Source organism: Ischnura elegans, chromosome 11, assembly GCF_921293095.1.
Source record: "Ischnura elegans chromosome 11, ioIscEleg1.1, whole genome shotgun sequence".
Taxonomy (NCBI): Eukaryota; Metazoa; Arthropoda; class Insecta; order Odonata; family Coenagrionidae; genus Ischnura; species Ischnura elegans.
In genome coordinates, this window is record NC_060256.1 from 60921417 (window position 1) to 61041695 (window position 120279).

The following is a 120279-nucleotide window of genomic DNA, read 5'->3' on the forward strand; positions in this document are numbered from 1 at the left end:
TTAATTATCAACGCATAAGGGTTCCAAAAACTACTATTTTACAGCTATAAGTAGTCATCACTGGACCTTAATGGACTTTTCCAGCCGCCACCGTCAATAACTTTAGGAACTTAATATAGTTCGGCCCGATATTAAGAGAATATTTACAGTGCAATTTATTCAAGTTACAAACGAGCAAGAGATAGCGGCGACAAAGCGGAAACTACATGGATCCTTCCTCCGTGTGGGCATCGCAAAAAATGTCATAGTCTTCATTTTCTTGTAAGTCCTGGATGACACGGTAGTTTTTCCCGTCCCTTTGAGAGGAATATACACCATTGCGTCCTCATCTGATTTCTTTTTTTAAATTAATCTCGAAAGTACATTATAAAAACGTGGCGCCAGTGTCGCAAATTAGTGTGTGTAGTATTGGTGTTAACAAATACCACACAACAAACCCTCTCCACCAATATCCAACCCGCCGAAACGCTGACCAATTCGCCTTTTAAGTTTTCATGGACATTTCAGGCTTAAATCCCTTTTCTAATTTTTCTTTAAGTTTTCATTTGCATATTATATATGCATTGATCCCGAGTGGCCGACGATCGACTTCGGTGGCGACTGATTGATGACTGACATGCAGACATCGGTAGCGATTTCCCGAAGACTTTGATCGCGAATGATCGAAGAATTAAATCGGCCGCAAACGGTCAAAATGATTCTGTCGCTCTTTGTAGTGCTTCTGTTCATAAATTATTACACGAAAGATCCCAATCACTCATCTTAGTCGCTCACGACCGACTCAACACTACTCACGTTGTTCGCAGATCTCTGAATTTTTTTGAACGATTCCTTCCCTCAGTTAAAGGTTTTCATTCAATGAATAAGTGAACAGAATCTCTGATGACGTCACCAACTCAAGAATAATGGGTTGCAAGCTGCTGCATTTTTTTTTATTTTAAGAAAATCCATGGTTCGATTGCCGGTCGATGTGAAACTTTTCCATGCGTCTTCTGCCACTGTGTCAAAGTCATGTGTTTGTGTCCCTATCCCTTTGTTTTTCATCTTCTACTTAAAATGTTGTTTGTGTTAACGCTTACGGAGGCCTGTGACTGTTTAGAAATATTTTGGGGGAATTAAAAACTGTTTTACTGTGGAGTGACTATGCATTTACCTGGTTTTAGAGTTCAGGGAAGATGGTTTTCACCTTACCTCTACCATGTGTGACTGGTTTTTTTTGTACAGCACAGACTCAAAGCCTTAGGGGAGACAGGAGAGGTAGTTGACGAAGAATTCACCGAGGAGCATCTTGGGAAATCAGGGAGAAATGTGGTGGGAGGGGAGGGTCAACCAATCAGGTGCTCGAAAATAAACAAACGAATTCTTGTGACTACTTCCGATCCCATCACAGTACTCAGGCAATAATTTAGCAGGACCACAAATAATACCTTGCTTAAATGCATCATTTTCCATTCTTTTCTCCTATTGTTGACAGAGGTTGTTAGTGAAGAATATTAGGCCAATTTTCCCTGAACTTCGGAAACTTGTTAAACAGACTGAAAATTTGTGGAAATGATCTTTGAATAGTTTTGATTAACCTCCTAAAATGCTGAACGAAGAACCCCGAATTCCGGGATGCTTCTCTTTCAACCAAGACTTCGGGCTCCCCAAAATAAAAAATCCTTTAAGTACGTGTTGGTTCAGTGAAAGGAACTGACTTCCCTACCCTTAATATGCGTCATTCACGCATCTCTGTCTAAGCGTAGGGTGAGCTCTACCCTTACATATACAAAACAACCTTCGGGTTTCATCTCTCGCGGAGTACGACAAAGGATACAAAAGAAAGGATTGATTTATTTTTAATTACACCCCAATTTCACCCCTTCAGCTTCAATTTTTTCCTGAATATCATGCTCCTATTCTCTATAGATTATTTCTGGGGTTCTTTGTAAACGGAATAGTAGGCAATGAAATGATGTTTTGTAGTTTTTAATCAGCGTAGAACAGTGAATTGAAAAGTTATTCTTATTCCACATGGTTAAGTATCTAGTTAAATACATCGATAGCACACCTATCGCTACTAGTATAAAATCATTGTATTCCTTCAGATGCATCATATTTCATGAAATATGACATCTTCATGTGCATTCTTCATGTTTAGACATTGTTACTCTTTCAGAATATTTGTACTATTCCCCTAAACAGTGCTAAGATTATGAAAATCGGATAACCATCTACACTCGTCATTGCGCGATTCGGCATTGGAAGCCTGACTCATTTCAGCGCAATGGGTTAATTTTAAAGATTATTATCATAATTTATTTGCATCCGTATAATAAGGTGGTTTCCTATTTTTTTATTGCCTAAATCGAAAGATTATTGCTCCCAGAGTACGTATTTCACGCTTTTAGATTTTTAAATGACGATATTTATTTTTCGTGATCAAATGAAATTCTGAAAAATTTCAAGCGTGCGAAAACGCGACGGCAAAGTATGAATGCTGGGAAAAGCCCGTGTGATGTCATTCTCGTTCCGGCTGCCGCCGTGTGAGGACACGCCTTGGTGTGAGGCTATGAGCGCCGCTATGATGCAGGCTGCTAGCAGGTAGCGGAGTACCCAACTAGCAGGTAGCGCTTGGCTCCAATAAGTATTATTAATACCCTATCAAATGAAGGAAACTTTCCGACCTAAGTCAATTTTGTCAAGCGATTATTAAGAGATGTTTCCCTGAGCTCTGTGCCACATGCATGCATCGGTAATCTCAGACGATGTAAAACTCCCGACTACTCGTATAGCATCTAGGTCCCTATGACGTCACGTGAAGAGGCATCGCATGGGCGCCAATCTAGCCTTTTCAAATTAGGTTAAAATTGACCATTAAAATTCCTCTAAACTGGGATTTATAAAACCAAATAATTTGTATATTATGAATACACAAATGGTGGGTTACTATATTCGCAATCAATGCCTTTCGTTTTCTTTGGTGAAGGGAACTACTGTATTGAAAAAATGTTTTTAAAAAATTAATTTAAAATAGCTATAAATAATCTTTAAGTGGTGTACATACCTACTATGATAGTATCCTATGGTTCCTGACAGAGATTGAAACACAGCGGCCCATCGTTTTCGTGGTAACGTGTACTACTTTCATTATGAATGATCCAATTTCGTAATGTTAATCTTGAATTGGTAAATAAAAAAATAAGTCGCCCAAATCGTTTTTAAATTTCATTCTAACTCATGAACAGTTTATTCTTCATTTCATTTGAATGCATTGTAGTACACGTTTTAGTTTTAGGGAGAAAGGAATTGTTAGCAAACAAGCCTTCAGGAATGTTTGAAACCTGAAAGAAACAGAGATTATAAAAGTAATTTTCCTATGCACTTAATATGTATCTGCCATAAGAGTGATTTTAAAATTGTTTAACGGCCGCCGCGTATTTGATTCTATAGGGCAGTTGTAAATAAAAAATAATAACAACCAGGGTAATACTCTCATAAATTGATACATTCATATATCTTTTCCCTTAATATGGCTCCCGTTCCAAAATTCATCTCTCCTTGAGCTACGTAAGTAAGGTTACATAATAAGATAAAAATTTACGCCTGATAATTATTTTTCGATACCTTTTTCGCTTTCTTTAAAATAAGAAGTGGTGTTTGTATTAGTTATTCATCCAAGAAATTCTTTCACGTTTTAGTATTTTAGAATAGTCTGGAAAGTGTTGGAACTAGCCTGAAGCAAAGTGTTGGAATTACCCTGCGCTATACTGTCGTTCTTGAGGGCATTCCTCCCGTAAGGCTAAACGCACATTGAAAATGAGAACCTTTGACCTGAATACAACCAACCCCTACCGACTCCAGAAGGTAAGCCATGGATTATCCCGCTTGGTTGACTGGCTGATTCGGGGCCTTTGAATTCCTTGCCCTTCTCTTCAATGCAACTCATACGCATCTCGGAAACCCAATTTCAACCTTTCAGATCCCTCTTTCGACAACTCAGGCATGGCAAACCTAATTTCATTCTATGGCTCAAGCCTTTTGCTATTCACGGGAATACAGATAGAGAGAGAGAGAGAGAAGATTTCAGAGCATCTCAACAAGACTCTAAGTTTGTTGGGGGAACGTCATGTGTTTTCTTTGCAGCCCTAAAGCCGGTTTACAGGAAGGAATTAGCGAAAATTTAACTTAAAAAAATTTCTAAAATTCCCGAGAAAAAAAATGTTTGCCTGAGTCAATGCCTTGGTAGATCTAGTGGTAGAAAACATAGCTCCGATTAGGAGATATGGGTTCGAATCCTGTTCTACGCAAATGGTTTATCCTGTGTGGAGTTTTAGTACCTTAACTTTTATTTTTGAGTGCCTCCGTAATGCCGCTGGCTGGATCATGAATTTTTTCTTGAATAATTCCGAAAAATTACGCAAAATTGTTTTCGCAGTTCTGGGGCTTGTGAAATAAATTATCGTGGTTTGCATACAGCTCTTTCTTTCTCAGCTATTGACTTAAAAGCTATAGAAACTGACTTTCATTATAACCATCACTGGTCACATTGGGGTGTTTTCCTATTTTTTTAAATTGACTAAATCGAAAGATTAATACTCCTGGATTACGTATTTCATGCTTTTAGATTTTCAAATGACGATAACCTCGGTAGTGTCTGTTACACTTTTTATGTGGTTAGCCAGAGTTTCTTTGCTGAATTACACATAAATGGAATACCACAATATTAGTAAAGAGCGTATATTATAGGAATCCTTATTAATGTTGGATTTAAAGTAAATTTGGTAAGGATCACTGAATGTATCCTCGGGCCCCCATCGTCAAGATTATATATTGCAAAATAATTGATCTACTTGAAAATGATTGACTTTCATAGTTTGAAGCACTAGGAAAGAGGCCACATTTACTTAAGTTCATTTTTGGAAGTTCACAACTTTTACCATCAATGATAAATATCGCGATTCAAAATATTTTTATGAGTATCGTAGTGAATTATAAGCCTCTATATTTTTGATATCAGCATAACTCAACGTCTTTTGGGCTGTTTTTGTTTAATTCTGTCGTGTATAAAATATGCCGTTAAGAGTTATAAATTAAAAATTTGTGTTTTTGAAAGAAGGAAAATAGCATAATATTAATTGCGCATGTGTTACCGAGGTAAAAATTGTATATTTGCAAATGATATTCATTAATTCCCTTTTTGTGTCTACGTCATACATATCCGAATCTTGAAATTAATAAATCAGAGTACAGAGTATTTTATGTCTGTGCACATATTATTCAACTCACAGCTTACATTCTGACAAAACTCCAGTGGCGTCCCATAGTTACGCCATCCAACTGCTGCATAATATTTCCGTTTATATTTAATAGAATCCATGAATTCGTTATGAAAATTTGAGGCAATAGAACTGTATAAATAACCTTTTTGAAAGTTTTTTTTTACCTTAAATCTGCTATCTTAATGTGTAATAACGGTTTTTTTACGTTTGGGGTAGTGACATATGCTGTTATAATTACAGCAGATTAATAAGTATATACGGTATTGATGAAAATCTGGTTTATTTATCCAATGGAAATTTCAAATAACATTTTAATGAATGTTTACTGAAACGCAATATTTATTTCTATTCAATCGCATCCAGCTTCCGTGATGATGTTGTTTATATTTTCGCATGAAACTTTTTAGCTGTGATCCGGAAGTAATTACTTTAAATCATTCATCTATTTTTGTATCCATGGGATTTGATGGATCAAAATTGAATGGATAAACTCATTAAAAGAAAATATAAGGTGACAATGCGTTTCAATTTGTCACCAGCATGCGCACAATACGAGCATGGATGAAGTTTGTTATATGAGACTAAGCCTATTGTAATGGGATTTTACGTTTTGATGACAAGCAATAGATTATTCCAGCCAAAAAGTTTTGCTTTGTGAATGGACTTTTTTTCAAAAACTCAATTACATTTTCATCAGAAATAATTCTTCATATTTTTTCAATAAAAGTTAACTAAATCGTCAGTAAAATAAAAAATTGAATGCGACATCTGTTAAAAAGTAAATAATTATCTCTAATCGTTTCACAAATAAGTTTAAATTAGTTGAGTACGTTCTCGGACCGTTTCGCCTTTTTATTATTCTCTAATTTTTCCTGATAGTAAATAAAAAATCTCAAAATGGTGTCAGAAAAGTAGATAAAATTTATTTTTCAGCATATTTGAAAGTAAGTTAGCTTAATTTAACTTGAAACCTGCTTTGCGCCAATTTACCATATTCATTTTTCTATAAAGCTTGGTTTTTCTGTTATTTTTTCTGCTACACATTTTAGGTCATTGATTTTTTAAAATACAATTTCAATGCGAATACACAATTGACTAGGAGCTAGTGACGTCAAGCACCTGGAAAAACCAGCATTGCCGTTGAAACGTAAAAGTTGCATTTTTCCATCGAAATCATAACAATTTTTATGTATTCCCTCGCCGTTTGAGTGAATAAAGTATCTTGGGGCATAAAAGTATCGCATAAGAAATTATGAGCGATTATGTGGTCCACTCCGTTTACTCCGATTACTTCGCTGGAGCGGAAGACGGTCGGACGCCGCGGCTGGCGAAAAGTTATTCGGCATCCACGGCGACTACTATAGTGGTTGACTGATACGAATTCAAAAGCTGAAACTCCCAGGCCAAGGCATTAGAACGACTTCATAAACGGTGTTATTACACGATTTTCATGATAGAGCCTTCCGTCGGCAGATTTCTGAACTTACTGGCCTTGGCAGCTCCATAACCGAAACTACTCGACTCGACTCGACATTCGTAATGCTACTCGAATCACTCGAGTCGAGTACCAACGACTCGACTCAAATTTTCGAGTACTCGCACATCCCTAAATAAAATACAGGGGCCAATATTTTTTCAAGCTCCAACAGACCAAGAACAGAAGACGAAATCATTGATTAAAAATTATTTCATAGGTAAATACTGAGCACACTTGCGGTGTTCCTTCAACATAATTGCCTCGGCGATTGATAACTTTGCCGTGCCTGCAGACATGCTTTATTATACCTTCTTCATAGGATGTTGCCGCTAATGACTTGCAATGAATTTTGCCTTTGTCTTGAAGCTCATCGCCCGCTTGAAAAAGCTTGCCATCTAGCTACATCTTTATTTCAGCGTAAAGTTGGAAGTTCCCCGGGACTAGGTCGGCATTGCATGGTGGGTGATCGAAAATGTTTGATACTGCTCAAGGAGCAATGGGGTGGTTTCCTATTCTTTTTTTATTGCCTAAATCGAAAGATTATTACTCCTGGAGTGCGCATTTCACGCTCTTAGATTTTCGAATGACGATATCTATTTTTCGCGACTATACGAAAAGTGAAAAATTTCAAGCGCGCGAAAACGCGACGGCTAAGTAGGAATGATGGGAAAAGTCCGTGTGACGTATTTCTGGTTCCAGCTGTCGGGTGTGAGGTGACCTTGAGGCGAGGCTTGAGCGCTGATACGACGCAGGCTGCTAGCAGGTAGCTGAGTACCCTGGTAGTAGGTAGCGCTTGGCTTAAATAAGGATTATTATTCCTCTATCAAACGAAGGAAACTTTCCGAACTTAGGTATTTTTAATGTGTGATTATTAAGAGATGTTTCCCTGAGCTCTGTGCCTCAAGTATGCATTCTCAATGCAAACTCAGACAATGTAAAACTCCTATCTACTCGTATAGAAACTAGGTCCCTCTGACGTCACGTGGAGCGGAATCGCATTTGAACCAATCTGGCCTTTTTCAAATGAGGTATATATTAATACACTAATGGTGGGTAAGGAATCGCAATCAATGCATTTAGTTTTCTTTGCTGAAAGACACTACCCTATTGGTCTGCATCAGCGCTGGAATGACGGTCGTTGCCATGGATAAGAGCAGTTCCAGAAGTTAGCATGTGTCTTCTTTTGTCTTGAATGCAAATGGACGTAATGCTTCACACTGTTTCAGACTCTAGCCACAGTGCATTAAAAAGTGTTCTTTTACCGGCAAAAAGGCCAAGATATGTCAATACTAAAGCCTTCCGGCGAGTTATCTGACTTTTTCCCCGCAGTGCAAACTTGGCGGGAGGATTAATTGAGGCAGTGTAGTTAATAAGATTGCTACTACCCCTAGACTAAAAACTTACAGTCAGAAATGAGTGTGGAGGATAAGTAGTTGCTCTATCCGCGCAGTACCCTACTCTCGATTGTATGGTGCTTTTCCTGAGCTATCGGAGGTTAAAAAAACGGCTTTCGTAATATAAAAATTATTTACTTTATAGCAACATTTGTGTGCATTTATATATGTATTTGGTTCAAAAAATTGTTTTTAATCGCGCTCTCATTGTTTGAATTTTTAGATTCTGCTAACTCAAACATCACACTACTCACACAACACAGGCAAATGCGTGCATAAAACGAGGAAGAGCAACGTAATGGTACAATCCACATCTTAGTATTCCCTGTCACTGCGCGTTCTCACCTAGCATGCTATAGCAACCATTACCTTCATTCCCCACTTAGCCGACCATTCGTGCACCATTTTTTTACTTCTTTTCCGGGGGAGCAATAATAACTAAAATCCCTCTTCCCACCCTAATTTTCCCCCATCTGCACCCCATCACTCTCGCCCCAATAAACACCCACGCCAGACCGTCCTGAAATTTCCTCGGCCTTCAAAACCTCCCGAGACATAATCACCCCACGGACCTCTCAGTGTGAAGTTGTCTCTGGCGCCTTCCGCCCAGTTGTGACTTGATTTCCAGGAGAACCGAAAGTCTTACACGTTTCACATCACATTCGTAATGGAATCTGGCGTCGAAACTATAGCGACGGAGTATACAGACAGGAGAAAATTTATCCTGCGAAATTTTATCCCTGGGTAGCTGATGCCAGTACGCACCAAAATTTCAAATTACCTGTTTGTAAATTACTGAGGAGTAACTTAAAATTAAGGTCTTAAATGTTTTTGACATTAAATTTGAAATTTAACCCGGGATAGGGCGCGCAGGGTGTATATCATCCCATGATTATTCTTTATTTAATAAGAATAATTATGAGTATCAATTTAATTCGGTGGACCTATTAAAAAAACTCACCATAACTATATCATTCTAAGGAAAGAAAAAAAAATATTTTCTTTCGGGTGTCGATGACACCCCGCGCGTCTTCTAATGTTACCACCGCGCACCACCTCCTGCCATAGCCTGTAAATAGCTCTACAGTGACTCGTAGGATACTATGTAGATGTATTTATCCTGAGGTTAGTTAACCGTTATGATTTAGAGTACATTTTCACCAGAATACGTAGGCCAGAGTTACAGAAATTCCTTGATGCTCCATGGCCATCTGTATTGTCTGTGGGCACCCAACCGCTATTCAGCAATCATCGCCTCCCGGAAGAGTTAACAGAAATCTCGTGGCCACGGAAAATGATATCGGGAACAGCTGAGTGCCTCCCTGCGGTTTCCGACAATGGACTGCGGTGGAAATATAATTGATTCGGTCTCACGCTAGGAAGCGCTGCCTTTTTCATCCTCGGCCGAAACACATTCTCCCTGCCACAATAGAGCCAACACGAACGCAATCCAAATCGTTTTGGGGCACAATTGAAAAAGGAAAAAAATGCATTCTTAGTTCTTCACTGAGTCTTGAGGTTGGGTTCTTTTCGACGATTTCTTTTCGCTGCCACCACAATTTTTTTTTACCTCCTTTCTTGGATTCTTCTCGAGTATCCATTTCCCCATTGGAATCCATGACTAATTTCGGGCCAATTTGACTGGCGAAGCGCGAGTGAAAAGGTATCCTATAATGATGGAGGCTGAAGAAACATTTGGAACTGTGTGAAAGTTCTCAGGTTCATTGTTGTGCATGGCATCACCATCCTCCATTGAAGAATAAGGGGACTGACTATATTAGAGGTGGGAATCTCGGTTCATTTTGTGCATTTCGGTTAATGGCATTCGATTCGTAGCGATGAATCGGTTCTTTAAATCGTTCATAATATACCGAATGAACTGAGGGAATCTAGATTCCATGTGAAAATTTTTCTGTTACAATGAAGGCAACACTCATTATCCTTTCAGAGGGAGCGTTAAATTTTGTTACGCGGTTGGGCACGCGGGGCACACTTTCCCAAATTCTATTCTTTTTATTTCCTTAAATTTTCCTAACTTTGTAAAAAAAATACAAACAATAAATTTGTACTTTTTATGGTACAGTGAACTTTTTTGCCACTAGGTAACACTATATAATAATACTAGAATATTAGATAATTAGCACTGGAACAAAAAGCTCCCCTCCCCGCTTCCCCTGGAAGAGGTACCCATAAAAAAGAACATAAACGTGCCGAATATTGTTTACACTTCAAAGCAGACAATTATCATACAAAATTTGCAGCATATTTGTTAGTGATGCTGACAGAAAAATGTTACACAGGCGCGTGTGCCACATACGGGGCCCAGTCACGCCAGTATCTATTCCTGCGCTATTTATTGCGCTTCTTCCAACGCTCTTTATTTCGTTACTTCAGCTCAATCTTGTGGCGATAACAAACAAAAACCTATGGGTGCTTTCCGTTCATCGACACACGTCGACACAAGTCGACTTGCGTCGTGAATTACGGGTTCCATTCTATGTGTATCGCCGTCAACAAACGATTACGCGCAGGAATTGGAGAGTTATAAACAATTTCCGTGAGTCGACACTAGTCGACACGTGAGAGTTGCATGAATGGAATGCACCCTATGTGAGGCTTTCAAGGACTAAATAATGTGCAGCTACTAAAAATCACTTGTATATTATGTCAACATAAGGAAAACGGCACACTAATGTAACACTGTGGGCCACCTATGTTATTTCTGTAGGGTTAAGAGATAAAATAATGATAAATATATCTCTAGTTAATAAGTTATGTCCATCTGAGTTTGCCTTCCGTGCACGAATCATATACTGTACTCAAAATGCTGATCTAACGGAAGCCATTCGAGCGTTGCAGTGTACTTTTATCATTTCTCCTATCATTATCATGAATGTTCTACAACCAATGAATCACAGTTCGTTTGCGAGGAGTTTTCAATGAATATTTCCATGCAAATTGTTTCTTAAACTGCACTTCAAAACAACTTCAACTCTAAATATTTCGAAATATTTCATGCTGCTAGAAATATTAAAAGCCTTAAAAATTTCGATATTTTCATTTTTTTATTTACACCCTTTTTCTGTCCTTCTATCTCCAAACTTGTTATTTCGTCTTACCACCGAAGAGAATACGGAAAAGTGTTGTAATCTTTAGATGACTTACCGGGCTCAATTGCCTTTTGCAGGAATGTAATTTGTGTGAATGGGTTTTACTACTCTTACTTTACGTCTCTTTCAACTCATTGTCAGAATTGTATTGGACGCTCATATTTTGCATTCCATCCGGTGCTTTTAATTATAGGCATTTGAAATGCCGTCTCGAGTGAATGATGAACTTATCTTAAGCATCTTTACCGGTGGTCCACTATTCGTTCCATCGATTTCTTTTTTACGTTTCCCGCCGTCAAATTTTGATAAAGCATGTTCCCATTAATTATAAATAGGTATCCAGATGCTTATCATCTTAGTATAAGTACCTATAGATTAGTCCAACGCCTTTGCGGATGTGTGGATGCTTTTTATGCTGGCTACATTAATGACTTACTGAAAAAAATCTCTTTTGGTATTCCTGACATGCGCCTTTTATTAATTCTATTTCTACCGATGCCGTTACATCCATTATAGCCTCAAGCCCCGGCTACACAATGGTTTTATTTAATTTATAGTTCAAGTACATTTCTGTGAACGAATTGGACGGATTAAAACATATACGAATGGATGTAGCAAACTATAATGAATACTATTTTCTGTGCATGTATTTGTACGAGGTATGATTTTACGGCGCGTACATTATTGTCATAGCATTATGTTATGCACATGTAACGAGAATAATTAAAACTTATGTCTCAGGTTAGGTAAGGCAATATTCGTTATCTATTTCACAGTCTATAATACTGTTTTCACCTCTCACTTCATGTTATCCAGCAAAAATGAGGTGGCAGGCTATATTATTATTTTTTCATATTGTCAGTAAAGAAGTAAAGAAGACTAAAATATTAGTTTGCAGCAAAAGAGAGGAGGCTAAAACGAACATCAACCTAGGAAAGCATAAGGTTGAACAGGTGAACGAGTTCTCTTACCTGGGAAGCCGAATTACCAGCGATGGACGGAGCAAGAAAGAAATACACAGTAGAATAGCGCAGGCGAAGAGGGCTTTCTACCAAAAGAAGAATCTTCATACAGCTGAAAATACCAGCATAGAAGTAAGTAAACAATTCATCAGGTGCTACATATGGAGTATTTTTCTCTATGGAAGTGAGACTTGGACGTTGACAGCAGCAGAGAAGTCAAGAGTGGAAGCATTCGAAATGTGGTGCTACCGAAGAATGATGAAGATAAAATGGATTGACCGTGTGAGTAACGAGAAAGTGCTAAGAAGAGTGGGAGAAAAGAGAAGCCTCCTAAAAACATTAAGCAGAAGAAGGGACAACTTAGTTGGCCACATTTTGAGGCACAATGGTTTGATGAAGACAATCGTTGAAGGACAAGTGGAAGGGAAAAAGGGCAAGGGACAGCCCCGAATAAGTAACATAGGACAAGTTATAAAGGATGTAAAAGAGAAGAAATATGTAGCTATGAAAATATTAGCGGATAGGAGAGAGAAATGGAGAGCTGCGTCAAACCAATCTTAGGATTGTTGACTAATGATGATGGTTGTCAGTTATCCAATGTCACAGAGGTATTAATCTCCTTCAACACAGAATTGTATCGGACGCTCTTTTTTGCATTCCATCCGCTGCTTTTAAATATAGGAATACTAATAGGTTGATAATGGCTTCCGGGTGCAGCTGCGTGTTGCGCTTTGTCGTGCGAGCTTTCGCGACCGTTGCAGGACGCATCATCGGGCGATGAATGAAATTACGGAATTCGGTGGTCAATTAATATACTCGTCCACCTCCCCCATCCACCGGAGTAGTGGGGGGAGGGGGGCGGAGTTGACGTCAGCAGAACTCTCACCCTGCTGACGTCAACTCCGCCCCCCTCCCCCCACTACTCCGGTGGATGGGGGAGGTGGACGAGTATATTAATTGACCACCGAATTCCGTAATTTCATTCATCGCCCGATGATGCGTCCTGCAACGGTCGCGAAAGCTCGCACGACAAAGCGCAACACGCAGCTGCACCCGGAAGCCATTATCAACGATGCCCCTCGCTGCGAAAACCTACGTTCAAATACTAATAGGTATATACAAAATATATCCACCACTTGATTCCGTTGGAGTGAAAACTTAAGGGCGCACATTTTTCCCTGATTACAGTAAAAGTTTTCTGTTTTTCAATTCTGAACCTCGCCAAGGTTGGAGGATGACAATAATTTATAGTATTCCATGTAAAACTTACCCAATTTTTTAAAGAGCATTATCATTGCTTCCTCAGCATCTAATTCTCGTTATTGCATAAAGGTTAGGTTTTCATGGTGTATGCATGAGAATTAAAAAAAACATGCTTTCAGTGTATATAAAGTTTTGTAAATTTATTTCTATTTTGAGCATTTACAAGGCATTTTGTAAATTTTAAGCAATGCCAATGAGATCATACAAAACATTAAAAAATTAATGCATAAATATCTTCTTATCATGAAATTATGTACATTCTAATAAATAATGGTCATAAAATGACAAAATTACTTTCAAAACATGAAAAATGCATTCCCACCTTCAAATATATTCTTTGACATACTAAAGGGATAGTTATAACTACCACAAAAACTAGTATAAATACAAATGAAAGAATTTACAAGAGTTAACGTCCTTCAATGAGGCAGTAAATAGTGAGCATTTTGTTTTCAAGTATTGACACATACTGTAAATGATGGCAATTCGAAGGAACGTGACTACAACATTATGGTAGTGCAATGGCTGTGCCATCGTAGGAGGAGACATTTTCCGCGTCGAATGCTTAGATAATACTAACATAAAGTAGGAACACCATGATTTTGTCTAAAAATAAACAATGACTAGACAGCGAGTATCTTAATACACATTAAAATGAGATACTTGCATATTGAAACTTGCAGGCAATGAAAGGGGGTGCTATTTTATGACAATGGATTGGAAAGGGCTGGCTTGACTTGAAAAGGAGAGACACATCATCCATTCATGTGGGAACTCAAGTCCTTCAAATGATATTTATGGATCGCATTAACTTGTGGTAAATGAGGACCCTGTAGTTTTTTGGTTGGCTCTGACCCTAGTTCCACAAGTATCTTGTCACGAGAGCAAGTGAAAACGTTTCGAAGAAAACAGTGTGTTGAACACCAGGGCTGCAGTCATGAGCATCCAAGTGCGCCGCTCTGCCCGGAAGTCACCAACAACACTGCCACTGGCGGAAGACCGGTGAAACATGGCACTAGTCTCGTTGCTGGGTACGTAGTCGTTGCAATATGGCTGGTCGCAGCAGGAAACGCATTGCTGAAACGATAGGGAAAAAACTTGCTTTGTTAAAACCGCTTTAAATTATGCATATGTTCTAAAAGCCCACAGTGAATGTAGGTAATGCAGTGATAAACAAAGATATCGTTTCCTTCGAAAAAGACAAACCTTTCGCTGGAGCTAAAGTGGACTGGGACTGAGAAATGATATCGCTGGACCATTGGGGTTGCCAGGAATTTCGTTCGGGGGGGGGGGGGTTCAAAAACAGGGGGGAATATTTTTGAAAACATAATTTAAAAAATAATTTGTCAAAGTAATCTTTTATGAATTCATGATTTTTCAATATTTTGTTTTATTTTTTGAAGCCAAGTATTTGTGTTCAAATATTTCGGGGGGGTCCGGACCTCCCCCCTCGTAAGCCACTACGCCGCTGAACTCTGAGGGATGCAAAAATTAACGTGTGATTCGGGCTCCGCTCGTTATAACCCAATGTTGCTTTTAACCAACATCAAAAATGTGTAAGTTTCGAGCTCTACTTAGGAAAATTTTAAACTACGTGTTCTCTTGTGCTGTAAAGTTCAACTGCCACATTAATAATGATTGAGAAGAAAATTTTCACATTTTTAAAATGAGAAGTCTTGAAATTTAATTTCTACTAAAGCAGCTATGGGTTAGAAAAGGTTAAGCAATCCGATTTCCATTGATAACAAAATAGCGATTAAAAGATCGAAAAATACATTTTAAAAAGTTACTCTGTATGCAGTCACGCGCACGAGTGGAAAATTAAATTCGCCAAGAATGAAGTTCAACATGAAAAAATATATTTTTGGTGTAACTGGCAAATACGCCTGACCGGCAATTGGGAGATCCGGGTTCGATTCCCGGCAAAGCCAAATATTTTTTCAAGGTGAACTTCATCCTTGGTGAATTTAACGAAAATATGGGCCTATATATATCAATGATAAAAGCCCAAATGGTAATTTCCTCACTTTAATTCAAAAGTCAACTACCGACCATGGATTCAACATATTGTGTCACTTTCGAGGAATAAGGCATAATGTTATCCTATACATAATTAAGTCCTTGGAATTGACGCAACATGTCGAAGCCATGATCGGTAGTTGAGTTTTAGATTAGAGTGCGGAAGTATCCATTTGTGTTTTCATCATGGATACATCGAACTTCCACCAAATAAAACCTGAAACGATTTTATACGGGTCGATATATGTTTCAAACATTTCTTTCTTCCAAACTTTCCAAAATAGGAAAAAAATATTGGACCCGTATACATAGTTAGCGCTCTACGGTGCGGAAACGTGGACACTTGGAAGGAGGACGAGAGAAGATTCGAGATGTGGGTGTGGCGAAGAATGGTGAAGTGGACTGACAAGAGGAGGAACGACGAAGTGCTGGACATGGTGGGTGAGGAAAGGCAGCTTTTAGATGAGATACGGATTAGACAGCAGGTATGGATAAAGCGAGTACTTAGCGAGGAGGGGATACTGAAAACATTGTCAGAGGGTAGAATGTTAGGTAAGCGAGGGAGGGGAAGGAAAAGAATAGGATTCGTAAATATAATGAAAGGGATTAGGCCTTATTGTGGAATGAAGAGGGAAGTGCTCGATGGAAAGGGAGGCTCCCAGAATTCTTCTTCTCCCAGTACTCTATGGAAACCTACCTTAATCGTTAGAATACTATAATAATAATCGGACCTGAAAATATAGTGGGGCTCTGATACTATGTTCTCCGTGTCGCTCTTTAAGATATCTATTCTCAATTGTTGTTTGTGGCTCTATAAGTGAGAGAGACTATAGGGTAGTTTCCTTCATCAAAGAAAACGATAGGCATTGATTGCGATTCGTTACCCACCATTAGTGTATTCATAATACACAAATTATTTGGTTTTTGAAATACCGGTTTAGACGAATGGCAAGGGTCAAATTTTATCCTCATTTGAAAAAGGCCAGATTGGCGCCCATGCGATTCCACTCCGCGTGACGTCACAGGGACCTAGTTTCTACACGAGAGGATAGGAGTTATACATCGTCTGAGGTTACCAATGCATGCATGAGGCACAGAGCTCAGGGAAACATGTCTTAATAATCACCTATTAAAACTGGCTAAGGTCGGAAAGTTTTCTTCGTTTGATAAGGTATTAATAAACCTTTTTTAAGCCAAGCGCTACCATTCAGGAAGGTACTCAGCTATCCGCTAGCATCCTGCGTCCTATCAGCGCTCAGAGTCTCGATCAAGGTCACTTCACAAGGAGAGAGGGGGAACCAGAAATGCGTCGCACGGACTTTCCTACTTACGCGTCGCGTTTTTGCGCGCTTGAAATTTTTCACTTTTCATTTAATCGCGAAAAATAGATATCGTCATTTAAAAATCTAAAAGCGCGAAATACGTACTCCAGGAGTAATAATCTTTCCATTTAGGCAATAAAAAAATAATAGGAAACCACCCTATTCCGGAACCTTTTAAGTGAGAAACTGGTCAAGTCGGAAATCTCTCAAAGTGAGAAAGAAATGCCTGTCCATTGAACTCACACTTATAATATGACTATGTAATAAAATCCTTGAAAATGAAAAAATATGTTAAAATTAATTAGTTTAATGTTAAAATTGTTTAGTATAATTTAGATACCATTTGTTAACAAATGAATCAATATTTATAAGTAACCATGATTAGCCTAGTAACGAAACTTTTCTATCACAGGTATGTTGTTTAATTCTGTTCACAATTTTTAATTTACCAATGAATTTGTACTGCACAATTGTATTCAAATTTTTGTAACCACTTAATTAATTTATTTTCTTTATTTTCTTTGTGAACATTCATTATAATTAAGAGCCCTGAGGAAGGAGAATAAATCTCCGAAACGTTGGCCAAATGTGTATTTTATTTATCATGACCTATACTCCAAGATCATAAACAATACATTGTTGTAATAATAAGGAAGGTCAGGAGAAGAAACTTTATTCATTGAAAAAATATGTTGAAATTTAGTCGGCTGCTGAGTTTTGAATTAAAGTTTGGAAATTTCCATTTGTGATTTTATCATTAACTTCCTACTAGTCAAGCCTGTAACGATTTTTTACGGGTCGATATGTGTTTCAAACACTGGAAAAATAGAAAAAAAACATTGGACTCATATATACAGTGCTCATGCATATAGTGCCCATCGCTACTTCCAGCTTACCGTCTGCCCGTCGATGGTAATGCATCCGGTGGAGTCTCCAGTGCATTCGTCGAGGAAGGCACACCGCTTGTTCACGAGCACGCTCCTCTCCATCTCCACGCCGTCCATAACGTGCAGGGTGAGGCAGTAGTCCCTCCCTACGTGCAGAGAAACACAGACGAATGAGAAGAAAGTTAAGGGGAATTTCCAAAGATCCAATATTTGGTCTAAGATAGGAATTATCTAGGACGCAGGAAATGGTAATATTATCATTTGAATAGTGGATGCCCATAAAAACATAAATATATATAGAGGACAGAAAAATTCTGGCTTCTTAATTTGATTGAAACGGTAACACTGATCGCAGACACAACATGAATTTTTTTTATTTTTGGGTGCATAAAATACTAACTTGATACATGGAAGGAACGTGAAAGAAGTACAGAGTTGGTGGTTGCAGTTTTCTACTGATATTTTCTCTTTGCATTAACTTTTCCTTCTTTGGTTATTGGTGTATTAATGTATTTTATTCTTTGGTTATTGGTGTATTGATGTATTTTTTTACCTTAAAATAACGATGAAGCCGTCAAAACCGATAGGGTGAGAATATTTATTTTTGGGCAAAACCAAGTTTTTTGTTAAATAAGTGACAAATGGAATTGCAAGGCTGTCATTGACCAGCGTTTACTATTTCTAGCAAATTAAGAAGTAAGTTTATTTCTAAAGTGGATGTATTATTATTGTTTTATGTAAATTAACTAATAACCTTAACCCGAAAAAGGCATTTTTGGCCCACATTACGCATGCCTGATGAAGGATACCACCGGCCTTAATTTCTTAAAATATTCGGAAATATTAAACCCTATATATACATTTTTTCAAATATTATTGAACTTAGAGTTACTATGAGGAACCAGTTTGAATTAACAATTAAAACGGCGTGAAAATATCGAAACTATAATCACTCAAAACTATTTTTTTTTATTTGAAAAAGTGAGGCAATTGTTTCTTACAATAAGTTTAGACAAAATTGACTCTAAATCCATAGGCCAATAAAATCCAACAGAAAATAAATTCTCAAGAGATTATAATAACTCTGTCCAATATTACCTTCTGGGCATGGCCTGTCAATGGCATAGCGGTTGCACTCCTCATTGTTGGACACGTTCATGCATGTGTAGCAAGTAATCCCTGAAACGAAATTAATGAGAACAAAATAAGAATGAGGCTGGCTTAAAGTTCAAGGTGACAGGGATCAATTATTGCCACATCGAATTACAAATGACGTCAGAAGTCATATAGTAGAGGTTTTAGGAGACGGGATATCATAGAGGTTTGTGGAGGGGACGTCAGCGCATAAAAGTGGATCTCTGAATTTCCGTATGAATAGCCACACCAGGAGAGCTTTTGCATTGTCGAATGAACCATTCAATGAGTTATTGATAGCTTGATGAATGAAAATTACACGATCTAAAGCACTGTTCCTGTGGAAGTGAAGATTAAAAATCTTAACGTATCTAGCTACGGATCACTACGCCTACGTAGCTTGTACGCCGTAGGTGGTCATTTATTGTACTTCCAAACAATTCCCACATTTGGATGTGTTTCGTCATCCGACTTTGATGCCGAATGACAATATGTACAAGAAACCTGTATGATGATGCTTCTGCCTTAATTATTTACCACTTTTGTGTTTCCTGTTAGTGTGTATTTTAATTTGATCATCAATTATGCTTCGCAGCGATAGATTAAGAAACTGCGTCAGTATTAAACACGTTACCTTTATGGATTTTTACTAGTTTTGATTAGCAATTAAAAACATGCATAAAATATGCTACCCATCCGACTAACGTTCATCGCATATGTGCAGCAGAAGGTCTGCTGTACTGTAATCAGAGAAATTATTGAGTTTTTGCAGCCATTGTGATAACGACAGCCTATTTATTTCTGCTTCTTCCATGGTAGAACTACAAGGCAGACCCGTGCATCACGTGCTAACTGTAGGAAATACAGCTAAGGCCCTATCCTGAAACTTAAATGTTAATAATAATGCTCTATTGCAGTCAGCAAGATGGAAAATAAAATATTGAAGCCCGTAATTTTGAAAATCCGCAAAAAATGCCCATAAATAGTTAGAGTAGAATAGGATTTTGGGATGAGTCGAAAACTATGGTCTTTATATCAATACACGTGTAATACACCGAAAGAAATCACTCTCTCAGTGGTTCAACCAGAAGGCTTGTGTGGGTGGGTGAGGGTAGAGCCCACCCCGAACTAAGCAACAGGTGTTCCAATTCCACACATTCAGAGAATGGGGGCTAGTTCCTTTTCCTCAGCCACCTTTCACTTCCTTCTCCCCTCACTTCCTCACCCAGGAATCAAACCCAAGACCTCTTGATTACCCCAGCAAAACGCTCTACCCATTAGGCAATCAAGCTCCCTCGCAATATACTTATTTATTATCATTTCAATTGATAAAAGTTACGTTAATATATGACTAAAATTAATAGGTTTAATCAAAGCTCGAAAAAATATATCCTTTATGTGTCTTTCATGAGGCCATTATTGACACGACGTGAATATGTATTCTTTTCCCAAGATAAATCCTTTTATTCTGCCGAGCAGACGTGCCGGAACCGCCAAACACATGCAAAAGGGCATCACTAGAACGCGGAAAAAGGAGACTGTAGCTCCAATTTTGCTAAATATCTTGTAGAAAGTGGACATCAGAGTGACTTTTCTGGAATATAACGGAGTAATATTGGATTAATTAGGATTTAAAAAATTCTTTATGCCCTAAACAAAATTTTTATGCTAAATTGCTATGTTTTTTTACTATTGTTCACCCTTACTGTCTGGTCCTTCCTCACTTCCTCCCTCAGAGAATTTTTTTGTGAGTCACGTATCACATAAACACTAAACACGGGAGCTGGTTGCTATGAAAGAAATATTTGGAGTGAACGATGCGGTGTTGATGGATAGGATGGTTCGTGACATAGTTTCCTATGGCTTAGTTCGGGGTGAACTCTACTCTCACTGATCAAACCAACCTTTGGTGTCAATAACAGTGTGTTTTATTCATTAAAATGGCTCCCAACGCAAAATAATCTAATTTTCCGACATCGGATAGATGGCTTTTAACCTCTTCTCGATCCCCTTGCAAGCAGTCGTAAAAAATGCAAGCGATCTCGAACAGTATAAAACCACTTCTCTTCCTCTCAAAGCCTTTACCTCGCGTCAACCGCAGCCAGCAGAACCGGTGGTTCACGATCCGAATTGTGGACTCTTTTTGCTTTAACAAAAAATCAAATAGAAAGAAATTCTCTTAGAAGGAGAAAATACAATTCACGGTGGGCGAGGCATATATTGTATTTCTACTAATTATCGCTAAAATTAATGGAAAACATATGTCTGCAGCAAGGCGTTAAGTTTACTGTTCCACAGTGCGCTGAATTCGAAAAAAAGGTTGACACAATCATGAATGACATTTCTCTAGGTAGAAGCTTAAAACTCTTGAAAAAGTAGTCTCAAAAATCGTTGAAAGGCTTTAATTTTTCATTGGGACAACTAATAGTCTGTTTTTTCATATTTTTCTATGCTGAAACATAAATCAGTTATATTGAATTCAACACAAAATTTTTCATCGTGTTTTTAAATATTTCTGTTGGATGATTAGTCCAATTGATTACTTGAGATGCGGCGTTCAAATAATTGTTATATTGAGTAAAATTCGAGGCTGACTGTAAAATTTGACATACATTTAAATCATGCATAAAATATAAATTGGAGAGGTGACTGACTGTAAGATTTTTGTTGAGAATTCTTATAACCGTAAAGAAACCAAGGAAGAATGAGACATTTTATTTTTGTAAATATATGAAAACTAGATTTTAAACATAAATTTCCCATTCAATGTTAAAAACAATCTCCAAACGTCAAGAAAAGACAGTATAGGGAATTCTATGTTGGCAAAATGTCCAGGCATTGTAGTAATAAACCGTGTTGGTAAAAGTACTGAGGAAAAGTAACTGGCCTTAAAAATAGTTATTTCGTAAAAATGGTAATCAATCACGAGTAAAAATTTCTGATTTTAAACAGTAATCAGTGAAATTAAAGATACACTTACAAATAACGGTACCAGGCAACTTTCGAATAGTGCACTAAAAATGTGTACCTAATATGTCAGGAAAAGTAACTGGCCTTAAAAACAGTTATTTCGTAAAAATGGTAATCGATTACGAGTAAAAATTTCTGATTTTAAAAAGTAATCAGTGAAATTAAAGATACACTTACAAATAATTCTCATATGATTGTCCACTCTAACGGCACCAGGCAACTTTCGAATAGTGCACTAAAAATGTGTGCCTAATATGTCAGCCATAGAAATTGCTGAAGTTTCAATTTCACTTGCCATGTATACAGCTATAACTACCACAACAACACAAGGGGTGTCATATTTTTTACCCATCATAAGTAAGCTAAAACATAAGGGTGGCTGAACTAAAACAAGCAAATCATGGTACTCAGAGATTAGAAGCTATCTACAGGGTCAAGTAAATCAATGAAATCTTTAAAGCATTTGTCGATTGCGAACAGGTAACAGTTACAACGAAAGTAACGATTCCTTTTTCGCTGTAAAGAGTAAATTACTAGTAAAAATTACATTTCGTAAAAAGTAATCGTTACGAGTACAAATATCTCAAAAGTAATCGTTACCAGTAATCCAATTACTTTTACTCAATTACTTACCAACAATGGTGATAAAGATAGTTTTACCACAAATATAAAAAAGTCTAAAAGAGAATGCACTTACTCCAATCGTTCTGTGAGCTCCCGTAACCGCCATACGAGGAGAAATCAAGCGATCTAGCCTCAGCCGCAGGCAGCAGTGCGGACGCCGAAGAAATCAGGAACACCGCTGATAAAAGCAGCATAACCCGCGCTGGATATCCCGTGATCTTCACCGCCAGCCTCGACTTGGAGTAGTTCGTGTAGGAATACCGCTCAGTGGCGCCATGGACGTATTGCCACCGCTGTCCGCTTACCCTCTTTTCTGTGGTCTTCTGAGGTCTTTTGGGTCTTCGCCTAATGTAGATGGAGCGGGAAGCTAACTCCCTCCCGTCAGATCCCATGTTTGTCAGCCCTCAGTGTACCCAGGCCTTCTTATTCCGGTCCATCTTGGCGAATGAGAAGCACAGCCGGATTTTGCCGATCCTGCAATAGATATTATTATATTGAGATTTTTTCCCTCGTTATTTCTTTATTGAATATTTAAACAGCGCGTAAATGTACACACATAATAAAATTTCGTGCTATTTTCTGGGAAAACGTTGGCCGATCCTGTAATAGATGTAATTATATTAAGTTTTTTTATATCTCAGGAACTCTACTTTTAATATTTACACAGCGTCTTGGTTTGTACATTTTGATAAATTTTTATTCATTGTTAATTGCCGGTAAAAAATTTTTTTAAATAAGAAAATAATCAAAAGAGATTTGCTATAACCGTGGGCATTCTAGCTCTAAATGTGCACATATAATATAATTTCGTGCGATTTTCTCCTAAAATGTTGAGTCCCTCAGACAATATAGGCTGGAATTCAATTGATTTTTCTGATCAAAGTATTTGGAAACGTGGGATCCTTATTTTGGACAAGATTTTGTAGCATGAGGAATTACGATGGTAGGTATCTATAAAAAAACATCAATGACAAACTATTTGCTATATCTAGGATTGAAAATGTATAACCAGGATAGGAATATAGGATTGATAATATATAATGTATAACCATGGTTATAAAAATATATCGATGCGCAAAAAGCTGAGTTAGTAGTTTCATCAAAGTGTACTGAAGAAAAATAGAAAAAAGCACTGTTGAAAATCTATATATTTAAAGTTGGCAAAAGATTTATCAATACCTGCACTCCCAGACCCTGATTAAATAAATATATATTTATAATTATTAAAAGGTGTTCTAACGCCTAAGGCAGGGTGATGACACTTCGTGCCAAACTTAGGTTGCTTAAAAATAATGAGGTGATATCTTTTTTATTTTTCTATATTATTAAAGATATTTTCTGCCTCAATTTCTACCTATGAGCATCATTATTTGTAAGCTATGGATTTTAGTAGTCTTATTAGCATATTGATTTCATCTTACGAGTCGTTTTGTGTAAATTTATTTTCACCACAGCTTTCATCGAATGGCATAAATCACTCGCCTATATTTCAAAGCTTTCTTACACCAATAATTGATTCATCTCTATTCACGACTATTATTTTCTTTGTTTTATGCGTATATTTATTTTATTTGTCCCAAAATCAGAAGTATTCAAATGTCATTTTAATGCCAGTCAATTATCCAGCAATTCTTTTAAAGCATAAAGTATGCAAGGCATTTGAATCGTTCTAATTTTGATTTAACGAGAATTTGAAGTCCTAATTAAATTATATAATAAAATCTTAAAAGAATAAGCGTGATAAAGTGACATTTTTTCATATTGAAAGAAAATACATGAAATTTTCCATTTTTACTCCTGACTTAGATTTCGATGTTGCTACATCATCCTCAACGTACGAAATAGTTCCAAATGGTGTCAGCATTTTGTCACCACATTTTGACCTCTTTTGTACCCTGAAGCTGATGTGTTTAAATCTAAACATACTATCGCCGCAAAAAAGGCAGAACGCTGGACTTGAAATAAACCACAAAGACGGAAATCGCCCCGCCGCAATGCACACTACCGAAATAGCGATTTTTTTCTTTGTCGTTTACTTTGAGTAAGAGGAACAATATAAACATTTTCTTACATGAAAAGTTTGGAAAATATTTTTTCCATGTAGCATACGTAACTTAGATTTCACTATCCGAGTTGTAGAAAATTACATGAATATCTAACTTTAGACCTTTTAAGAAATCAATAAATGGGTAAAATATAATTTCAAAAAGCTATTTGTAATGCGAAGATGTCGTTCTCTCTATTAAAAAAACAGCAAAGAGTACCAATTAAATATTTTTCCTATGACGATATAAAGAAGACGACCGTTTCGCAGTTTTCATAGCTTTTTGCGTGTTCTTCTTCACTCTTTCGACCTTATAAGCTAAAAGTTTACGTTTAAACAATGTTTAATGATTCATTTTTGTAGTCGAATAACATACGTGAGGCATACGATACATGCTGTACGACTCTATGGAGCTTCAGTAGAATTTCATCCAAATGGTTTAAGTCCACCGTTCTACATTTTTGCGACGATAGTAGATCGGGAGAATAAGTTTCTAATTGTGGAAAATGACCTGTGTTTTCTTTAAATAAATTAAATAGTATCCGACATCCTGTCGTTGATGAATAAATCGAGTAAATAAATATCTTTGATGCACTTAATGGATGGTTTAACTTGGGGCTAAAATTGGCTTCGCGCTATTCAATAACTCACTCAGATATGCATTGTCTTTCACCATTGCTGTTCCAACTGCCGGCCTCAAAATTTACATTCACGGGCTGCATCTGAAGAGAGGATTATGTGCCCAAGAGATGTATCGCTGCATTTGAATAGGGTCTATTTTCAAGCACAAAAGAAATCTTGAGATGTAACACCCCCATAGTCTTAGCGGCGTTGCACAGTCATTAGTCAACGTCTCCGAGAAAAGAGTAATGCCGTACTTATGTGCATTGCTATTCACAGAGAAGGCACAAGAAATGTCTAAACTCCAGAGAGAAAATTTCTTCTAATAATTGGTTCGTGAAAATGAACTTCCTTAATGTGTTTTACGTTATAATTGCTGCGGAATGCTGCGATAGAAGATTTTAAGATTTTACTCATATATTTTACTAATATACAGCAATTGCATCGCCTTTTTTTACGTGTGACCCCCAACGTTTTGGCTCCACAGCATATTGTCGATATATTTTTCTCATTCCCTACCAATCCCTAAAAATATTGAGACATTATTGCTTGCTTTCTTTGCATGCTTTTATTCTCCTTTCCTTGTTTTAAGTTTTTCCATTAAGTACGATCTATTGGGCGCTAATTCAGAACATTACGTTTTTTAAAAAGTTTAAATTTATTCATCCAAAATGTTCAGCAAATGCCACAAATTATCGCCGGAAACAACAAACAATGTTAAAACACTCAACAAGGAGAAATTTCTTTAAACATTTGACTTAAAGAAACATTGCAACTGCACAAATAATTTCTTATGTTCTTATACCCCATGCAAAATTACATGAGCGATTGTAGATTTTCATTTATGATATCAATAAGGATAAATTCTATATTGTTAACATAAATGAAAACCTACTATTCCGCACAAATTTTTAAAGTAATTAAAAAAACATAAGATAATATTTGTGGAATTTCTGTGCAGTAGAACTCCAACTATTCAAACTCCAGCCGTCCAAATCGCCTATTATCGAAATCGCTCTCAGAAAAAAATTTGGTATTGTGGCACTCTTTAAGTGTCGTTACGTTGTTGTGTTTGTGGGAGTGTTTTATCGTTTACCATGCTCTCTGAAGGACATGTTATGTTATCGTTAAAGGATAAATTAAAACTTATAGAACAATCCGATAAAGAAGTTACTTGTAAGGAGTTGGCTGAGATTTACGATGTTGGTGATGCAACGGTTTCAGACATTACTTTTATACTGCTTACATAAAACACTTGAATGAGCAATTTAATACGTAAAATGTTCTCTTTTTATTCAAAATAAATTAAAAATTCATACAGTACCGGAAATGAAATATTTTCTTCTTAAAAGAAAAAAAATTTCGGGAAAAATACAACTATCCGAATAAGGTAGGTACGGCACCAATTTATTCGGACGATTGGAGTCCTACTGTACCATTTTTCCTATACCCATACCTTCATGTGAGGGCTCGGACGGGCAAGCGACGAACTGAATAGAGAGGACATGTAATTCTGAAGGGTAAACGGCCGCAAACTCTCTGTCCCCCTCGTATGCTTACTAGTCATACTTTCTCCGCCTCTCCATGTGGTCCTCTTGGATCTGATTATTCCGAAATTTGAATGCGTTTGCTCCTTGTGAAAGGGTCCGTGGGGGTACCTTCAGTTCAAGGCCTCGGGGATTTCTGCTGAATGTTGAAACGAAAGGGAAACGGAGGAAAACCCTTTGTCCAAACTGCTGGTTTACGGGGAATGAAATAATAAATTCAGACCGAAAAACTCAGCGAGTGAAAATGCTAGTGAATGTAAAGTGTGACTTCCAATTGTAAAAATCGGATTAATTTACTCTTTTTCGGACGCCTTTTCGAAGAATGAATTTTATGGATAGCTCCTTTCAGTGGTGAATAAATTATTCACGATTTACCCAGCTAGTTGCCTAAACGGGCGTGTGACAGGGGTTATTAGCATACCAGCCGTTTGAAAAAAGAAGATTTGCGCATTGGAGTAATTTGACTGCTGAATTTCACCTAGAATTTACAAAGACTGTAATAAGAGTACCCTGGAGGTACATGTTAACTCGTAATGGAAAAGGGATGCTTCCCAAACTAATTTACAAGAGATATTACCTAAAACTCCTCTTCACCTTGAATTGCTCTCCAATATTTTACTCACAAAACACGAAGTATATTTCCTTTTAAATTATAATGCAATTTTTAATGTATCTTACTACCTTTAAGGCTTATCTGAAGTATTTTTGTGATTGTATTTCTTCAGTCCTCTAATACGTGCAGCAATCGGCTGTGGCGCTGTGCGCACGATTTCGACTGCTTGTAGCATCATATGCTCCGCAGTCCATAATACCTACTCCGGTTGTGTCCACAAATATTCACAGAGAGGAATGACGCCTCGGTAGCTTAACTGGAAAAGGCACTCGACCGGAAATCGAAGGATCCGGGTTCGTATCCTGATCAAGGCGAATGATATATTCTCTGTGGATTTTTCGAACACTTGTCGTATTTTACGTTGTCTCGGGCGTTTTTGGCAGAATTGTAGTTCGTCATTGTATGAGGTAAAAATAATTCCTGTACATATCCGTTCAATTCCTATACATATGTTATCAAGATGATTGATTTAACCGTGGTGTACCTGACAATTTACCACTTGAAGAAACCAATCAAAAGGGTTTTGTAATGAAATTCACACTAGGTAGATTGTTTTCTGTCCAAAATTGCCCACATTTACTCCCGAGATGCTTTAGGCTCTGGTGGTGCCAATAGTTAATAATTTCCGGATTTTTAAATCTGAGAATATGTCCCTGCACATCATCTCCTTCATTCAATAATTTTTAGAGGAAGAAAGCATTACGTTCCTCATTAAAAAAAATTATAAACCCCTTCACTCTTTTGCACACAAAGCAAGGATTATATTTCATATTTACTTTTATTGCAATTTCCAATATTATCCATTACCTTTTAATCTAGTCTGAAGTACTTTTGGGACTTTATATCATCAGTTCTCAAAAATATGCAGCAATCATTATTATTTGAACTCCAATATATATCGCTCCAAACTTCCAACATCTTCTGAAAAACTCAATTTTAGCATCAACACTGGTCGTATTTTACGTTGCCTCGGGAAGAATGAAATTCTAAGGACCCTCAAAGGGTGGAATTACGTGAAAAATTCCAATTTGGCAAGGATTTGAGAGTTCATATTTTTCCGTAACATCCCAGAAATAAAATTAAATCCAAGTCTGCCGGAACATGTAACCACAAGTATTTATTTGAACACTGAAATGTTTTCATTTGAACAGAGTTATTCAGCTCGGGAGTTTATATACATACTTGAAAACGAATAATTCATGCAAGCGAGCGACCCGCAAATATATATACTTATTTTTACCCTTTATCCCATCTTTATACAGTTTTGGATTCCCTGCAGGGAAAAAAAGTTGGTTAAAAAAATGGCCGGTAACGATCGTTCAGAGAGCGGTGAAGATCGGCGATAAAAAAAGATGTATGGCAAAAACCAGATTCAGTTCGAAACAAAAAAAAATTGAGTCTTGCTTTTTATCCTTTAGGGGGATTCGGAAAAGCACACGTACTCCTTGAGTCACGTACAGCGGCAGCCTACTCCGGTATTTTTTCGAGCTTCAAAAAATTATATTATTCTCTTTATTCCCTCAAATCCCGAGCACGTATCAGGGCAACGTTCCCTTGCGACCGATTCATATGGCTACCAAAAAGTGACCAATACCCACGGTAGGGTCCAGAAGTGGTTCTACCCGCCATTCCCGAGCATTTCCAACCAGAGTTTTTGCAGGAGTCCAGAATTGAAATTCCCTGACAAAATCCTCCATTTATCTTGACTTTTTAGCACTCTCTTTTTCATTGTTTTAAGCACGACCCGGGTCTTATAACATATTTACCTCGTAAGGTCAACTATGTTATGAAACCCGGGTCACGCTTTTTAAAATTTATTAATTAACTCAACGAATTAACAATTTAATTTTCCATAATGGAAAGGGTTTCACACAGTTAAGCTTGAAATCATCAGTAATATCCAAATTTATTATGGAAATATATTTTAATGTTCTTACGATCTGTGTTTTTTCAATGACCATATAGAAAAAGCAACTATAGGTGTTATTTAAGCAATTTATTAGTATAAATAATGAATGTAATAAGCTATCCAATGTGACGGGGTTATATTGACTCGCGCATCATAACATAAAGATTCCCTGAATACTCCCTGATTTCCTTTATCCATTTCAAAAAGCTTGCATTTCTATCATTAACCTAACTTTCCTAACCCTTTATACCAACCATAGAGTCACGGAGAACATCATCTTAGAACCTTTTTCATGGCCCGGCAGAAAAGATACAATACGGCAGATACTAGGCTATGCTAATGGTCGACCTCGTTGGCGGCGTGGATAAGTTCTCGCCTACCATACCGAAGGTAGTTCGAGTCCCGCCTGGATAGGTTGTCCTATTCAGGACGCGGGTGTATGTAATCGTCTATTGTTGATATTTCAAACTCCCGATGTAAAGGATTCATTGCGCTGTTATTGGGGGTTGTTAAAATATAAATAAAGAACAATATAATTTAAAAAGATATGCATAGGAACTTGTTTGTAGTAACGCCACGCGCATGATTGACGTTGCTACTTCGCAGTGATTAAGTTATAAGTTTACTATTAAAATATAGTTTTAGGATAGCTGTAGTGAGATTTGTGTGTTGGAGGATTGACGAAGATATTAATCTGTAATGGTCTTCGTGTTTCTTAAAAGAAAAATATCCTGTTATGAAAGGCTATAGGTGGTATACTATTCGGAATGAATTCCTGTTAGAGATTTACACAGCGTATTTGAAAATTACTCTCGTGATAAACTGAAAATCCCGATTAATGCATAGCTCAGAACTCTTTTTAATAGAAAACATTTCTAGAATACATTAAATGCAATTTTGAAAAATTTTACTTTAAATATTCTTCTGGTGGTCTCCACGCATTTCCCTTTCGTTATTTTCACATAATAGTGGAAAAATTCAAAATTTTGGCATAATTTAGTGCGGTATGTTGCTATAATCATAAAACGTTGAGAGAATACTGTCGTTTGACATTTCAAAAATAAGCATAAAGAGAAGGACTCTAAATTTTCAACCTGAAGTAATTTTTGAAAAATATTTATGGAGTTGAAACGAGCCAATCATTGATTATCTGCACTTTCTTATTATATACTCTTGATAATCAGTCATGGAATACTATTTTTTAGTTCATATGTATTTTTTGCATGATCTTCCCTCACTGGGTAACAAAATTTGTCCATATAAAGAGTAAAATTACGCTACTCCTCGGGAAAATCTCAGAAAATATTTTTACCGATGGAAGGAGTGAGCTGTTTCATTACGGATGAAGCAAAAGAATTGCTTCTTTAAAGACTTTTTCAAAAAATTTGATCCGTCGTCTCATTTAAGATTTAACTTACATTTTCAAAAGCTCTTCCGATAAAAATTCATTTTGAAGAATTTCGTCTCATATTTTATACATGATTCGAGGTTTCTCAAACTTTTTCCCCAAGTTGTTTTTTATTTGTACACTTTTTATGATACCTATAAGAAGATTGTTATTATTCAAATTTGTTTTCCAGGAGTAATACTTGTATGACTCGCTATATGTCCACTTGCTATTGCATTAAGCATTCATAGCTCGGAATACAACTTTTTAACCGAAGAAAAGAGAGTGAGTATTTACACGTTAACCGATTTAATAAAACTGCCGAAAAATCCAGAGTAAAAATAACTTGGCCTGCGGAAATTTTTAGCAATTCCATTATGTTTCATATTTCATGCACTGTTGGTGCCGTAGCACAGTGAATTCCATGCTGGCAAAATCTTACCGGTGAATATTAATGTTAGTTCAATAAGCATAAATAAATAACAAATTTAGAAGTTTAAACAAAGTTGATCATTAATGAGAGCTGGTCGAGAAGACATGTATAAACATAGGTTAGCTTAAAACTAGAATTGCAATGCTATCAAAATTTCGTGTGTCCCTTTCGCGGATTAGATGGTCAACGTTATCGCTGTGTTTTGTGGTGATTGGAACATGACATCTGACGACTTTCATATTCAAGTTCCTGAACAGTACCAAACTGTTTTTGCCGTCGTTGAGTGAGCTGGCTAAGCCTATAATGAAATATGGTGGCCATAAATGATCAAAAAATTATGTGAAATATCTCAGCAAAGTTTACTGTCCGCGAAACGATTGCATTGACGACTCAATATCGCGGGAATCTCAACATGGGGTTAGATCCAACTCCATTTGTCATAGTATCGATGACTACTCCCTTCATGGAAGTACTGGGTGAAACTTTCTTGTATTTGCATACAACCATGTTTACAATCGCTCTTCATCAATAGGTTTACTCAGGATTTTTCACGCCCCCTTCTGGTGTGGACGTTTTCTTGCAGTGATTTCTTTTTCAATAAGGACGAAATTCAATATCCTTAGCTTTTTCCCACGCTTGGTCACATCTTTTTACTCTTGTTAAATGTAAATTTGTTCTCTGTGTATTTCGTTTTGTTTTTCTAAAGGCTACCTCTTTTTCTCACATGTTTTAGTTTTATTTCAAGAGTAACCTTTCCTCCTATGCTTCATCTTGGCATATCTCTCTTTGGTGGCATGATTTTCTCTTTCAGAATTAACTTAAGAGTCAGTAGCAACGCAGTAGGCTTATGAGTAGATTGCTTGGCTGCTGATGCGAAAGTTTTATGCTCATATGTCGAGTGAAACCTTTGGACAGGGCCGGATTAAATGAAAAGAGGACCTTCCACCCCCCAGGGATATTACAATTACGAGGCCCTTCCACCCCAAATTTTTAATTTTTAATTCCCCTTGACTTAAATAAATACTTCTATAGTACTTCTCTCTAGCGATGATTTTTGCATTTGCAAAGTCCACATTGTGTGTTGGTCCCAAGAATTCTTTCAAATTTTTCCCATGCAGTGCTAAGTATTTCGTAGACAACGTTTGAGGCCCTCATCCTTACTCACACTCAACTTGATTGCCACGTTGTTATTATGAGAGCTCACCCGACACCTAAAAATCACTCCAACTATATTCCACAGTTGGTTATTTGAGTACGTTTAAGAAATGAAATACCTCTCGTAATAAAACTTCCACGTGTGGTATTGTACTTCAGTAATGCTAATTCAGCCGGAGACCAAGTTTTGGTAAATATTTACTTTGTAAGTTTTCCAATGTACGTTAAAATAGTTACTGTAACTTAAGAGAGGCGAGTTGAAGTTACTTTCGAATATACAAACTCTTAATTCAAACTTAAATTAAACCCGAGATCTGGAACACCAAATTAGAGTGACCTACTGAAATGCTAAAAAAAAATCTTCCCAAAATATGAAATTCACATAGAAATTCGATCAATTTTGGAAAAAAATAATTCGCTATTGATGAAGGAGTGTCTCTACGTTGTAAATGAATTACTATGCAATTGATTCATATGTATTATAGTCCATATGCGCTGCACTGCGCTTTTGGCATACTTTTTTAGTGTCAACTGTCAAAAACTGACAAACTTATCTTTACAATTTCTTTATTACGTAGGCCCCTCTTGATCTTGAAGGCATCGGCTCAAGTCTAGTTAGCCTATAGTAAAATCCAGCACTAGCTTTGAACACACTCAATGACGCGTTTTTTGATGCTGAGGCTTACCTATTGGTAAAAACGAAATATCCCTCATCAACCTCGAGGCGGTGTTCTCGGAAGGTAGAACGAAAGGCCACTGCTTCCATGAAAGAAATCTTTCATCGTGAATTTAAGAATGTGCGCTCTTATATAATGACATCTTGGTAAACGATATTACGAATAATTTTCTCTGGGATAGATGCCCAATTTAGTACTTAATTTAGCGTCACTTTTACGTGAAAATACGTGCAATCACCTTTTGACAGTTTTTTGCAATAAGTATGAGTTTATGGAATTAAATCATATGGTATACATTATTTTTTCATACAAAATCCCAAACATTGAATCGCAGGAACAATGAATGGATATCCACATAAAATCGCTCATTCCTATATTTATAAAAGCATTTTATTCAGTGCTAATTTCACGAATCTTAAGTCTAGTCCACAACAACTTCACTTGGCATCCATTGAGTATTTATAAACAAAATCAATCAACGATGCATTTCTTCAATCGCAGTATAAACCACGCGTGAATCGCAAAATCGATTTGTTTGAATTCGTATCGATGTACAAAAATATTCCATTTTCTATTGGTAAAGAGAAGATTTTTTCAACTAAGTCAGTCTATTTTCATTTGTTGCAATAATGCAGACGCTCTGCTTTAATGAAAAATAGAGCACTTGGCACTTTTCCACAAATTAATTTAATAGTGTACGAAGCTATTCAACCTGATAATACTGAAGTGCAATGTATTGTACATTGTACTTGAGGATGTAGGAACCTCAGCCCATTGGCAAGTGTTGAAAATAAATTTTATTTCCAACATGGAGAGGTTTCAAAAAGACAAGCCTGAAGTTATCAGTTACATTATCAAGTGCATTGTACTTGAGAATGACCTGATGGCCGAAATGCGTCGTACTTTATTAAATAAATTTACGGAAAAGCCAACTTTCTTTTTCTTTAAATTAGGACGTCATTCAACTACATCTCGCCTGCCTCAATTACTTTTAAACAGACGTTCCTTTTAGTATACAACTTAGTTGCACCAAGATGAGTTGCTGTAGACAATTGGACATACTTAGCCTCTAAGAGGTAATACGTTTTGGACCATTGATCTCTTACAGAAAAATGATAGAAGTTTTAATTTCTCAAAATAAAAGGCATAAAAAAAACCGTTCGAACTCCGGAAACCTGATAATTTCTGCGTCGAAACTAATCATTTGGTAAATAACGATCATTTCTCTCTCTTTATCTGTCCAACTACTCTGGCTTCAGGTGATTAAAGGCATGAGTAGAAGGAAGGAAATCGTGGATCCCCCCTTAAGTGATTCCTGTAACTTGAGGAACGAACGGTCGAAAGAGAAAATCCGACAAAGCTGACCACGAGAGCATTTCATCTGTGCGAGATTAATCTTTTCCTGCTCAAAGAGACTGTAATCCACCCGTTCCCTTATTGTTTTTTTGTTCTATTGTTAGAACGAGGGGGCCTATTCCAGGGTATTCATCACCAACCGCGCCGCCAGCGTTTTGATAAGGCTTCACTCTTTCACAGACCCAAAATAGTCGTTCGACTCATGGCAAATCAATCGAGGCGAGATAACTTAACCAAGGCTTCCCACATGAAATAACTGATCTTCAAGAGTTTAGGCCGTATTCTAAAGCCTCATTCAAGTTTGAGTGCAATAATAATAATTTTATTGGCCCTGAGACTAGTGTATTAAAAGTATAAACAAGTCAATTATCAAAAGTAACTAATGCAGTCCATTAAAACTTTAACCATTAGTTACATTGTACGTAAAAATCATGAATAAAATACTTTATTACACTTATTACAACATGTTACAGTAATATTTATGCCTGAAGCGCAGTGTTGCGCATATGGACTACAATCCCTATGAATAAATTGCACGGTGATTCATTTACAACGTAGTGACATGGCCGATACACGATTGAAGTCGAAAGATTTCTAAATATAACTTCCATAAAAGATAGATTGATTATGCCTTCCCACACGTACAGCGACATATCCATGTAACTAACTGCAGTGGCGGATCTAGTATAGGGAAAAGGGGGCTAAATGGGGGTTAACCTCCCAGCAGTAGTGGGAGTTCGAACAAAATTACTATTCTATCTAGTGTAAATTGTATAGTGTAAATGTCAACCTTTTATTCAAGCCTCGCGTAGGCCTACGCCGCAATAACCGGCGTCATGAGATGAAGATAAATTTAAAAACGTATACTGGTATTGGTCAGTGGGAACAGTGAATAAGAGGGCCGACCACGGTCGAGTGAGAATATTACACCTGTCCCCTTCGTGTCGACTGAGCCGTACGTTGAAGGAAACCCTTCAGCTGAGAGTATTAAAGAGAAAAATGTCGCCCTTGACGTGTTTGGAGAAGAAGGCGTGCAGTTTTTTTCCTTCCAGCATCTCGGCTTAAGAGCTTGCACTGAGAAGGACGTATCAAGCTATCCCGCCTTGGAAAGAAATATTTTTTTTACCGAAGGTAGTTAGAAACGTTGGATTACGGTAAAGACTTGCAGGCGGTATGAGGATTCTGAAATAACTTTATGCGTCCAACGCAGTGGAGTATTACACAGACAATCAGAAATTAATTGAAAGAATTCGGCATGAGGTAACCCTGAAGTGCTTTTCATTAGAAGAAGTAATTTTGCATTGATACTGTTGATTGAATATGTTTTTCTCATCTATCACCCTCTGTTTTCCATAACTTTTCCGCACCTCTCATGACATAATGGACTGGAAAATGGACTCTCTCACCGTGCTGAAAACCCGAGAAAACATAATTCCTAATTCTTTGTTACTCTTAATTTTTTAACGGAAACTGTTTTCAACCAAAAAAGGAATGGAATTGTCTGTGGAACTAACGCATTTGCGACACGGGTTATTAGACCTCTCCTAAAAAATGGCAATGTCATTTTATGTTCCTTTCAAAAATTATATATGATTTATTTTATAAAATATAATGATTGATGTACGGTTAGTTCATACTATTGGGATTCAATTTGTTGGTTGTTGGGTAAGAAAACTTGGTGAATAATTTTATAAATATTTCTATAAAACTACCTCCTAGCGCAATGAAAACAAAGTGCCAGCTAAGGATAAGGGCGGTTATCACTCATTTGAGATTCTTACTTCCTTTGCTCCCTGGCTGTGGAAGGGAAACCTGAAAGTTAAAAGAATTTAAGAGACCAAAAAACGGCCGTGTAAGTACTTAAATAAAGCCAAGGGGTTTTGCGGCTTTCTGGGGTGTCAGCTTAAGAGCTTTTGGCGAGGGGGAAAAGATCAAATTTCCATCGCTGACCGAATCTTCTTTTTTTTCTCTCCGGAGTAGTATTATTCGCAACGACTGGAAGGAAATGGCCTCTTTATCTCAAAGCGGGAGGAACTTGCAAGATTCTAATTATTGTGCCGAAATCTACGTGTTTATTGGCTTCGCATTTTGAATAGCGATAGAATTTTCCCGATGCCATATAGTATGTACAACAGTTTTTTTTGCAACTGCGCAGTATTTGACAACAATCGCTCAAAAATATATTTATTTAACTCTCTGACGGGCACTCCTGATAAGTTGTCGCCGCAGTGACTTCTATATAATCCACACGAATTAAGATTTTTATTTCTTGACTCCAGCACAATTTTTTGTCTATAATAATTAAAGTAACCGTGAACAAGTACAATAATCCCAAAACTAACGAAACTTAAAGAAATTTTATGATAGTTACGAAATAACTCTAATTTGCGGCTCTAACTTCGTTTCATTCGTAATCTCAACTGGGATTTTTTTCTTTCTTCAATATTGCTGTAATTAATTAGAATAATGCCCTGGGAGGTGGCGATAACATAGACATCATCATCATCATTGGTCAACAATCCTAGGATTGGTTAGACGCAGCTCTCCACTCTATTCTCCTATCAGCTAATCTTTTCACACCTACGTATTTCTTCTCTTTCACATCTCTCTTTACTTGTTCCATATATTTTGTTCGAGGTCTTCCTTTTCCATTCTTGCCTTCCACTTGCCCTTCGACGATTGTCTTCATCAGGCCATCATGTCTCAAGATGTGGCCTATTAGGTTGTTCCGTCTTCTTATTAAGGTTTTCATGAGGCTTCTCTTCTCTCCTACCCTTCTTAGGACTTCCCCGTTACTAACTCGGTCAATCCATTTGATTTTCATCATTCTTCTGTAGCACCACATTTCAAAGGCCTCTATCCTTGCTTTCTCCGCTGCGATCATTGTCCATGCATCACTTCCGTATAGGAGCATACTCCAGATGAAGGTTCTTATAAATTGTTTCTTTACATCCATATTTAAGTTTCCCGCTGTAAGCAGGTCTCTCTTTTGGTGGAATGCTCTCTTCGCCTGGGCTATTCTGCTGATAATTTCTTTCTTGCTTCTCCCGTCACTAGTTATCTTGCTTCCCAAATAACAGAATTCATCCACTTCTATCAGTTTTTGCCTCCCTATTTTAATGTTGGTCTTGACTTCTTCTCTTCTGCTGCATACTAAGATCTTGGTTTTCTTTGTGCTTATTTTCAGTTGATATCTACTCATTACCCTACCCATATTAACCAGAATATTTTTCAAATCCTTCTCTGTTTCTGCTATAACGGCTACGTATTTCTTCTCTTACACATCCTCCTTTACTTGTTCCATATTTTTTGTTCGAGGTGTTCCTTTTCTGTTCTTGCCTTCCACTTGTCCCTCGGCGATTGTCTACATCAGGCCATCATGTCTTAAGATGTGGCCCATAAGGTTATTCCGTCTTCATGTTAAGGTTTTCATGAGGCTTCCCTTTTCTCCTACTCTTCTTAGGACTTCCTCGTTACTAACTCGGTCGATCCATTTGATTTTCATCATTCTTCTGTAGCGCCACATTTCGAAGGCCTCTATCCTTGCTTTCTCCGCAGCGGTCATTGTCCATGCCTCACTTCCGTATAGGAGCATACTCCAGAAAAAAATGTGGATGGCAAGGGGAAACCACCACATTATCATCCCGAGGAGTCACAGCTACTCCACTCAATTTATATAATGACATGATGGAATTCTCTCGGGTAAAATATTCCGGAGGTAAACTGGTCCCCCATTCGGATCTCCGGGCGGGGACTACTCGAGAGGGTACATCGGTCAAAGGTGATAGAATGTTACGGATAGGAACATGGAACGTCAGATCACTTCGCACCTGCGGTAAGATAGAGAACTTGAACGTGGAGATGCGAAGAATGAACCTCGATGTATTAGGCATCAGCGAAATGAAGTGGCCCCAGGAAGGAGACTTTTGGAGTGGAAGCTACGGAATGATACACACAGGATCGCTAAATGGTAATGCTGGAGTAAGTATAATGCTTAGAACATAGACATACGACGAGTAATCCAACTGTATTGAGGTCGAAACTTGCGATGATGGTGAACTAAAAAACTAGAATTTCCGACATATCTTTGGGATTAACTCTATTATTTCAGCCGTGATTAAATACGCTTTAAATTTTTCTCCTCCAATAAACATATAGTTATCAAAATTGATCAATAAAAATACTAGAAAGATAAACTAGAAATAAATCCTCTAGTCAACGTTTAGAAAAATTTATTTTTGCATCCCCGAGGCCTGTGATATTTTTGTAAATAAACTCTTAGCTGAACCTGTGCAGACCCTTCACTAACCTTTCATTTTTACCTTTGGAAATCCCTTGGTTCTAAGTTTTTTTTATTCTCAATTTTCTTCAAAAATAACAACTTAATTAATTACTAGGTCAAGGAATATCCAACTTAATGTATACAATGTAAATGCCCCCTTCACCAAAAAAAAATGTCTGCAATCAAATTGCTAAGACACATTTTCAATTATGCGAGGTGAGTTAAATAAGTAATGCAACACATTATTTTTTGCGATGATGGTGAACTAACGCAACAACAATTTTTTTTTCACGGCCAACTTTGACTGAAAAACTTGGCATTTCTTGTGTAACATTTTCAAATATTCCTGCTTCATCCCGTGTAGTTGCGTTGACTTCCGATAGGTGATCGCGATATACGGAGCTGTTAAAACGGCGTATGTACACGAGATGTGTACTAAACAACGGGCAGTGATTGATTTTCTTTTGGGAAAACCAGGCTATCTCAGATACACATAGGTACTTGCACCATATCTACAGTGATTTGGCAATAGACAATGGCAAGGTAAAATGCTGGGCACGCGATTTTCATCATCGCGGCTATGGGAAAGTTATTGATATAGTACGACGTTGGCTCCGACATCGACCAGGTGAATGGTACCGTGCCGGTAAACAGGCCCTCCCTTCGAGGTGGCATCAAGCCGTGGTATTAGTGGCGAATCTATGGGGGGGAGCTTAGGGGGCTTCAGCAGCCCCCTCCCCTCGGATATCCAATTAACACTAGTTAGAACGGTAATTTTGTTCGGACCCCTAATAATGCTGGGAGTTTACCCCATACTTAGCCCCCCCTCCTTGTCCCTATTCTGGATCCGCTATTGCGTATTATTGAATGGAAATTGTGTTGAAAAATTCGTTTGTGTAGCTAAAATTTTAGGAAATAACATGGTGCATTTGATTGCTTAATTTAACGACCCCTGTTTCAGAAAAAATGTGATGAATTACTTGTTGAACTCCACTCGTAAAACTCTTAAAGGAAAATAATTTAAAGGCTACATAATCCTGGCCGAAACTATGAAATTTATAATAAATTCTTAAATTAACTTTTTTCAGTTCACTATCATCCCAGTTTATTAACCTCAGCAGGGTTGAATGACCCATCGTATGGTTATCTTGACCCGGCTTCCCAGTGCATTATTTTGATCCGCTATTGTTTTTCCCTTGTGCAGATTTCTCATTTTTCACGTAAAAAATTTTTTATGCACGCTGAAATTCCTTGCAATTTGCCCGCGGACGACCGCAGTGGCCTTTGCAATCTACAACAGTCGCAGAAAAAGTGTATTGGGGAGTAGCTATTGTGCAATCATGGCATGGGTACGGAGGAAAAGTAATCGGTCTCGAGTTTAATTGGAAAGGGTTAGGTTATCGATTTCAAATATCAATCTCAACAATATAAGCGTTTTTTTAACTTTTCAATGCCGACATTAATAATTCAGTCAAGTGTTAATGAAGTTATTAGTAAATCATAGGCACTTGAACAAAATGAAATCTCAAAAATGGCAGTTTCAGGAAAGGTGTACGTTTAGTTCTTCAAAGATAATAAATGTACCTGTGGCGGCCGCACCTCCTGCCTCGCCGCCACACCGCTTGCCCGGAGGCAAGTTAAACCGCGCTCCGTCATCGCATTCTTCCAACAGTCCAGATAGCCCAGCGGTAGCGCGGTCGCCTCCCAAGCGGGCGGCCCGGGTTTGATTCTCCGTGCCGGAAAGTTTTATTACTTAATTTTTCTGGCCTTCTAGAATTCCCTTCTAGAAGTTTCTTTAATGTTCAAGAACAGCAAGATAGAACATACTGGAAGTTGGCAAACTGAATAAATACTGCGGCCTTTCGGCCGGCAGTTCAGTGTGGAATTGTACACAATTCAATAAACATCGTCCAAACCATTCCATCGAATCTTCATTGTTAGCAGCCTACATCGACTCCTGCTACATACCTATCCCAATTTTTTCAACAATATGAAAGGAAGCAGAGAAAAGCAAAACTGATAAAAACTATTATTTAAACTATGATCGTGATTCATGAATAAATCAGCTTCGTTTCTTATTCACCAAATAATCGACGGAGTCTTCCTGACATAAAAAATTTTGACGTCTTCAAGGCAAAGAAAATACGTAGGTATTGTTGTTTTTACAAGCATGGCAAAATCATGCAAGTAAAATATTTTCCATTTATATTATTACATGCAATTAATTTCAAGACTGTCACTCATAGTTTAGGATAAAAGAACGAATCACTACCGCTTAACCAGCCTTATTATTTTTCTCTTATAACGACGTATCGCTTGTTAAAATATGAGGGAGCATTGAGGAGATCTCTTTCAAAATTTTACTATATTTCATGCACATAAATTACACGTTCGAGAAAATACTGAGGTCACATTTCCATATTTTATGTATAGGTAAATATTGGCATAGGTCTAATCTAAACTCCCTTAAAATTTCAAGATGATGACTAAGTTTCGAAAAAGTGATACGTAACAAAAAAAATACTTAAGTGAAGTGATCCCTCGAAAACTAGCTTTCCAAGCGTCAGGAGTTCAAGGCCCAAATACACATTTTAAAAATCTCTACCATTAGATTGCGGTACCATGTCGATGATCAAGAGCTGAAGTCGGATAAGTAAGAAGTGAATAAGATTTTACCATGCAGTGATTAGTTGGAAAGCACTGCGAAATCCTCTATTTTAATTCTGTAAAACGGTAATTTTCACTTACACGGCGGCAGATAATGGCAGGATACCCTCGGGTCTCGCGGGCCAAATTCGTCCTGCGGGCCGTAGTTTATAGACCTCTGCCTTAAAGGGACGAGAGTATTGTTTGTGATGTGCGGGTTTTTATATTCATCGGTATTGCTCCTCCTCAAATACTTACAATATTGATTTTATTTCGATACAACATAAAATGGCTCCCTCAGTAGCTAGCGAACATTTAGGTTAGCGTTTTCGTTTTAGTATTTTATTGAGAAACGTATTGATATGTACACTTTTTATGATTATTACTTTGCTTTTAACAGATTCCCACGGCTTGAGTCTCGACTGCTTGGATGAACAAAATCGATACTTGATTACGAAAGACCGTACGAATGCCTCGAATCAAATGGGGCTGGTGGTTGAATTGGGCGCAAAGTGAGGCAGCGATGTCAATGTTCTGTGCAGGAAACGATCGCGCGTGCTACATATAAAATTGCCAGCGTTACTCCTCCATCTTGAAGATCTTTCGACTAAAATCGCCTCTTTTCCTGGTCCCTTTTTTTTGGAAGAGGAGTGAATGCACTGCGTTAAAGAAACGACCCGGATTCGGGGAGAGATGCTTTGGACCCGCGCCAAATGCGATATTTTGTCTCTTTTTTTATGGAGGTGGAAAGAGCAATTGCTGTATTTTGAATTTATGTGAAGTAGACAGGGCGTTGCTCCCGGCACCAATTCATGGGACGAAAAAGCTTGCCTCGGCAGTATAAATGCTTAAGGAGACAATTATTTAAAACACGAAAACGAGGATAAATATGGTACTTTTTATATAAAATCTGCTCTTTTAGGTTTATAGCAGTGTTATTAGGTTAAATACTGGAATATGCCAACATTATGCATTTTATTATCGTAGAAATAATAATAAGTCAAAGGAAATAATAATTAGCCGTCTACCTTATGTTATGATAGAACTGAAAATTAATGTTCTACTCAAAACCCAATAAACTTATCAAATCATAAATGCCATATTAATGATGGAAACATTTAGGAAGTGAAGTTTTGATGCACTATTATTCCAAGACAATATTACTTTACAGCTGAAATCTAAAATGAAAGAGCTATATTAGATCGAAAGCTATGGTTTTTGGATCTTTTCTGCCATATTTTCGTAGTCTTAAGGATTAAAACTATGCATACGTACAATAAATTTACAATGCATATGTATTATAACTCTTATATTTATATATAATAACTTTTAACTAAAATAATCAAAATCTCGAATAAAATTGCTATTTCCTTCGACATTGAAGAGGAGATATGCTACGGAAATAAAATATTTTTGCTAAATGCCAATGGAAACATAACCCCAACGATTTTTAGCCCCCAATTTTGTTTCGCGCAAACCACCGACCATAACAGCGTCTCTATCATATTGACTTTCCCTAGAGAACTTGTCTCTTATTTGCAAAGGTATCCCGCAACTTCTAATGGGAAGGGTAGCGGACGGAAAACAAAGGCGAATCAGACAAAGACAAACAATCGCGCATAGGTTGGAGACAATGTTCCAAAGCCAAACATTATTACGAGTGGAAGCAGCAATGGATGACAAAGGGGAATTGTTTTCCACTGCATGATCATGTAACAATAAGTCATTAGACAGCCTCTTGTTTGTAGACTAACTGACATCCACAGTAAGTTACCATCTATCCTTTCAAGCACGCCATGTAGGCACTGAATCAAAAGGCTCACTCGGAGAATCAGTGGGTATCTTGCAAGCGTGAAAAAATAGTTTCTTGAAATGAAGGAAATCGTCCTAGAGAGTTCATTCTTATCGTTAGAAAAATTCTCTGCGGCTCAGGAAGGCTTCAACATCTTTTGTCGCAAGAAAATATATCAGTGGATGTAGATATTTTTAATTTGCTTTTTTCACATTTAATAAACCCACCGAGAAAACATAACAGATATTTCCTTTAGCAATTTCCTCAGTTTCACTTGGTGAAATCATAAAGTTTGTTTTTCTATCATATGATTCTCATTATCTTATATGTTTTATTAACTTTCAATATGATGGTGGAATTAAATAAAGAGAAGCGTAGTGATAATGGCCACATTAAATAAAATAACTTTCCTTCAGAATAATGAATAACAGGCATCAGCATCGGTGTGGTAAAGACCTCGCCTCTCCAACTGACGATCACGGGTTCGAGTTCCTTCAGCGAAGGTCGCTTCTATCTTGGGCATATGTTTTCGTGGACATCTATTTTTAGCTTACAAAAATAAACCCGATATAAACTCCAACGTATTCCTGTTTTCGGATCTATGACAATAAATGAATAAACAAAAACTATCGTACTGTCTTCAACATTCACCTTTGACGCATTTCAATGCTTCAGCGCCTTCATTAGGAAAACTGATTCATGGAGGCAAAACAGGCCAATTATGCAGCCAGAATTTTATGAAAAGAGTAGGAAGGGGTGTTCTTATATGGAGTTTAAGTTCATTTATTGAAAGGTGAAATTTATGGCTGAGATAAGTTCGAATGAGGAATATGGAGTTCAAGGGCGTACCCAGGATCAAAACTAGGGGAGGGGCTAGCCATGGTTGTTCAAGTTGTAGATAAGATTTAAGCATGGAAAAGGTGAATTAAATCAACGTTTTAAGGAAACTGTAACAGCTCTTTATTAGTTTTTAAAATCATTTGCTTGAAAAATATTTATTATTTTCCTCAAAGACATTTGCGATTTTTGCTTCTATGGGGGGCAGCTGCCCCCTCGCTGGGTACGCCCATGATGGAGTTTAATGGTTAGAGATTAAGTAAATTGTTGAGAAATTGAGGCGGGGAAAAACGTTTGGTATCTTACACTTCCGGGATTGAATGGATGAAGGACATTCAAAATTAACATTATCCATTTGGCTTGACTCCTTATTCTTCTTCCTTTGGGTAGTCACCCGCCGTCCATTTGCTACCCAATGGATTCTAGACTGATATTTTTATGGTTACGTTGATTCATCCTGAACATTAACCCTGAACGTGTATTAGTCAACTTACCATTTATTTCTATGAAAAATTCTGTGCGCCTGCGCACAACTTTGTTGGTCACATCATGTGCCATGATGACCTGATGAAAATAATCATAGAAGGACAAGTGGAAGGGAAGAAGGTCAAGGGACAGCCCCGAACGAGTTACATACGACAAGTTATTATGGATGTAAAAGAGGAGAAATACGTCTCTATGAAAATGCTTAAGGATTTGAGAGCTGCGGTAAACCAGCCTCGGGGTAAGGATTGTTGACTTGTGATTATGATCCTTTAGTCATACTTGAAAAGTTACGCCTTTCTGTTTTACGACCGTAAGATGGAGATTTTCTAATTCCTCTTCTGGGATCAGTTCATTGACTCGCGGCGGTTATATACTGCACGGGAATGGGGTACCATTGTTCCAACTACTACCGCACCAGACGCTGTTTTCCCCGCGCCTGCCTCTTCGCCATTGTTTCGCTATAAGTTTTCTGTCGGTCGAGAGTGCTTCATTGCTTGTATGTATGATAGATGTTCAGGGAAAATCAAAGAGGCAGAGGGAGTGATGATATGAAACTGTGGTAGGTACGTATCTCACAAAGGAATGGTCGCGCGTTTCGCTCTTGTTTAGTCCGCTCGGCGGGCGGCAATTGTTTTTCTTTAGCTCTCCGGTCGTCGGCACGCGCGACACATATTTCCCTTGCACGATCGAACCACACGTCGTCTGAAGTCTACTGCGAGTCGCCTCGTCGTGGTGGTGATTGCGGTGTAAGCACGAGTGAAGGGAAAACCAAAGCAATGCAGAGGTTACCTCCCATTGTAAAAAGATAGTAGGACGATTCTCCACACTGGTGCGGATTTTTGCGAGAAAATGATGGTAGTAAATTATGAACTTCCAAAGTTGAAGGTTTCCTGCGATACTTAGCGGAGCATTTTGTATGAATAACTAAAAATTTGTTTTTCGACCAGATGAAGACGTTAATTGTCGAAAACATGGTCGTGATTTAATAAAATATTCTTTGTAAAAACAAATTTTAAGGAATTCATTAAATAAAATGAAACTTTTGAATTTTTTTAATTATATTATTTTATAGTAACCTCAATAATTTCTTTTAAAAAACTTTTGGCGTAGCTTCGTTTTTAATCTTTTTGATATTTTTTGATAATTGATATTTTTGAGTTTATTTTCTTCACCAGTTGTTTGTCGAAATAAATTTTTTTCTTTGCATGTAATTGTGTTTGTTTTACGTGTCAATAATAAAAAGTAGTGGACATATATCCTTTTCTAGGTAACTTAATTTGAGTTAACAATTACATTGAAAATGTGATCGGGGAGTCCGCTTTTTGCTTTAAACTGGTAAACGTTAGTTATAATTCCATTTCGTAAAGTAACGAAATGGGAAATCAGGTGGGTCTGCAATAACTTCTTTCCCCGAATTAATGAGCCCTATAAAAGGGAACTGTTTCCTCCGAGTGGTGAAACCAAAAAAGAATTACCTCGCTCCATTACTTGATGTTTCATGGATATAATGTAATGCTGTTTTATGCATTAATATGTTCAAGAACATTAACCGATTAAAAGAGTTAAATTGAACGTAAAATCGTCCTTAATTGGCCGTAAAAAAAACCTTGTCATTCTTGCGTTTTAGTTGTGCGTCAAACTTATAACGGCAAGCATCTTCCATAACTCGTTATTTGTTTCCCATAAGAGGGTGTATATCTCAAAATTAGCTATACCGTACACCAACGTTTATCACTTCCCTGTCATTTGACGATTACGTCCCAGCTCATATTTCTAAGTCGTCAAAGCACGTACGCGTTTGTCCTTTCTGTAGAAAATCAAGGAGGGTTGGATATTAACAAGCCGCTTGAGAAATTTCGCTCGTTAACGGCGTATCTGAAATTGGATTCATCCGAGGAAATCTGTCTTTTCAGATCACGTCCCTCCTAGCGGCCAATTCCGAAATGAGACATGGTTACGGTCTTTTCGACGGAGGCATATGAATCTGAGGCAACGCCGAAATCCCAATCGTGTCAAGAGAAGAGATATTAGGGACGATTCTCTTTGTCAATGACGATTGTCGCTTGCCTTGTATCAATTACGAATGGGACTGGTTTCACCAAATCCTCAATCTAGTTAATTATCTCTACCCATACAAATCCAGTTTAGATACTGATGGATATCTCTCTTGAATAGGGTAGTTTCCTTCATCAAAGAAAACGAAATGCATTGACTGCGATTCGTTACCCGACATTAGGGTTTTCATAATATACAAATAATTTGGTTTTAGAAATCCCAGTTTAGACGGATGGTAATGGTCAATTTTAAGCTCATTTGAAAAAGGCCAGATTGGCGCCCATGCGATTCCACTCCACGTGACGTCACAGGGACCTAGATTCTATACGAGTAGATAGGTGTTTTACATCGTCTTAGATTACCAATGCATGCATGAGGCACAGAGTTCAGGGAAACATCTCTTAATAATCACCTTTTAAAATGCCTATAGTCGAGAAGTTTCCATCGTTTGATAGGGTAATAATAATCCTTATTTAAGCCAAGCGCTACCTGCTAGCAGGCTACTCAGCTACCTGCTAGTAGCCTGCGTCGTATCAGCGCTCAAAGCATTTCCCCAAGGTCATCTCACGCGGCGATAGCTGGAACCAGAAATACGTCACACGGACTTTTCCCATAATTCCTACTTAGCCGTCGCGTTTTCGCGCGCTTGAAATTTTTCACTTTTCGTTTAATCGCGAAAAATAGATATCGTCAATCGAAAATTTAAGAGCGTGAAATGCATACTCCAGGAGTAATAATCTTTCGATTTAGGAAATAAGGAAATAATAGGAAACCACCCTATTGTCGCGTGTACATACTATCTGTGTATTACTTTTTCATATATATTAATCATCGGAAAGCCCTGGCTTTAATTCAGGGTTTTTCAGGCGGAATCTCCAATGCTTCAGGAGGTGGTGGGGTAGACAATTTTAAGCATTTTTTTTGTCCATAAACATTGGGTCGCAATTCGTTAGTTACTGTGATAAAGCAACGCCAACATTTTTAGATGTACGTTACATATACCATGAAAACTGTTTTTCTTGGATATCCAGCCTTAACCATATTTTATTGAATGCTATAGAATTTTAAGAGCGATGAATAATTAATGTTTTACGAAAATGTGCTATTATATTGTCTTAAACAATAAATCTCATATTGCGCAATCGTATTGTTAATAATCTCTCAAAGCTTTAGTTTAATTAAGCACAAAGATTAATAGTTTCAGACAATTTTAATCGCACACTCTCGCCCGACTGAAATTATTTAATGTCCTTAAAAATCCAAACTATTTAATAAAATGTCAAAAAAGGCTGAGTAACAAAGAAAAACCGTTGTCATGGTAACTGCAAAATGCAACCGAAAAAATATTTTTGCGTTGTCGTAGCCTAGTAACTAAGAAGTTGTGTTCATCGACCAAAAATGCTTAAAATCGTCTACCCCTACCACCTTCTGAAGTATTGAAGCTTTCTCTTGACAACAACATCCTGTACAACCGTCAATGAGAAAATCGTTGGCGAATCCATTATAACGGCTCTAAACAATTCATTAAATGGAAAGGAAAGATAATCTACCACAGAAAGGTAATTTTCTCCATTCAGCCATTCCCTCAAAAGTGTAATTAAGGCAACGCAAATGTTGCCACCCACTTTTCATGAATTGATGACGTCAGCAGGGTTTTGCTATAATCACACGATCAGGGAAATAAATTTTAACTGAGGGAAGGTATCGGCTGCAACTGAGCAAAAAAATGCCCAAGGATGAGGAACAGCTAAGATCCGACGACCCTTTCCGCGTAAGTTCGTGACGTTACCTGCGTATCTTCGAAAGGGACTAGGGCTACGATTGTTCGCCGCAAATAGCTCGAGAAGAAGGTGACGGATCAAAAATATACGGTAAAAAGCGGCTTTCTTTATCTTCCAACTCGTTGATGAAGAAAATTTGACGAACAAAATCACTGATACAAACAGGCGTTATAATAGGACTCGTATCGGTGGTATTCGCCCAGTACTCACGGAAAGATATGCACTTTTCAAACACTAGAAATCGGTTTCCTACCAAATTCCTCACCATTGTGCTAATATTTACCTCGAATCCCCTTCCTGTGTCACCTCTGATTAAGTTATGAATGCTCGTGCCATTTCTTCGATGCTGAGAGAAATACTTACGTCTGCTTTTTTTATCTTCCCTTAAAAATGTCAGTAAATGTACGCTATTGCAGTATTTGTTTTGATTTTTATTTATTTTGAATGTTAATGTACGGTAATGCACGTTAAATCTCGACTTTGATTCTAGGTTAAATTTAAGCATCTATTTATTTAAGGAATGCTTTGTATGAATGGGGAGACTACTTACTTATGGCAATCTTTCCGGTTCCAATATGCCCAATTTAACCGGAATGTACTGCAGTTGTAGTAGTTGTACATACGAGCATAGTTGTTGCTGTTGTATCAAATTGTACATAGTTGTTTATAAGAACAATGTTTTATCACATAGTCTCTCGTATATGCCCAGCAGGTGCATTGTACCTGAATTAAGTTGTGATTCGAATGTTGCAGCTAATGGAAGGTTCACGGTTGAACTTAAATGTAATTAAGATTATAAATTCGAAACGTACTTTGTTATGCCGATGCATAAGCGTGCGTTACCTGATGGTTACAAGTCAAGTGGAGACCATAGTCGATCAATTTGCGAAATAACGAAGTCATACCTCTTTATTTATTTAGAATACAGAGAGGTTGATGAGAATAGGGTAATAGCCATACTTTGAGCTATAGAGAGAATTTATCATGTCTTCTCTAGAATGTGGTAACAGGCACATTGTAATTGAACTCAGTGATTCGAATATAGCGTCCAATGGAAGGTCAAGGGTAGGTTACCAAGAATGCAGTGAATGAGATGGGAATAGGGTGATAGCTGTACATATGAGAAATATTGAGAGGTTTCACTCATGAGTAGTAAGAGTTTTATGAGAAGATCGTTATGCAAGATTTAAAAGGAATGATTATCGAAGAGTCTGATCTGGAGTATAGCGCTTTACGTTGCGGAAACGCGGACACTTAGGAAGGAGGACGAGGGGAGACTGAAGACGTTCGAGATGTGGGTGTGGTGAAGAATGGAGAAGGCGAAGTGGATGGAGAGGAGAAGGAACGACGAAGTGCTGAACATGGTGGGTGAGGAGATACGAAGGATAGAGAAGGTTTGGATGGAGCGGGTATTTAGCGGGTAGGGGATGTTGAAAACGGTGTTAGAGGGAAGAATTTTAGGTAAATGGGAGAGGAAAAAAAAGAATAGGATTTTTAGATAGAATGAAAGGGTGTTGGCCTTACTATGAATTGAAGAGGGAAGTACATGAAGGAAGGGGAAGCTGCCAGAATACTTTTTAAGTACTCCACGTAAACCTAATTTAATCGGTAAAATACTCTTAATAATATTAATGTAGATACTTCTTTACTATTAGAATGAAAGGGAGTAGACCTTACTGTGAATGGAGGAGGAAAGAACATGGAGGAAGGGGAGGCTTCCAGAATACTTCTTAAGTACTCTTAAGTATGGAAACTTATCAATTTTGGAAACCTACCTTAATCGTTAGAATACTTTAATAAATAAAATCATAAACTTTCTGGTATGTGGATAGCAGCCAGATTGAGCCAAAACTCAGTGATTCGAATATTGCACCAAACTGTAGGTTATTGATGAAAGACATAGAAGGCAATGAAGTTGATGAGAATAGAAACGGCAACGTGGGTTGGAGATAATCAAAGCGTTCAGACGTTGGAATTCGAGCGACTCCGCTGTAGGGCTGTAGGGTAGTGGGTCTGGGGCAGAAGCAGGATGGCGAGAGTAGAAAGAGACATGCTATCCACACATCCCTCGGTTTTCCGGTCCAATTGGCATTTAATCCCAGGCACCGCTTGGCACAAGACTGCGCCCCCAGGGTGCAAACGATAACAAGGACGCGTCGAGTTGGAGTGAACACGGGTAGCATTTTAACCTTGCGGATGTGTCGTTGTATCATAGGATGCAGGCGGAGAGAAAGATGTATTGTTCCTTCTCTTCCATCTAGGAGCGAATTCAGAGTGTAGAGACGTAATTGGGTCTTTCACTTAGACCTGAAATCACAGTTCAGTGAAAGAATTCCGCAGATTTAAAGGAAATATAAGTTCAGTGATTCAATCAGAAAATTAATTCAAAGGAATGAATCAAAATGATTTCGCCGCTGCCTCGTGATTTGCTTCTTAAGAAGAAGCTCGTGATTTGCTCCAGGCATAAGTTCTGACAAATTATTTTGTGACACCTGCGAAAAATATTGTTACTATTTGGAATATTCAAGGAATTCTGGACAGTAAACAGAATGGATATCTCCCTCATTCAGTGATGGAGCTCTAAGGTTAGTATGGATAGGTTTGAATAGAGCTCACCTTAGACTCAGAAAAGGAAAACATTGTAAGGAGTGGATATCTTCCTCATTCTGTGAATCAGCTTTAAGGTTAGTGTGGATATGTGAGGGTAGAGCCCGACCTAGACTAACTCACAGGTGTGTGAATGTCTCATGTTCATAGGATTTCTCCCTGGACCACCTTGCACTGAGAAAATTTCTATTTGGAGTGCCCGAAGGCATCACCCGAGATCTGAACGCAGGACCACTTGATCAACAGCCAAGCTCTCTACGCACTAGGGTACCACGCTCCCTACAAAGATGCAGAGGAAAAAATCTGTCTTATTCGGCCGTCATATCATACATTTGAAATAAAATGAATGCGAAAGTTACCGCCCACATTTCATGAGTTGGTGACGTAATAAAATTATATGTTTATTTATTCGATAACGTAGAAGTTTTTACTCAAGGAAGGTGGGTATTTATACATTATCAAGAGTGTAAAAACCAACGAACCGCAAGAGGGCCATGCGCGAGAACGCGGAGTTGACGGGGAAGCAGCGACACGCTCGGTTTCAGTTCGTGACGTCACCTACTCGATTGCAAAAGGGTTAAGGCGGTCGTATCGCAAATTTGTTTGTGTCGCAAATGTTTCGAGAACTCGCCATCGCATATATTTATCAAACTACTTATCAACAACTAAAAAATATTGGCGAACGAACCCATTTCGTTGAAACATAATCAGGGGATAAAAACCTCATTTTTTTCAACCACTTTTTATAAATTTTAAGGTTTTCTTAGGGGAGCGTGCGAGCATAGTAGATGTAACGCTTAGCTGTTAATCAAAGAGTTCTGGATTTATACTCTGGAGAAACATTCGGATACGATGGACCAAGATGATTTTTCCTTCCGTCTATATGAAAATTCTGAATATTCAAACATAATTGTGTGGAATCGTAAACAAAAGTTAAAACACGGAAAGGCGATGCTTTTTGCCAGTACTCCTTTTAAAAACTTTTTTCACTTTTATCTGTGGAGCTTGGTAGCTTAGTGGGTAGAGATCTTTGCTGCTAACCGAAACACTGGACTCAAATGTCGGTTGAAGTTTTAAGTCACCCGGATCCTTCCCGTGAAGCTTCCCAGAATATCCCGGCAAGCTTCGCGTGGGAATAGAACCTGGGCCCATTTGGTCAGTCAGCAGCCAGGCTGACCCACTACCATGACCTCCTCCTAAAAGAAATATTAATGGACATTTATCCTAAGAGTGCGGGAACAGTTTTATACGTTCTGCACACTGACTGCAGCAATTACCCAAATTTTTTTTGCTACCTGTATATTATGATCTTGGGAACTTTCACTCAAGGATCGCTGAGGGGCATAACTCATTAGAACCCAGTGTTTCTTCTAAGCAACATCAAAAATATGTAAATGTTCTGCTCTATTCAAGAAATATCTAAACTAAGAGTTATTTTGTAGTGTGGATTGTAATTACTAATAGTTTAGCTACCACGATATTTATGATTTAGCGCAAAATTTTCAAGTTTTCATGATGAAAAATCTTGATATTTTAGTTCTCCCAAAAGTAGCTCCGGGTTAGAAAGGGTTTACTCTGCCAGACAGGTGGCAGGGGGTACCTTCTTCACAGGGGGTCTCTTCTGCACTGGCTGGTAGCTAAAATCGTGTACTCCCGCCGCGTAAGGATTGCACTAAGGAATTAATTAATTTAAATTAATTTGGTTGTACATTATGCTTTTTTACGATCATTTAACCTTTTATCCTTTATTCCATCCATGAAGAAGACGCTAATGACGGTGGAAGAACAATTGCGGAATTCCCTTGACGTAATGTGGAGAAATGGAAAAGACTTAAGGGGTGAGTGATTTAGTTTATATAAGCTGCTTTTCTTCCGGTATATATTTTAAATCCAAGTTTGGATTTTTTGTGAATATAATTTAAATATTTAAGATTTGACAGCCAACAATAGGTGGACAATTATCAAGTTTCAATTTATTTTGCGAAAAATCGAAATATAATGGCTATGCAACATGTGCAAGTCCACAGAAAATTTGACCAGAGCTATTTTATCATTGCTAAAATGCCATACTAATTACTATGCTACGCGGATATTATTTCCATCAAACCCTTAAACAATGCATTCATTTTATACCAACGAAATTATTTACGATGTAACCATATGTAAAACTTGATGTTAGGCAATTGTTTTGCATTGGTAATGGTTTCACACAAAGTAAATTCATTCTTATGAAATGTACGATTTTTACAAAAATTTTACCGATTAATTTTATCGTGAGCAACCGGCATGAGTAATCTTTATCGTGAAAACTTTAATTCACATACATCTCATTTATTTATACATATATATAGTTATCTGTATATTGGATCTTCTTCTGATTCATGTTTCGGTTTTATTTACCTTAAACCCGAAACGTTGTATGAAGAAATAAACTTATTTTGTAGCGTATGCTTGAAGCTTACTCCCCAACGTCAGTTTCAATTATTGGAGATCGCTTCAGTTGCAGTCTTCGGGAGAACAAGTTCAAACTCAAATGAGCAACGATAATCCTTCCAAAACTCGCTCTCTCCAGCGCCCAAATTCATTTCAGTAATGAAAGCCGAACCAGGTCGAAGAGCTTGGGGCATCGCGGGTAAGCGTCACTGAAGTCTGGGGACTATTCTATCGATTTGCTCGCGAATCAGTGCCAGACTTGCATCGGCTCATCCCGTTGTAAACGAAAAATGATAAAAAAAAACAAAGAAAGAACGACCCTCAGTAAAAGAATCTCGTTTCAGGAGTGCTCTCAAATTTTCAATTAAACATCAGAGCACACACCTCGGGTTCAAACGATCGATTCAGTTTTTCTTTATTTTTTTCGTAAATTGAAAAGAAATCGTACGCTCTTTTCGACATTCTAAACTCAAATTCGCAACAAATAATGAAATCGGAATTCGATAATCGTGTGCAAAATCCTTCAGAAGGAAATGCTTCTATTATATTATAGTCGAGTGTGTTTTTTTAAAGACGTACTAGATTAAAAATACCCCATACGTAATTCATTAACGGTTTTGAACGAGAAAAATGTAACCAGCAAGAATTAATTTTGTAATTAAAATAATCTGGACGGGTTGTATAATCCATCTAATGCTTATGTAAATCGTAACAAATGGTTTAAATTATATTGAATGCGATTAAATCATAAATCACCTACTTCAAAATCTTATAAAGCTTAAATTCACATCTAAAAGAAAATATCAACTTCAATACTATATCACCCCATGACGGTAATTATGAAACCTTTCGGTTATGTCGGGGGAAAGAAAAATATATTCGTCCGCGATTTAATATGCATAACATTTAATTGAAAAATGCCATCAAATCCAAAATGTACCCCATACTGATGTATTTTCAGTGAAGTTATTGATTTCTACATAGTTAAGTAACTTTATGGTTGTAATTAATGAGGTATATTCACTCTCATTGATAAGATAATTTTCCGCTCAACATGTCTGTCGACTTACCGTGATTCCATCTCTGTATTTTAAAAATATAATATGCTATTTTTGTGGATTTTTAAGAAGTTTGAGAGGTTAAAGCATACACAAACCTTATAACAGTTCACGACAAAAGTGGACAAGCAGGCGTACGAATCAGAAGATTCTATCTATTCTATGATGATAAATTCTGAAAGGAGGTCTACAGTGAGAGGCCACAAAACTGCCTAAAATTGATACTGAACAAATTAAAGTCTCTTTTCCCCTAATTTAATTAATAATGGTTCACCTACAAGTTCACGGTGAAAGTGAAGTTGAGATAACGGCATTTGCATCGTATGCGTTTCCCGCCACGGGAACGCTTCTACTTCCTATTCCTGCCGGTAGATAGCAGTCTGCTGCGAGAGTAACTTAAGTTTCTGTTGCGCGTAACTCATAGAAGCTCAAAAACAGCTAATTGAGCCCCGTTAAATTGACTGATATTGTCTTTCAACTACCATACGTTATACCCTTCATTGATATAAAAAAAAACATTTTTGCAGATATTTTTTATTAATCATTGAGTCGTAATAAATTTCTGACTGGTATTCGCTACTGTTTATTAATTTTAAAAGCGAACAGAGCAGATATTTATAGACATTTATTTGTATCTCAAATACAAAAAAAAATCACCCGAGAAAGCACAAAAGATAAAACTTCGAATTTGAGAAGCAGTTTCTCTGGCTCTATTTACTTATCACTTAAAATTTCACGATTATGATTTAGTAAAAGTTAAAAAAATAAAAAAAGACATAGATTAAGTAAATCTTAATTCTGCTTTAACTATAGCTCCTATCTCTCTTCTTCCGACCTGAATAGTGTCCATAGAATGAATTTTTCCCTTTTATTATCTACTTTAAACTCTGCTCTGAGTAAAAAACTATGTTCTTTGTTAATTCTCTTTCCATGTATTATTGAGTTCTCTCTGTAAAGCACCCAGATTTTTAAAAAGTAGCCGTCTTTACTTTCTTTTCTTGTATTTAGTTACCAATTAGTACTTGTTTTCTTAAAGAACTTATATTTATTACTGAATTCGGTACTCATGCCGGTTATAGGTATTATAAGTAATGTTTTAATGAAACAGTCGCTCCTATGGTTGTTTACGAAATCGTAGAGTTCAGGCTTCTCCCGTTTTATTATTTCGCTCCTTTAATATAGCTTTCTCTCAAATCTCATTTACTTAATTCACAAAGGAACGCAGGAATTACAGAGATTAGCATCCGACAATGGGATGTGACTTACAATTCGTTAGCACCGACACCAAATAAACATTCTTCCTCAAATATCCCCGTACATAAGGAATTTGTATGGACTGCAATTCTAACTCGTGGTTTTACGGGCCCCCCAGGTTGATTAAAAGTTGTAGTACGTGCTATTTTAATCGATTAAATGTATCATAATCACATCCGCATTGGCCTGGGCATCCAAAATGAATAAGTCAATATCCTCTGACAGGAAAACGGATTGAAAAGAGGTAAAATTTTCCAAAAATATTTGTAATCCTAACGATTATTTTTTAAGATACACAGCAATCACAAACCACGATAAGTACTTGCAATTTCCATTGCCTTCTGCGCAGACTGTGGCGCCGACTCCATGGGGTCCGAGGGGGCCCGAGCCCCCTCAAAATTTCGATATTAGGGGGAAAGTTACGTCAGGCTGAATCGAGAGTCGAGTTTTCAGGTTCTAATGTTGATCATATGACCTTTCTAAAATAAAAAAAAATTTTAAACCCACTGTGTATAAATTTTCCCGGGGTAAGACCTCCATGCCCCAGTGTGACCCCAGTATGCCCCAGGGCAAGATTCCCAGTAAGACCCCCCACCCATTTTTTATAAGTCAGACCCCTGCTTCGGCGCATTTTATGTAATTTCATACGCTGGAAGTCACCATATCCGCAAAAAAATGATTTTTCAGATTGATATCCCAGGCATTCAATTGGCCTTCCGCTAATCAACTTGCCATTTTAATTTACGGAAGAGAAGGGAATTTCTGGAGCCATGTCTTGTTGGTCGAGTTGTTACGGATATAGGTCGTAGCGATTTTTTTTATGTATCATGGACTCCGTACTTGCATCCTCCACTTCTGCGGATGAATCTGAAAGCAGTATGTTCGAAGCAATTCCAGAAAAAAAATATAAATTTCTCCGACTATTGTGATTCCATAGTGCTTTTGAAGAAACGGGAGCGGGCGGCATGTGATAATTCATAGATACTGAGAGATATACGTCAAGCCATTGTCATGCTCAAATTTGAAGATGTATTTTGTTATTAATGAAAAACATATATACGCGACGCGGCGTATATATGCTTCTATCAGCAATATTCTTAATTTTATGCTATAATTAAGATTGGCATGCTTTCTCGGGTAGTAATGCAAAGATATGTAACTCACTAGTTTTTTTCAGTTTCACAAAAAAAATCTTTTAATGTTTGGGCAGCGGTTTTTTAGATATTCTTACCATTGCGAAAGAACAGAATTTATCCTTATATAATACTGCAAAGAAAACAGAATTATGTTATTGACGACTGAAAAAAATAAAAATAGCTTATTGACGTCTGAGCGGGATTACTTCAAAACTCATTCGATTGAGGTGCATAGACCCCGGGTGAAATAGTAGGTGTAACTTTTCTCGTATTTTTAAGTGGTAACTTTTTAAAATTTAACTGTAACTTGTTATGCCTCCTTCAGATTACGATTGCTCCAGCAATCGTTAGAACTATCATGCATTCATACAACGATGGTTAGAATCTGTGCTGCCCTCTAGTGCTGACATCTAAAGTTAACGAGAAATAGACGGTTAGCTAAGCTGTTGAGGTAAGCAAGGTGAAGATAGGTATTACTTTTTACAACGTGTATTTAACGAATAATTTTTTTCCGCCCATATTCTTCCTTGCTTGGACAAATTCATGAGAAAATAGAGCGAAGGGAGCATATCTGGCAGTGCATACATGAGCACATTTAAAACACACACAAAATAATTAGGGTAATATTGTCTAAAAATTACTATGAGCACTCATTTCCGTTGTTTTTGGCCCTAAATTTGTTGCCACTAAGGCATTTGTAATTATTCAAAGTGCTTAAATTGTTTTTTGTCAGAAGTGGAAATATGCCGAGTGGATGTGACAAATATAAATATAATTTAAGGACTGAGTCATTTATAGTAGCAAATAGACCCAAGTTAACTTTATATAAACGCTGTTTTCTTTATATGGGGCCTAATATATTTAATTCACTGCCCGCTAGAATAAAAAAATATAAAACCTCAAATGTAATGCTAAGACTTGCTAAAGACTGGCTCTTCTCTCAAGATATAGTTGAAAATTCATTTTGATGTTATTTATCTAAAACACTCATGCATCATTTTCTGCATTTTATGTTTATTGGCGTATATTTTGTTATTGATGGTGGCTCAATTCTGGTCCTATGACCTTGGAGACCACCTAAAGCTTCTTCTCTTGTTTTTTTTTGTATAAAGATGTAAAAACAAAATGTAGGAGCAATAAATTATTATTTATTTATATCGAACTTTTCGTCTTTCTCTTGTCGCTTCCTCTTCCGATCTCCCAACGCCTAACCATCGTTAAGTGGCTACGTTCGGAACTACAGTACAGTACAGGACGATCGCTTGGACAATCATAATCTGAACAAGGCATTACTGATCACAATTTTTTTTAAGTAATCAGAGTCTAGTTACACCTTTTGGTACTATTATCTCTGGTCCCAGCACCATATGGAACGACGCTGAAGTGATTGCAACTGAATGGAGCTAGGATTTAACGATCTTCCACCCGAAATACCGCACGTCGTCGTAAAACCTTTTGCGTCCTGACCTCGTAAAGTTCTCTCCACCCTCTTTGTTTTGTCTATTTTTTTTAAATGAGGGAGGAACCGAGATGATTGTCGAGCGTGAGGAAGAAGTACGGAAAGTACTTCGGTGCCTTCCTCTCCGTGAATTAATTCTTGGAATCCCAACGGAGATTTTTTTTAATAACGACCGGAGGGTTTTTTGACGGTCGTTAGTCTCGTGAGAGATGCACCCCATTGAGTTTACGTGCGTACTTTTGACGGAACGGGAATTTTACCGAAACTGTGCAACGGAGTGTGCTCAGCGGAGGTCCAACACCAGAAAGATGGTTGTACAGTGAACTACGATAGATAGCGTGATTCATTTGTTTGACTAGGTACACTGTATCTACAATGCCTTGTCTACACTACAGACTTAACTTAAGTGACTTCACTGAAATATAATCTTAAATGTGGAGCGGTAGCTACACTTGAGCTTTAAGTCGACTTCAGCGCCGTGATTGTCTATACCGGGAAACAGTTATGCTGACAGATGAAGATCTAGAAGAGCAATTAGTGATTCTGTGATCCAAAGCCACGGTTATTTGAAATAAACTTCCAAACTCCGTGAATTAACCATTTTGAATTTATAAGGTTAAAAGGAAAGACCGATTTCAGTCCGTGAGCAAACGCTATTTGGCGAGAGGTGATGGAGCCAGAGGAATTTAGAATTACTAATCTTGACTTCGTGGAATGACATATTCATAACGTAAACGAAAACACTTATTTTTAGTCAAATTCCACTCCTTTATTAAAACCATTGGTGTTAAATTTTAACCTTTAATTCCTCCCACGTCCAATGAAATCGTCATATCTTATCCCTCTCGGCATCCCTAGGACTAAAATTGAAGCCCTATGCAATGATTTCAATAGCAGTGTGTGGGATGTTACTGAGTGCATTCGTTTACGTTATTTTCGATTATGACACCATGGAAAATTAACTGTTTCACCGGATCCTCTGCCGTCGTCTCATTGTCAGTCTTAAAATTCCTTAAAACATTTCTAAGTTTTATAACACGGGTTTCACCGTGAGCAACAGGCATAGCAATTAGTTTTCACGGAAATAAAACCAACAATAAGATGAGAAACTCCACAAAATAAATTCGTCGATTTGATAACCCCAACACTAGAAGTTAACTAACGAAATAGAATGCTCAATAACCACATCATGGAATACAGCACAACTTAGAACATAATCAACGGTATGCTTCAGGGGTGGGATGGTATTATTATGTGCCATTTACAACACTTGAAGATCTTCAACCGTGCGGAAACAGTTGCCTACGCAATTTAAGTATGGGTTCCAAGTGACTTAAGTGGAGGTGTACTCAAAGGAAGCTGGTGACACCTACACTACCATCTTAAATAGGGAGCCAACTTAAGTAGCCACTTAAGTTACTAGTGTAGACCCGGCACGAGGGAGGTTTTTTTCAACCCCCGATAGCTCAGCAAAAACACTATACAAGCGACAGGCGGGTACTGCGCGGATAGGGCAATTGCGTGTCCTCCGTACCACACGCTCAAGACATTTCTCACAGTAAGTTGTTAGTTTAAGGTTAAGCTTCAGTAGCAATCTCATTAACCACGATGCCTCAATTGATTCTCCCGCCAAGTGTGCACTGCGGTTAGAGAGCCAGAAAACTCGCCGAGTGGCTTCAGCATTGGCATGTCTTGACCTTTATGCGGATAAAAAATAATTTTTCTTTAATTCAATGTGGCTAGAGTGTGCAACAATGTGAAACTTAAAGTCCATTCCCATGCCAAACAAAATAAGAGACATGCTGACTTCTGGAAGTGTTCCGATCCATGACAACGCCCGTCATCTCTGCGCTGATGCAGCCCTACCGCTCCTTGAGCAATTTTAATGGGATATTTTTGATGGTAAGCGTTTTCAAACGGACGATGGGCTTCAGGACAAAGGTATAATCCATTGGAAGTCATTGGCGGCAATATTCCATGAAGAAGGTAGATATAGTAAAGCTTTTCCACTGGCACGACTCACGCCGAGGCGATTATGTCGGAAGGACACCACAAGTGTTCTCAACATTTAGCAATTAAATAATATTTAATTAATCACTTCATCTTCTGATCATGACCCATCGGAGCTCGAAGAAAAAGCGACTCACGAAAGTATATGTATAAGGGACAGTCAATTTTTTTCCCAATTTTACAATATCTTTGTTTACCTTTTAATACTCGTTTTACGTTGATAACGCATGCTTTGTTTATTGGTTGCTATGTCTTTGCAAGTTTCTAGCTACTAGGCTAGTTCCGTTATCGCAGTCGTGCTGTTAATCATAGCTCTGCTTTGCTTTCTATTTACACTGAAGAAGAGCACTGTTAAGTGATCCGTTTTTTGTGGTCGGGAGGCGTATCAGGGGTCCAAATTCATCGAAGACTTTTCGGTACAGTATGGTAAGTATTTTGCCACAACGGAGTGTCCACTGTCTACGAATGGGTTGAAAATTTTCAAAATAGTCGTACAAGTCGCTCAATGAAGGAGCCGGACGGCCGTTTACCGCCACAAGTGAAGAAAACTTTGAGCGTTCACGTGAAATTACTCCCTTAGACAGACGAGTCGGAATTGACGGAATGGTAAATCGTCTGCAAATTAGTCACGACTCTATTGAGTTCTACGACAGTATTGCAGTATCCTCCAATTCCAATAAGATCTAGCCCAATAGATAGATGGCTCTGGGCGCAGGTCCCGCCACGAAGGAAGAATTCAACGCACACAGAAGAATAAATGGAATTACCGATGGTCACAATCACACAAACAATACGGTACACATAGCACATGCGTTTCGGGGAACGCTGATCCCAACAAAAAGAAATTAGCCATAGAGTTTAAAAACAAAATAAATTCACATTCACACAAGTCGTCACAGGCAAAAATAGTAACATAATTACAAATAGAAATTGACTTACCCTCGTATATTCAGTTTGTAGCATGACAGTCTGAGTATATTTTGCGCAGTCATACTTCAGGATCTATCTCCTTCGTACTTAGTGCTACAGGCAGTGACGTAACTAGGAATATGCTTTGGGGGGATTAGATGGCCTGGGGCGGGAAAATATTTGAAAAATGACATGCCTGAATATACATTTTACATCACTTTGGCACTAAAAAAAATTAATTTAAGCAGATGCAGTTATTATATTTCAAAACTAGGCAATATTTTTAAATAACTTGTATATCTCTGATGCTTTTGGGGGGATCTATCCCCTCATCCCCCCCATAGTTACGCCACTGGCTACAGGGATGGAGTTTTTTGCGTTCGACGCAGAATCTCTGCACACGCACTTGGTACCAGCGCTTTAGCTCGACATCGTACAAAGATGCGGGCAAAAAATCGTAAAAAAACGGACCAAAAACAGCCTTCCCACTAAACGGGAGACAAATAGTGGCAAGGCACAATTAATTCCTGTCTCCTCAAAGCAGTGGTTATCCTTTGCAAAAATCTAAAGCCTGAATCACACGATCATTTGTTTCATCCCATTTATTGATCACTAATGTGATCGCTTTTCGGGACCGGAAAAGTGATAGTTCGAATGATCATTTTTCTGAATCACACGGTCCCTCCCGCCGTCAATTTTCGCATCATTTCCGATATCACAGCTCGTTGTCATAGGACTCGCATCACGAAAATATATAGCGTGTTTAAGTTTACCTATGTCGTTCCCACAATTGTCAAACGTTGCGCAGCAATTCTATACGGTCATGCGTTCTGATTGGTTGTTATGTTGTTTCAATGATGGTTTCAGCGACGGAAAAAGCGTCCAGAAGATAGATGAAAAAAGTGACGGGAATCCTCATCATTGAAGTGATTGCGAAAACAACTGCGAGATGATCTTTTCCGAGCGATCACTCGAAAATGACGAAAAAAATGATCGTGTGATTGAGGGTCAAAAACCACCAACAGGTGCAACGCTATAGCAGGCAGCAGCGCCGCAACGATAGACATCAATGCAACGACCGGTTGCGCAGCTAAGTCAACCTGGCTGCGGAACAGGCAGGTTAGCACTGCTAGTCTCAAGATTTTGCGTGCGATTGATTATGAGATTATCCTATAGGTACTGAAACAGATTTGCCACTTGTTCCATCCAAATGACAAGTCTCTAACTGCTACCACATAACTTTCAAACGCAACGAGTATGACCTCATGCTGTCTATTTAGCAATGTGTAACGTCGCGTCCTTGATGTTGGATGATGATCCTACTGTTTTTGAGTTTTATGCATTTATTTTTGAATTGTATTTTGTTTGAATGTATGTTTATGTTTATATTGCTGTTTTGGAAGTTGAGGGCGCTATGGTGATCGGAGTGTAAATAATTGATAGTTAATGAGAGAGTCATATTGGAGGCTGGAGAGAGAATAAAGCTCCAGAGAGTATAGAGGTCTATTATTGTTAGAGGTTAAAAAAGGGTTGCGACATCACAAATGACGCAGTTATGACGTATTTTTTGTTACTGGATAAATGACTTTTTTCCCACCAGTATGTTGAGAAGGCTTGTATTTCATTTACACCATTCTTCAAACACGATATTTATCATATTACGTTATCTTTGACCAAAATATCAGTGAGAGCCTCGAAAAATCAAATCACAAAAGTCGATACACTCGCAAAAAACTCTTTAAATTTTAATGAGCTTAGTCACTTTCCGGTTTACGGCTAATGCCTTCCATTCCCCATGCCTCGGCTTGTTTTGTAGTGTGTCAGTGTAGGAATATTCTCTATTAAATCATGGACTCTGGTTTACGAATAGCAACAAATTTGTGATAATGATTGCACTAGGAGGCTACAACATAGTCAAGAGCATGATTTTATAACCAGAATGTTACCAAAGGTTCTTAAAATAAATTTTCAGACGCAGGGGTGAATTTTGGGGAAATTTTCGGGGTTCTAATCTGCTCAAAATCAAATTCACGTAAATAAGAGTGTTTTTAATGTAAATTAGTGCTTCAAAATAAGTCATAACTAGATGTGCATCGAGTAAGTGGAAATAAATTGAGCAATGATCGGGTTAGTTTACTTACTATCAGCATTTCGACCACCGAACGATAACCCAGCTTCGTCTTCGTCGAAAATGTCTACGTCAAAATAAAACAATATCCTAGTCATTTTGCAAGTGTAGCTTCAGCAATTTTCTGCAAATGTGTTCCATATTTTTTGATATCATTCTTTTTATGAATTACATTCACTTGAAGCACAGTTATCGTGATGCAAAATCTCTCCGAAGCAATTTTTATTAATTCCCTCCAGGCCGCTTTCTGCCTACACAACTAATGCTTTGAATTCTTAAAAATTTATTCTCTATTGTACGAGCGTAATTTCCCGATGCGCTCTGCAGCTGTAGGGGATGTACCTTTGTGGCAATCGAGTTGTTCGGTAATGGGATATCCACCCTTCGGCGTGTGCCCGCAAATTTTTCAAAAAATGAGATTTATATAAACTTTGAACAGTACTGCCCACCATTTCAAAGCGATTTAGAGCGATTATGCCACTTGCATTAGTGATGATTGTTTTTTTTTCGGAGTTAGCGCTGGCTTTTTGTGGCGAAGGCTTTGTTCGATAATGCGACTAATAACTTTTTCGATATGAAACGATGCGTTATATTGAAATCAGACCCGTCATTTTATCGCATTATGGCAAAATAAAACGACTCTTGAATCCTTTGAGCATTGTTTTGAAATATAAATGTGTAACTGCACATTGAACTCGTATTCTGTGGCAAACCGCTTTGTATTTCTTCCCGTTTGCAATTATTATGCCAGAAATTAATTGTTTGCGAAATGAAACAGGCATTATGAACGCGCCGCCAACATTTTTTTTCAATTGAACTAATTGACAAAACGTATTATCACACACGGCCGTTGTAATACAATGCATAAAGTCAGCATATGACTATATGAATCCTAATTCCGAATTGGAGATTTCAACCCTTTCTCATATTTTCAATTAATAATTTTTTATGTTTGAATTCATATTTATTACTTTAAAAAATAATGAATAACCAATTGTCACTGCATAACGCGGCCTACCCTACCGCAAGATTCATGTAACTACGGTGCGTAAGTTTGTTTCTTTGACTTAGTCATTATCTTTGATTTGTAATAAATGCCGCAGCAAAAAAAAAAACAAATATACCTCTCTGTTTAGTCCGCAATTATTTTCTGAAATACTATCTGTGGTGATCGGTGAATCCTTACCCTTACGTACGTAATTCGGCCATTAACCTTGGGGCTGTGGCGTTATATCACAAGCATACTGTTTTGTGTATTTCTCTGTCCGGTAACATAAATACTCTTGTCCTCCAAACCCAACAACAGAGGCGGAAAATATCTTGGTAGTTTAAGAAGTAGTAGATCACGTGACACCATTTGGAGAGATTCGTTTTCAAATAATTCCGATCGAGTCAAACGTTCTCGTGGAAGCAATATTCATTGGTCTCAGGTGTCATAACATATGGAAATGGCTAAATATGCACATATTCAGGCAAGTAAAATGTGTTGAACTGTTTTTCAAAAATTGTATTTTTTCAAAGGAGGTGGTTTTTTCACAGCTTTTTTGCGAATGAGTTGGTTGACATACTTTAAATTGCGGTCTTTTGAAATTACTTTGTATATTTCCGCTGCCTCACCTCATGACGGTTAATCGTGAATTATGAGGACATACAATGCTCTCGATTGAGTTATTTTCTTCTTATTTGCAGTATTACCTTTTAAATTATAAATCTCGGTTTTTTAAATATTATTTATTTCCGTGCAAAAATGGCCGAACAAAGTTACGGTCCTAGTCACTTGATCTAATGAAAATATTTTTATTTTACGCAAGAAAACTCTTGAAACAAATATTTTATGGGTGAACTCAAAGTTCGGAAAAGTATAAGCCTAATAATAACAAAAGTACTAGAGAAAACTCGTTAAAAATTAAGGGAAGTGTAGGAAGTTTCATGAACAATATTACTGACAAATTTGCCTTTTTCTGTTTTATTTCACCCAGAATATGAGAGGATATCCGCAGACTTTCCCATAAAGTAGGCCAAGAGGCCCGAGTCATGAAAAAATTTCCACTTGTCAAGGAAGCAGGCAATATATACTCAGTTTTTTTGGCGAGCTCGGGTAAAACACTACAACTGAGGAGCTTGTTAAAGTCGTTGAAATTATCTCCGCATTAAACTCACTGGTTGGGTGAGATCAATTTTAACAGCCTTGCGACTAGATGAGGAAATAATTCTTCCGTAGTATAGTCAGTCATCCAATTAACTAACATTCCGGCGTATTTTTTTGCCAGTTTAATTTTTTTATACTATTTTCAAGTGAACGGTAAGATACCGGCCTCAAACATCAACTTTAGTTTTTTTTTAAGTAGTGGTATTAAACATATCTACTTTTCATGATGAATCAAATGATTCAAGACTCAGATGATGGCAAAATGATAAGTGCAGATTGAAGCCTAGTAAATTTTGATTGTTTATATCAGCACAGCTCACGAAGTCATTCCTAGTGTTATTATCTATTTATGTCCACTCGGAAAGCCCTATTTGATTTTCTTTTCGCTCGAAATCACAAATTTTCTAACACTTTGAGTGCTAATGACGTACTAATATCATGTTCTTTCAAAACTTCGAAGAACTGCGGGAAACATAATTTTACGTCGGTTTGAACCGGATCGTCTTTTATATTGCCGCCGTAATATTTAGGTCGGATATCTAAGTAAAATTGTTCTTTAGACGATTTCGTGCATAGAAAATACACCAGAGTATTGAGTCTTAGATATGGCAGTTTTTTTCAGCTTTCTATGTACTGCAGTAAAAAGACTAAAATTTCTGATATTAGGAAAAAATGCTCAGCACTCGAGTAATTGATTAGACATAATGGACTGGCACTAATAGTGCTAACTTCAAGTGGCTTTATGCCATAAAGTACATACCATGAAATCTCGAGAATAACGGCTGGAGATTTTGAAGTCCAGGAACTCGCTCTTGTTCACATGCCCAAGTTGGTTGACGTAGGATATATTTATGCATAACATTAAGCTTTCTCGTCCTGGTTACCTTAAAGCAATATTTTCGCAATTTCGTGAGAAAACTTTATGCGCATAAAATTGCGTTCGTTAAATTAATTCAATCTCACCCGTTACGGTGAAGCAACTGTGAAATTTTCAATTTTAATACATCTCCATTTTGAACATACAAGCAACTATTACGGGTTATTCTTTTGGATACAAGCCTCTTTGAAATGAAACATCAGCATGCAATGCCAATGTAAGTACCTACTTTATTGAGCATAAGTGGAAATAATGGGGTCGTTTATGCAGTCCCGGAGTCGTTATTAATTACTAATATTACATAGATGGATGTGAAATATAATTTATAACAAAAAAGGTCTTCCTCTTTCAGCCATTTTCTCATAATAATGATAATAATATTCTTTATCCTGCTGAAGTCAAGAAGTCCTTGCAAATACAAAAACAAAATACATAGAGGCAGTAAGAAGCGATGGGGTGTAAGTTGCAGCAATTAAATTTTAGTTTTACCTCCTTAACATGATAAGAAAAACCGTACTCTGTTTGGCTGCAAAGGGATGTTAGAGGTAGCATTGGCAAGTGGTGCTATGTAGCGGGATATAAAACAACTACTTCGTGAAAACTCCATATTGTTTGAACTTCAAACCAAATTTACATATAAGTTTGCTTTTTCCCCTTTTAAATATATCCCTTTGCATTTCACTGCCTCAGTTTTAAAAATAATACAAATTACAAAAAGTACCTACTAAAGAAACACTAAAATACATATTACACATTTTTTTAAATGAATGAGAAGTTAGTTCAATATATTCTGCTGTATTATAAAATGCCTGTTCGCGTAGGAAAGACTTGAGTCGTCTCCTAAGATTACTAATTGTAGTAACCTCTTTTAATTTATGGGGTAGGTGACACTAAATTTTCGTACAAGCGAAGTCAACGACACAGTTTTAGTGAGACCTGAATTGAACATTTTTAGGAGGACACTATTGTTTTCACGCTTACGATGTGAATGGAGGGACGTTTTCAGTGTGAATACATCGGGATTTTCTTTCACAAATGATAAACACATAATTTGAAAATGAAAAAAATACAATTTTTGCAGCCCACTTTTCATGACCTAGTGACATCATTAATGTTCTAATTAATTGCTTCGTTCAGAGAGAGACAATCTGTGACGGAAAGAAACGCTCATTAAAGTATTAATTACAGCAAACCTCGTAAAACAGATGCAGGTGGTCGAAAAGTAGCGGAAAAGTGGTGAACTGCTCAACAAGAGTTGGTAACGTCATCAACTTATCAGCTAAAGGAGTTACAGGAGCCGATACCTCTATCCGACTCAAAGGATCATTTTCTCTTGAGGACAGCCTGAAATCCAGCGGTGATTCGACCGCAATTACAATATTTATCTCCTATTTTTGTCGATTTTTCCCGTGAATAGCTCGAGAAGTATTTGGCGGCACGAGAAATGGAAAACTATAGGTCTTCATACATTTTTTAACCTATCAACGACACATTTTTAGATGGAAAAACAGAAAATACGGGTATATTTATTTTTTCAACTCTATCACAATCTAAAATAATTTTTTAAATGGTAAACGAGCTCATTACCAACCCTTTTCATCATTCAAGTAGGAATATAAAATCTACGCCGCGACGTTTTGTAATTTTAGAAGTACAACATCAGGTATTTATTTGCTGTGGGTATTTATTAGGTATAGGTATTTATTTGCGGTGCCTGTCTTTCCCCTCAATAAATAGACGTATATGACTGAATTTCGTTGCAAAAATTCTTTATTGAAATTCTCAGAAGTGCAAAATATGTGGAAAAAACTCGGTAGCGAGAATATGGTACTGAATGACACATTTTTTTTATTTTAGCTAACCCTAATGTAGATAAGTGGTGTGGACGGAAAGAAGGAGGTACGACGAATTGCTGGACATGAAGGGTGAGGATAGGCAGCTTCTAGATGAGATATGAAGGAGACATTAGGCATGGATGAAGCGAGTACTCGGCGAGGAGGGGATTTTGAAAACAGTGTAACATGGTGGAATGTTAGGTAAACGAGGGAGAGGAAGGAAGAGAATAGGATTTTTAGATTATATGAAAGGGACTAGGCCTTAAGTCCGCATGACACTTCCCATTATATTGGCCATTAGATATTGGATTGTGGGTCCAACTGACACACGCCAATTTCTAGTTCAGTATCCTTTTCACAATATTGGGCACAATTTCTCTCCCAATTTGGAATTCAGAACAGGTTCCATTTATCGCAGCCAATCTCCAATCAGAAGACAGTTTTTTTTTACTTCTAGTGGCCTAAACAAGAAGCTCTTTACAAAATATTCGGTTTGGCTGTAAAAAATTGGTTTTGTTCCGAGAATTCGCTTGAAATTTCTAAAATGTGGACGAAACAAGTCGTTTCATTATTGATTCAAGCGTACAAAACACACAAATACTTACTCAACGTAAAATCATCCAAATACAACGGTGTTCTCTGGCAGGACATTAGAACACTACTGTAGCAAATATTAGTGTGACTATTGATCATCCGGTACTGTAACACTTATTTTTGAGTTGTTTTGGGTTGTTTTCGGTTGGATTTTGGTGTGACGATAGATAGAAGAACAATGGAGCGAACAATAATAAGCAGCTAAATAAAATATTGAGAATTACGTACTGTAACTTTTTTATTTTCTCTTCATTGCACCAAAAAAAATTTTATTACACTTTACTTTATAAAAACTTTAAACACTTTATAAACAAACTCGTGAGCGAAGGGACGACCGTACGCCACAACTATTACCATCCAACTCCCCATATTCTCCATCCCGCGCCGTCAACAACAATGGCCCCACTCCACCTTTATTTTTTATTTTTATTTTTTTATTTATTTAAAAACCAATTTTTAGGAAACAATGGCAATATTTAGAAAGTAAGATATGCCGTCGCATGTTCTCTGATAAATTCTGTGCATTTTGGTACCTCATTTGTAGAGTTTGGTTGGGTATAAGTTGAGAAAAAGGTATCTATACATTTGAAATAATATAGAAGATTATTACCCTTTAAACGAAGGAAACTTTCCGAACTTAGGTAATTTTAATGGGTGATTATTAAGAGATGTTTCCCTGAGATCTGTGCCTCATGCATGCATTGGTAATCTCAGATGATGTAAAACTCCTATCTACTCAGCGCCAATCTGGCCTTTTTCAAATGAGGTTAAAATTGACCATTGTCATTCGTCTAAACTGGGATTTCTAAAACCAATTAATTTGTATATTATGAATACACTAATGGTGGGCAAGGAATCGCAATCAATGCATTTCGTTTTCCTTGATGAAGGAAACTACCCGATTCACCGCTTTGCAGACGCAATTTCGACTGCGCCTTCATACTCACATCAGATTGTGCAAGTACGTGCCCCGGGTAAAATGGCCTTCGAACTGTATCCTCACTCAGTTTTTGCCCTTGTTGCATGCATGCCGTCATCTACGGTGGTCCGTAAACCCTCTGAAGATCCCATTCTGGGGCTTCTGGGTTCTCGTGTTTCTCGGCGGTCTAACCCACAGATTTTACCGAGGCGAGACTCGAACCCACGGCCTCAGAGGTTAGCAGGTGGCTACCATGCCCAACTGGCGAGCCATGTCGACGTACAAAGGGGGAACAAAAAGGTTTCAGGGTACAAAGGGTAGGTAGTAAGAGTTTGCCTCACGCTTGAAACACTTGACGGTTAAGTGGGGAGTTCTCGAGTTTCTCATTTTTATTTTCTCTACGTAAAACGAAATCACACGACTATCCATCACGCACAAGCCCAGGGAACGTTTGGCCTACGCCTTTTTATTATAGCTAAAGTGAAAGATTGGTAATTATTTTTCGTGGAAATATGCTTCCGTCAAAGCCTCATTAAATATATCTATTTATGCAAATGAACTTGCTTACGATGAAAGTATTATGTAAAACTTTTTTAACGTAGTGGTTTTATCGTAAGCAAGCCAGTTATTATTAACTTCATATTTTTAATTAAAATTACGGGAATCTTGTCGGGAACAAAGCCCCAACGATCCTTTTCGCAAAAATTTCAAAACACCTTATTACCGATCTTTAAAGAATTGTATTGCTAATTGGAATTTTGACGATGTTTTTATGTGATTTTTATGGTAAAAACGGAAAACCTTTCATAAAATTTTAAAATTAAATGTAAACTACGTTGTTGCTCAGCAAAACTGATAAAATTTGCGCCATATCTTTAAAAATAATGATTCAAATAACGCAATTAAGATATTTTGTGTCTTTCAAATTAGTAGCCGCCATTACCTTGGCAGAATGTCTACTATTTATGCCAATTGAGCCTTTCATGAGTATTGGTACGTGCATATTAGTTTGCTTTAAATTGAATATTTATACGCAAACTTTTGTGCCTCACATAAGTTATTTTCTTCTTTTGTCTTCATATTAATATAATTCTTATGTTACATCGAGACTGAAGTCTTTTCACATCTATCCCAGTTTTCATCAAATACCATCGATTGGTTTTGGTCTTCTAGTATGATTAATTGCCTCTATTGTATGCTGAGCAAATATTTTATTAATATAAAATTCATTACCACTCCATAATTGAATACGGAAAATTAAATTTTTTAAATACTTTAATTAATAGATCTCGTAAATTCGAGCGCAATATTTCCAAGCGCACGTTCCTTCTTAACATTTTGAATAAGATGGGCCGAGTCTGACGGAATTTCTGAGGTTGGGTTAGCCGCAGTTTCTGCTTCTATCGGACTCGGATCGCGGATAGCCGAATACCTTTCGTGGTAATTTGTGCGGTTGGTCGATAGGCCTTTCGCCTGCGGGACTCCAGAGCGTAGCGTTCTTCGCTGCGCGATTGTTTCCTGACCCAGCTTTTGCGGCCATCAGCCACAGCGTCCGCTTCTCATTTATTTTCAATTGCAGCACTCTATTTAAATTCAGCGATGGATTCGTTGGGACGTTGACCTTTTGGCAGTTTTCCAATTTTACATTCTACAAAAAAATTCTGCATTTCGACGACGCATTCTAGGACAACGGAAAATATCCTCTTTTATTCTAAGGATTTCATCTATATTCTCTATTAGGTGCCATGATTATTTTTTTCCGTGTCTATATCGGGTTGATTTAATCTAAGCTGATTCTATTCCGAAATTGTTTTCTTTAATTAAGAGGGAAATGTTCTTGATTCTTACACTAACTATGTGATTCTAGATTGTAGAGGATCTACTTATCTGACTAAGTGAGTCGAAAATAATGCAATTCTTTATTAACCAATTAGGTGCTACATTATTCATCTGAGTACTATCGTATTTTTGGAATACTTGTATCTCATGCTGGTACCTAGACATTCACTCGGGCTCTTACTTTACTTTCAAAAAATGCCAATAACCGCTACTTTCTACATCCGATACTCGATATTCAATATCGCATCATAGACGAAAATAAATAACTATATATTTTATATTTTTTCTCATATTATTTTTGGGAGGGAGTAAACTGTCATATATATCCATGAAATGCAAAAAAAAAATCCATAAATAATCCTTAAAAAGTTAGGTATCTGTTATACAAGCTCAGTTCTCCTGAAACCTATCTATTATTTGACCAGATTGCAGCATTTATCAGTCAATTACTCAAAGTTTGTTATTGCGACGATCCTAAGTTCAATTTTTAACCCGCTCCTTCTCCAATTTTTACCCCAGGTTTTTTTCACAACATCCGATGTATTTTAGCTGTGAGAGCATCAGACCTATGCTTGGACTCATATAACCAGAAGAACTTACGTAAAAGTTAATTTCCTGAATTTTAAATGCATTTTATATAAAATTTCTGCATGGACATGCACAATTTTTCTTTCATTTGATGAATAAGGTCCTCCACTCAGGCTCGAAATGGCAATTCAAGTAAAGAATTCGATTGATGAAAAGGAAAAAAATAAGTTAAAAGGGTAAAAAACCTTCCAGATTCAGTAATTCTCTCGTAAGTGTAAAGTTAATAAAAAGCGAAATCTGCTGACCTTTTTTCATGAGTTGAGGACGTCATTCGAGTTCCTCTTCATTAACTCGTTCGGGGAGAACCACCTATTGGTCTCAGGAATTTCAAACAAGAGAGTGAACAATAATTGACCACGTGCGACCGATTAGCGAGGTCGAGGAATAGCGAACTGCTCGGCATGAATTCATGACCTCATCAACTTCTGTGGCGTAGCCAGGGGAGGGTCCGGGGGTTTCGTACCCCCCCCCCCCCAAAATATAAAAACAAAATTGTTTTTCTTCATAAAAGAAAACAAAATAATGAAACATCTTCAATTTAAAAAATGAAGTTTTTCGAGTGTTAAAATTAGTTTAAAACCCATTACTTAGAATCCTATTTTTCAAAATTTTTCCCCTTTTTTAGACCCCCCGGAATGATATTCCTGGTTACGTCATTGCCTAACTTACCAGCTAAAGAAATTGTAGGAGCAAGGCATCTCTCCGACACACAATCTTATTTTCTCCTGAGCACAGCCTGAAACCCATCAGTGATTCGACTGCAATTATAGCATTTTTCAGTTATTTTCGTCGATTTTTTCGCCACGAATAGCTCGATTTCTTTAGCCACATCGTGCTTTCAAAGTTAATCAACTGTCCTTCCTTGTATTTCATTATTTTATGCTTCTGAATAAGTCACCAATCGTCGTCGCATTTCTGGAATTAATACGAATGTTTTGTTGGTTTTGGCGTCTGGTAGACGCCACGCGACAACTTGAGGTGCATTAAGGGGAGGAAGCGACTACCTGGACAGTCCCAAGCCGAGAAAAAACTCCGCACGGGGCAAAAAAGAAATTCTCAAACCCTTCGTAGAGCCAAAAGCAACTTCCCGTGAAAGAGCTCGGCGCGAAAAGGTTAAGTTATGTGCTAATTCCTTCGCGATATTCATTGCAAAGTTTTTAAATGTGTTTAATAATTTAAACAAACTTTGTCAAAAACTGTGCGAAAAATCCACAGAGGAAAAATCATTCGCCTTGACCGTGATTCGAACCCGGATCCCTCGATTTCCGGTAGCTTAACTGGCTAAAGCGCTCGGCCGGAAATCGAGGGATCTGGGTTCGAATCCCGGTCAAGGCGAATGATTTTTCCTCTGTGGATTTTTCGCACTATTTGTGCATTGCGGGTGACTCCGTAAAAAGTTATCACCGTGGCTAGTCCCGGTATACTTTAATTTGTCAACTACTATTTAAAGCATTAAATTAGGGGTACGCAACTTTTGGCTGCACATTTATGATTGTAATCAATATATCACATGAACGGACAATTATTTCTGTGAAAGAAACGTGTATTAAGTATTTCATAAATATGCATATCTCCATCATAATTATGCATATCGATGGCTAAGTTCTAACAACATGTATTCAAAATTTGGCATTTTTGGGACAGGTGTCTTAAACAAAGTGTAATGACATTTAAAAAATAAAATTTATGCAAAAAACGACTCTTTGTTTGATAATGTGTGCCGAAATCTAAGAGACGGAACCTGAAACGTCGGCTAATGTATATCTCCATCATAATTATGCATATCGATGGCTAAGTTCTAACAACATGTATTCAAAATTTGGCAGATTTGGGACAGGTGTCTTAAACAAAGTGTAATGACATTTAAAAAATAAAATTTATGCAAAAAAAGACTCTTTGTTTGAAAATGTATGCCAGAATCTAAGAGACGGAACCTGAAACGTCGGCTAATGTATATCTCCATCATAATTATGCATATCGATGGCTAAGTTCTAACAACATGTATTCAAAATTTGGCAGATTTGGGACAGGTGTCTTAAACAAGGTGTAATGACATTTAAAAAATAAAATTTATGCAAAAAAAGACTCTTTGTTTGAAAATGTATGCCAGAATCTAAGAGACGGAACCTGAAACGTCGGCTGCCATATATTTTCTTATCCGCACGCAAATCCGTGAAAAGTGTATTTATTCCATTCGCTTCCATCAAACATAACGCGAGATATATTTGGTGACTCGAGAAACAGAAAAATATGGTCCACTATTTCATTCTAACTCTCTAAATTTCCACAGTAAAAATAAAATTGGTGAACGAGACCATTTCTTATATTAGGAGAGAAAAATCTAGAATTTCATGAAATTGTAAATTCGTTTTACCGTGGATCTCACCTCGTTGAGGGAGAGAGAGTCTAAGGGGCACGAGTGATTTTTTTATAAACAGAGTTTGGTGCCGAACTTTATTGAATCGTAAAAAAAACTCGGTGCTCACGAGTGAGTCTCTTTGCTATGCTGACGTTGAGTGGAAAATCAATGGCATTAATAAATAAACATCAAGCGCTTAGGCTTCACTTTGTGGAACCACAAAATATCAAATGTGCTAATTAAATCACTTAGTAATGTTTCACAAATATTTTGATTGCTCCGAACTTGGTTTTCGACTAGCATATAGTCATTATCAAGCCTTTACTATATACTAGTCAATATATCGCCAAACTATATCAATAATGGCTATAGTCGAAAGCCTGGGTCGGAGCAATAAAAGTTTTGTGGAACATAACTGATTTATTTAGCACATTTGTATTACTAAATATCTAGTTGACCTAGTTTGTTTTCTTTGTCTAACTTCTATGCATAGTAGAAAAATAAAATTACTTATACCCCTTTTGATTTTCACCTATTCAATTATAAACTAGCCTTCGTGCATTGCTAACAAGTGTCACGAGCAGGGGCTGGCCGTGTAAAATTTTCCTGCGGGCCTCTTTTTCCCGATGCGGGGCCGAGGAACCACTCAGCCCTACGGGGAATGTCGAGAGCAGACCCCGGCTGGGAACTTCCTCTCCTCCGTCAACGATGCCATGGTGTTTATATCACCCTCATTTCCTCGACGCCGCGTCCTGGGGGAAGATGAGAAATAGCGCCGGAAAGGAACGTCGCGCAAGCCGGGGACGCTTTATGCCAACGCATTCAATGAGGACACTGGTAGTTCCTGTTGGTGCTATTGGTTGGCCGGGATAACGACGTGGCAAAATTAAAGCAGATCACTTAAGAGGACGTATCTCCACTGCCTTATTTCGTAACGTTCCGCTTGTTTAAAACTTACGCTGGTATCTTTACATTTTCGGGGCACGTAGATTAGAAACTTAAAATTTAAAATTTTTCGTATCTTTAATTTTTCCCCTTAGTTTCCTATCGGGAGTAGTGGTTTTATGTAGATTTCAGTAGATTTTGTCCGTCATTATTCCCGGACGAATACACAAGCGAGCGAATTTGTCAAATTCAGTATAGAGAAGCAACTCTTTCCCTAGACCATTTTTGATGTCATGCATCTTATCAATTTATAATTGTATTTAATAATGCAAAATAGCCAAATATGGCTCAGAAGTACTCCTAATGTAAAAAACTTAACCCATTCATATATTTTGTGTGTGTGTAATTGAATCGGTTTAAAAAATAAATAATTATTAATTTTTAGAAAAGTTTTATCCCGCTTATGGCGGAAAGAGTAACCGTTTTTGAAGGGGTTCGATCAAGGTACCAACTTTGATAATCCCTTTCTTGGATAAAAGTGAGTTTATTCCATCCATTTTTGAGCATTCATTAGGCCATCAACTCTTATATAATTCCTTAATGTTTCATTAAAGCAAATTATGCAAGAAATGGGCTAATACTAATATGGTAAAATGCGAATAAAATATAACGGGCGTCTTATGGGGTTTCTTGCCATCATTGTAATCGCCGCGACGACGGCGTTACTAATATGTAATTTTGAAAGGTGTGAGAGAGTGAATTTTATTTATATTTACTCATATTTATGCGTGATAGAGGTAAGTGTTACGGGCATATCTCTGAGGCTAACGGTAATTTATAATCGCTGCAGACCGAAACGTAGCCAGAAATATATTTGGGGGGATATAATCCAAGTCATAAATTCCATTCAACCCACTCAGTCACACATTTTTTCTCACTGTTGTTAGAATTTTGTTTCGCTACCTTTCATACCGTAGCTATTGTGATCTATTTTCATTTTTATGGACTGATGTACTAATTAGGGAGGAATAATCAATTTTAACGGACATAATCACTGAACGGGAACAATTTTCATTGTTGCATGAACCGCTTTATAGTGAGATTATAAGCAAAAATGCAGAAATAGACATTCATCAACAGGCTAGGTTTCATTCAAAGGATCATAGCTAAACTAACGTTGTTTTGAAACGGTCGCACACAATACCAATAGGGTGGTTTCCTATTATTTTTTTATTGCCTGAATCGAAAGATTTTTTCTCGTGGAGTACGTATTTTACGCTTTTAGATTATTAAATGACGATATCTATTTTTCGCGATTAAATGAGAAGTGAAAATTTACAAGCGCGCGAAAACGCGACGGCTAAGTATGAATGCTGGGATAAGCCCGTGTGATGTCATTCTCGTTCCGGCTGCCGCTGTGTGAGGACACGCCTCGGTGCGAGGGTATGAGTGCCGCTACGATGCATGCTTCTAGTAGATAGGAGAGTACCCTGCTAGCAAGTAGCGCTTGGCCTAAATAAGGATTATTACTACCTTATCAAACGAAGGAAACTTTCCGACCTTTTCCGAAGGAAACTTCCGGCAATTTTAATAGGTAATTATTAAGACATGTTTCCCTGAGCTCTGTGCCTCATGCACGTATTGGTAATCTCAGACGATGTAAAGCTCCTATCTACTCGTATAGAAACTAGGTCCCTATGACCTTCACGTGGAGTGACATCGCATGGGCGCCAAACCGGCCTTTTTCAAATGAGGATAAAATTTACCATTTCCATTCGTATAAACCGGTATTTTTAAAACCAAATAATATGTATATTATGAATACACTAATGGTTGGTAACGAATTTCAATCGACGCCTTTTGTTTTCTTTGATGAAGGAAACTACCCTATTACTGAGAAAGTTGAAAAAAATTTGGCGGGGGAATAAACCCTCACAGCACCCACTCTGGCTGCGTTCGTGCCTGCCTGTCGAGTTGTCGCCTTTTCTAGCTCCCATTACTATTAGAACTTCCGCCCCTTCGTAAGAGGTGTTCATGTCGCCCTCATTACCTTGGTACAGCGTCCCGAGGGAGATGAGAAATTATGCCGGAAAAGAACGACGCGAAAGCCGAGATGCGCTGTCCCACCGCACTAAATGAAAACACTGTTAATTCCTGTGGACCCCCCCCCCCCCTTTCGGTAGAAGGGATAACGACATGGCCATATTAAAGCAAATAACTTAAGAGGACGGATCACTCCAGGTCCACGTAGTACAGATTGCCGTGTGTTATATTAATGTACATGATACTGCAAGTTAAATAAAGGAAATAATGGGGGGATCGGGTTGGTGTGTTGGCTAGAGTGTTGGCTTCCCACCCGGCGGGCACGGTTCAAATCCCGGCAGTGGCAGAGAATTTACAGAGACTGCCCGATCCCTGCTTGAATGTTGTGTGGAGGACATTTCAAGCGCAACACTCCGTCCGTCGGATGGGACGTTAAGCCGTGGTCCCCTTGGAGCCTTTCGTGAATAGCAGGCTAATGCCGACGCTAGGTTTCTCTCCACCCTTGCTTCCATACCCTTCCCTCATGGCGCAAATGACCATGGCGCATGGCGCAAATGTCGGTCGCCTCCTCCAAATACCAAGTACCAAGGAAATAATGGTTGGCTATTTCAAACTTTTCAACATTTTTGTTTTACTTCGTGTGGTGTGCCGGAAATGATCAGCCCGAAAGCTGAGACGCGCTACCGCACTCGGTGAGGGCACCGGTAGTTGTTCCTGTAGGGGAGCCCCCACCCCTGCGTGGTGTTCCATGGAGGGGGAATATAACGACGTGGCCACATTAAAGCAAATTGCTTAATGCTAGGGCGCGCTCCATAAGTATTCCTGGACGCCCCATAAAATTCTTTCATCTTACCGTATTTGGAAGGGAATAATGAGTGGTCGATACGTGAATTTTAACACCTATAAATCAAAAGAACTGGCTCGTCAAGGTAACGGTCACGTCAAGGCATTTTTTTTCTTTCTTCCTCTCGTTCGGCTGAGGTATTATAGGCTGCATCATTGGTCATCTGAAACTTCACGGAAGATGGATGAATGATTTTCTTTCGAGTTTTGTCGAAACATCAAGCTATTGCGTGCAGTATGTTGGAAATAAACTTATGTCAGCTTCGATGTTACTCTAAATTGAAGGGCAACCCATATAAATATCGTTGTGATGACGACTACAATAGGTAGCATAATTATCTTTAAATTAAATTGTTAACGTTTATTATTAACTTAGAGTGTAGGTCTTTAAGAATTAGTCACTGTACCCAAAATATTCAATCAATGCCAAAGACATTGAATGGCTTATGAAGATTCCATGAGGTGAAAAAAACATTTATTTGAATTATGACCCTCCAAATATTTTTTAATGCACAATATTAAACTTAAATCTAATATGATTTCTAAATAATTTTGAATTTATTATTATTATTATTATTATTATTATTATATTTGATTTAGCATTAAATATTCAATAATTTTATTTAGTTAATTTCAATTATGAAATAATTATGTGATGTCAAGTTTACTGGTGTAAATTCATTATGTTATTCATTATTTGTAACCGTGTTTTATCTATAGGACAACAAAAATAATAGTCTGATAACTTGTCTATTATGCCGTGTACATTATCAATTGATAATATCATAAATAGAGCTCAGAGGGACTCTTAGTGTAAAAGGAAGTTTAACCTACTTATTTATATTTTGTGTGTGCGTAATTGAATCAGTTTTTAAAAACCAATTCAAAATTAAAAATGCGCGTGATTTTCAACTCTGTAAAAATTCTTGCCTCTTCTTTTTAATTCATTTATTTTCCTTATATATTTTATTTTTGTAGAAAACATTGCAGTATCCTTTCATGCATTTAAGTAATGTCATCAAATTAATGATAACATTTTTTTCGGAGCCCTGATGAAGGTATAAAAGTACATCGAAACGTTGGCAAAAGAAAGAGCTTCTTTCTTTTCTTTATGAGCTACACTCAAATACACTATTCATTGTTAAAAATTGAGGCCGAGAGAAGAAAAAAAAACAATTTGCAATTTGTTAAACTCGATACTGTACCTCGTTACGGTATACTAAATATAGGTGAAAGTCGGCAAAGATTACGGCTATATCCCCTTTGTCTGTCAAAATGCAGGTCGCTGAGTTCATACGACGCGCAAAATTCGAGTAACACATAATAGAAAGTCCAATTATATCAAGTAATTAATTAAAAATTGTTAGGGAGATGGAAATCGGGAAAATATTAGCCCCAAAGATGTCTTTAGGGATTCCAAAAATATTTGCGATTCTGAGCTTATGCTAGTTAAAATATAATAATTTTCCATTAAGAATTATGAAAGTCGAGATAATTGACAGAGTGAGTCACTAGAAATCATGAGAGTAATGGGAGAAAAATTAAGTCTTGAGGAAGTGTTAAGACGTGGACGGAACAACTCAATCGACCTCGTCATGAAACATGATGACCCAAAAAAACCGTCATAGAAGGACAAGCGGATGGAGAGACCGAAAAATGGTTGCTCCGAATGGAACAAGTGATGAAGTGTGTGAATGGATCGGCTCACACAACTAGCAGTGAGCGAAGAGCTGTGTCAAGCCAATATTAATGCCTGGATACACGATGCATTATCACGTACGAAATAATGTCTGATTGCATGAATGATTTTGGGTGACAAGCCAAATTAGAACAGGTTCTATTTTCTGTACATGCGTTCGCACAAGTTTGGTGGTTACATGTTGCATTTTTGCGTTCTTTCTCGTGTTCATACATTTAGACATTAACTCGAACGTGTAACCAGGCCTTTAACGTTAACCGGTGATGATGAAAATGTATCTATTCTTATCAGCAGATTCATAATTTTTTAATTCCGAAAATTTTTCTCAATGAAACAATCAATATATATTTAATATTCTTTCAGTTTTTGCGCTCTAAGTTGCACCTGGGACCCTCTGTAAAGGCCGTTGTACACGGGGCAGGTAATTGCGCAACATGACGTGTGTACGAAGGCGCAGTCAAAATTGCGTCGTGTAAAGCGTTGAATTGCAAGAACGCAAACGAAAATGCATGGATACGAGATGGCAAAATAGCCTCTGTTCTAATTTCGCTCGTATATTCAGGCAAATTTACACCGTTGAGCATTTACAGGGTGACGAGATCAACTCCTGTTATTCTCTCAATACGTCTCAACATAAAAGAACTAGTTCTTATTTTTTCCATTCAGTCGCAGAGGTGGTTATGCTCGAATCTGTACAAGTTTCGTCCAATGACAATGCCTTCCAAACATCTTCTGACTCGTAACGGCCTAAACATACAAGATGCTTGAGCTATATCGGTTTGTATTACTTGCATATGCGCAATTTACGTGAATTAATTTTCGGAACAAATAAGGTTTTGCAGCCAAATAATTACTAATAAAGTTATAATTATCGAGCACCGAAAACCCTTCGTAAGCTACAAGCGGGCTTTTACGGGATATGAATGGAATTTTTGTGCATGAGTAAAAAAAAAGTTTTGTGAGTTTAACGAACACCATGTGGAAACAGAAAAGTTTTAATTCCTTCAACTCCTACGTTAAAGATGTTGATAATTTATAACGTTGTTTAATATTTACTGCTGTGAATGAAAATTTTACCATCAATACACGATTATTAACTATGTAAAATTTAAATTGTGTTCGAAAAATGTAAAAAATTACATATGTATATTTTTGTTGTCTTCAAAATATTTTTCGTTTTTTTCTTGCATTTTTTCTGGATGACGCTGCAGCCGAAAGACGAGGCCGTAAAAATCTACACATGATCATTATCCTTCCCTTCTTTTATTTTTCGTCCTTCTGTAAAATCATTCTTCCTCGAAGTATTAAGCGTTTTCACTAAAAAGAGTAAAAGAACATTTTTGCTACGCAACGTTCCCTGTGACACGCGCTTACAAGTTCGTTCTTTCTGCCGCTAAGCATTGGACGTCAGTGGAACATCGTAAATGTTACCAATCTTCGATCAATCTCTCTCTCCGATTTTATCACGTGTGAATACAAGTTGGGTCAAAAATATATGCATAGAAAATTCTCTTAATGCTTTCCATAGAGTTTGCGGGCTGCTGTACATGCCAATGCAAACGAATTTCCACTTAATAATTGCTTATCAGCAATTACCGCAGCATAATCTTTACTATTTAAGCTAGCATTAGAGCAATGGCTCTGAAAAATATTTCACTCAGCGCTCTATGTTTCCGCATATCAATATGTGTAAAAAAAAGTGTATTCAAAGTACGATAAATCCTTGAGGCCAGAGTTGAAGGGTTGTATTTTGTTGTTGATATCAACTCTTACATTTATCGTTGCTTTGCAGACGCATTTATCTGTAACTACACTCAAGAAAGGAAATAAATTTTTGCTGCATTTTTTATCAACGAGTTACCTAATTGCAATTTCATCACAATCAGCGACCAATATTTCCACTGACAATTTCAACATGAGGCAAAAAAGCAGAAAATACTATAAAACCTTTTAAACACACTATTAAGAGCTTAATCATTCATCAATTTCTGATCTCTATCGTTTACGCTCGTATATCTCACGAAAAATACTCGAGAACACGAAGAGTAAGCTTTCATCTCGCCGGAAATATTCCCTGAAATCATTTAAGTGCAACTGAAAAATGCGTTCCAACGGCTGCACAGAAGATATAAAATGTTCCAATAAACGAATACCAACTTAGCGTTGCTTCAAAGAAACATAATGTGCATTTTCAGCTCTGTAGAAGATAGTCCTGCACCACGAATTACTTCGTGTTGCAATGTTAAAATGCCATATTTATAACTGCCATGGTATTAATGAAATGTAAAAATACTTTACAGTTCCACATAAATTTGAAATGCAAAAAATATGATTCCACATAAATCCTACACCACTTATGTGAGATTATAAAGTTTATTCCATTAATTACGTTAGGTCGGTTCCATGAAGCGACGAAACAACGAATAATACCATGCTTATGATTGAGTTGAAAATTCTCGCATTGCGTAATGACAAATATTCTAATTTGATATTTCCTAGAAGCAACACTGGAGTAGAAAGGACTTAAAACTACCAACTGTCCACGGAAAAATACATCTATAAGTTTAACTCACCGGCTATTTTCTTTGAATCCTGTCAAAACTTTTCTCTCTTGTCAAGTTCCTTCGTCACTAGACACTCAACACTGTCCGCACTGAACTATAAATCTGTTAAAATCACTCGTAAAAATGGGAGGATTCGACGTAAATCTTTACGTCCGCACAAAACGGTCCACAAGCGGCACTCGTATGTCAAGAATGTTGTCCGAAGCTTCCGCGATGGCCTTACGGAGCCGACTGAAGGGGCCCCTACGACGACCGGCGGTTTACAACTTCCCCTCTCGCGCCCTACCTTGGAGGGGAACTTAATTTCGCGGTTCTCACCCCTCCGAGCCCTGCGATGAAACATCCGAGGTGCTGTTATTCCAGCTTATGAATCCAGGGCATGTTTTTTTGTATGTGCCTCCTGGGTGCGTGGAAACGACGTAGGTGTTTAGAGCCCAATTTTCCGCGTGTAACTTTGATTTAAAATAATTTTTTGGAGCGAAAACTTCTTGAGGGATATTGTTACCGCTTATTGATTGACTTAAAATTTACGAACACTCAACTAGACCACCTATATCCGAGTAAAATTTACTATAATGTACATTGATCACTCTATATGTCGTGGAAACGCAATAATAATTCATTGACAATACGTTTACACATATTAAAATTATAAATAATGCAATAATTTTGTAATTTCAATAATTTCAACCACTAATTAAGTGAAAATTTAATTCTCTATGAACAGTGAAAACGCAATAATAATTCATTGCCAATAAGTAAATTCTTCTCAATATTATAAATTACTTAATTAGATAGTAAATTAAATAATTGTTACCAGTAAAAAAGCGAAAAATTTCCAGGATAAAACTTATTAAAATATTGTAGCAAAATTATGATATATTATAAACATAACGTGCAACTCTATAAAGATATAAATATTACTTTGTAGCATGTAAACAGAGTGGATGTGTTTTATTCACCATGCGTAATCTAACTTATTTTAACTGCGCCACAATGATTTTGTCTGTATGGTTTATCAAATTTTTGTGGAAATTAATTGCAAAGTAACCGATGCAAACAATGGTCTTTCTTCTTTTTTGAATTTTTCACTTCCACCCGCCAATTCCAAGGTAGCCTCCGATTTTTGCGTGCCTTGCGGTTGCTTGGAAACAACGAAAGTGTTTTGAGCCCAATTTTCTCCCCGTAGCGTGAGATTCCTTTTTTCAATTTTACGCGGAAAATGAAAGTGGAATTTCCTCAGTGGAAAAACTTTCGTAAGCCTCAAGAAATTGATGTTACAAAACCACGGTTGATGCTAAAATGCGGGGTAATTTTGCTGCCCAAATCCATTTTTTCTTCGCGTAAACTGTATGCTTTCACGTTTCTTCATTTCATCAATATTTTTAACATTTACGCATCTCATTAACCGTCAGCAAGGCATGAAGTCTTTTTACAGAGTCACGGTCAGTGATTCAGGAAATGCTTTTTAATTAGTATTTAAAAAAAGTACGCGAAAAAGCAGGCTTTAAAATTAAGTAATAATCCGGATATGAAAAAATTTTTGCACATCTTTAATACTAATCAATGCATTGGTATATTGTTTTAAATATCGGAAGTCGAGTATCTTGCTAGAATGCTTTTATTACAATTTTTTAATTTTCAAATCGTTTACAATACTCCTCAATTGTGGCGTTCGAGACATGTAAACTTAACATACCTACTGTTCGAAGAATAAAACTTCAAATTGTGTATCTATGTATTCTATATTATATATTGAAATCTTTAGGATGGTGAATTTTGAGATAATTCTAGCTTAGTTTCCGAAAAAATATTGACAACCTCATTGGAACTGCGTCGTTCATCTTACCATCTTACCAGAGCAAACTCGCCAATATCAAGCCAATTACTAATCTTCCTTAATATGTGAAATTTAATGATATATCGATCTTTATTTATATGAGATACGAAGGAGACAGAAGTTATGGATTGAGCGAATACTTCGCGGAGGAGGTATGTTGAAAACAGTGTTAGAGGGTAGAATGTTAGATAAACGAGAGAGAAGAAGGAAGAGAATAGGAGTTTTATATAGAGTGAAAGAATTATTATGAATTGAAGAGGGCAGTTGATGGAGGAAGAGAATAGAATACTTCAAAAATACTCCATGCAAGCCTACCTTAATGAGTAAAATACTTTAATGATAACCGATTTTTTATTGTAACTGTAAGATATATATGTACATCGCTACGCTGGAAAAATTCTTTAAACAACTACAATGTCCATATAAAATAAAATAATAAATTAACACCTAGGTTTTTACATAGTAACCATCTTAAGAGTAGATAGCAATATTTTATGGAACCGCGTGATAGGAAAGATAATGACAAATATACCTACCCATGTATGGTCTGCATACGTTTCTATTCGCCGACATTGGATCCGACGATCAACGTAATTTTCAGAAATTCCTGGAGTATATGTCAGGAATTTCAGATCATTACTTGAAAGATGTCGAGACAGGAGAAAAAAGAAAATGTAATTTTCAAGGTTTTGCAAATGATTTAGTGTGTTGAAACCTGGGTCGATATATTAAATTATATGTAAATCATACACACATTTTCCTGACACTATGTTATCTTTTAAGGTAGTAATTTCCTGTTGCAATAGTATAACAATACATTTACCACGTCCAAGTGTACATCTTACGTCCACGTTAGTTCTTCTAGCTCTGGTAAGTAACAGGCAGTAAGCCGGATAGTACTCCATTGGAGTTCTCGGAAGTTGCGCAAAGTGAACTCGGAAATGGCCCCTGGGCCCCCTCGTAGTGGTTATCCAGAAAGATTCGGATCTTACCGAATAATAATAATAATAATGTCGTTTATTTTCGTATGCACTGGGGCCCGTGAGAAAATAAAAGTACAGCTTTCTACATTTCCATCTTGGTAGATGAATAGAAGTAAAAAATTAAATAAATATAATTACAGACAAATGCAACCAGTGCAGATCGCCAAGAGAACGAAAAAAATACAATATTTTCAACAAAAAAATAAATAATCGCACTTAGATATAACAAACCAATTACAAAAATTTAAGGTGACAATACATTATGACAATTATTTCAAACAAATATTTTTTTAAAGAAACCATAACATTAGGATAACACTGTGATTTAGCACAATTCTAAATTTAGTTGACAATTAAATTTAGTTGACATATGTATCAATAAAAAAGTGTCTAAAAAATAATCTAATGCCCTTCCTCAGAATCCTGCTTCAATAACCGTAAATATTTCCACTAGGTTTATCATGTTTGTTTTAATCGTGAATGAGCAATACTAAATCATTATTTTTGTATTTTCATGCAATAAGGAGTAAAGTTCATTGATACTAGATAGCAATATTAGGGCACCTGTTCTGTATGCAATTTAATGCAGATATTTGTAAATTAATTGCTCTTCAATCTCTATAGGTACATCTAACTTTGTCATCCTTCGTGAAACTAACGTGATGTTACAGAATAAATTACAGAATTAGCAAAACAGAGCAAAAAATAATGTTGAAGAGACTAAATTTTATTTTATCGTGATAGTTTTACCAACTTCAGAAGAAATTCTCACTTCGAATTGTATTTTTTCCTACGAAATTGCATTTTTTTATTTCCTTTTATATAGTTTTTAAGAGCTGGAATATCGTCAAAATCTATTTCCAGGCATATGACTTCTTAAAATTGTCCGGGGGAGGATGCCCGAATCCCTCTGTGAGGAGGACCCCAATCACCCCCGACTGTTTCTGCCTTGGTGAAATATCTGTGTGATATGATATATCTTGAATTTCACATCATAGAAAAGAAAATTTAAGAAGGTGATCCCATTCTCCTGAAAGGCTGAACCCCCAAAATTGGATACGAGCTCCCCGCTCACTTTTTTTCGCACCGCAGAAGTTAATTAACAGCTTGCTTTGTCATAAATGTATCGGGTTACTTAAATAGCTAGCAATAAGTTGGATTCTCACGCATTAAATCAGGGTGAAGAACCTTTCTTGCGATGTAATTATGGCACCCTTGTCTTCTGTCGGTGAAACATTCAGTGCTACAACGTGAGTTGAACCGCATAGGAAGCAACGTGATTCACTCTTCGGTGACGTATTCCCGAGTCGAGTCACGTACGCCTTGCCTCTCAGCAGTGTGTGTGAATCACGTTGAAGCCACGAATTTTCCGGCAGGTACGGAGTTTTTCAAGTGGGTCCAATTTAATTAAATACCATTAATTCTTGGAAGCTGTGTTACGGGATGAATCTTAATCGCGTGTTTGAGTCCATTTTATGGAAACATCTTGCTCAACTAACTTGGCTCATTCGCAATCAGCAAAATTAATTTAAGCATCCTAATAATTTTGTTGACTAATTAAAAAAATTGGGGGTTTCAGTGTAGCAACTGCCTAAAATAAAAATCTAATAGGGAATAACATATGAGCGGGGAAAACTGTCTCAAAATATGATAAAATGAGGAAGATAATGAAAAACTTATTATTAGAGTAGTCTGAATAAATTTAATTGATCATACACGAGAGTATGACCGCACCATGCAATGTTATAATCAGATATATGACTGATACGTAATATATCTCTTTATACGTATGTATATATTTTAATAAATAAATCTACCTGAATAGCAAAGACAAAGAGGGCTTTCAACAAAATGAAGAATCTACTTACAGCCGAGAAAACAAGCATAGAAGTAAGGAAACACTTCATCAGATGCTACATATGGAGCATATTTCTCGATGGAAGTGAGACTTGAACGTTGACCCCAGTAGAGAAGTCAAGAGTGACAGCATTCGAAAGGTGGTACTATCTAAGAATATTGAAAATGAAATTGATCGACCGAGTAAGCAATGGGGAAGTGCTAAAAAGAGTAGGAGAAAAGAAATATCTTCTAAAAGCCTTCTTAATAAAAAGACAATATAACTTACTTGACCACATTATGAAACGTGATGGCGTGATGAAAACAATCGTAGAGGGACAAGTTTAAGGGAAGAAGGGCAAGGGAGGAACGAGTTTCACTGGGAAGGTTATCAAGGATGTTAAACCATGAAATGGCTAGCGGAGAGGAGGGAGTTATGGAGAGCTGCGTCAAACCAATCTTAGGATTGTTGACTTATGATGATGACATTTAAATACAGAATATCGTGGTGTGTCCATTTCCAAAATAGGCTAACCTACCATTTGATTGGTCTTCATCCTCCTCTAGTATTCATTATTTCAAGTTATTGTTGAGACAAATTACCCTTAGTATGCGGGAAAGATAGATGGAGGCAAACTTGGAGGACCAAGTGCCCCTAATTATATCCTGACTGGCGCGACCGCCTCCAGTCACCGAAATTACTCTACCTAAATTATTACCTATGTTTAATTTAAAAATATTAAGTTGTTTCCGCAAGGTGAGGGAAAAAATTAGGGAGGTAGCCGGAGGATCAGATCCTCTCCCCCTCCGAAATGGGGATCTATGTTCATCATCATCATCATCATCACTGGTCAACAATCCTAGGATTGGTTTGACACAGCTCTCCACTCAGTTCTCCTATCAGCTAATCTTTTCACTCCTACGTATTTCTTCTCTTTCACATCTCTCTTTACTTGTTCCATATATTTTGTTCGAGGTCTTCCTTTTCCATTCTTGCCTTCCACCTGTCCTTCGACGATTGTCTTCATCAGGCCATCATGTCTCAAGATGTGGCTTATAAGGTTGTTCCGTCTTCTTATTAAGGTTTTCATGAGGCTTCTCTTCTCTCCTACCCTTCTTAGGACTTCCTCGTTACTAACTCGGTCGATCCATTTGATTTTCAAAATTCTTCTGTAGCACCACATTTCAAAGGCCTCTATCCTTGCTTTCTCCGCTGCGATCATTGTCCATGCCTCACTTCCGTATAGGAGCATACTCCAGATGAAGGTTCTTATAAATTGTTTCTTTACATCCACATTTAAGTTTCCCGCTGTAAGCAGGTCTCTCTTTTGGTGGAATGCTCTCTTCGCCTGCGCTATTCTGCTGATAATTTCTTTCTTGCTTCTCCCGTCACTAGTTATCTTGCTTCCCAAATAACAGAATTCATCCACTTCTATCAGTTTTTGCCTCCCTATTTTAATGTTGGTCTTGACTTCTTCTCTTCTGCTGCATACTAAGATCTTGGTTTTCTTCGTGCTTATTTTCAGTTGATATCTACTCATTACCCTACCCATATTAACCAGAATATTTTTCAAATCCTTCTCTGTTTCTGCTATAACAGCTATGTCATCGGCAAATCTTAGCATGCTTATTTTTTCTCCATGGATATTCACTCCCAATGCCTTTTCTTTGATTTCCATAATGGCTCTAAAGATCTATGTTCGTCGCCGGAAAAATAGTCTGAAATCAAATTTTAGGCTTATGTTGTTGCACACCTGAGGTAGGCCTTTAATTTATATTCTTAAAAACAATTTTGTCACCAATCAATTATGAATTCATTTTCCTACTAGGTTTTAATTAATATAGGAATTATTTTAGCGCTTCAATACCAATGAAAGGACTCATGAGAACAGTCATTATATAATGAAGGTTATGATGTTCATTACAGGTAGCACTGTTAATTACAGCTGGCCTGAACGATCAGCGCAGGAATGTTTGCATACCCAGTTATACAATCGTATGAGAGATCGAATAAACATACGCCGTGGGGCGTGCTCATTATTTCCCACGTGCAGAACTCATCATATGAAATCACCTCAGATAGCCGCGTCAAGGTCGAAGAATTGAGGCTACAGCTCTTTGTTGGAACCAAGCACTGCGGAGTCGTATGAATAAAAGGGAAAATTGCTCTATATTGGAATAACGCGGAAACAAAAGAGCTCATTCAGAATTATTATTCATTAACACTTCGGTGAAGGCTGAGGAAAGAGTTGAAAATGCTAGAATAATTTTAAATATAATACAAAGCATGGCAGCAGGGGTGCCGACTAACAAAAAATATTGGGGGGGCCCAAACCGGGGATCTTGCCCCGGGAAATTTTATAAGTAGTGAGTTCTAAGTTTTTTAAGCATTTTAGAAGAGTCACATGACCAAAATTACAACCCTGATGACTCGAATCTCGATATCTGGACACTCCGGGGAAAATCGACAAGCCTGACATATTTTTTCCTCACACATATTACGAATTTTTGAGGGGGCTCGGGCCCCCTCAGGCCCCATGGAGACGGCGCTACTGCATGGCATAGAATTAATTTTTTTGTCTAGGAGAGGTATATTGACCGATGTAACACCAATGCCTCCTGATGAATTTACGGAGACTACGACTGTATCCAATTGCTATAGAGGAATAACTTCTAATTTTTTCATTCTCTGCTCCCGTCAAGTATCTACCTATACTTTGTATAAACGTTGTAAGGTGTTCAAGTGAACCGTTCTTTAAACAGCATAAATATGTATGATTTAACGCTTTCCCGGCGAACAACTTTTGAAAAATCTTCTCGGAATACCGCGCGGGTAAGATTATAATATGATTATTATATAACTATATTATATAATTATATTATTATGATATATAATGTATTAAATATATTATATTAGATAATTATAAATATGGTATATTATTATTATTATTATTATTATTATTATAGTGAAGTTTTCTCGGGTTTCACACCGGATCAGGTCCTCCATTTCTCCTTTCAACGTTTCGATGAACAACTCGCCCTCAGGGATTCATCGTCTTGAGGGATTCAGGAATCCAATGTTTTCATTGGATTCCTAAATCCCTGAAGACGATGGGCGAGTTGTTCATCGAAACGTTGGAAGGAGAAATGGAGGACTGACCCAGTGTGAAACCCGAGAAAACTCAACTGCAATTGTTCGCCGGGAAAAAAAACAAAAATTATATTATTATTATTATAATCTTACCCGCGCGGTATCCCGATAAGATTTTTCAAAAGCATAAATATGGTTCAAAGGTTTCCTAATCCATAAATTTATATGGGGATATCACAACTAATCCTTTCACTACTGATATTTTCATTTAAATGGGTGTCTTCATGGTTTGTGGAAATTATGGTAGTGTTGCGAGTTGCAGGCACTCTCAATAACAAAAATTTTATTCAGTTAAGGGGTAAAAAAAGATAACCTATTTATAAAATTCTTAATATTCCGAGTATTCCCCCCATTGTTTCAAATCTAAATATATTTGAAGATGCGTTAAGAAAACGGCGATTTGGCACAAAGGTTAACCACAATGAGACCAAAGTTACGCGGTTTTGTAAAGCATTGAGCGAGCTTGGAATGTGAGGTTCAATATTTTAAGGTTCAATAGCCAACGATTCGGGCAGCTTTTCAGAGGAAATAGAATCATCGGTAAGGATATCAGAAAGGTGATTGCGTTGGATAAGGAGAACTTCATGAATATGAAAGAGCTAATTTCATAATTTTTATCCTGAGATTAAAGAAAATACAAGTGAAGCGACTGGTCTGGGGTGTTGCGCTTCAAGGCTTGGAAACGTGGAAACTGAAAAAGGAGAATGGGAAAATGAGAAAATGCCAGTCGCGCTCGAGATGTGGGTAAGAAGAATAATGTATAATATAAAGTAGAAGGTGACGAAGAGCTGAACATGGTGGGCGTGAAGAGTGAACTTCACGATGAGCTAAATAGGAGACAGAAGGTCTGGATAGAGGGATTATGTTACGGAGAAGCAATGATAAATCATCATGTTAGGTCGATTTCCAGCCATTTTTTTCCATTATCGAGGCCGACTGAAAATATGGTCAAAATGTATTGGCATTAAATATTATCTCCCAAGGACATTAATGCAACCTTTTACCATGTCTTTGTGAGACAGTATTACAACCTTTTACATTTTTTATATCAAGAAATTATTTTATATATATAGAAATTGTTTTCATACAGCCTTAAAAATGGGAAAGTAAATTTTCCGAAACATCGGTTTACATATTTTTTATCAATAAAAGAAAATTAAAGACCCTTACCTACTACTAGTTATGGTATACACTTATAATATAGGTCAAGAAGGCAACATATTTTACGAAATAATTACACTGATTTCCGTAAGTAAGAGAGACATTGAAGCCTGAGTTTAAGAGGAAATGTTCTCTTTAAAACTTTGGTAGGCGGGTGGATGTCATGACGTCACTTTACTGCTTACATCAAATGGGAATGATTATCAGGAGTTATGGTAATGACGAAAGAAATGACGTCATAGGCAATGAGTACACCCCTCATAAGCAGACGAGTTTTCTTTATAAATCTGGAACTGAAGTATGGTGAAAATTGTGCATGATGAAATCGTGAGATATGCATGACTAATCACCGTTTATTATGTTAAAGCTGGCATTAATTTGTTTCAAATAATTTCTCATTCCACTAAAAGGTAAAAATACAGGATAAACAATTGTAATTAATGTGTCAACAGGAACTTTCGCGATTTTGTCTGCTTTGTACGAGTTATATAAAAAGCATCTCTTCAAAAAGAACCTACTAAATTTACGCATCACAATTTCTTAGAGATTTGGAAAACACTTTTTTCAATAATAGCAATGATCTTTCAATTCTTCCTACAAATTTAATTAATTTTGTGTTATGATTCTCGGAAGAATATTTTTGAATTTATTACGTCGCGAATTTAAGCATTGAAAAACTTGGTGGAATTTCCACACTCCACAAAGACAGCAGCAAAGCCGACAATAAATTCATTCCACTTTGTTTATGGGAACACCCTCACCTTCGTATTTCACTTAATCTAATCATGTTAGCATGGTAATTCTCCAATTGGGAATGTTTTGTAATTAATTACGACACAGGGTTCAAAATTAACGAATTTAATGAAATTTTCCTTCGTCAGCCGAGGGAGTGGGTGAGTAAAGGTCACATTTTTATGCGGAAATTGCGTCTGTTCTCTTAATTTTCAAGGGCCTCATGAAGCGTTCATCAAATTACTTTCTTAGGGCTGATTCGATTAACTATCCTTATGATGCATTTAAACCTATTCTTGTATGTGAAGGAAAGCCTTAATTTTAGAACCATTATCTCACAGTTGTATTAATACTATGGTACTTCATCTGCATCCTATTTTTTTCTGTCATTAATATAGGTGATACCTTACCGTACCACAAGCCTCTCTGTGTTAAAGGTGCAACTCTTAATCCAGTGCTCTTTCTCACAACTAAGCTGCTGCAAAACAAAAAACTCATTTGTTGGTAAGCATTCAATGAATTAGTGAAATATTTGCTGTTTTGATACCGGATAAGGTTATAAGCTCTTTAAGGTTCAGATGGACGGCAGGCATGAAGTTATAAGACAAAATACGTTTTTAGGCCAAAAATTGATACGCAGATTCCAACACTCCTTAAGGCAAATGATAATTTTCTTAATTATGATATTTCTCTAAATTACGAAATAAAGTACTTACTTAGACCTAAAATTGATGTGCAGATTCAAGCACTTCTTATTCCAAAGAGATATCTCTTATAAGTTTTGAGATATTGCATAATTGATACATGATAAAACTTCACGCACTTAATTCGCCGGGGAAGAATTTCGTCATGTTTTACAGGAAAGAAGTTTTCCTACGTTAACGCACTATTAGTCTTTTTATTGTAAAAAAATCACATTTTCACGTATTCAGACAAACTGAGTGGGTGTTATAATGTTTTCTTTGGGTAAAGCGAAATATCTTTAAGGGAAAGAATACCACTCCAGACGCGTAAATCATGGGTTTAGTTGCTGGTGGTCAATGTTAATGGAATATAGATTGGTCGTTGGCCTGAGGAGATGGACTCGATCCCAAGTCAAGGCAGATGTGTCCCGTGGTGGCTGGGCCTTATAACACATCTGTGGCACACAGCCAAGCGAAAGCCCTTAGGTCGAGGAAACGCCATTATCTAGCGATTGGATTCTCCTCTGTTATCCCGTCTGACGAACACAGGTCGAGAGGTCTGGGGTGGAGAGCTCTAGTCTGTGCGCCGTCTGCAATTGCAAGGTGTCGATCTGAACACTATCACTGATCACTTCTACCAGCGGGGATATCCTCAAATGCGAATACGAGTTGCTAAGTAACAAAAACGGACGCAGGAAAACCAAAAGCATCATTTTTTTACTTGCTATTTTCTGCGTTTTTTAACAAATTAACAAACTCTTTAATTTAGAAACGAATTTGTCGAGTATTCACCTAAGTCACCTATGAAATTCTATCATCGGACTTAAGCAACGTTCATTTGTGGAGTCAAGAGTGGGGACTCGAACTTAATCCGAGCAAATGCATGTCGGTACATTTCTTGCGGACTTCGTCTAACTCTAACCATGTTCATGCAGTGGATGGTATTAACATAAAGGCAACAGACGAAGTGAAGTACCTGGGAGTTACGATAACCTCGAACCTCTCGTGGGGAACACTTATAAGGAACATCTGTGGCATAGCCCTGAAGAAATTAGGAATCGTCAAGCGTATTGTGGGAAGATTTTCGGATGAGAAAGTGAAAGAAAGGTGCTATTTCGCACTCGTCCGTCCGCACCTAGAATATGCAGCGAGCGAATGGGATCCGGTTCAGAAAGACTTAATCCGCGAACTGAATAAAATACAAAGGAAGGCTGCGCGTTTCGTCAAAAACTGTTACGAGCGTACAGACAGCGTTGGAGTCTCGGAGGCTGCGATTGCTTAGATTGCTTGAACAATTGAGAATGGATATCTTTAAGAGCGACACGGAGAACATAATATTAGAGCCACACTATATTTCCAGGTCCGATAGAAGCGATAAATTAAGAGAGATGTTTTGCCGAACGGAAAGATATGGGAAGTCGTTTTTCCCCCGAACCATAAAGGACTTTAATAAACGCTAGTCCCAACTTCGTTAGAGCACTTCATTTTTTTATCTGTAAACGGCTGGTGTCCTAACACCCCCTGCCACACAACTTTTAGGCGGCTTGCCGGGTATTATGTAGATGAAGTCCACATACTACCCCACAAGCCTACTCTATATTGATCTTCGAGTTTCAATCAAAACTCAATTTTTCGACTTCGATCTTAACAATTTCGTTTGATCGCAGCTGCGTCACCATCGGTATATGATATCCGTCACGAGTGAAAGACTTTTCGCAAAGGCCGGTTAAATTGAAGAGCAGGACTTTGACAACCAAGAGAGCATCGCAATCATTTGATCTTACAAAAAAATTTAGAGACGCCGAATTGTTCTAATCGGCTATCCCAAAAACTTTATGTTTACCTATAGTAAGCAAGCTAATCTTAGTATTTTAGGAAATACTATGCTATCTTATTCTATTATATGGAATACTATGTTAATACTGATAGGAAATAATAAATACCGGATGAATTTAGAAATATCTTCATTGCCCATGACATAATTTTTTTCATTACTTCCTAACATTAATTACGGATGATCAATCTCATTTGACGTAATTAAGGAAGTGACGTAATAACATCCACTTACCAAAGCGAGTCATTTTCAAAGGACATCATTTCCACTGAAATGCAGGCTTCAGTATTTCTTACCAGAATTCAGAGTAATTATTTTATAGAAAGTGTTGCCTTCTTGACCTCTATTTTATAATATGGTAGTTTTCTTCATCAACGAAAACGAAAGGCATTGATTGCGATTCGTTACCCACCATTAGTGTATTCACAATATACAAATTATTTGATTTTAGAAATCCCAGTTTAGACGAATGTTAATGGTCATTTTAACCTCATTTGAATCGTACTATGTAAGAAATAAAGCAGAGCAAACAGGTTACATATAAAAAAGAATAAGGTTCATGAATAGTTTAAGAATAAAAGACCTCAACTAACTAATGAGGGACATTTCATGTTAAAAGAATGATAGGATGGAGATATTTGTAAATCCACATTGGCCGGTAGTTTTCATATTATATTAATAAAAACTTACCGTCTAGCGGACACATTTCAAGAGGTCTGGGGTAGGAGATGAGGTCTGTCTGCAATTGGAAGGTGTCCAATCGATATGAATCACTGATGCCTCATAGTCTGCGACCGTGTAAGTTATCAACTGAAGGATATACAATTGAACTATATAACAATAACTGAATATACAATTCACAAGCAAACCCAGTTGCCATACAAGAATTGACCATTCTTTTGGAGGTATGTGTTAAACAAAATTACTTTCTTTTTAATAGTATATTTTATCAACAAGACGAAGGCTTATCAATGGGGTCCCCCCTTTCCCCATTACTAGCCGAAATTTTTATGGACAATTTTGAAAGAAAGATTTTTAACTCCAATGACTCACTTGTAAAGAACGTATTTTATTGGTTTCGATATGTCGATGATATTTTATGTTGTTGGACCGGAAGCTTACGGCAAGCCAATAATTTCTTAAACCTTTTAAACTCATGCCATAAAAACATTAATTTCACGATGGAGAAAGATACAGATGGAAGTTTAAGTTTTTTAGATTTGCAAATATCTATATTCGGGGATAAACATACATTTGACATCTTTAGAAAGCCGACATCTACAGATATGGTCATTCCATCTGATTCGTGCCATGCCTTCAGTCACAAAATGGCAGCATTCCACTCTATGATTAATAGACTCATGAATATTCCACTTTCACGGGAGTCCTTTGCCAAAGAACTAAACCACATTCATCACATTGCTACTGTTAACGGCTACGATGGGTATCTAATTGAAAGGATATTGCAGAATTCACGAAAGAAAAAAGCCATTAAAGAAATCACAGACCTTAAGCAGACCTCAAACACAAAGAAGTGGGTGAAGCTACCATACGTAGGTAAGGAGTCATACAAAGTTTCCAAGTGCTTCCCGAGAGACCGTTTTAAATTCTGTTTTTATTCCCTAGTGACGCTTAAAAAATTATTTGACAAATCATTAGATAAATTGGACCCTCTTTTAAGATCCGGCATTTATGCAATCAGCTGCGACTCATGTGATTCAACATATGTAGGACAAACTGGTCGGAATTTCAAAGTAAGGACAGCAGAGCACAAAAGATGTTTTGATAAGAAAGACACCAAATCCCAGCTAGCCACTCACCTTATCAACGAGAACCATTCATGCAGTTTCCAGCCTAAAATACTGGCCTTCGAAGGAAAAGGACGTCGGCTCGACGCACTCGAGCAATGGGAAATTACCAGGAGGAGAAAACGCAAGGAAAATCTTTTGAATGACATTGAGTTCCTGAGTCATTCCCCGTTGTTAACCCTCCCCCCTCTCAAAACCTTCAACCGAACTCCAAATCCTTACGTATCCCAACCACCTCCCCACCCCCTTCCCCCATCCTTTACCCCCCCCAAACCCTCTCCCACTTCCGCCGACTCATAAATATACCCCTCCCATTGCATGATTGTATATATATATGACTTCTTGACGAAAATATGGCATTTTGTACCTGATGATAGCGAAGTAAGGTCGCTGAAACGCGTCGTACCAAATAAAATTACTGTGGACATGCACTAAGTTTGCTCTTCATTTACCATTGTATCATTATGTTCCACAACATCTCGCCGAACACCGTTGAATACAACTGAAGGAGATATGTCCTCACTCTAGCATTACGGAGTCGTACCTCATAGTGCTGAGATTCATAAGTTTGATGAAAGTATGGTATGCCAGAAAATCTGAAATATCGTGCATTTACTATTACCAAGCATATTCTAGCATGGCTATTTTAAAAAGAATTCTGAAGACTTCTCTCTACCAATAACTCTCATTAATGTCTATTTTACTCTTACTTAAATCACTAATGTCTGCAAAAAGTCGTGGCTTTTATGTGGCTGATTTCTTCTAAGATAAATTTCAGCCTCAATAGTTTTTTATCATTCATGTCTGGCTTATATGTTTTATCTCCTTGGAAATATCTCTCCACTCCCATTTTATTTTTTTCAAAGCTTGATTTTATTTAATAGCGTGATATTTAATTAATAGAATTAAGGGAGAGGTAACTTCGCGCAGAATTAATTTATTCCTTGATTGTTTAAATGTTTCTCGTGATTGCTGTCTTTGTAGCCATGAAATAAAGCAGCACAGTTTAGCGAAACATCTCTTCATGCTTGATCCAAAATAGATTAAATCGAATATTTCAAAGCATACAGAAGCGTATCTGCTAATGACGCATGAATATTTTCTTTTAAAACCTTAACTCTCCTGTAACCTTCAATTATTGTGCCTTTCACAATCTCTAAGGGTTATATTTTAATATCATCCAGTAGTTTTAGAAGCAGTTAATTTAGTAATTAGGCCGAAAGTAATTTGCTTTGAATATGAAATTACTTTTTTAAACAAGGAACTCCCAGTTTGGTGGATCATTTTTTGGTCTCTTATTTGGTAGATTTTTTATAATTAAAAACATATGTATGCTACTGCTTCATTGATGCATATTCCATTTTTGGATTCCATAGAGCCTTACAATCATCTGTATTTTCTGTTTATTATTTTTGAGAGATTATGTGAAGTTCAGCTTAATTGGATGAAACTTCCATTGTATCTCTATAGAATCAGAAAACTTTATTACAACTGCATTTCCTCACCGGAAATGGAATGAATTTAATCTTGGTGGAACAATGATGATTGACCTCTCTCACCTATCATTCTTCTAAAATTAGTGACTTAGAATTTTTAATTGGTCGGCCTCTATTTGCTGTTTTGCTGCAGGTTTTGTTTAAATCAACGTATTTATAAAACGTTTCGAGCCACATCTAAGGCTATCAGCGGAAGGGGAATTTCTTCCCTCAACATTTAAATAAATACCTAATCCAACTGCAACCAAAATAGTTAAGAGGCAACTGGTAGAACAACGGAATAATACGGGTATATTTATTCTTCATATCCTATCACATTTGACTGTTTGAAAAAAATAGTAAAGAAGCTCATATTGGACACAATATTAAAGGTTTTCAAGCTTGAAATTATGAGTATGCCAAAGTAATTCTAATTCAACTATTCAAGTACGCAAATGGGACTAGAGTGTTGAGAAGTATCTGGATGGTAACGCGGCTACCGAGACGAATTTGAATACCCACACGGGCGAACGAATGCTTGAGTTAAAGTTTTCCCGAGGTGATTGGCTATGAGCACTCATTTACCGCGAGGAATACAACAAGGGTGTTTACGAGAATACTTGCGCGCTCATTTGACTACACCGATTCAGTTTGATCAGACAGAGTGTGTTGAAATAAATTAACGGTTTGTAATTACAGTGTGTCCCATTTATCTTGACCACCCGAAATAACTTTTTGTCGAGATGGAAATTCAAAAATGTGTCAAGCAAATGTTCATTAGTCGTCAGGGGGGCATTCATCAGCATGACTATGTTCCTTTTAGCTTTGTTATTTACAAAGATATGAACAGCGGTATGCCTTTTTTTAAATGGCACCCTATATTTTTTATGAATGACTGGTGGAGTAGTTACAATACCCGCGTACCTACACTAAGTGCTATTGAGTCAGTCATTTTTCTTAGCAATTGTTTGTGTTAATGGTCCACTGTGCTGCATTTTTTAATGAGTCTTTAGGAGAGGAAATGAATTGCCGAATAAAAAATCTAGGGTAACTATAAAGCCTTCATAACAAAGCTACATGGAAGGCAATCATGCTAATTAATGTCCCCCTGACGGCTTATGGACATTTGCTTGACACATTTTTGAATTTACATCTGGACAAAAAGGTTATTTCGGGTGTCAAGATAAATTGGACACACTGTAAATCAAGTCTATCGAGTCTAGGTTACTATTGGCCATGGCTATTTATACTCTAAATGGTATCTAGCATCGCCAGCTCTTTCTAACTTCTGCATCCGCCTCGCTAACTCCCATTTTCCCCATATCAGTCAGCACCTCATCCTTCCATCTTTTTCTCAGTCTTCCTGGAGGTCGCCTTCCGTCAGGGTTTTCTGTCCAGACTTGTTTTACTAGGACCTCTCGCTCTCTTCGTATTATGTGCTCTGCCCATCGCAATCTGCGGCTCTTTGCTTCAGATACGACGGTCTGGCGAGTCGAAAAGGTCCCTGATTTCCTTGATGTGTTTCCTTCTCCAGCTTCCATTCTCTCTTGTAGGTGCAAGAACTTTCCTTAACACTTTATTTTAAAAGACAATTAATTTATTTTCCATTCTTTTGTCGATAACTCATGATTCAGCTCCATATAGAAAGTTCTTTTTAGTCAAACTGTCTCCCCCTTCCCTTGCTAGCCTTTACACCCCCACTTTTCTCTTGCTGGACGGTATATATAGAAGTTGGAAAGCCAAAATTGGTACCTTGATAATGACACTACGTGTCGAAAACGGGTCGGTATTTTTTAAATGAAATTGTGTGGAAATTTACCATTTTATTTTATTCTCATAGAAGGATAGGTCTTACTATGGTTTTATAAAATCTAAGTTCTGATGGATAAATTTTTGATGTTAGCAGTTTTTTCTGGGCATGCATACTTCTATTGGCTGAATTTATTCTGTTTTGTATCACAACTTGTCAATAAAGAATAACCAACGATTACCAAAAATAATAAGATAGAAAAAGAGAAATACGAAAATAGGCATCCCAGCGAGTATAGCGAATGATTCATAAATTCATTTCATTTAGGGCACATTGCTGACCACTCGTCGAAACCATCGTTTCCTCTACTGCTAGTTCATTTTTTGCCTTCTGTGTTGTACACCTCAAGGCTGTCTGTTCTCATGCATGTTTACACCTCGCGTTTCCCCTTGAAAATAGAGATATGCTTTTTTGCTCCTTCCCTTGTGAGAAATGTGACGCTTCCAAAGCGGAAATCTCTGACCCTCGCGTCATCGCTCGGCGTAGGAAGGGTACGTAAGCTTTAGCCATTAGAACCCCCGACCCTAAGCAGCGGTGTATATGTACAATCTCAACTCACCACCCTTTCCCTGACCCCTGCACCCTCGTCCCTTTTTCCTCGACCAAGACAAACAACTCTTTGCCACAATCTCGCAAAACCTTGTCCCTTCCTCAACCCTAACGCCTCCAGTTTTCCTCGACGACCGCGAAATTGAAATTTTCTCCGAATTAATTGCGAAACTGGAGCGAAATTAATTCAAGGTTTACGAATAACGTATGCTTCCGTCAATGCTTGGTTGGTGCTTATTGTTGTTTATGCTTGCTTTTGCGTAACGACGGCTGTTTTCGTTACCGTGGTGACGGGTGTTTACTTGCTTGTTCAAAGCGCTGCCGTCGGCGGTCATTCATAAAAACGTCTCGCAGTTATGTTTTCTCATTAGGTGCGAAATTCTCTTGCTTTGTCAGTCTGCTTTTATTCTGCTGAAATTCCATTTGCAACGTCCACGAGGCAGGCACGTGAATAATTTGATGTTTAAAAAATTGGTACCGCGATTTTTCACTGCTCTATACCTATATATCCAGCATCATTCCTTTCTTGCTGTATAGTTCGAAACTATATGATGGAGCTATCCGTATTAGACTACGCCTCAGTTATCATGTCTATGAGAACCAATTACTCCAACCAACACGTCTGTAATGTATTCAGTGAAGAATTATTTCATTTATTTATTTATTTATTTATTTATCTTCACCGCCGCAAAAACAGCACATTTAAGTACTTAACAGCGGGGGTATCTAACAAATAACAACGTAGAACGATCATAAACAGCCATACCATGAAATAGGCCAATCTAGCCACACGTGACTCGAACCCGCGATCTTCGGTTTGGCAGGCTAGGTCTTAATCCTGGCACCACCGAGTCCGATTTATGACAAGATTACTTACGGTTAACTTTAAAATTGCCATAACGGTAACTATGATTTGTCGTTTACATGAGGCATTAACGAAGTATTCCTTAAATAAAGGAGTTAAATCGAAGAATACGACAAGAAAAAGGCCTGTCATAAGACAGAGATACGAGGGAAATCTATATGAGCTCAGAATAATAATTCAGAGTTATAATATGCATTTAACTATCTCATGTCCTATTCGAAGCATACACTTAAATTGATCGCAATGCTTGAGTCTTTCCCAAGATGGCTAGTTGCGCAGACTCTTGGCTTCACTCACGGACGGGGTATAGTAATTCGATAAGGGCATTTTCATGATAATGTCAATTTTTCTCTCAAGTTAAAATTAAGGCAGGAAATATTTTATCTTGATAAATCAAAAGCCAAACGGTTGAAGATGAAATGAATGAGTATTTGAAATATTATTCAGAGCCTTATTAAAAGTTTTCAAATTATACTTCTAATCACAGAGTTTTAAAGATGTTTAAAACTATCACACTTACGAGGTTGACCTCGCAGTAGTTCCGTCGCATGTTAATTTTGGGCATATTTAGAAGGTATTTCGATAATTTATTTTGTTTCTGTATATGAAAATCACCTTCAAAAATGTTTTTTGATCATGCACAGTTAGAAGTTTTGCAATTTTTTTGTATTTTAAAATTTTATCGTAAAATTCTATTGCATAGTTTTATCTAAAGGTAATTCCGTCACAAATGGAATTGACCATATGGGTCAATCTCCAAAAAATGTACATTTTCTACAGGCAAAATTTAAAAAAAATAATAATTTTTGTTTTTTTGAAAACTAAAATTATTTTATTGCAGTTCGTCAAACATACAATATAATTACGTAAGTGGCAGATATCGTTAGTAATTTTTACACTTTTTTATTTTTACTTATGTGTTGTCTAAGGACATGATGTATATGTTGACGGACATAGCATAAGCGGAATATTGTGTTTACTCACGAGAACCTCTTTTTAAATTTGTCATTGGATATTCTATAACTAATCATAGTGTAGGTATCAATGTCCGTTACCATCTTTCATGTCCATGGAATGTAGATTTCACGAAAATGATGTCAACGGATATGATGTCCACGGGCATGACGATTTCCTCTAAATTAAGTTATAGTTGCGGCTTAATTTAAGTTAGGGCACTGCCGTTACAAAATTGAACTTGCATTTTATAGCTGCAAAAGGTATCTCAATTGTAATTAGTAAAAGATTTTACTTTTACTAATTTTTACCTGTCCACGGACATGACTGATGATCTTGGCTCTTTCAAAACACTGAACCAAATATTTTCTTCCAGCGCTAAAACGTTCACTAAAACAAGTATAAACTCAAACAACCCAATATAGCTGACAATATCTTTCTCTACACACAGGTTGTTCAGGGTTGCCACCATATCCTATGAATAATTTCCTCTTTTTCCTGTGTGTCCACGGACATTGCTTTTTTCGGGAAGACAAATGTGATTGTTGACCAGTGATGATGAATAAATGTTATGAAATAAAGCAACCCAATAAGATTATTTTGGAATTTTTATACTGTTGTAACTTGTTTGATCGTAGATTTTATAGTAAATTATTTAGTAAAGGTTGTTAATACAATAAACACCTCTTCGAAAATCTATGTGGGACTGTTCACGGACATGACGAATCGGTCTGTGGACATTAAATTTGGGGAACATAATTTTTTCTTGATAATTTGCCACTAAAATTAGTAAAAGGCTACATAAAATAATATACCACTTTATTTTTGATTTGCCAGGTTGGGTTTTTTGATGGCAGTTCATGGACATAATTTTGTACGATTGTGGGAGAATGACCTATGTACAGTAAGAAGTGTATTGCTCAAGAGTCACACTACGCTGAAGTGAAGTATCTGCGAGTAGGAATAACTTTGAACTTATCGTGGGGAACGCATGCAAGAAATAATGTGGCAGAGGCCTAGCTTTTGTGCAAGAAACGTTTGTGGCACAGCCCTGAAGAAGGTAATATTCGTCAATCGTGTTGTGGGAAGATGTTCTGGTGAAAAAGTAAAACAGAGGCGCTATTTCACACTCGTTCGGTCACACCTTAAATATGAAGCGAGCATATGGGATCCGGCGCCGTCCGTGAACTTAATTTTAAAAACCGTTTCGTCAAAAACTGTTACGGGCGTACAGAAATCGTTACACATATGTTAAACGAATGGCGCTGGGGGTCGCTGGTCTCTCCAATGTTGTGCGTTAGTCTTAGATAGCCTGAGCAATTGAAAGTGTATACATATTTCAGAGAGACACGAAGAATATCGTATTACAACCCCAACCAGGTCCGACAGAAACGATACATTGAGAGAGATATATTCTTCCCAAGGGATAGGCATGGGACTTCGTTTTTCCCCCGAACAATAAAGGGCTTACAAAATGCTTAGCAGAACTTCGTTAGAGTATTTGCGTTTAATATGTAGATGGCTGGTGTCCTAACACCCCTACCAAACGCCTATTGAAGCGGCTTGCGGGGTAGTATGCAGATGCGTCCTACGTGAAATCTCTTCAACTTTACAACTTAACCTAGAATGGCCATGGGTCAAAATTGCCCCAGGACCGGTAATCTCGAACCTTTGGCTTTCCGGACTTCTGCGCAGACCAGTACGCTATCCAGGTTCTTAACATGACTCATTTCTCCCCCTAGTCACCTCATCCTTTGCATTTTTGGTGACGCATTACTGATCCGAAATTTAGCCCACCATGTTGACACATGAATTATTATTGTTAAAGTATTCTACTGCTTAAGGTGGGTTCGCATGGAGTGTTAACGAAGTATTGTGATGGGCTCCCCTTCCTTCATGGACTTTCCTCACAAATTCACAATCAGGCCTACTCCTTTCTTTCATTCTAAGAATATGCTGTTACTGATGATAAGTCTCTGCAAGGATTTTACATGTTGACGACCCCGAGGACCCTGCCGACCTCTGTGCCGTGAACGACACCCGCCCTCTGAGGACGGGTCCCGTTCGATGAGCTTCCGTGGCTCATTTTATTATTATTATTATTATATTGTACAAGTTACAAGTTGGCTATTTGCCAGATGGTAACAGTTTATACAAAATAAAAAGAAAAACAAAAATATTGCAAATGAAAAATACATTACCAAAATGAAACTAGAAAGTGAATATTCAAAATTCAGTGATATAATTTTCCAATATTAATCATATACACCTCTTCTTGAAAATCCTTACGTTGTTAGGGTAGGGCTTAAACAGTTCTGCAGGGAGTCTATGCCATTCCGTAATCGTCCTGTTGAGGTACGAGAATTTCTTTACGTTAGTCCTTTGCGGTCGGCATTTCATCTTTTAATTGTACTTCATGTCTTCACGGAAGAGATAGTTGGTAGGGTTTCCCACTTCCATTCCAGCAGTGTTTTTTATGTGACACCATCACGTGGACTACCTTTCGTCTGGGTCCTACCATCCGACCTATCTGGCATGGGTGGGCCCACCGGGAGTGTTAGTTAATTAATTCCACCATTGCAGCCCTGGGGCATCATAGGAACGCGCAAGCCTTTCTACCGCGGTAAGTGTGTAGCGTGTTCTAAGGAATATCGAATCAAATATTTAAAATGATACGTGGGAGAAAATACTGAGGTAAAACTATCAAATTTGAAATAAAGAAAATGTTGTCTGGGGTCTATTTAATAACGGGTGAAGAAAATTATCCCCCTAATTTAAATTCTGGATAGCTGATGCCATTAGAAACCAATATTAGCAATGATGTTAAGGTCGAAAACGCATAATTTTTTAACTGTAGAAACTTTGAACAAAGCGCACCGATTGCTGCGAGGAAGCCATGTCGCCGGATGCTCTGGACAACTACATCTACATCTACATCTACATAATACCCTGCGAGCCACCTCTAGGGTGTTTGGCAGGGGGTGATCAATCACCAGCATGCAGCATGCATTTGGACTCCCACATGCACACCACACCGTTCAAAAAACGTCCCGTATAATAACAAACTATACTACTATATGCTGTTAGAAATAGAATATAGAATAGAAATTCAGAAACATGCTTTCAGTTTTACATAGGTTAGTAGGCTACACTACAAGTCATGCAATCTATTTACGAGGTCTATTGCTGCCGTTATAATCTCTTATTGATCGAGGAAAAAATGACATTCGGAATCTGTCTGTTCTGCAATCTATCTCTCTTATTTTATTTATATGATCTGATCTTCCGTAGTACGTTGGCGTCCGCAAGATATGGTTAACTTCGTCAGAAAAGACACTGCTCTTGAATTTATCTAAAAGGTTTAGTCTATTTTTCAATCTACGATCCGACAGAGATTCCCATCCGAGTTTATCTAAGAGGTCAGTCACACTAACAAGACTATCGTAACGACCTTTCACATACCTGGCAGCTCTCCTTTGCACGCGTTCTAACTCTGTTATTAAGCCTTTTTCATGTGGGTCCCAAACACTGGCAGCGTATTCCAAATGTGGTCTAACGAGGGAAAAGTAGCTAATTTCTCTCACTTTGTCGTCGCACTTTCCCAATATTCTTTTAACAAAACCCATTTTACGATTAGCTTGACCGGTTATTTCTCGAATATGTTTATTCCACGATAGATCATTATTGAGTCTAACCCCTAGATATTTCACGGATTCAACTGCCTTTAACTGGGTGCCCCGAATGATATAGTTACGCTGTAGGGAGTTATTCTTCTTCCAGAAATTCATTACGACGCATTTTTCCAAATTTAATTCTAACTGCCAAGCATCGCACCAAGCTTGGATATCAGCAACTCATGACTCCGAACTTTTGACATGCCGGAGATCACGATACATTCAAGGTATCCGCCAACAAGGCAAACTAGCGGCCAACTGGAGTGCTTTGATCAAAGTTTCTGTCGTTTAAAAATGGTGCGTTTTCGACTTCAACATCAATGGTATTTTTATTTCTTACTGGCATCTGCTATCCGGGGTTAAAATGTTTCACACATTTAAAATTGACACAATTTTTCTTCAGCCTGTATAATTATGACGCATCAGATGCTAACTCCACATTACCCATAAATTAAAAAATAAAATTAATTTTGTCCCGCTACAATCTCAATAAGGTAGTTTCCTTCATCAAAGAAAACGAAAGGCATTGATTGTGATTCCTTACCCACTATTAGTGTATTCATAATATACAAATTATTTGGTTTTAGGAAACCCAGTTTAGACGAATGGTAATGGTCAATTTCAACCGCATTTGAAAAAGGCCAGATTGGCGCCCATGCGATGCCACTCCACGTGACGTCACAGGGATCTAGTTTCTATACGAGTAGATAGGAGTTTTTCATCGCCTGAGATTACCAATGCATGCATGAGGCATAGAGCTCAGAGAAACATCTCTTAATAATCACCTATTAAAATTGCCTATGGTTGGAAAGATTCCTTCGTTTGATAGGGTATTAATAATCCTTATTTAAGCCAAGCGCTATCTGCCAGCAGGGTACTCTGCTACCTGCTAGCAGCCTGCATCGCAGAGGCGCACATATCCTCGCCCCAAGGTCACCTCAATCGGCGGCAGCGGGAACCAGAATGACGTCACACGGGCTTTTCCCAGCATTTATACTTAGTCGTCGCGTTTTCGCGCTCTTGAAATTTTTCACGTTTCATTGCATCGCGAAAATAGATATCTTCATTTAAAAATCTAAAAGCGTGAAATACGTAGTCCAGGAGTAATTAGGCAATAAAAAAATAATAGGAAACCACCCTATTGTAACATCTGCGCATTGGAGTAAAGTGTGCCGCTCCCGACGTGTCGCAATTAACCGGAGCAAACTGCGCATCTTTTTCACACCTTTCGCCGTCTTCATTAACATAAACCACTCGCGAAAATTAAATCCAGGCCAAAAACTTCTCGTGAGTGCCTTACGAGGCGTGCACGGAGATGGTAGGAGGGGCTGGATAGAATAGGGGAAAGAGAGGTTGAGTAAGTTGCGGGAAGGGATGGTTGGGGAGGCTTTCATAGCGATCACAAAAGCTTCGTCTACCCTTACCACCTCATCCCCCGACCCTGAGTCGTCACAGGGATCTCCCCCCTTACCCTTCGTACCCTCCCTAACCCTGATCCCCGCAGCAGCGTGGCATCTGCTCTCGAGAGATTGCAGGGGTATAGAGGAGGATTTTCAGGGGTACTCCGTGGAGGGGTTGGAGGGGGTTGTTGTGAAGAGCTGATTCACACGGGGTGGGGGGCGCTGCTGTGCATTTCGGGTGTTATATAGACGAGGAGGCAAGTCGAAGGGAGTTCCCGAGGACCTCATAAATAGCGTATACGTGGGTATAGGGGCTTGCTCAGTGGTATTCATACGTTTGATGAAATTCATGGCATCGAAGCGACGGTATCCTAGATTTCGATGGTGGCTATGGGAAAGTTTATTTCAGTGGCGGCAGAAGTTAAGTAGTTGTGTAATGATTATAATATAATAATAATAAATAAATTTATTTCAATGCTCAAAAAATTACACATAGATACGTACTGTGTATGAAAAAGCAAGATACCCGAGTCTGAGGAGCTCCGGCGTCTAAATGAAGTAATAAATTTCAATGCTACAAAAATCATAATGAAGAGAATTTATTTGTAGTTAGTCATATACTTTTAAAAATCTTCGGCTCAATAGTATTCCTGTATGTATTTATTTTTCTCAAAAAGTACCCGTTTTATGCGCGTAAAATGAAGTTGCCCAAATCTGAGCGCTTGGTATTCCCGTAGTTTTAATATTAGTAATAAATATAGGGATAGTAATAATGAATATATTTATTTCGCTGCTCAAAAAATTACACATAGATACCAACTGTCTATAAAAAAGAACAAGACACTCGAGTTTGAGCAGCATTAGCGAAGCATCTAAACGAAGCAAGCAAGCAAGCAAAAAGCATACAAAAGAAAATGTATTTCTACGTTGTATCATGTACTTTTAAAAATCTTCGGCTCCATAGTATTTCTTGTCTTTAAATTTTATTCATAATTGCCCGTTTTTTGCGCGAAAAATCAAGTTGCCCAACTTTGAGCGCTTGGTATCCCCGTAGTTTTAATAATAGTAATAATAATTCCTGTAGTTTTAATAATAATAGCAATAGCATTTATGATAATAATAACAATAATATTTACTTCACTGCTCAAAAAATTAATTAATTACTAGTCTCCAGTATAACTTGCAATTATGTTATAATAAAGCCAGATCTAGTATCAACAGTTTGGAGAAAACAAATTGCTTATACAACTTAAATTGACTGAGTTTTGTAAACAACGCAAATCTCTTCTTACTTCGAAACCAATGGTCAATTGAAAATTGATTGGTACTGTTGCGTGCCGTAGAATATAAGAAATGCTGAATGGGAACAAGGACGAGTCGGACCTTGGGCAATGAAGCGATTCAGTCTATTCGCAGTGGAAGCATCAGATCTTTCTTCAGAACTACAATTGGACTGCATATTTCCTAGAAGGTTGGTGCTTGACCTTCACGTTTAGGTACTGGTCCGTGTACGTTGATTTCCGATACACCTTGTGGCCCTATCTTCCGTCAACTTTCCTGTAGAGTAAGGCGTCCAAAAAGGGGAGTTGTCCAATGGCCTCGGTTTCTATGGTGAACTATATGCTCGAGAAATGAATCGAGTATATCTTTCCTTTGAGACCACACCGTAAAAGTAACGTCCACATGCCTATAGAAGCACTTCTAACGCAGCAGTGTGTGCGAACAATAAGTGTTTCTTCATCAACATTCTCCATGAAAAAATTTGCCGTGGCCTTTGAAAGCGTTGAACCCTTATCCATAGTTAGAGTTCGTAGAAAGACCCGTTGTTCATTATGTAGCTGTAGCTTAGCACGATTTCAAAAGGTTTCACCATGTCAGCATCGAAATATTTTTTAAACCAGCCTCGGAATTGAGGTAAACGAGGGCTACAGAATCTTAGGATTGTGATGTGATAATGATTATTTTTATTAAATGATTTTACTCGGACGTTATGCGAGCCGGCTCTTATTCTAGGCCATGTTCGGTAAAAATCAACCCCTGCCAAGCACCGTAGAGGTATCTCGCAGAGTAAGATGACAGATTTCGATGTGGGAGGCTCCGATGAGACATTCTCGTCATACCTTAAGATCGCTGCAAGCGAAAACGTGCACGAGATTGAACGAGGGAAATATAACTTATGTGGGCTGTTGAAGAGAATTTTAATCTTTTCTCAAATTCATGAAGTGACGAAATACTGTACCCATACCTCCCGACGTGACGCCTTTTTCGTTAAGATGCCCGCCATTCACACTTCTTTTTTTTTTCGTCCCTTCGCGCCCCAATGCGCTTTCGCTCTCGTCCAGTCTTTTCATTCGCGAAGGTTTTCGTGAAAGTACGTCATACGTGCGCAAGAATTTTTTTTTATTGCGTCTCCCCTCCCCTAATTATTTTAAATGCACGCGTCGCAATTCCCGCCATCAAGTGAATGAGTACCCGTTGAGCACGTCGTTACTCATTTTTTTTTCTTCGTTCGTCATCTGTTTTTTTTTCATTACTCCGCGAGACGACGCGACGACGACGCTGTATCGTAGGTGAGTGGTATGTAGTCGGTCGGCGGTCGTCCCTCAAGGGTCTGTCTGCTTTTCATTCATACGTCTTCTCCTGAACCTCACGTATACGCTCTCTATACATGAAAAAAATACTTGGCTCTTCATAAAAATCTCCCCACTTGACGAACCCCCATTCCCACAATCCCTCCCCACCTCTCAATCCTGCACTTCCCCCACCCTCTTTCAAATTCATCTACTCCTACGCCCCCACCCCTCCGGTCTCCTCATTGTTACGTCATTTTTTTGGTCGCATGGGAATGAATTTTGTAATAGAGTAGGATAGTTTTTGGGAAACTAAAAGCTTCAGACTGCATGAAAACAGAGCGATTTTCGAATTCCTCTGGTACAACAAAATATTAATAGTAAATCAGGTAACCCTTAATTGGCCTTACTATCCAAGTTAATAGTAATAATAAATGCTATTACTTCCCAAAACAGGAAACAAATCTTCACGAATAATTTACAGGCTTTTACATCGAAGGAAAGTTTCTTAGGTAGCCTCTAATCTGCCGTGATGCTACCATTCCAGAATTTATTGCCGTTTACTTCTTTTAAAAATAACAACACAAACAATTAAGATCACAAAATAATTTTAAATTTATTTAAAATGAACATAATTGAATGCAATAAATTTAAAAAATCTTCATTTATAATGTTAAAGAAATAATCTTCAGTTTGCTGAGTTAGTGGCCATTCCGCTCTCTGGTGGAGAATTTTATTTTTAGTATAATTTTTGGCTTTTCAGTCCCCTGTTAGCAAATTATAATTTTCGTCATAACATAATCTTACTCTTTCCCCCACTCTCTTTCAAATTCATCTACTTCTACGCCCCCTTCCCCTTTAGTCTCGTTGTAACGTCATTTTTCTTTTTTTGGTCAAATAAAAATGAATTTTTCAATAGAGTAGGGACAATAGGGTAGTTTCCTTCATCAAAGAAAACGAAAGGCATTGATTGCGATTAGTTACACACCATTAGTGTATTCATAATACACAAATTATTTGGTATTTGAAATACCGGTTTAGACGAATGGCAAGGGTCAAATTTTATCCTCATTTGAAAAAGGCCAGATTGGCGCCCATGCGATTCCACTCCGCATGACGTCACAGGGACCTAGTTTCTACACGAGAGGATAGGAGTAATACATCGTCTGAGGTTGCCAATGCATGCATGAGGCACAAAGCTCAGGGAAACATGTCTTAATAATCACCTATTCAAACTGGCTAAGTTCGTAAAGTTTTCTTCGTTTGATAAGGTATTAATAAACCTTTTTTAAGCCAAGCGCTACCATCCAGCAAGGTACTCAGCTATCCGCTAGCATCCTGCGACGTATCAGCGCTAAGCCTCGCCTCAAGGTCACCTCACCGGGCGGGAGGGGGAACCAGAAATACGACGTACGGAGATATTTCCCGGCATTCATACTTAAACGTCGCGTTTTCGCGCGCTTGAAAATTTTCACTTTTCATTTAATCGCGAAAAATAGATGTTGTCATGTAAAAATCTAAAAGCGTGAAATACGTACTCCAGGACTAATAATCTTGCGATTAAAGCAATAAAAAAATAATAGGAAACCACCCTATTATTAGAGTAGAAACGCTTTTGGGATACGAAAACCTTCTGAATGAATGGAAACAAACTCAAAGCATTGCAAGACATAACGACGAGAAATTTTGCAAAAGCAATTCGTGTATGATTTATCCTTTATCGAGTAGACGATGAGGTAATTAATACACTTATGAAGAATGACTATAAATAATATTTTCCATTTTCGGTAACCGATTAGAGATTTTCGGCATCACCTTATGCAGCCAAGATTGAAATGGCAAATCCCGAATCTCCCACATTTCGATTGCGTCCACTTCTGACTTCTCTGCTGCTGTCAACGTACAACCCACGCTTCCTTACTAAAAACGCTACATACGTATAGATGCTCCATTTGTAGCATCTATACGTATGTAGCGTGAAGAATGAAATTATAATCTGTTTTTTTTTCAGAGTAAGAGAGCGGATAAAAAACAATGCCTCTCTCGTATGGGAACAAGTGTTTCTTGTTTAAGCTGCGGAAATAGGAACGATCTTAAACGGCATTTAGGGTGGTTTGAACAATAGAGAGGGAAATTGTGCAAAATAAGTTTCAATTTTTTAGCTAATTCACATATTAAACCTCAATTACACGGTCATTTTTCCCGTCCCTCGGACTGATATCTGCAGCGATAGGTTATCAGAGGCCGAAGGAGCGATCTCCTGGACCCATCATTTCCTGAATCACATTCCGGTCATTCTTACCTGTTCTTTTCCATCGCTTATTCCGTGACTTACCGTGTTGATAACTTTCGTTCAATAGGGTGGTTTCCTATTAATTTTTTATTGCCGAAATCGAAAGATTAATACACCTGGAGTGCGTATTTCACGCTCTTAGATTTTCGAATGACGATATCTATTTTTCGCGATTAAACGAAAAGTGAAGAATTTCAAGCGAGCGAAAACGCGACGGCTAAGTAGGAATGATGGGAAAAGTCCGTGTGACGTATTTCTGGTTCCCCCTGCCGCCTTGTGAGGTGACCTTGGGGCTAGGCTTGAGCGCTGATACGACGCAGGCTGCTAGCAGGTAGCGCTTGGCTTAAATAAGGATTATTATTCCCCTATCAAATGAAGGAAACTTTCCGAACTTAGGTATTTTTAATGTGTGATTATTAAGAGATGTTTCCCTGAGCTTTGCGCCTCAGGCATGCATTGGTAATCTCAGGCAATGTAAAACTCATACCTACTCGTATAGAAACTAGGTGCCTGTGACGTCACGTGGAGTGGAATCGTATTGGCGCCAATCTGGCCTTTTTCAAATGAGGATAAAATTGACCGTTGCCATTCGTCTAAACTGGGATTTGTAAAACCAAATAATTTTTATTTAATGAATACACTAATGGTGGGTAACGAATCGCAATGAATGACTTTCGTTTTCTTTGATAAAGGAAACTACCCTATTGAAAGCCAAGCGTGGCGTTACAATCGATGTAACCGTACGTCACGACAGACTGAAAGACGATACCAGTGATGGTTTTAGCCACTTTCATCCAGGATTGTTCTCTGGGTGGGGGGAGCACCAGGCTCTTACAGGCAAACGGTCACCTCGTATATGGGAATAAACACTACAGGGAACAATACGAAATATACTCTTAAATTTAATATAAAAGTTATCAATATCTATATATTTATATCTTTTATATTAAAGTATAAATTTTATTAATATTTGGATTAAAAATCTTGCCTAGTTTTTAGCGTATGAGGGGGGGGGCATGTGCCCCCGTGAAACGGTAATTTTTTTCCGTCATAATTGGAGCGATCGATGGAGCCAGAGCTTGGAAGAAACAGGAAAAAATTACCGAGTGATTCAGGCTTTATCGTTAGTACTTGTAAATATCTGGACACTCCATCCTGCTACTGTTAGAATCAGCGCAATATTTGTAATCTATTCAAGGGGTATCCTTATCTCAATTAACAAAACCCATGTATAATTAAAACATTGTACGATGAAAGTGCAGGATAAGTACTTTAATGGCTAAATCAATTAATAAGATTTGGTATGGTATGGTATTTGAAGGAGGTGACCGACAGCTTCGGTCATTTGCGCCATTAGGGAAAGGTAATTAAGGAAGGGTGGAGAGAAACCCGGCGTCGGCATTAGCCTCCTCTTAACGAACGGCCCCAAGATGACCACGGCTTAACGTCCTATTCGACAGACGGTGTGCTGCGCTTGAAATGTCCTCTACATATCACTCAAGCAGAGATCGGGCAGTCTCTTAAAATTCTCTGCCTTCGCCGGGGTTTGAACGCTAGTGCATAAGGTGGGAAGCCTACACTCTAGCCACCGCACCTACCCGATTCCCTAAAAAGATTTATTTAATACGCATCTAAAAGGGAATTTTAAGACGAGCAGAGTTAAAAAAAATAAATTCGACATAAAGAGTTAAATAATCGTAGCACTTTTCTGAAAGCTATAGCAATTAATTTATTCGCTGAAATATTAATTTATTCAGAGACAAAAAACTACGAGTACGGACGCAGTGTACTTTTGGAGTTTTATTTCTCAATTAGGTTCTGCACTTGTAGATTTTCCGCAAGTAAGCGACTGACCACAAGAATCAGTGCTCCAAATAACGAAACTTAGCAGTACATGAAAATTCTAATAACACTCTACATGAAACTAATGGCAAGGGAAAATTCATATTATTTAGATGCAAATTTTATCGCATGTAAACGCATCTAGTAATACTCTGGTTGTCGTGGAAACTAAAGGACCTAATTTATGGAAATAAAGGCAAAAAAATTACGAAGTTTTCCTGCATCAACTGAAAAATTCGGTGTTTTCACAAGTTCCCTGTAGTACTTTTCGACCGTAAATCATAAGAAAAGTCAACAATCAAAAAAAAAGGAATTGACTACAAAACTGGTTGCTGGATGTAAGGTGCAAATCTAATTTTTGGGTCAGTCGCAACGGAAAACGTTGGAAGAGATTTTGCAAACTCAAACCTACCGGATTGAGTTAAGGAAACTTTCAGAGGAGGAAAGGAGAAAAAGGGAATAGAGGAGATAATTGGAGATTGCTAAGATGCGCAGGCCGACGTCACAATAGACCTTGTCAATGCCCTGACGTGAGTGCTGAGCAAAATGGCCCACGGAATAGCTTCTGTGATTAGCTCTTCGAGACGCGATTGTCGCTTCGTGCTCTTCTTTTGTTTTCTGAAGGGCGAAGTTCGTTACGAAGTCCTTCCCGAATGGAGACAAAACAGTTCGCTCCTACTCAGTATCCCATTTGTTCGCTGCAATTTAATCAACTTAATTCTCAGCTAGGAACATCTCTTTTTTTGTTTGTTTTTTCGTTACCTTGGTTTCTTCAGTCCAAATCCTCGTCCTACCAATACTTTGCTCGTCGACGACTTGGAGATTGAATCACGCTCCGAATTAAAACCCTGCTTAAAAAACGGCAGTTTTGTCTCTTTCTTTTGCCCTTTCAGCAATTAAATTGGCGAATCAATTAATTCAAGACTTAAAGTGAGTTAAACCATCCCAAACTCGTAAAGTATTGGCTGCGATTGCGTCTTTGACTTTTAAGTTAAAAAAATTACATAATACTGCATTTATGAATGCAAATCAACGGAATGGAGAAGGAGGAATGTGCTACCTTAGAATTAGACCATTGGGTCAAGCCAATCGGTTGCCATGATAAATGTTAAAAATACGTTTATTAATTATTTTTCACATCATTCAACCAAATTCTTGAAATAGGAATAAGGTGTGACTGCATTTCCCCTACGTAAGCTTAAGAGAGGACGAGACACACAATAGAATTACGTAGAAACTTAACTCTTCCTGACGCCTTTAAACCTCTAAAACATATTTTGTATGTTCTATCTTATCCTTGCTTTATTCAGCCTAAAACCCCGTGCCACTAATACTTCACTTCTCGACGATTTGGGAGATTTGCTCAAGCTCCAAATTAAAACAATTCTTTATTTGCCCTTTTTGTGATTCAAAGGTGGTTTAAACAATTGAAGCGAAACCTTAAGAATTTAACGTGAGAATCTAACCAGAGGTAATAGATTAATTACAAGAACTTAACCAGAGGCTTAAGAATTAATATGAGGTTTAACATTCCTTCAGTCACAATATTTAAAACTCAGATTTCAGACGCTCTGTTCCTGCCAGGTACAAATTACAAATCGGGTAAAACATCATTCAATACCAAATTTACTCATAATTATGGTAAAATCACAGGGTTTTCCAATAATCTTTAATAACCTATCCCGCCTGCCAATTTCTATGTGCCTTACAACAGTTCCCTTAAACTGACTTTAGATGGTATTATTTGTAGACCGAACTATTCTAGCATTCTATTTCAACGTCCTATTTAAGGCATAGAGCATTGATATTCAATTTAGTTTTTAGGACAAAATCCTGGATACGGGCTTGCTTGTGCCCAATCCTGGATCCGCCCCTGTCCGATAGGAAAAATACTTCTCACTATTTATTTTCCAACCAAATAGAACTCATCTAGGGGGGTGTCCTATAAGAAATTCCAAAACTTAAAAAATAAGGACCGCTTTAATGTAGTAAAATAGTGCCAGAGTAATTTTTTTCATGCGTACATATTAAACAGTACAATCTCCGTAATTCAGCCTTGCGGTATTCTGATACGCCCAGTTATCCGGAGTGCGACCTCCCTCCGGCCAATATAATTTCGTCTATTTTAAATAAAAGATTTGCAATACATAGTAAGTATTTGATTTATTATTATGTATGTAGGTGTTCATCCGTTCATCATTTGCATGAAGTTTTGGTTACGTGACCTACTGAATCGGGAAAAGAAATGTTCTTTGTAGAGTCACAGTGGTGTCCAGGGTTTACTCTACCTTTGCCGACTATAATCGTTATTATTAATTTAGTTATCAACCTTGAATCACCCCTAATGCCTCATTCACATTACGATTGCTCCAGCGATTGTAGGAACTATCGTGCATTCACACAACGATGGTTAAAACCTGTGCTGCCCTCTAGTGCTGACATCTACAGTCAACGGGAAATTGACGGTTAGCAAAGCTGTTGAGGTATGCAGGGAAAAGGTATTACTGTGCTCAACGTGTATTTACCGAATAATTTTTCTTCCGCCTATATTCTTTCTTCCTAGGACAAATCCATGAAAAAAAGAGCTTCACGAGCTTCTCGTCTTTCTCTTGTCACTTCGGTTTCCGGTCTCCCAGCGCCTAACCATCGTAAAGTGGCAACGTTCGGAACTACGTCAACTAGGTATTGTCAGGACATGCATTCACACGGCTAACTCAGCCAACTATCGTTGGGACGATCGCTCGGACAATCATAATGTGAACGAGGCATAAGTCTTCAACCCACGGCCCGCGGGATAATTTCTTGCGGCCCCTATAGGCTAAAGAAAATATTGTATCGCGTCACACAATATAAAATATATATCGACGCATTCGTCAAGAATAAATAATGCCAAAAATCGCATTGATTGATTGAAATTTTTAACCAATAGAGATTATTGCGCTTTGAAATTATTTATGTGGTGGTAAAGTAATGCGGAGCATTATGGCCCTCCGGATCATGTGAAATCGATTTTTGGCCCTTGAATTAAAAGAAGGTTGAAGACCCCTGCTCTAATGTAAGTAGTACGGAGAGTTCATCATCACTATCATCACTGGTCAACAATCCTAGGATTGGTTTGACGCAGCTCTCCACTCAGTTCTCCTATCAGCTAATCTTTTCACTCCTACGTATTTCTTCTCTTTCACATCTCTCTTTACTTGTTCCATATATTTTGTTCGAGGTCTTCCTTTTCCATTCTTGCCTTCCACCTGTCCTTCGACGATTGTCTTCATCAGGCCATCATGTCTCAAGATGTGGCCTATAAGGTTGTTCCGTCTTCTTATTAAGGTTTTCATGAGGCTTCTCTTCTCTCCTACCCTTCTTAGGACTTCCTCGTTACTAACTCGGTCGATCCATTTGATTTTCATCATTCTTCTGTAGCACCACATTTCAAAGGCCTCTATCCTTGCTTTCTCCGCTGCGGTCATTGTCCATGCCTCACTTCCGTATAGGAGCATACTCCAGATGTAGGTTCTTATAAATTGTTTCTTTACATCCATATTTAAGTTTCCCGCTGTAAGCAGGTCTCTCTTTTGGTGGAATGCTCTCTTCGCCTGGGCCATTCTGCTGATAATTTCTTTCTTGCTTCTCCCGTCACTAGTTATCTTGCTTCCCAAATAACAGAATTCACCCACCTCTATCAGTTTTTGTCTCCCTATTTTAATGTTGGTCTTGACTTCTTCTCTTCTTGCCGTCACTATATGTATGTATTTAATTGCAAAATCATACCTTAGAAAGCTCTTTTTGCATTTTGCTTGCTTCCAATAATCCGGCGTTTTCGTCCGGCTATCCTACGGTTGCATGTGTCGGATTACCGATATCGCATTGTGCATAATTTCAGAAGCTTACCCAAGCAGCAATCAATATCCCTACGACATCCGGGCAGCATTGTCGGCATTAACATATTACATCCGTGCAATACCCATGTTAATCCAATTAACGTTGTTTGAATATTTGTTAGATATCCAAAAGACCCGCCAAGCAACGTTGCAGAGACGTCCAGCAGTGGACATGGAGGTCCACAATACATGGAGGCCCATAACAATATCTTACAAGGGGAGTGTCACAAAGTAGGTCTCACATTTCAATCAAATTTTGCAATGTTGTATTCCATCGGGCTATCCACGAATCGCCCCCATGTGGGGTTTAATGACCAATAGTTTAAACAAAAAACGCAGTTAAACATTTACAGTTTTAATATATTTCCTTAGAAATTTCATGTTGTCAACCAGTAGCGGTAGCCCAGTGGCTACGATATTTGACTCATACCCGTAGGTTCTATATTCGATTCTTGGTCACAGCATTTTTTTTCATAATTTGTTTCTACCTTTCATTTTACAAAAGCCTGGTGTTCATCATTATTTCCATGGTTTTCAATGAAAATTTTATTTTTCTGCGTGGAAATCATTTTCTGTAATGAGGAAGCGTAAGATTTTTTCCCTTTATTCACACGGAACCCAACCGATGGACTACAACACTGAAACTTTTTGACTTAAATCTGAGACCCACTTTCGTGACACTCCCCTTGTTAGATATCTTCACATCTAATGAGTAGACATTGGGTGTGCTTGTATTGGTTTTTATTAATCCCCAGACATACAAACAAAAAATTTGTGCTCTTAAATTCTAGAGAGAACATATTCTATTAACGGATAATGTTTGGAATAAATATTTTTTAATATCACGGATATTGCAACCTGGATATCTATGTAACGTTATTTTTACGACTCGTCATGGATGTTACAAATAGGATATATGTGTAACTTCAATGTATCCATTATGTTATAACAAAGTATTTAGATATATCAACCTTATTCAGATATCCGATCGATATGTTCTGCTGCTTGGGTAACGAGTTCCGGCGCATTCTAAAGGCCGTTTTACACGGCACACGGAATTGCGCAATTTGACGTACGTGCGAAGGCGCAATCAAAATTGCGTCGCGTAAAGCGGTGAATTGCTAGAACACATGCGAGAATGCGTGGATGCGAGACGGCAAAATAGCCCCTGTTCCAATTTCGTTCATGCATTCGCGCAATTCCACGCCATTTTAGAAATTAATGCAGCTCTAATCTGCGCAATTCCATGCCCCGTGTAAAACTGCCTTAAGAGCCAAACTTGACCAACTTCTCGCGGTCAGGATCGAAGTCAGAGTCAATAGAGGGCCTGAATAGAGCATATGTAAATGAACATCTACTTGAGAATAAATTGAAATGGTAACCTTCCACAAAATTTTATTTTCTAAAGTACCGACCCGGTTTCGACACGTAGTGTCATTATCAAGGTACAAATTTGGCTGTCCAAATTCTATGTATACTGTCCAGCAAGAGAAAGGTGGGGTGAAAAGTATGGACGGTATATATAGAACTTGGAAAGCCAAATTTGTACCTTGATAATGACACTACATGTCGAAACCGGGTCGGTACTTCAGTAAATAAAATTGTGTGGAAGGTTACCATTTTAGTTTAATCTCATGGATATAAAACATTTCCACCAGATATCGCCGGACACTGTGAATTATGAACATCTACTTGCCAGTTCTTTTAGTCGAGACTCATGTGGCAATGCCGCTTAACACCTTATAAAATTTAAAAAAAAAACCTCTAGAGCTGTATCTTTCAGACCAGTTGCCCCCGAAAGAAAGGTAATGGAACTAATACTTTGCGGAGAGTATGAATGAAAATTAGCCCAAAATACGACTATTCTTCAATGCAAGTACTACAAGGCCATACAAACTATTTTTGAGCGTACCCATACCGTTAACTCTCAATGTCGTTATGAAGCTTAATTACACACCGAGATATCAACTTATACTTGGGCTACAGGATCATCAATCATTATTATCATAACTAGGGATGTGTGAGTACTCCAAAATTCGAGTCGAGTCGAGTAGTTGGTACTCGACTTGAGTGCTTCGAGTTGTGTTACGAATTTCGAATCGAGTCGAGTAGTTTCGACTCAAAGAACCTTGGGCGCCGGCTCCTTTTTTATCAGCCTCGGTGGCAGACCATGTTCCGACCCAGGGGTGTCATCAGCGTGGACCGCTGTACCGCTCATATTTTCTGATGCGATACTTTTGTATCCTACCTTACTTTATTTACTTTCCTAGTTATGACACGATTTACATCAATATTCCTCATTATCTTTTCGTTTTTATATCAAGCTAAGCATTCAGAATAGAAAATTGGGGATGGGAAAAATAAGAATATGTTGAAGCATGCATTGCTGTATTGCCTGGTTCACAATGTTTTACTTTCTCACAATTTCACACGCTAAAGCAGTATATTTAATTATATCTACAAAAAAGATGGAATGAAGTAATAATACTCGACTCAATACTCGCGAGTAGTTTTCAACTCGACTCGACATCGAAAGGTACTACTCGCGCATTCCTCATCATAGCCCAATGCACAAAACTGATGAAAAAATAGCTTTAATAGTTTTTTCCCAATTGCATGCTTTCCCCCCCCCCCCTGAGTGTGCCTTGCGCTATTTTGTAAATATTAAATCAATATAGTTACAGATGGATAGTAAATTATTTGAGATTT

General features: G+C 37.6%; 1 protein-coding gene across 1 annotated transcript; it reads right to left on the reverse strand.

The window, feature by feature from the left end:
• Window positions 1-14182: 14182 nt before the first annotated feature.
• LOC124167861 (ly6/PLAUR domain-containing protein 6-like) lies at window positions 14183-82450 on the reverse strand. The gene is made up of 5 exons (XM_046545912.1): window positions 82242-82450; window positions 22497-22897; window positions 18794-18874; window positions 17705-17841; window positions 14183-14544 (listed from the first exon to the last, which is right to left on the reverse strand). The coding sequence occupies exons 2-5, from the start codon at window positions 22813-22815 to the stop codon at window positions 14344-14346; spliced, it is 738 nt and encodes a 245-aa protein (XP_046401868.1). The 5' UTR covers window positions 22816-22897; window positions 82242-82450; the 3' UTR covers window positions 14183-14343.
• Window positions 82451-120279: the final 37829 nt, after the last annotated feature.

Coding starts and splice junctions, on each gene's coding strand:
- LOC124167861 (XM_046545912.1), bottom strand. CDS start 22,815: ATGGGATCTGACGGGAGGGAGTTAGCTTCCCGCTCCATCTACATTAGG. Junction 17,842..18,793: donor TGACAGGCCATGCCCAGAAG/GTAATATTGGAC, acceptor CTCTGCACGTAG/GGAGGGACTACTGCCTCACC. Junction 14,545..17,704: donor TTACCATCGACGGGCAGACG/GTAAGCTGGAAG, acceptor CTATCGTTTCAG/CAATGCGTTTCCTGCTGCGA.